General features: G+C 43.2%; 2 protein-coding genes and 1 long non-coding RNA gene across 3 annotated transcripts; 1 reads left to right on the top strand and 2 right to left on the bottom strand.

Annotated features, from left to right (window-relative positions):
* The first annotated feature begins 23892 nt into the window (after positions 1–23892).
* On the top strand, positions 23893–30009 carry LOC118381917 (uncharacterized). The gene is made up of 2 exons (XR_004825207.2): positions 23893–24328; positions 29394–30009. It is a non-coding gene; the product is annotated as an uncharacterized LOC118381917 (long non-coding RNA).
* A 12266-nt stretch (positions 30010–42275) lies between these two features.
* Positions 42276–47975, bottom strand: LOC118381916 (mucin-2-like). Its single transcript, XM_035768795.2, has 4 exons — positions 44236–47975; positions 44041–44105; positions 43731–43876; positions 42276–43174 (listed from the first exon to the last, which is right to left on the bottom strand). The coding sequence occupies exons 1-4, from the start codon at positions 47569–47571 to the stop codon at positions 42816–42818; spliced, it is 3906 nt and encodes a 1301-aa protein (XP_035624688.2). The 5' UTR covers positions 47572–47975; the 3' UTR covers positions 42276–42815.
* LOC127907882 (mucin-5AC-like) lies at positions 47957–76559 on the bottom strand. Its single transcript, XM_052464338.1, has 5 exons — positions 76531–76559; positions 75576–75643; positions 75015–75140; positions 49091–50138; positions 47957–49049 (listed from the first exon to the last, which is right to left on the bottom strand). Exons 1-5 carry the CDS (start codon positions 76557–76559, stop codon positions 47957–47959), a joined length of 2364 nt encoding a protein of 787 aa, XP_052320298.1.
* Between the last annotated feature and the right edge of the window lie 54931 nt (positions 76560–131490).

The raw sequence follows: 131490 nt of genomic DNA, 5'->3' as shown, positions 1-131490 counted from the left end.
TTAGGGGATTGTATTTTGTGACAAGGATACTAATTACTGATAGTAATCTCTTTGGTCAAAAGGTTGCTGTCCTTTCCGGCAGTATATGCCCAGTATGGCATCAAGATATGGGTGGCCTGTGACGCACAATCCAGCTACACTTGGAAGAAGTAAGTCAACACAGGGAAGCCGACCAGTGGAGGCACAGGGAAGAACCAGGGGATGCAGGTTGTGCTTAATGTGACAGATGGACTGAGGGGGCATAATGACAATTTCTTCACCTCTTATGACTCAGCCAGCAGCTCCTGAAGAGGAAGACCACCATGGTTGGCACAGTTAGAAAAAACAAGCATGATTTCCCCCCTGCATTCCTTGCAACAAGGGGGAGAGAGGCATTCTTATCAAAATTTGCCTTCACCCCCACCACCACTCTAGTTTCTTATCTCCCAAAGAGGAACAAGAATGTGGTTCTCCTGCGCACACTGCACACAAAGGTTGAGATCAGTGGTTTTGAGGACAGGAAGCCAGCCATCGTCCTGGACTACAACCACAAGAAAGGAGACCTGGGCAAGGTGTAATAGATGGTAAAAAGTACAGTATATACAGCTGAAGTCGGAAGTTTACATACACCTTAGCCAAATACATTTAAACTCAGTTTTTCACAATTCCTGACATTTGATCCTAGTAACAATTCCGTGTCTTAGGTCAGTTACAATCACCACTTTATTTTAAGATTGTGAAATGTCAGAATAATAGTAGATAGAATGATTTATTTCAGCTTTTATTTCTTTCATCACATTCCCAGTGGGTCAGAAGTTTACATACACTCAATTAGTATTTGGTAGAAATGTCCATAAATTGTTTAACTTGGGTGAAACGTTTCGGGTAGCCTTCCTCAAGCTTCACACAATAATGTGAATTTTGCCCATTCCACCTGACAGAGCTGATGTAACTGAGACATGTTTGTAGCCTCCTTGCTTTTAGTTCTTCCCTCAAATTTCCTATGGGATTGAGGTCAGGGCTTTGTGATTGCCACTCCAATACCTTGACTCTGTTGTCCTTAAGTCATTTTGCCACAACTTTGGAGGTATACTTGGGGTCATTGTCCATTTGGAAGACCCATTTGCGACCAAGCTTTTACTTCCTGAATGATGTCTTGAGATGTTGTTTCAAAATATTCACATAATTTTCCTGCATCACGATGCCATCTATTTGTGAAGTGCACCAGTCCCCCCTGCAGCAAAGCACCCTCACAACATGATGCTGCCACCCACGTGCTTCACGGTTTGGATCGTGTTCTTCGGCTTGCAAGCCTTTGTCCCCATGTGCAGTTGCAAACCGTAGTCTGTCTTTTTTATGGCAGTTTTGGAGCAGTGGCTTCTTCCTTGCTGAGTGGCCTTTCAGGTTATGTCGATATAGGACTCATTTTACTGTGAATATAGATACTTTTGTACCTGTTTCCTCTAGCATCTTCACAAGGTCCTTTGCTGTTGTTCTGGGATTGATTTGAACTTTTCGCACCAAAGTATGTTCATCTCTAGGAGACAGAACACATCTCCTTCCTGAGCGGTATGACGGCTGCATGGTCCCATTGTATTTATACGTACTATTGTTTGTACAGATGAACGTGGTACCTTCAGGCGTTTGGAAATTGCTCACAAGGATGAACCAGACTTGTGGAGGTCTACAATTTTTTTCTGAGGTCCTGACCGATTTCTTTTGATTTTTCCAAGATGCCAAGCAAAGAGGCACTGCGTTTGAAGGTAGGCCTTGAAATACATCCACAGGTACACCTCCAATTGACTCAAATTATTTCAATTAGTCTATCAGAAGCTTCTAAAGCCATGACATCATTTTCTGGAAGTTTCCAAGCTGTTTAAAGGCACAGTCAATTTAGTGTATGTAAACTTCTGACCCACTGGAATCGTGATACAGTGAATTATAAGTGAAATAATCTGTCTGTAAACAATTGTTGGAACATTTACTTGTGTCATGCACAAAGTGGATGCCCTAACCAACTTGACACATCTATAGTTTGTTTAACAATACATTTGTGGAGTGGTTGAAAAACAAGTTTAATGACTCCGACATAAGTGTATGTAAACTTCCGACTTCAGCTGTATGTCTTCAACATATGTAAATCATTGCAACTTACAGTGTTGCTATGATTTGAAACAGTATAATGTTTCATTTGCATATATGATTCTATCATTTAATATCGTATACTTGTCAAAATGCCTTTATGCCACTAGAGTCAAAAGATGAGATGCTTTCAAATTAACATCAACATGGATTTGTTCAGGAATTTGAAGAATCTGGGATTCTCTGCTGATGAAACAGGAAGTATGTTTTATATTATATCAGGGAGGACAGGGAAATTGTACTATTTTGGTTTCTTTTTTTCCAGAACTCAAATCATGTCTTTATTTCAGTCCTCACTCTAATTAGCGGAGCCACAACCAAAACTCCCACGGCAATTACAGAAACACAATCAGCTTCCACAGCAACCACGTCTGGGTCAACATTATTTGGTTCTCCCAACTCACATACTGGTTCTACAGTGACATCTTCTGGAACAAGTTCAGTATCAACAACAAATACTGTAGACGACAGCAACCGGTTCCACAGCATCAAATGCACCATCCACTACAACAACTGGTGCTTCGGCAGCCATCACTAAAATAACTACAACCCATGTTAATTCAGCCACAATAAATGCTGCTTCCACTGCAAAATCTCCTGCTACAACTTTAACCTCTACAATTGCGCTGGCAGACTAAACAGCAGAGCCCACTGGAGAAGAGGGGTGACTGAAATTTGAATTCAGAATGGCGCTTCCCTTCATAAGTGACTATTCAGACTCTTCCACTGCAGCATTCAAGAATCTGGCAGCAAATGTTTCTGCAGAGGTATGATGTTTGTATTGCTTGGTAAATTTGGACATTGGCTCCATTGAGTTAAAAGGTCAATATGACATTGGTACCTACATCAAAACGTGATTAAAACTATAATGTTGACCTTGTGGATGGTCTGTCTATGAATTTGAGAGTTATATTTCTTCAGTTCCATTCCTCAGCTGTTTAAAAAAAAAATACCTGCTTACTCCTCATTATTTAAACCTTCTTTGTATTGTTCTTCTGTCAGGTGAATCATCTGTCATAATGACCAATCTATCCCATTACATACAAAAGATGTCGTGACAATACATTCTCATAAGTACAAACTTGTTTCTCATTTTAATCTGATATGCATGACTCTTTTACATGAAGCGTTTACAATGCTGTTCTACTTTACCTGTGAATATAAATGGTATTTTACATTGCAGGAGCGGTTCAGTGATAGTCAACATGACTCTTATACTCAACAACACATTATCATCTCTTTCAACATTGACACATGGCACATTAATATTGGGTATATTTTTAGTAGTTATCTTCTGTGGTCTTACAGGGACAAAAACTACAGTTTCAGCTGCTGTAACCCCCAAAGTTGCCACAACTATCAAGGCTGAAGTTAGGACAGCTTCATCAACAACAGCTGCGGCTACAACAACCACAGCCACTTCTACAACAACTAAATTGAATCCAAAAACAACAACAGCCACAGTCAAAGATACAACAACCACAGCTGCACTCACAATAACCACAGCCGCACCAACAAGAACCACAGCAGGTATGAAAACAGTTACTCTGGCTCTCTGCCAGACCTCTGACTCATTCCCCTCTCATTCGCGGTTCTAAAGATTGTTGACATCTAGTGGACGCCATAGGAAGTGCAATTTGACCCATAGACACTGTGCATTCGATAGGGAATGAGTTGAAAAACTACAAACCTCAGATTTCCCACTTCCTGGTTGGATTAATAATATGCATATATTAGCAACTGGGCCTGATTAGCAGACAGTTTACTCTGGCCACCTTATTCATCCAAGCTACTCAATACTACCCCCAGCCATAACAAGTTTTAAAGCGCCTCACCTGAAAATAAATACTACATCCCTTTGACTGTATCTTTTTCTACAGGAGTGGCTCAGTGATTGTCGACATGACACTTATTTTCAAGAATGAGACTGTGGTTCCAAATGCAACCAGGGCAGAGCAGGGATTGACTGAATCTCTGTCTCAGGGGAACACCTCCCTCGCTGTTGATAAAACCTCTATTACTGCAAGTAGAATAAGCCATCACTGACACATGACACTTATATAGAGTAGATTTCTATGAGTTAACTTCTGTGGTTTTACAGGGACTACAGCTACAGCTGCCACAACTACCAAGGCCACCCCAGATGCTCCAACAACAACCACAGCTTCCACCACGACAACAACAGCCGATCCCACAACCACAGCTGCCGCAACAACAAACTCAATGGCTCCCACAACAACCACAGCTGCTGCCACAACTACAGCTGCACCAACAACAACTGCAGCTTCACCTACAACAACTACAGCTACAGGTACATCAACCACAACAGCACTCAAAACAGTCACAGCTGCCCCTATAACAACCACAGCGGAAGCTACAACAACCACAACTGCTGCCACAACAACAGCTACTTCCAAATGAAACACTTCTGCAGCAACAACAAACACAGCTGCTGCTACGACAACCTTAGCTGGTTCTTCTACCACAACAGCTGCTCCTACAAAAACAACAGTCGCAGCAGCAACATCTACATTTTCTCCCACAACCACAACTACAGCAGCAATGACAGCAAATGAGGGATCACTGGGAATACGATTCAGAATGATCCGTACATTCCTAAGTAACTATTTGGACTAGTCCACAACCGCATTTCAGGAATTGGCAGCAAATGTGACCAAAGAGGTGAGCAAACCTTCCTTCTTTGAACAAGAATGTGTCTGTGGTTTCAAAGTTGAAATAAAGGATGGAATTATTGACTCTAATGTACTTTTTTAAAAATTTCAGGTAAATCGTGGATACATAATATATCCTTAATATGAAAGAATATGCGATATAAGGTGCATGGTGAATGTTTCCACACCCTTCGCACAGTTTTAAAAAATGTTAAATTAAATTAATTTAAAATCCAACAATAGACAAAATTGGGATTTTCCCACAGATCTACATAAATAACTCCACACTTTCAAAGTGAAAGAGAAATTATAGAATTGTTCTCAAAGTAATGAAAACAAACAATGTATTGATTGCGTAGGTCTTCACACCCCAGAGTTCATATTTGGTGGAAGCACCATTTGGTAGATATTACAGGTGTGGAATTTTTTTTATAAGTTTACATCAACTTTTGCAGAAACATCAATCCATTGTTCTCGGCAAACTTGCTCAACCTCAGTCAAGTTAGTTGGGGATCACTGAAGGAGCGCAACATTGAAGTCTTGTCTTAGATTTTTTAAAGACTAGCCCACTCAGAAACACAATAGTGTGGAAACCCATTCCGGTGTGTATTTGGCAATTTGAGTAAATGAAGCCCTGAAAAATACAACTACTTTTGATCCTAACTAACTCTCCAGTCCCTGCTGGTGACAAGTATACCCATGACTCTGATTTTCAAGCAGATTTAAGTCTGGACCTAGACTAGCACCCTCAGAAACACTCAACACCATGTGGAAAACCATTTAGTAATTTAGCAGACACTCTTATTCAGAGTAACTTTTACAGTTAGTGAATTCAGGGACGAGAACCACAACTCACAGTCATAGTAAAGAAACCTTACACCTGCCTCAGTCTTGTGAAGTGTATGGACGCAACCCAGTTGTTCATTCTAAATGTCCCATTGCCATACTCGCTGACAACGTTCTTATCCCTTGCTTGCCAGCAAGCCAATTATGGCTAACTTACAGTCACGTTAAAAAGTACAGCCAGAATACCATCAAAGTATTTGCATTTGTTTAAATTGCTTTCTATTGACATTGATTTGCAGACATCCATAACAATGAGCTAATGAGGTGCGATTTTGCCTGGCAAAGAAAATGTGCTCACTCGTCAGGACACTGTTGGTCAGAGGAGCTAGTGAACAACACAGCTAACAGAATCACTTCAAACTGAAGCTGGACAGATGGCAAACTAGCTGCACTTACTTTTTTCAATTGACATTTCTTTGTATATATATATCCATAAACTGATTTTGACTGGCTGAGAAAAGCTGCCTGTCTGTCCGTCTCATCCCTACTCCTGACATGTTCATTAGAGAGACAGAGAGCAAAAGGGTTCATACAAATCTCCGCTGTCGAAAACTAAATGGTAGCCTAAAAGAAATGTGAGATAATGTCTAGATGTTTTTTTATATAGTGGAGATTAAGTTTGTAAATTGCTTGACTGGACTGAAAGAGACAGTTGGATGGAGCAGTCAGATGGAACAGAGTAAATAAGCATTTTAAAGTCATAGATTTAGTCAGCTGTAATTTGTGGAATTCGATTTTAACCAATCAGCATTCAGGACAAGACCCACCCGTTATATAATACAGTATTACACAATGGCCTTGTTGCAATCACAAATTATGATTTGGAATGGAGGCCAGTGTCATACAGGCCAGTACTTAGATGTGCCACATCAAGGGTGTGCAGACCTACACAATCAATATATATATTTGTTTTTTTATTTTTTATTAAAGCACATTTCTATCATTTTCATTTTACTTACAAAGTGTGGAGTAGCTTCATTTAATTAATTGATTTTTAGATTTTAATTTAAGGCTGCACAATGTGAAAAGCTTGCAAAGGGAGTGAAGACGTCCTTGGCATTCTATAATGAAAGAATCCTATGTCTGATGTCCTTTCTTGCTTTCACTTGGTAACCTTCTTGATTGATTTGGTAGATAAACGTGAAGGAGATTTTGGTCACAAGTTTACTTGGTGACAAGATCATTTAATGTGATATTATTGGATTAGGAAACATTTCTCTAAACTGGTGCAATAACACCGTTTTTTGGAGAGGAATTTTGATGTTTGAGTGTTTATTACTGTTTTGTAGTTTAACATGAAATTCTGTCAAATATCAATATTGATGACAAAATTATGAAACATATTGTTTTTTTTGTATATATTGTTTAATTGTGTTAATATTTTGTTTTGATGGATTTGAATTTTTAAACTGTTATTTTTGAAGTTCAGATGTGTGTATAAAGTTTGCACATAAAAAACAATTGCGTTTAAAATGATGGAATGCACAAATACTATCATGACAATGAAATTAGTTGGATAATGATAGATAACTCTATAAAGTAATGCTATAAAAACTAAAGCATTAAAACATCCTAGCATTCTTACACGAAATTCAGTATCTTGCATGCCAATTTCCACTCACCTGAACTTCTTGAAATAATAAATAAAGTCCACATAAAATTATACTCCCAAAGGGTCACAAAGTTATTGTCAGCCAGGTATACAGGTCCAAAAGTAGCGCATATCCTCACTCGATCACCTCACGATCATTACTGTCAGTATAGCAGGAGAACCCAGGTATGCTGAATAAGAATCTCAGACCATATTTACAGCCTTAATATTGCAATTGCTGATTCACTGGTTGGGTGGCCTCAATGTCAGCCCTTTTGTGTTGTTAGAATGTTCTAAACATTACTCCACCCCGGATAATCCATCTACCCTGCCCCAATGTGCAAATACATCATCAGTGCCATCCGCCTAAATTTTGTTTTTGTTCATTGTCTGATTGCAAAAGAGGTATCGGAATGATTTGCCTTACCAGTTATACCACAAGATAATTGCTTTCTCAGAGACACGTGTGCACATTTATCATGCAGAGGAGTACACAATGCATTCTTTAATACAATATAATAAAATACAATATATATTCAAAAGTATTTCGACACCCATTCAAGTTAGTAGATTCACCTATTTAAGCCAGACCCTTGCAGTCTCCATAGACAAACATTGGCAGCAGAATGGCCTTACTGAAGAGATCAGTGACTTTCAACATGACAAGTCAGTTCATCAAATGTCTTCCCTGTTATAGAGCTGCCCCAGTCAACTGTATGTGCTGTTATTCAGCCGCAAAGTGGAACCTCACAGAACGGGACCGCCGAGTGCTAAAGTGCATACCATGAAAAAATTATCTGTCCTCGATTGCAACACTCACTGCAGAGTTTCAAACTGCCTTTGGAAGCAACATCAGCAAAATAACTGTTCGTCGGGAGCTTTATGAAATGGGTTTCCACGGACAAGCAGCCGCACACAAGCCTAAGATCACCAAGTGCAATGCCTGGCATTGGCTGGAGTGGTATAAAGCATGCCGCCATTGGATTCTGGAGCATTGGAAACGTGTTTCTCTGGAGTGATGAATCTCACTTTACCATCTGGCAGTCCATCGGACTAATCTTGGTTTGGCAGTAGCCAGGAGAGCCAACTGTAAAGTTTGGTGAAGGATGATAATGGTCTGGGGCTGTTTTCATGGTTTGGTATACGCCTCTTAGTTCAAGTGAAGGCGAATCTTAATACTACAGCATACAATGAGATTCTAGATGATTGTGTGCTTCCAACTTTGTGGCAACAATTTGGGGAAGGACCTTTCCTGTTTCAGACAATGCCCCCATGCACAAAATGCCAACTGCAAGCCAGTCCTAATTGCACAACATCAGAGCCCAACCTTACTAATGCTCTTGTGGCTGAATGGAAGCCAATCCCTGCAGCAATGTTCCAACATCTATTGGAAAGCCTTCCCAGAAGAATGGAGGCTGTTATAGCAGCAAAGGGGGGACCAACTCCAAATTAATGCCCATGATTTTGGAATGAGATGCTCGACGAGCAGGTGTCCACATACTTTTGGTATGTTATGTAAAATACGAGATTATAAGCAAATGCTTTTTTCCAAAACAACTTACAATCATGCATACTGTACATACACTTTACCTGTTAGTTCTCATAACCCATATGGGTGCTGTAATTTCATGTTCACAACCACCACAAGTTTCCAAGATCCGTTCTTTTAGCATTACCTAGTTGCTTAATTTTCCTTTTAAGTATGACACGCATAACCACGCATCACTTGCGCTATGCACTATAAAAAAATACATTTGCTGACCCATTTTTCTGACAAAAATGAACAGTACAATATCCTGCACTACGCAGTAGCAGGCACTGCAAGGAGCCCATGGAGCGATGCGGCGCCTGCTGTGATTTGTTGAGTTTTCACAACGCACTGGACCGGTCAATGTCCCTTGGCAGCTCCCCCACTCCTACAGCGCCAGTTAGATGTCAATGTCATCACTCAGCAAAACGCCTGTCACTTAGTCAGAGCCTGTAGCATAACACAGAGCAAATATTGATATTCAGAACTTCTTCCTAAAGAGAGCAGGTTGAGCATTGGCAGGCAGCAGTGAATGAGGTGGAGAGAGCAGAACAGAGCTGTTTCCAGAGAATGTAATGTTAATTTCTCTTCCATAATCTGTGTCCAAATGAGAGAATTTGGCAATACGTCCAACTGGTCTCATAACTGCAGACCATGTTTATGGCATTCAGGGGCGGGCGGTTTGCTAATGTCAACATTGTCAACAGAGTGCCCCATTGTGGTGGTGGGGTTATGGTGTGGGCAAGTGAAAGCTTCGGATAATGAACACAATTGCATTTTATCAATGGCAATTTAAATGTGCAGAGATACCGTGACGAAATCATGTCGTGCAATTTGTCCGCCGCCATCATCTCATGGTTCAGCATGATGATGCACAGCCCCATGTCGCAAGGATCTGTACACAATTCCTGGAATGTGAAAATGTCCCAGTTCTTTCATGGCTTGCATACTCACCAGACATGTCACCAATTAAGCAGGTCTGGGATGCTCTGGATTTACGTGTACGACAGCGTGTTCCAGTTCCCACCAATATCCAGCATCTTCGCACAACCATTGAAGAGGAGTGGGACATCAATCCACAGGCCACAATCAACAGCCTGATTAACTCTATGCGAAGATGTGCCGTGCTGCACCAGATACTGACTGCTTTTCTGATCCACGCCAATATAATTTTTAAGGTATATGTGACCAGTCATGTGAAACCCATGGATTAAGGCCTAATTCATTTATTTCAATTGACCGATTTCCTTATACGAACTGTAACTCAGAAAAATCGTTGAAATTGTTGCATGTTGTGTTTATATTTTTGTTCAGTGTACATATTTAAGGTAGAACTGACAAACTGCCAACCAGATATTTAAGGTAGAACCGACAAAATGAAGTTCTTACAACCTATTTCATTCTACAACCTATTTCATGCTTGATTCTAGTCTGTTATTTTCATATAGACTGTGTAACTATTTGTAAAAAACGACCTTATTAAATTTGTGTAATTATATAATTCAGTTTTTATTTTTGTTACTCTTTATTAATTTAGCTACTTACCTTTTCTTTTGTTGTTGCATTGTTGAGAGGTGAACCTGCAAGTAAGTATTTCATTGCACTGTCTACTCCATGTTGTCTATAATGTGATATTAGACAATTAAACAACCTTGGAATTGAACTTTGAAGGGAAGGGGGAAAGCAAACAGAAAGAGAGTGTAAAAGGTGGTCAACTTTGTGGTTAGATTGTAAGGGAACTGTTGCTGAGCGATTAGTTATTAGTCAGTTCGGCTTTGGTCAGATGTTTTAAAAATAATCACGTTTTTCTATTTAGGTTTTGATAATAAAATAAAATAAATACGCAGTATGCATTGTGTGGATTGAATGCTGTAACAACACAGAATAAAGCAATTAATATAAGTCCCATAATGGTAGTGTCACGTTCTGACCATTATTTTACTCTTTGTTTTAGTATGGTCAGGGCGTGAGTTGGGGTGGGCAGTCTATGTTGATTTTGTGTTCGGCCTTGTATGGTTCTCAATCAGAGGCAGGTGTCGTTAGTGTTCTCTGATTGAGAATCATACTTAGGTTGCCTGGGTTTCACTTTTGGTTTGTGGGTGTTTGTTTCCGTGTGAGTGTTTGGGCCACACGGTACTGTTTCGGTTTTGTATATTTCACGTTTATTATTTTGTTCCAGTGTTCAGTTGTGTTTACCACGCTGCGTTTTGGTCCGATCCTTACTCCTCCTCAGACGAAGAGGAGAAAATCCGTTACAGAAACACCAACCACAAGAGGACCAAGCAGCGTGGTTTCGGGCAGCACCAGCGCCGAAAACACAAGACTCCTGGACTTGAGAGAAGATTTTGGACAGCAAGGGACCCTGGGCACAAGCAGGGGAATATCGCCGCTCTAAAGCATAGCTTGAGGCAGCGAAAGCGGAGAGGAGCCGGCTATGAGGAGGCAGCCCGGCAGCGCGGCAGGAAGCCCGAGAGGCAGCCCCACAAATTTATTGGCAGGCACACGGGGTGGCTAGCACACAGTGTGGCTAAGTCAGGTAGGAGACCTGAGCCAACTCCCCATGCTTACCGGCCAGGCTAGAGTGGGCATCGATCCAGGTGCCATGAAGCCGGCTATACGCATCTGGTCTCAAGCACTGCCAGAGCCATCCTCCTACCCAGCGCTGCCAGAGTCTCCCTTCTGTCCTGAGCCGCCAGAGTCTCCCTTCTGTCCTGAGCCGCCAGAGTCTCCCGTCTGTCCTGAGCCGCCAGAGTCTCCCCTCTGTCCTGAGCCACCGGAGCCGCCAGCCAGCGAGGAGCCAGAATCTCCCGTTCATTCGGGACCCATGGCTCGGGTCCCCAGTCGGAGGTCGGCTGCGAGGGTCGCCGCTCGTAAGAGGCCACTGGGGCTGTTGAGGAGGCGGACAAAAACTGTGGTGAAGTGGGGTCCACGTCCCACGCCAGAGCCGCCACCGCGGACAGACGTCCACCCAGACCCTCCCCTATAGGTTCAGGTTTTGCGGCCTGAGTCCAGTTGTGTATATTACATGTGCTTTATTCATTCATACTTTATTTTTAAATTCCATATTGTATGCTGTATGACTGCGTATGCTGTATGAAAAAATCACTCTTTTACTAGGTCTTCAAAGTAAATAAGACATACTTTTATAACTGCTGAATACCAACTAGCAATCACTTAGGTTAGATCATGTATTTTCAGGTGGAGATACCTCAAGAAGCATCTGCTGCCCTTTCCTTTCGATGTGCTCTCTTCTGTCTATTCTCCCTCCCTCTCCATGTCTGCCCCACACCAGAGAGGAAGAGGCGAAGCGAGAGGTTTGACTCTGAACAAAGTCTGTCCAAAATAATCCCAATGTGTTTCTATGGGCTTATTTTGGACCTAAGCTTGTTGCCTGCCTTCCCACCTTTCGGACAACGCCTTCCATTTTTATGGAGTCATGAGCATCTCGTCATTATACACAGATCTCTGCCCACACTGACAGTACAAGTAGGCAACACAATGGATCATGGTCATTGTAGTTATATACCACGTTTTCTGCGCTGAACGATATTGAATATTAGCCTGTTGGAAACTAAAACTCCCTCCTAAATTGCACAGTTTGGGCTTGATCTGATTTCGCTCTAAAGAAACTGCACACTGGGCTCACAGAAAAAAAATATATTAAGTGGAATTAAAAGCTTTTTTTTTAGAATGTGAAATGTCAGAATAATAGTAGAGAGAATAATTTATTTCAGCTTTAATTTATTTCATCACATTCCCATTGGGTCAGACGTTTGAATACATTCAATTAGTATTTGGTAGCATTGCCTTTAAATTGTTTAACTTCGGTCAAACATTTCGGGTAGCCTTCCACAAGCTTCTCACAATAAGTTGGGTGAATTTCAGCCAATTCCTCCTGACAGAGCTGGTGTAATTTGAGTCAGGTTTGTAGGCCTCCTTGCAGCGCACACGCTTTTTCAGTTCTGCCAACAAATTTTCTGTAGGAATGTGGTCAGGGCTTTGTGATGGCCACTCCAATACCTTGACTTGGTTCTTTCCTTCAGCCATTTTGACACAACTTTGGAAGTATGCTTGGGGTCATTGTCCATTTGGAAGACCCATTTGCGACCAAGCTTTAACTTCCTGACTGATGTCTTGAAATGTTGCTTCAATATATACATATAATTTGACATCCTCATGACGCCATCTATTTTGTGTAGTGCACCAGTCCCTCCTGCTGTGAAGCAGCCCCACAACATAATGCTGCCACCCCCGTGCTTCACGGTTGGGATGGTGTCTTCAGCTTGCAAGCCTCCGCCCTTTTCCTCCAAACATAGCGATCGTCATTATGGCCAAACAGTTCTATTTTTGTTTCATCAGACCAGAGGACATCTCTCCAAAAAGTACGATCTTTGTCCCCATGTGCAGTTGCAAACCGTAGTCTGTCTTATTTATAGCAGTTTTGGAGCAGTGGCTTCTTCCTTGCTGAGCGGCCATTCAGGGTGTCGATATAGGACTCGTTTTACTGTGAATATAGAACATTTTGGACCTGTTTCCTCCAGCATCTTCACAAGGTCCTTTGCTGTTGTTCTGGGATAGAGTTGTACTTTTCGCACCAAAGTACGTTTATCTCTAGGAGACAGAACGCATCTCCTTCCTGAGCGGTATGACGGCTGTGTGGTCCCATGGTGTTTATACTTGCTTACTGTTATTTGTACAGATGAAAGTGGTACCATCAGGCGTTTGGAAATTGCTCAGTTTCTAGATGGCTATACAGCTTCCAAAATAAAGGAAACTTTATTAAATTAGGGATACAAAGTATGTCAATTGTTTTGAGATCTGGTGACTGAGGAGGCGATGGCACATGGTTCACATCGTGTTTATTTTCATTAAACCATACAGTGACCTATTTGATGGTCGGATGACATGACAGAAAGGTATGTATTCTCAAAAATGAGAAGGAAGATATTTGCATTCAAGTCTGATATGATGTGGTATCATAAGGGCGTTTTTGGGTGAAGATTAGTGTTAAAATAATTTTAACAGTTAAATGCATGAATTTGGTGCACTTTGAGATGAACATTAAGACATTAGAACATAGAGAGATTACATAAGTTTCCTGAAATTTGCAACTCCCCCATGCAACAGCCAACACTGACAGTACTCAATTACAGTAGCTACTGTGGGTCTCTCTACTCTGGAACGCTCTTGACTCTCTACTTTAGAACATATACATCTACAGTGTATTGCCAAAAACCTCCTTCCCACTCAACAACTTCAAACAAACTCTGACCTGCCCAATGAGCCAAACTGGTTGAAGGTGATCACTCAAGTCTGGGCTGGTCTCACCCAACCAGATTGTTCATGGAAAAGTAATTTACTTTCAATCAAAACCTAAGATTATTCAGTTTCACTGAAATTATTTCAAATATCTGTGAACTACTGTGTGTTTAATCTGCATTTAAAAAGGTACAATCTCTGATATTATAATCCCGCATTGTAACATGAAAACACATAAAATCCTTTGTTAACCAAACCCGAGTAAGGCCTACAGTATACCTCTCTATGAATTATTATAGTTATTCATATGTTTTGTATTAATGTATTAATGTATTAATGTATTTAGTTAGTTATAATGAACAAAATGATAACCACAATTTCAACGATTTTTATGAGTTACAGTTTATATAAGGAAACCAGTTAATTGAAATAAATGCATTAGGCCCTAATCTATGGATTTCACATGAGTGGGAATACAGCTATGCATCTGTTGATCACAGATACCTTAAAAAAAGTTAGGGGCTTGGATCAGAGCATCCCAAACAAGCTCAATGAGTGACATGTCTGGTGAGTATGCAGATAATGGAAGAAATGGTACATTTTCAGCTTCCAGAAATTGTGTACATATCCTTACATAACGAGCTGTGCATTATCATGCCGAAACATGAGATGACGGCGACGGATGAATGGCATGCCAATGGGCCTCAGGATCTCGTCACGGTATCTAAGTGCATTCAAATTGCCATTGATAAAATGCAATCGTGTTCATTGTCCGTAATTTATGCATGCCCATACCATAACCCCACCGCCACAATGGGGCACTCTATTCAAAACGTTGACATTAGCAAACCGCTCACTCACACAAATCCAACGTCTGTGGTTGTGAGGCTGGTTGAAAGTAATGACAAATTCTCTACAACAATGTTGGAGGCGGCTTATGGTAGATAAATTCAAATTAAACGATCTGGCAACAAGTCTGGTGGACATTCCTGCAGTCAGCATGCCAACTGCATACTCCCTTAATACTTGAGACATTGTGTTGTGTGACAAAACTGCATATTTTAAAGTGGCATTTTATTGTCCCCAGCACAAGGTGTACCTGTGTAATAATCATGCTATTAAATAATCTTATTGATATGTCACACCTATCATGTGCATAGATTATCTTGGCAAAAGAGAAATGCTCACTAACAGGGATGTAAACACATTGGTGCACACAATTTGAGAGAAGTACTTTTATTTCAGCTCATGAAACATAGGACCTACACTTTAAGTGTTACATTTATATTTTTGTTCAGTGTAGTTATTTATTGGTATTCAATCTGTGAAACTGTTGATTTCATCCTGAAAGTGAGGGTCAGTTATAGGACCTAATAATTTCATGATGCTTAAAGCACACTACCGTTTTAATCCAACCTACCATATTGACTTCACACTAAATCCATAACCTTTAATCCTTGTATTATGATGGTCCTTACGCTGGTTGTCTGGTGTGACCGTCTATAAGTAACTCAAGGGAGTGCTCAGGAATTTATACATTGTTTTCCGGAACACCTCTTGGAACTAAATGATGCAGATTGTGAATCTTCCTTCCTCTGATGAATAGAAACTGGAATAGCCCGTTTTGTAGCATGCCTCAGATGGTAATACCAATGAAATATATTCAAATCTCAGTAACCAAATCACAGGTGATATTGATTCTTTGGAAACACTTTGTAATTTTCGTGATAAGCCATTATACTTATACAGTTGAAGTCGGAAGTTTACATACACTTAGGTTGGAGTGATAAAATGTCATTTTTTCAACCACTCCACAAATGTATTTTTAACAAACTATTGTTTTGGCAAGTTGGTTAGGCCATCTACTTTGTGCATGACACAAGTCATTTTTCCAACAATTATTTACAGACAGATTATTTCACTTATAATTCACTGTATCACAATTCCAGTGGGTCAGACGTTTACATACACTAAGATGACTGTGACTTTAAACAGCTTGGAAAATTCCAGAAAATTATGTCATGGCTTCTGATAGGCTAATTGACACCATTTCAGTCAATTGGAGATGTACTTGTGGATGTAATTTCAAGGCCTACCTTCAAACGCAGTGCTTCTTTGCTTGAAATCATGTGAAAATTAAAAGAAATCAGCCAAGACATTAGAAAACAAAGTGTAGACCTCCACAAGCCTGGTTCGTCGTTGGGTGCAATTTCCAAATGCCTGAATGTACCATGTTCATCTGCACATACAATAGTACGCAAGTATAAAAATGGGATGGTCATACCGCTCAGGAAGGAGACCCGTTCTGTCTCCTAGAGATGGACGTACATTGGTGCGAAAAGTGTAAATCAATCCCAGAACAACAGCAAAGGACCTTGTGAAGATGCTGGAGGAAACAGGTATAAAAGTATCTATATCCACAGTAAAACGAGTCCTATATCGACATAACCTGAATGGCCTCTCAGCAAGGAAGAAGCCACTGCTCCAAAACTGCCATAAGAAAGCCAGACTACAGTTTGCAACTGCACATTGGGACAAAGATGATACTTTTTGGAGAAATGTCCTCTGGTCTGATGAAACAAAAATAGAGCTGTTTGGCCTTAATGACCATTGTTATGTTTGGAGGATATAGAGGGATGCTTGCAAGCCAAAGAACACCTTCCCAACCATGAAGCACGGGGGTGGCATAATCATGATGTGGGGTGTGTTGCAACATCTCAAGACATCAGTCAGGAAGTTAAAGCTTGGTCGCAAATGGGTCTTCCAAATGGACAACGACCCCAAGCATACTTCCAAAGTTTTGGAAAAATGGCTTAATTAAAAGAACAAAGTCAAGGTATTGGAGTGGCCATCACAAAGCCCTGACCTCAATCCAATAGAACATTTGTGGAAGTGAAAAAGCGCGTGCAAGCAAGTTGGTGTCACGATCATGATGAAAGACGGACCAAGGCGCAGCGTGATTTGAGTTCCACATACTTTTAATCCAATGTGAAACAACAAAAACAATAAACAAACACCAACCGTGAACAAACACAGCACACCTCAGCACTCAACAAAACAATATCCCACAAATGCAGGTGGGAACAGGGACACCTTAAGTATGATCCCCAATTAGAGACAACGAACATCACCCGCCTCTAATTGGGAACCAACATACAGCACCAACATACAGTGAGGGAAAAAAGTATTTTATCCCCTGCTGATTTTGTACGTTTGCCCACTGACAAAGAAATGATCAGTCTATAATTTTAATGTGTATTTGAACAGTGAGAGACAGAATAACAACAACAAAAATCCAGAAAAACGCATGACATAAAATATTATACATTTATTTGCATTTTAATGAGAGAAATATGTACTTGACCCCTCTGCAAAACATGACAGTACTTGGCGGCAAAACCCTTGTTGGTAATCACAGAGGTCAGACGGTTCTTGTAGTTGGTTACCAGCTTTGCACACGTATCAGGAGGCATTTTGTCCCACTCCTATTTGCAGATCTTCTCCATGTCATTAAGGTTTCGAGGCTGACGTTTGGCAACTCGAAACTTCAGCTCCCTCCACGGATATTCTATGGGTTTAAGGTCTGGAGACTGGCTAGGCAACTCCAGGACCTTAATGTGTTTCTTCTTGAGCCACTCCTTTGATGCCTTGGCCGTGTGTTTTGGGTCCAAACTGACCTAAAACAGGGGATTTTTACAAGGACTAAATGTCAGGAATTGTGAACAACTGAGTTTAAATGCATTTGTCTATGGTGTAATTTAAACTTCCGACTTCAACTGTACATGTTTGCAACTTCCATCAATACTTATAAATGTTTAAAGTATTTTAGAAAACGTTGCTTATGAATTGTAATGGTTATCATGCTTAGTACATTTTTGCAAATGTTTAAACATTTACACAAATAATGAAATGTCTTATTTATGCATTACTATTTTTAAAAGAGTATTATTGTTTATTGTCATTCTATATGAATTAAATCTCTTTCTGACTGAACCCCTTTTGATTTGAACGCAACCTTCAATATGTTTGCCCATGGTAGAAGTGGTCAGATTGTGACTGATTCAAAGTTCACCCATTTTACACCCCCCACCCTACCATGAGACATACTGTATGTCTTCATTACTGAAAAGATTGGGTTTGGTTGAGTTTAATTTCATTTGAAAGCTTTTAAACAAGGTTGTCAAACTGTTTTATAATTTCTTGAAAAATAGTTGCAGCCATTTTTATCATTTAAGAACTTACTGTGATTTTTTTCAATGAAAATTGAGAAAAATAAACTAAAATAGCTACAAAGAAAAGAGACGAGAAGAATTTTGCTAAGTCTGTCTGGATGTGTGGAGAGTAAAACTGAAAACTAGCTGTTATTGACTGAGAGGTTTGTAACTCTCATTCTAATTGGTCTATTAGCTAAAGCTCCCTCCCGGTCTTTTAGAGACGGCTGGAAGCTGAAAGTTCACTGGTTTGAATCCCGAGTCGACTAAGTGAGAAGTCTATCGATATTCCTTTAACCCTAATTGCTCCCGTAAGTCGCTCTGGATAAGAGCGTCCGGTAATTGACTAAATTACATCCCACACTAAAATGGCGTTATCCACAATTTCACAGTATTATTCAAACCTCATATTGTGGGAATATACTGAACAAAAATAAAAACAACTTCTAAAGTTTTTGTCCCATGTTTCATGAGCTGAAATAGAAAATCCCAGTATTTTTCCATACACGCAAAAAGGGTATTGTTTTCAAATGTTGTGCGCATATTTTTTACATCCCTGTTAATGAGCATTTATTTGTATGCCAAGATAATACATCCACCTGATAGGTGGGGCAAGAAGCTGATTAGACAACATGATCATTATACAAGTGCACCTTGTGTTGTGGACAATAAAAGGCCACTCTAAATGTGCAGTTTTGTCACAGAACACAATGTCACAGACGTCTCAAGTTTTGAGGGAGCGTGCAATTGGCATGCTGACTGCAGCAATGTCCAACAGAGCTGTTGACAGAGAATAGAATTTGAATTTTTCTCTAGGATTTGGCAGTACATCCAAACAGCCTCACAACCACGTGTAACCATGCCAGCCCAGGACCTCCACATTTTGCTTCTTCACCAGCGTGATCGTCGAATATACAGCTGATGAAACTGTGGGTTTGCACAACCGAAGAATTTCTGCACGTGCTCATCATCTTCACCAGGGACTTAACCTGACTGCAGTTCGAAATCGTAACCGACTTCAGTGGGCAAATGCTCACCTTCGATGGCCACTGGCACGCTGAGAAGTGTACTCTTCACCTAAGGAAACCCGGTTTCAACTGTACTGGGCGGTTTACTGATGTCAACATTGTGAACAGAGTGCCCCATGATGGTTGTTAGATTATGGTATGGGCAGAACACACTGGCAGTGACACAGAATGCCCAGCAGCACAGCTGATCAGACTTTGTTAACGTAAGACAACACTTTGAGCATTTTTTTGCTTGAGAAATACAGCACCAAACACCTTAGCTAGATGTAAAATTGTGCGACTAAAACCAAAAACATCCAAATGAGTTACAGATATCTTGAGTTACCTTTGATTCATTCTGATTATTTGTTGGAAGTGATACTGGCTTTGATCCTACGGTGTCTCATGGGGGACAAGCATCACTAACTGCCACATCAAACTACACAAAGACTGATCTCTTGTTTTTCTTAATGAGCAACAGAGGAACACATGAGGAATTGGTGCGTTCCGTCGCCCCTATATGTTTTGGCAATCAAGGTCCAAAAAGTCACTTTCTCACCACTTCTACCATGGCTGGAAAGTTTTGTTCAAATCAAAAGGGTGCGGTCAGAAAGTAATTGAAATCACAGGGATCTACCCTGATGATAGTTATTCGAATGTGTTACTTATGCTCATTGCTCACTTCAGAGCCCTATGTAAACAGTTCCCCAAACTTCCACATTTAATCATTAGCCTATTGATATAAAGACCAAAAGAGGTAACACTTTACATTACAGTATGGGTCAAAGTGGTAACTACATGGTAATACTAAATTACATGTAACATGGTCACAACACCTAGCTACAATGGAAATATTATTTACCCAGATTTTAGTATAATATATTATTGTTTCAGCGCAATCAACTTTGTTGTAAGTGACACGTTTTATGCAAATTGTTTTACCATAGTTTCAAAAGCTTAATGTCTGTTAAGTGCATGGTTGCAATAACGTTTGATTGTATAACCTGTATCTGCAACGTCAATAGCAGGCGTGTATGATATCTATTGTCCCTGCTTCAAATGCGTCATTTGCCTATGAAATCCCTTTTCCATTGTGAACACAAAAATGCTCCGTGACAGCGGCATTGAGGCACGGAAGCCAACCTGTTTGGCGGAAATCTTTTCATCGGCTACAGTGTGCTTTGTAATTAACACAAAATAAAAATAGAAACAAGAAAGAAAGACACAATGGATAGAGACACTCTGAATGATCGGCTATGAAAATCCCAACCAACATTTACTCCTGAGGTGCTGACCTTTTGCACCATCTACAACCACTGTGATTATTATTATCTGACCCTGCTGGTCACCTGTGAACATTTGAACATCTTGGCCATGTTTGTTTATAATCTCCACCCAGCACAGCCAAAAGAGGACTGGCCACACCTCATAGCCTGGTTCATCTCTAGGTTTCTTCCTAGGTTCTGGTCTTTCTAGGGAGCTTTTCCAAGCCATCCTATTAGGCTGGGTTTCTGTACAGCACTTTATGACATCAGCTGATGTAAGTAGGGCTTTATAAATACATTTGATTTATTGATTTATTGATTGATTGATTGATTGATTGATTGATTGATTGATTGATTGATTGATTGATTGAATGGATGGAATGAGTGAGTGAGCAATTATTATCTCATAACATCCCAGTCACAATGCGTACTAGCCTTGCTGTTAGATTTACATTGGATAGGCTATTTGACAGGACAAAAAGTCAGCAAAAGAGTTGATCAACTTTCTTGTCCCAGCCTTTTTTAGCTTCTGGAATAACATTTCCCTTTGTTTCAGACTGTAGCCTCAGCCTCTAATTTGTCACGACTTGTAAATCGACCAAAATATGAGTGGTTGGCCTATGGCCATTTACTTCCCTTCCAAAATGCAAAAATATCACGATAACAAAAGGATTACCATGTAGAGGACCCATGAGCAGCAATGTGATGTTCATAGGATCATGTCAAATCGGGTGTCATTTATAACATATCTGCGCCCAAATCTGGCTATATCGGTCCACTAATACAGGACTAGTAAAGGCAAAGTACACAACTTTTGTGCAAAAAGGGGCTTTTTTTTTTTTTTAACAACCATTAAAAAAAAATTGGGCGTATTGATGCAGCACCCTCAGCACGCCGACTTCCCGCCGCTATGTCTAGCCTTAGTGGTAACCTAAACATTTCAATGAACGAAGATAACCTGTCAGTTCACCTGTAAATACTACTGTATGTTATAAACTGTGCTCTCTTTCAGGATGAATAGAGCAAAAACTTGAAATTATATAATAATAAACATTCTTCTCATCAATCTACACACAATACTCCACAATGACAAAGCGAAAACAGGTTTTTAGACATTTTTGCAAATGTATTTGCATAAATATTCAGACCCTTTTCTATGAGACTCAAAATTGAGCTCAGGTGCATCCTGTTTCCATTTTCTATCCTTGAGATGTTTCTAAAAAAGTCATTGGAGTCCACCTGTGGTAAATACCACTGATTGGACATGATTTGGAAAGGTACACACCTGTCTATATACTGTAAGGTCCCACAGTTGACAGTGCATGTCAGAGCAAAAACCAAGCTATGAGCTCGAGGGAATTGCCCATAGATCTCTGACACGAAATTTTGTCGAAGTACACATCTGGGGAAGGGTAGCAAAACATTTCTGCAGCACTGAAGGTCGCCAATAACACAGTGGCCTCCATCATTCTTAAATGGAAGAAGTTTAGATTCAACATGACTCTTCCTAGAGCTGGCCGCTCTGCCACACTCTGCAAGTGGGGGAGAAGGCCCTTGGTCAGGGAGGTGACCAAGAATTCTTTGGTAACTCTGACAAAGTCCCAGAGTTTGTCTGTGGAGATAGGAAAACCCTCTCTGCAGCACTCCACCAATCAGGCCTTTATGGTAGAGTGGCCTGACGGAAGTCACTCCTCAGTCAAAGGCACATGACAGACCGCTTGGAGTTTGTCAAAATGCACCTAAAGGACTCTCAGACCATGAGAAACAAGATACTCTGGTTTGAAGAAACCAAGATGAAACTGTTTGAACTGAATGCCAAGCATCACGTCTGGAGGAAACCTAGCGCAATCCGAACGGTGAAGCATGCTAGGCAGCATCATGTTGTGTTTTTTTTTCAGTGTCAGGGATTGGGAGGCTAGTCAGGATTGAGGGCAAAATGAACGGACCAAAGTAGAGATCCTTGATGAAAACCTGCTCCGGAGCACTCAGAATCACAAAGTAACATAAAGGTTCACCTTCCAACAGGACAACAACCCAAAGCAAACAGCTAAGACAACACAGGAGTGGCTTCGGAACAAGTCTCTGAATATCCTTGAGTGGCCCAGCCAGAGCCCGGACTTGAACACTATCGAACATCTTTGTAGAGACCTGAAAACAGCTGTGCAGTGACTCTCCCCATCCAAGCTGACAGAGATTGAGAGGACCTGCAGAAAATGTGAGAAACTCCCTAAATACAGGTGTGCCAAGCTTGTAGCGTTATACCCAAGAAGACTTGAGGCTGTAATCACTGCCAAATGTGCTTACACAAAGTACTGATTAATATGCAAAACTTATGTAAATGTGATATTTAATTTTTTATTTTTTTTATAAAAGCTTGTCAATTTGATGGATAATTATACATCTTTATGGCTCTATGTATCTTATCGTCGTGTAGCCTATAGCCTATTATGCCTATGCAAATGGTGTGACAACTAATACTGTGATTAAATGGAGATATAGATAGGACCATTTAAAATTATTTGAATTGTTTCTGGGTTTATAATGCAGAATTCATGTGTAGTTATGTCATTTTTGACAGAATACTATTTTTAGGCGTGTGCCACTTTAATGGAATTCAGCTTCTAAGTTCAGTCAAAAGTGCTATTGTCAGGCATGTCTTTATTTTTAGATCAATTGTTTTATTATACATTCAAGCTATAGGCAAAACACAATTAGATTGTCAGCCCACGTCAGACATAAAACATGATTATCAGTAACACAATTTACATGTTAAATTCATAAAACATGGACCTAATAAATGCATGGGCCTAGCAAGCAACAATAGATGCTATGCTAACTGATTCCACTATTGAAAGGAAAAAATATATTAAAAACTAAACCTTATATGATACCCAAACTTTTCCTCCCACCCAAGTGACCAGTTTGAATTAACTCCTTATAGTAAGAGACCTAACGATCTCAGCTGCATCTGACCACGTTGTTAAAAGTATTTCATTAGTGCCATGCGAGCCAGCAGTAGAAAAAGAACAATACCCAAAAAAGAGAGAACCCATTACAGCCATGTCAGAATATATGGAGGCTTCCATCTTAAAGGGCAATTCCACCCCTTTTCAGCTTCCTATTCATTATCTCCAGCGTCAAACCAGTGCCTCCATATAGTGCATTCGTAAAGTATTCAAAAAGTACTGTGTCCAAATGTTGTTATGTTACAGCCTCTAAATTGGATAAAATGAATGTATTTCCTCATCAATCTACACACAATACCCCATAATGACAAAGTGAAAGGGGTTGTTAGACATTTTGCAAACTTAATAAAATATATTAAGTAAATGTGATATTTCCTTTTTATTTTCAATAAATGTGCAAAAAAATCAGTCGTGTGTACAGGGAAGTCAGGCGCAGGAGAATCAAACCGAGTGTAATGAAGTTATTTAATAACGATAAATGAAACATACTCCAAACACTAAATGTAATCAATAAACAAAGTGGGTACGAGTAACAAACAATCTCTGACAAAGACATGAAGGGAAACAGAGGGTTAAATAGACAACAGGTAATGAATGGGATGGAAACCAGGTGTGTAGGAAGACAAGACAAAACCAATGGAAAATGGATCAATGATGGCTAGAAGACCGGTGACGTCGACAGCGGAGCACCGCCCAAACAAGGAGAGGCTTGGCCTTAGAAGTCGTGACAAATGCGTTATAATCAGGTACTGTGTTTGGATTTATGAGGGGCCCAGGACTGACTTTGAGAAACTATTTCATCTGACTCTGGGGAAGTAGATAAAGTGCCTCATTGTCAAAATCCCAAAGTATCCCTTTTAAGGTAAGCATTTTTCTGTAGTGTTAGGCCAGCTCGCCACACTATCTTTTGTTGTAATCTCATTGATATTGATGTATTTTCGCTTAACAGCAACACAACATGAGTGCAAGACATATCATCTGTAACAATCTGACCATAGTTCTGTTATTTTATCTTTTTTTTAGTATGGTCAGGGCGTGAGTTGTTTGGGCAGTCTATGTTTGTTTTTCTATGTTGGTTTTTCAGTTCGGTTTCAGTATGGTTCTCAATCAGAGGCAGCTGTCAATTGTTGTCCCTGATTGAGAATCATACTTATGTAGCCTGGGTTTCACTTCTGGGTTATGGGTGTTTGTCTTCCGTGTCAGTGTTTGTCGCCACACCGGACTGTTTCGTTCATTTCACGTTTATTGTTTTGTATTTCGTAGTGTTCAGTTTATGTCTTTAAAATAAACATTATGGACACTTAACACGCTGCGTTTTGGTCATCCGATCCTTCTCGCTTCTCCACCTCAGAAGAGGAGGAGGAGATCCCTTACATCATCTCTATGTATTTTGGATAAAGACACTGATCTTTTCCACAAAACAATACATTTGAAGACACTTCCACATTACATGCAAATATTTTATTTATTTATTTTTATTCAACCTTCATTTTATCTGGGGCTGAAATTGAGACCATGGTCTCTTTTACAGATGAGCCCTGAATTTCAGTATTACAGTAAATACACAAACCAGAACATAAATGCATGCCGAAAGAAAAGCACGGTCATAGAAAACAAACACATTCTTCAGTAATTAGGTCCTTATTACGCTTTTTGAATTGTCCTCGAGGCACTAAAACATCACGTTATTGTTTTCCTCTCTGCCTTGGTCAAAGTGCAGCGTTTGGATACAGAGCTCGCTGCCCAGCCTTACATCATTACAAAGATGAGATTCTCCTGATTAAAATGGTGTGCGATTTGAATCTAAATATACACATGAGATATTTGGCGAAATAGACAGATATTTCCCTAAAAACAACAGCAGTCTCAAATTTCGAAGAGCAGCCGTTTATTTACCAACTATTTATCTGCTTCACTTTTTTGTTTGCCATTTTTTGTGTTTACAACTTTGTGGTTCGAACTAGGCCTCCATATGAAAGTGTGGCAATCATTTATTCACTTTATATTATTCACAGGTCTACTCCTCTGATGGCACGGCAGACAGACAGACAGGCAGCACACTTCTAATGAATTAACTATATAAGTGTTAATGTCCTTTCAACACATCAAACCAAATATTATATACCATGCATGTAACCACTTTTTGAGTAACTACAAATTCGTAATTTTTATTTTCATAAGTGTTCTGCTGATATTGAGATCTTGACTTTTGGAGCTCTGTAGAGGACTGATCGACCACGTTCTGGGAGAGCTTACTGATATCCTGCCAGGGGTTTAAATAGTACAGTATGTGGTGTTATATAGTAGGTAACAGGTAGGTAAGTGGTCAGGCCACAGCTAGTCAGCAAAAAGGGTCCATATAAGGGGATATCTTTACATGGTACGTTTTTGACACGTTTTTCAGAATACTGACCATTTCCAATGCATATTTAGAGTTTTGTGGATATGACCTTATCCTGACAAATTCTGAATCCAGATATGACTTTTTGACATATACAGTTGAAGTCGGAAGTTTACATACACTTAGGTTGGAGTAAATAAAACTCGTTTTTCAACCACTCCAAATGTCTTGTTAACAAACTATATTTTTGGTAAGTCGGATAGGACATATACTTAATGAATGACACAACTAAATTTTCAAACATTTGTTTAGACTGCATTTTTCTTTTACCCCTTTTTCTCCCCAATTGTTTTAATAGCTACTATCTTGTCTCATCGCTACAACTCCCGTACGGGCTCGGGAAAGACTAAGGTTGAAAGTCGTGCGTCCTCCGATACACAACCCAACCAAGCCGCACTGCTTCTTATCACAGCGCCATCCAACCTGGAAGCCAGCCCCACCAATGTGTCGGAGGAAACACGGTGTACCTGGCAACCTTGGTTAGCGCGCACTGGTGGGCTGGGCGCAGTGCGCGCTAACCAAGGTTGCCAGGTGCACGGTACTAACATAGCAATCTTTCACCAAACTTTACAGTTGGCACTATGCATTCGGTAGTGTTCTCCTGGCCTCCGCCAAACCAAGATTAGTCCGTCGGACTGCCAGATGGTGAAGTGTGACTCATCACTCCAGAGAAACTCGTTTCCACTGCTCCAGAGTCCAATGGCTGCGAGTTTTACACCACACTAGCCGATTTTAGGCGTCTGTTCGGCTGCGGCTGACATACTTTTGTATATATGGTGTATTTTATCATATTGTATGAAAGAATGCATTGTGGTGTGCTCCTCTGCATGATACATTTGCATCTGTCTCTGAGAAAGCAATTATCTGTGACTTGTGGTATAACTGGTAAGGCAAATCATTCCGATACCTCTTTTCCTATCAGACAATGAACAAAAACAACATTTAGGTGGATGGCACTGATGATGTATTTGCACATCGGGGCAGGGTAGATGGATTTCCCAAGGTGTAGTAATGTTTAGAAACATTCTCATTTATAAAGAGGGCCTAACAACACAAAAGGGTTGACATTGAGTCCACCCAACCAGTTGATCAGCAATTGTAATTACTAAGGCTGTAAATATGGTCTGAGATTCATATTGAGCATACCTGGGTTCTCCTGCCATACTGACAGTAATGATCGTGAGGTGATAGAGTGAGGATATGCGCTACTTTTGGACCTGTATACCTGGCTGACAATAACTTTGTGACCCTTTGAGAGTCTAATTTTATGTGGGCTTTATTTATTATTTCAAGAAGTTCAGGTGAGTGGAAATTGGCATGCAAGATACTGAATTTCGTGTAAGAAGGATTTTTTTATGATTTAGATTTTATAGCGTTACTTGAAAGAGTTATCATTATCCGACAAATTTCATTGTCATGATAGTATTTGTGCATTTCATCAATTTAAACGCAATTGTTTTTTATGTGCAAACTTTATACACACAAATCTGAACTTCAAAAATAACCGTTTCTCATTTCAAATCCATCAACAGAAATTAGAAACAAAATTAAACAATATAAACAAATTTAAACAAAGTAAACAAAATCCTTTACATTACGATATTTCATAATTTTGTCAACAAAATAGATATGACAGAATTTCATGTGAAATTAAAAAACAGTAATAAAAACTATGCACCAGTTTAGAGAAATGTTTCCTAATCCAATAATATCACATGAAATTATCTTGTAAACCTGTGGCCAAAAAATCATTCATGTACCTCTGCCAAATCAATCAAGAAGTTTACTATGTTAAATCAAGAAAGAAAAACAGACAAAGCAGAAATCTTTCATTATACAATGCCTAAAGCGTATTCACACCCTTTTCAAGGTTTTCACATTGTGCAGCCTTAAAATTAAATCTAACAATGAATTAATCAAATGAACCTACTCCATACTTTGTAAGTAAAATGAAAATGATAGAAATGTGCATTAAATTTCAAAAAACCCCACAAAAAAATCAAAGATTAATTGATTGTGTAGGACTCTCTGTCGCTCCGACATTTGCAACATTGTTTCAATATTCAAATTAGATCTCAAGATGTTCCATATTAATGAACTTGTCGGGACGAGATGACCAGAAAGGCAATGTTTCTCAGCCAGTCAAAATAATTTTAGGGATATTTATAAAGAATTGTAAATTGGAAAAGGTCAAATGAAACAAGGTGGAGCTAGTTTGCAGTCTTTCCAGTTTCAGTTTGAAGTGATTATGTTAGCTGTGTTGTTCGCTAGCTCCTCTGAACAACAGTGTCCAGACGAATGAGCACATTTTCTATGCCAGGCGATTAGGTCATCGTTATGGATGTAAGCAAGTAAAGGTCACTATGAAAACAGCTTAAACAAATGCAAATGCCGATACTTTGCTGTTATTCTGGCTACACTTTTTGATGTGACTGTAAGTTAGCCGTAGTTGGCTAGCTTGTAAGCAAGGGATAAGAATGCTGCCAGCCAGTATAGCAATGGAACATTTAGAATGAACAAATGGGTTGCATCCATACACTGGTGTGAATGTCTTCACAAGACTGAGGCAGGTAAAAGGTTTACTACTATGACTGTGAGTTGTGGTTCTCGTACCTGAATTCACTAACTGTAATAGTCACTCTGAATAAGAGTGTCTGCCAAATTACTAAATGGTTTTCCACATGGTGGTGAGTGTTTCTGAGGGTGCTAGTCTAGGTCCAGACTTAAATCTGCTTGAAAATCAGAGACATGGGTATGCTTGTCACCGGCAGGGACTGGAGCGTTAGTCAGGATCAAAAGTAGTTGTATTTTTCAGGGCTTCAATTACTCAAATAACACAATGTCATATACAGATAGCCTAGTCAAATAATTAACATCCAATCACATTAACCGTTACTCTCTCACAGGAATTGTATCGAAACATAGCTGCTGCTCATGTTGGTATCTGTACTGATGGCGCAAATGCCATGACAGGAAGACATAGTGGAGTGGTAACACATGTGAAAGCCGTTGTTCCCGATCCCACATGGGTACACTACAGCATCCACATGAGATTATTGCTGTCAACAGAATGCCTGAAACAACGGTGGCTCAACTAATCCTTTTGGCTCAATTTACCCCACAAGCTTAATTTCCGATGCAATGTATGTACTCAGAGTTTAAAAGACATTATGAAACATTTTTGTGGTGAAAAATAATTGTACAAAATCTCCAAATGAACATGAACATAATTATAATCTGACACCGTGATTTAATCGGTCACACCTGCTCTTCCTCCCTGGCCCTCAAGGGCCCTAGGCATAACTGCCTTCCCCAATCACACACATCAGTGATTATGGAACTCACCTGGACTCAATCACCTTTGTCATTACCTCCCCTATATCTTTCTGTTCCCCCGCTCTGTTCCCAGCTTCAGCATTGATTGTCATATGTCCTTGTATACACAAGTCCTGATGCTGTTTCTGTCTTGTTTCCATGTCTGTTCCAATTAAATATTTGACTCTCCGTACCTGCTTCTCTATTTCAGCGTCGAGAGGTTTCTTGCCTCGGATGGCTCTGAAGGCGCCCATCCCACGTCAGGCCTCAGCCTGATAGTCAGGTTTTTACGCCCAGCCGGCTCGTCAGGCTGCTAAGCGTCCACCGTATCATCGGGCTCCCACGCCTCAGCGGGATTGACAGGCCTTCATGTCTCAGCTGGATCGTCAGGCTCCTATCCCTTAGCCGGTTCTTCGGGATTTCACTCCCAGCCTGGTTGTCCAGCGCCCGATTGGTGCTTCAGAGCAGTCCGTCACGCTTGCCCAGGTGGGATGCCAGGTGGCACCTCTGGGGGGTGTACTGTCACGCCTGCTCCCGCTCTTCCTCCCTGGCACTCAGCATTAATTGTCACACACCCGTGTGCTGACGCTGTTCCTGTCTTGTTTCCATGTCTGTTCCAATTAAATGTTTGACTCCCTGTACCTGCTTCTCTACTTCAGCGTCAGTCCTAACTTAATCTGAATATTGTCTTCAATAAATGTGTGCTATAAAGATGCTATTCATGTATTGCTCAGTATACTAACATTTTGTTAAATAAGTGCCTCCTTATAATGCATTGTTGATAAAGTTTCTAATTAAAACACCCTTGGAGATTATGATAAAGTTTACAGTATGTTTCCACTACAATTCTTCCCAATTCTTTTCCACTACAAAAAATGTCACCAATAGGATCTTAGACATGCAGCTACGAGAAGTCACTAATAATTGTCTGATCAATGCATAGTCACACAAACATGTATCAAACATTGATTGAAAATGAGCTCTACATTTCACCTGATGTCAACCATAAGGTTTTTCAGCTCATTAAATTGTTAGCGATCAATCAAGGGTATGTTGTGGTTGTTCAACAGCATCAATTCAATCATAGCCAACAAAAATGATATTAATCTGTTCATTATCACTCTGGCAGAGAATTTTTATTTTTTACAAAAAAGAAAACAACTGAATTCAACCAATCTGTGAGGTGTTTTAACAACAGCATCAAGATGTATACTCAATCATCAAATTCGTCCTCTCTCAGTGGTAGGGATGTTTAAATGACTAGCTTAATATAGCACTAAGATAAACATTGCACTTTTCTGAATAAAGCGATTTATACCGCTCACCATGGTGATGCGAAGGCATCCTTTTTGGGCCAGAATGGTAGCAACAAATTTACTGTCACGGTGGGGAGGTGAGAACTACAGTATTTGTGCCAATTTTAAGGTGGGGATGACAAAAATAGCCATTGCAATGTTGTTTGGGAGTCCAGAATGTGTAATTAGTAAGCAATATGGTAGTAGCTCTGATTTTCAATATGAATTTGTCATATTGCTTAGACCTATCAGTATAGCGTATACCACATGTCTGGAAGTGCAAAGGGTATACGGACTAATACTTTTTGCATGGCAGGTCCATTGAGGTAACCTTAGTTTAGAGAAGAGTGTCCTCTACTGGCCCTCCAACACAACTTCCATGTACAACAACTGTATTATTCTAGGGAGTTCCTGTTCCAGGTATATGACCAGGCCCAACCCTGCTTAGCTTGAATTATTATTAGATTTTTATTTAACAAGGCAAGTCAGTTAAGAACAAATTCTTATTCACAATGACAGCCTACCGTGGAACAGTGGGGTTAACTGCCTCGTTCAGGGGCAGAACAACAGATTTGTGCCCTGTCAGCACTGGGATTAAATACAGCAACCTTTCGGTTTTTGGCCCAACACTCTAACCACTAGGCTACTTGCCGCCCTGTCCTGGCTTTTAGCTGAAAGCTAAAAAAATCCAAGGTGATATGTTGGATGGCAAATGATAAGAAACAAGAACCTCCATCACCTTGAATCTCGATAAATGTCTTTATTGATCTTAAAAGTTGAGGTGGTTAAATTGACTACACCTGTACCATCAGTCTGGAACGTTCATGCTGAGTAATCAGCAGATTGAGGTTTACTCTGGAAGCAAAGGCTACTGTAATGGTCAGTCTTGCATTTCACCCACTATTAAACATACCTGTAGGATTTGGGGAGCAGTGAAGGAAAAAGTACCCAATTGTCATACTTGACAGAAAGTAAAGAATTGAAGAACAATGATAGAAAATGATTCAAGTAAAAGTTGAAAGTCACACAGTAAAATACTGCTTGAGTAAAATCCTAAAATAAATTTGTTTTAAATATACTCAAGTATCAAAAGTAAATGTAATTGCTAAATTACAGTGCATTCGGGAAGAACCCTTGACTTTTTCAAAATGTTGTTACGTTACAGCCTTATTCTAAAAAGGATGATATTTTATTTTATTTTTACATTTACCTAAGTGTTCAGACCCTATACTCAGTACTTGTTGAAGCATATCTGAAGATCCTCTTAAGATCCTCTTAAGCTTTGTCAGATTGGATGTAGAGTGTCACTGCATAGCTATTTTCAGGTCTCTCCAGAGATGTTCGTTAGGGTTCAAGTCTGGGCTCTGTCTGGGCCACTCAAGGATATTCATAGACTTGTCCGGAAGCCACTCCTGCATTGTCTTGGCTGTGTGCTTAGTGTCGTTTAACTGTTTGAAGGTGAACCTTCACCCCAGTCTGAGGTCCTGTGCACTGTGGAGCATGTTTTTATCAAGAATCTCTCTGTACTTTGCTCTGTTCATCCTTCCATCGATTCTGACTAGTCTCCCATTGCCTGCCGCTGAAAAACATCCCCAAAGCGTAATGCTATCACCACCATGATTCACCATAGTGACGGTGCCAGGTTACCTCCAGATGTGACGCTTGGCATTCATGCCAAAGTGTTCAATCTTGGTTTCATCAGACCAGAGAATCTTGTTTCTCATGGTCTGAGAGTCCTGTAGGTGCCTTTTGGCAAACTCCAAGCGGGCTGTCAAGAAGCCTGATTGGTGCTTCAGAGATGGTTGTCATTCATGAAGGTTCTCCCATCTCCACAGAGGAACTCTGGAGCTCTCTCAGAGTGACCAGCGGGTTCTTGGTCACCTCCCTGACCAAGGCCCTTCTCCCTCAATTGCTCAGTTTGGCCAGGCGGCCAGCTCCTTGAAGAGTCTTGGTGGTTCCAAACGTCTTCCATTTAATAACGATGGAAGCCACTGTGTTCTTGGGGACCTTCAATGCTGCAGACATGTTTTGGTACCCTTCCCCAGATCTGTGCTTCAACACAATCCTGTCTCGGAGATCTACAGACAATTCCTTCCACCTCATGGCTTGGTTGTTGCTCTTACAACCGTGGCACCTTATATAGACAGTTGTTTGACTTTCAAATCATGTCCGATCAATTCAATTTACCACAGGTGGATTCCAATCTAGTTTTAGAAACATCTCAAGGATTACCAAAGGAAACAGGTGTCCCTACTTCCGCTGAAGTCGGCTCCTCTCCTTGCTTGGGCGGCTTTCGGCGGTCGGCATCACCGGGTTTCCAGCCATCGCCGCTCCATTTTTCATTGTTCCATTTGTTTTGTCTTGTTCCCTGCACACCTGGTTTACATTTCCTCATCACACTGCATGTATTTATCACTCTGTTACCCTCCATGTCTTTGTGTGAAATTGTTTATTGTTATGTGGTTATTTTGATGCGCCAGGCTATGTTTTCATGTTCCGTGATTTATCACGTCAAAGGGTCTGTATACCTATGTAAAGAAGGCATTTCTGTTTTTAATTTAACCACGCATCAACATGCAATGTTGTGCACTTATGGATGACTAAATAGATATATTAACCATTATTTTCTCATCTCACTTTAATGGGAATGAAGTAGGAGATATTTTTCACCATTTTCAATGACTATTCATGCTTAGCCCTACCAATTAGGTGCGCTCCAGCTGTCCTTGTCATGTGCACTCCTCAAGTCTTGATAGAATAAACTGCTTTATTCTCTTCACAAACAGGAAACTCATCATGATTTTCACATTTCCTTGGCTTGACATAAGGTTATTGACCCCCTTAATGATAAAGATATATATTTTTAACCAATAACCTGCTGATGAAAGCTTATGTGAGAAGGGCTTCCGAGTGGTACAGCGGTCTAATCCACTGCATCTCAGTGCTAGAGGTGTCCCTACAGACCCTTGTCCAATTCCAGGCTGCATCACAAACGGCCGTGATTGTAAGTCCATAGGGTGGCGCGCAATTGGCCCAACATCGTCCGGGTTAGGGTTTGGCTGGGGCTGGCAATCATTAGAAATAGAATTTGTTCTTTACTGACTTGCCAAGTAAAAAAAAGGTTAAATAAAAAAGTATCTATTAGGTCAATTTAGGCATAAGTCTAATGATGTCATATATATAATTGTCAAACATCAGTCACTTGTTGATATTTTCCTAACATTGTAAATGCATTATGAACTAGAGAAGACAATGGCCTGTGCTTAAACATTGCTTTATTCTAGATCATCAGTTTACATTGTGTTACTTTCATCCCATCTGTCTCTTCTGTAACTCCTACCAGGCTAGCACCCAAGACTAGCTAGCATAATAATTCAACACTATGCTGTCATAGATGGGTTAGTCACTAGATGAATTAAGAAAATGACATACAGTGCATTCGGAAAGTAGTCAAACCCTTTGACTTTTCCCACATTCTGTTACGTTACAGCCTTATTCTAAAATTGAAAAATACACACAATACCCCTTAATGACAAAGTGAAAACAGGTTTGTACACATGTTAAATAATTTAATAAAAAATAAAGAACTGAAATGCCTTATTTACACAAGTATTCAGACCTTTTGCTATGAGACTTCAGTTCGTCAGTTGCATCCTGTTTCCATTGATCATCCTATGAGATGTTTCTACAACTTGATGGGACTCCACCTGTGGTATATTCAATTGATTGGACATGATTTAACCTCTTGAAGCTAGGGGGCACTATTTTTATTTTTGGAAAAATAACGCTCCCAAAGTAAACTGCCTATTTCTCAGGACCAGATGCTAGAATATGTATATAATTGACAGCTTAGGATATAAAACTGTTCCCAAAACTGTAAACATATTGTCTGTGAGTATATCAGAACTGAGATATTGAGAAAAATCCAATCAAGAAGTGACTCTTATTTTGAAAAGCTTGTCTTTCTATGCATCCCTATTGCCCATTGAAAGGGATATCATCCAGATTCATTTTTCTGTGGCTTCCCTATGGTGTCTACAGCCTTTAGATGTAGTTTCAGACCTTTATTTTGAAGAATGAGCGTAAACGTTCACATTGCGTAACTGGTCAGTTGTTGGCTCTCAGTGTGATTTTTGCGCTAAACAGAGAGGTAGCCATTTTTCCTCCCGGTCCTAGTGAAAAGGCAACTGTCCCGGTTGATATATTATCGAATAGATATTTGAAAAACACCTTGAGGATTGATTATAAAAAATGTTTGCCATGTAAATGTTGATATTATGGATATAATTTGGAATGATTGTCTGTGTTGTCAAGATCGCTATTTCCGGTGGATTCCTAGGCATAACGCATCAAACTAACAGAGGTATTTGGTTATAAAAAAACAAAAGAACAAAAGGAACATTTGCTGTCTAACTGGGAGTCTCGTGAGTGGAAACATCCGAAGCTCATCAAAGGTAAACTATTCATTTGATTGCTTTTGTGATTTTTGTGACCAAGTTACCTGCCGCTAGGTGTACATAATGTTTTGTTAATATATAGATAAACTTACACAAACGCTTGTATTGTTTTCGCTGTAAAGCATAATACCAAAATCGGAGATGACAGGGTGATTAACAAAAGGGTAAGCTGTGTTTCGTTATATTTCACTTGTGATTTCATGATAATAATAAATAATAATAAATAATCCGCAGCGGATTATTTGACCGCTGCGCTATGCTATTTAGCGTAGTTGATGACAATTATCCCGGATCCGGTGGGGGGGTGGTTCCAAGAGGTTAACTAGACGATACTATAGTGGTAGGCTTTATTAAAAATATTGATGAGACGGCCTACAGGGAGGAGGTGAGAGCCCTCGGAGTGTGGTGTCAGGAAAATAACCACACAATCAACAAAACAAAGGAAATGATTGTGGCCTTCAGGAAACAGCAGAGGGAGAACCCCCTTATCCACATTGACGGGACAGTAGTGGAGAAGGTGGAAAGTTTTAAGTTCCTTGGCGTACACATCACGGACAAACTGAAATGGTCCACCCACACAGACAGCGTGGTGAAGAAGATGCAACAGCGCCTCTTTAATCCTCAGTAGGCTGAAGAAATTTGGCTTGTCACCTAAAAACCCTCACAAACTTTTACAGATGCACAATCGAGAGCATCCTGTCGGGCTGTTTCACTGCCTAGTGAGGTCTGCACAACGCATCACAGGGGGCAAACTACCTGCCCTCCAGGACACCTACACCACCCGATGTCACAGGAAGGCCAAAAAGATCATCAAGGCCAAAAATCACACGAGCCACTGCCTGTTCACCCCGCTATCATCCAGAAGGCGAGGTCAGTACAGGTGCATCAAAGCAGGGACTGAGAGAAAGAAAAAACTGCTTCTATCTCAAGGCCATCAGACTGTTAAACAGCCATCACTAACATTGAGTGGCTGCCGCCAACATACTGACTCAAATCTCTAGCCACTTTAATAATTACTAATTGGATGTAATAACTAGTCACTTTAAACAATGACACTTTAGAAAATGTTTACATACCCTACATTACTCATCTGATATGCATATACTGTACTCTAAACTATCTACTGCATCTTGCCTATGCTGCACGACCACCGCTCATCAATATATTTAAATGTAGATTTTTTTATTCATTCCTTTACACTTGCGTGTATAAAATAGTTGTTGTGAAATTGTTAGATTACTTGTTAGATATTACTGCACGGTCAGAACTAGAAGCACAAGCATTTCGCTACACTCGCAATAACATCTGCTAACCATGTGCACGTTACCAATAAAATTGGATTTGATTTGATTTGAAGAGACACACACCTGTCTATATAAGGTCCGACAGTAGACACTGCATGTCAGAGCAAATACCAAGCCATGAGGTCAAAGGAATTGTCCGTATAGCCGTATAGACAGGATTGTGTTGAGGCACAGATCTGAGGAAGGGTACCAAAAAATGTCTGCAGCATGGAAGGTCCCCAAGAATACAGTGGCCTCCATCATTCTTAGATGGAAGAAGTTTGGAACCACCAAGATCTTTATAGAGCTGGCCGCCCGGCCAAACTGAGTAATCAGGGTTGAATGGCCTTGGTCAGAAAGGTGACCAAGAACTCGCTGGTCACTCTGAAAGAGCTCCAGGGTTCCTCTTTGGAGACGGGAGAACCTTCCAGAAAGACAACCATCTTTGCAGAACTCCACCAATCAGGCCTTTATGGTATAGTGCCCAGATGGAAGTCACTCCATAGGAAAAGGCACATGACAGCACGCTTGGACTTTGCCAATAGATACCTAAAGGACTCTTAGACCATGAGAAACAAGATTTTCTGGTCTGATGAAGCCAAGTGTCACATCTGGTGGAAACCTGACACCATCCCTACAGTGAAGCATGGTGGTGGCAGCAGCATCATGCTATGGGGATGTTTTTCACAGGCAGGGACTAGGAGACTAGTCAGGATCGAGAGAACGATGAAAAGAGCAAAGTACAGAAAGATGCTTGACGATAACCTACTCCAGAGTGCTCAAGACTGGGGCGATGGTACATATTCCAACAGGACATCAACACACAGCCAAGTTAGTGCTTCGGGTCAAGTCTCTGAATGCCCTAGAGTGGCCCAGCCAGAGCCCGGACTTGAACCCTATCGAACATCTCTGGAGAGACCTGAAAACAGCTGTGCAGCGACGCTCCTCATCCAACCTGACAGAGTATGAGAGGATCTGGAGAGAAGAATGGGATAATACTTTCTGAATACACTGTATGTTTGGAACCATAAACAACTAAACACAACTCTACTACTGAAAACACTTCAGAGTCTGTTTTTTACATACATTGCTAACTTTGAAAAGGCTGTGTATACACGCTAAAATACAGTTGAAGTCGGTTGCATACACCTTAGTCAAATTCATTTAAACTCAGTTTTTCACAATTGCTGACATTAAATCCATATTAAATCCATATTTTGTAAATATTTTGATCTTGACACTTTAGAGTTTTTATATTGCTACTAAACCATTTCACACCTTCTGTATTATTTGCATGTGACAAATAAAATACACATTTATTTTATATAGTCTGTTTACCAGAGACGATAATGTGAAGAACAACATTACCTGCACCAAAGTCAGATTAGGATATAGGCCACAGACAAGATATAGTGTATTTATACCTGGAGTTGTTCCTTACAACTTTCACCACTTTTAGTCTTGAAATCTTTGGTTGTTTACAACACTACCTTACTCGCTCTGTTTAACATGTCCTCACATGTGAATCCTTAAAGAGATGGGAGGGGCTAATGCTTAAGAGGGTGTGAATGATTTTTATATTTTATTTTACCTTTATTTTACTAGGCAAGTCAGTTAAGAACAAATTCTTATTTTCAATGACGGCCTAGGAACAGTGGGTTAACTGCCTGTTCAGGGGCAGAACGACAGATTTGTACCTTGTCAGCTCGGGGATTTGAACTTGCAACCTTCCGGCTACTAGTCCAACGCTCTAACCACTAGGCTACCCTGCCGCCCGATGCTGAATAGGTGTAGAAGAGGAGCTCTCCAGTATGTGTACCAAAACATTCATGGGCAATTTAAAAGTGGGGATACAAGTTTATCAACTTTCAAAGAGGAATGTCTTTCCCATTGTTCCTCAACTGCAGTTTATGATATAACATTTACGATCGCTGTCTCTACTTTTATATAACAACAATGCATTCGGAAAGTATTCAAACTCATTGACCTTTTCCAGGTGTGTTACCTAACAGCCTTATTCTAAAATGGATTAAATAGTTTTCCCCCTCGTCAATCTACACACAATACCCCACAATGACAAAGAAAAACAGGTTTTTCAATTTTTTTGTGAATTTATGAATATAATAAAAATAATGAAATATTACATTTAAGTAAGTATTCAGTCCATTTACTCAGTACTTTGTTGAAGCACCTTTGGCAATGATTATTGCCTCGAGTCTCCTTGGATATGACGCTACAAGCTTGACACACCTGTTTTTGGGGGAGTTTCTCCCATTCTTCTCTGCAGATCCTCTCAAGCTCTGTCAGGTTGGATGGGGACTGTCGCTGCACAGCTATTTTCAGATCTCTCCAGAGATGTTCGATAGGGTTCAAGTCCAGGCTCTGTCTAGGCCACTCAAACTAGGCCACTCAGAGACTTGTCTATAAGCCACTCCTGTGTTGTCTTGGCTTTGTGCTTAGGGCTGTTGTCCTATTGGAAAGGGAATAAGGGCGCTCTGGAGCAGGTTTTCATCAATGAACTCTCTGTACTTGACTATTTTCATCTTTCCTCTCACTCCTAACTAGTCTCCCAGTCCCAGACGCCGATAAACAGTCCCACAGCATAATGCTGCCACTGCCATGCTTCACCGTAGGGATGCGTGAGATTCAGTTCAAAGAGTTAAATCCTGGTTTCATCAGACCAGAGAATCTTGTTTCTCATGGTCTGAGAGTTCTTTAGGTGCCTTTTGGCAAACTCCAAGTGGGCTGTCATGTGCTTTTTAGTGAAGAGTGGCGTCCACTCTACCATAAAGACCTGATTGGTGGAGTGCTGCAGAGATGGTTGTCAAACCTGGAATGTTCTCCCATCTCCACAGAGGAACTCTGGAGCTTTGTCAGACTGACCATTGGGTTTTTGGTCACCTCCCTGACCAAGGCCCTTCTCCCTGGATTGCTCAGTTTGGCCGGATGGCCAGCTCTAGGAAAAGTGTTGGTGGTTCCAAACGTCTTCCATTTATGAATGATGGAGGCCACTGTGTTCTTGGATTACTTCAGTGCTGAAAATACATTTTTTGATACCCTTCCTCAGATCTGTGCCTCAACACAATCATGTCTAGGAGCTCTACAGACAATTCCTTCCACCTCATGGCTTGGTTTTTGCTCTGACATGCACAGTCAGCTGTGGTACCATATACTGACAGGTGTGTGCCTTTCCAAATCAAGTCCAATCAATTGAATTTACCAGAAGTGGACTCCAATCAAACTCTAGGCATCTGAATACTTTCTGAATGCATTGTATATGGAGACTGTTTAGTGCCAAAAATAAGAGGTTAATTACAAATGTTTACTGATGTTTCTCATGCTTCCAGATATACGACAGACACTTCCGTTAGATCATTTTTGGGCCTATCTGTCGTTCCTTGTAGTAAATCTGTTATTCAACGCGTTTGTATGGGCTAATAGCAGTAAAGAACAAGAAGGTCCGCACACTGTCAAAGCTCCCAATTCACCACTTTATTGACAACATTTTGACCTGGAACGGAACTTCATCAGGTCAAACAAACAAACATCCCAAAATATGACACTTTTCACCTCACATGACCATTACACAAATGACGCATGGTGAGTGAAAACTGTGTATCTCTAATCATTTGATGTTCAATGAGATTGGCACATGTGGTAGTTCCATAAAATTATACACATTTACAAAATGACCAATACTAATAGGAGTAAGGCCCCAAATCATTTTTCATAAAAAAAATGTATATATTTTTTGGTTATATGCCAAGGGGCCTTAAAATTCAAATGATCCTTGGTATGACCTTTTTAAAACAAGCCTGACCTCGAGTCTTATGTGCTTTTGAATGACATCGGCAGAATGGTTGAGGCTAGAAACAAAACATGCATGGGATCGTTCAGCAGACTCTTCCGATGAACGCAAGCCTAAATCTGAACATGTGAAAGGAACTCTTCACAATGAAAACTTGGCCCCACAGACAACAAGGCGTTCCTCCATAGAAAAGCATTACATACAGCCCTCAAAAAATCATATCACCCCTGTTTACTGCGATCCCCCGTTGACTAGCTATCCATCCTTTCACACATCCAATCGTGACCTTATAGGGATGCCCTGTTTTGAAGTTCAGCTTCCTGTTTATGTGGTGTAATGGTTTTCTTCTGGTGAAAGAGAGGCGGCCCAAAATGCAGCATGGTGGTTATTCATGTTTTTAATAAAGACGACTATACTTGAACAGACTAAACAAAACAAGAAAAGTGAAAACCTAAACAGTCCTATCTGGTGCAAACACAGAGACCGGAAAAATCACCCACAAAACCTAACACAAAACAGGCTACCTAAATATGGTTCCCAATCAGAGACAATGACTAACACCTGCCTCTGATTGAGAACCATATCAGGCCAAACATAGAAATAGACAAACCAGACACACAACATAGAATGCCCACCCAGCTCACGTCCTGACCAACACTAAAACAAGGAAAACACATACGAACGATGGACAGAATGTGACATGTGGCAAAACAAGCAAGTTTAGTGTAGAGAATCATTGGGCCATCTAAACTGCTGTTAAATATATATTTTCCATAACCAAACATATTGTATTTACATCTGTTTAAAGCTGCTGTAAAAGAAGCAAAAACTAAACTTAAGAAGAGGAAGCATAGAAATAGCACGCACAGAACAGATCTACCGCCTCTAAGACTTGCTTTCAATGAGAATGACAGAGCTATTTTTTGTTCGGGTCGCTCAAAAAAATACATATTGCAGCTTTAATAGGGGGTAATAGGGGCGGCTTCGAATGGTGAAAAATATTTAATCTTCTCAAATGTTACATATTTGTGACCGGGTACCAGGTATCGTAAATTTGTGGGGACGGATGTGGTTGTCGGAGCTGCGATTGATGCAGATGTGGTTGTGTCAGTAAAAGCTGTGGTTGTTGTCGCAGCAGTTAATGTTGTGGGTTCAGCTGTGGTTTTTGTGAGGAGGACAGTTGTTGTTGTAGTCACTGCTGTTTTTATCATAGCAGCAGCTGTTGTTGTTGTTTTTATTGTTGTGGGGACAGCTGTAGTTGTCGTAACAGCAGCAGCTGTGGTTGTTATGGGTACAGCTGATATTGTTGTGGTGGAAGCTTAGGTTATGGGAGTTGCTGTAGTTGTTGTCAGAGAAAATGTGGTTGGGTGGGTGTTGCTGTGGTTGTTGCAGGAGCAGCTTTTGTTTTTGTGGGGATGACTGTTGTTGTCGGAGCTACTATAGTTGTTGTCGGTGAAGATGTGGTTGTTGTGGGTGCATCTGTGGTTGTTGTGGGAGCAGCTATTGTTGTTGCGGGGACGGCTGTGGTTGTCAAAGCTGCGACTGTGGTTGTTGTTGGTAGCAGCTGTGGTTGTTGTCGGAGAAGACGTGGATGTTGTGGGTGCATCTGGTTGTTTTAGGAGCAGCTGTGGTTTTTGTAGGGACTGATGTGGCTGTCTGATCTGCGGCTGTGGTTGTTGTTTGTGCAGATGTGGTTGTTGTTGTTGTTGTTGTCAGGATTGCTGTTGTTGTTGTAGACACAGCTGTTATCATGGTTATTTTAGGGGAAACTGTATTTGTTGTGGGAGCAGCTGCTGTTGTTGTTGTGGAGACAGCTATTGTTTTTGAAGCCACAGCTGTAGTTGTCGTAGCAGCAGCTGTGATTATTGTGGGAAGAGCTGTCATTGTTATAGGGGAAGCTGTTGAGGTATTGGGAGATGCTGTAGTTGTTGTGTGAGAAAATGTGGTTGTTGTGGTTGTATCTGTGGTTATTTTGGGAACAGCTGTGGTTGTTGTCAGGCTGTCTATGGTTGTTGTACAGGAAACTGTTGTGGATGTTGTAGATGCTGTAATTGTTGTCGGAGAAGATGTGGTTGTTGAGGCTGTACAGTGCCTTGCAAAAGTATTCATCCCCTTTGGCTTTTGACCTATTTAGTTGCATTACAACCTGTAACTTAAATTGATTTCTGTTTGGAATTCATGTAATGGACACACACAAAATAGTCCAAATTGGTGAAGTGAAATGAAAAAAATGACTTCTTTCAAAAAATGTGTATGGCATTATTTATTCAAGTGTTTTCAAAGTAATTTCCAAATATTTCAATGTACGCCAATAGTTGGGTTACAGTAAGGAGGAAAATATATATATTACTGAATAAGTTTTTGAAGATAATTTTCTAATATAATGAGTTAATATCATATGATACTAATTTCTTAATATTATATTACATTATTCATAAGCTATTGCGATATACTAAAACAAATATAAATATTAAATATCAAAACACAACACATTTACTTTCATTCACACAATAATTCAGTTTCTGGCATTAGCAGAATTAGCTTCATCACATTACCAGCATTATTTAGTGATTTATTTTCTATTGAGGTCAATTTTGTACAAAACAAAATAGACTAACAGTTTTAAACATAATCATAATGATAAGCAATTACTTTAACTAAGCTAGTGTTAGCTTAGTTTCTTAACATGTTTCTTAACATCTCTTAATCTTAATAGCTGAAGTTAGATATGCCTTTATTGTGGAATAGCTTATACTCAATGGGTTTAATTGAGTCCTAGAGTTATTCTGTTCAGAAGAAATAGATCAGCATTAAAGCAAGTAGTAAAGTGACCATTTCTTGAGGTCTGTTTCTTCCCATAGCGCTGCTGCCTGTATGTGAACCCTCTGTAGGTTTCGTGGCTGCTGCTGGCGTGGTGGTTGCAGTAGTCGTAGCACTGGTCGTAGCAGTGGTTGTAGCAGTGGTCGTAGCAGTGGTCGTAGCAGTGGTCGTAGCAGTGGTCGTAGCAATGGTCTTAGCAGTGGTCGTAGCAGTGGTCGTAGCAGTGGTCGTAGCAGTGGCCGTAGCAGTAGTCGTGGCATTAGTCATAGGAGTAGTCGTATCATTAGTCTTATCAGTAGTAGTAGCATTAGTCGGGGAGTTCCGGATTTCTGTAAGAAAAAAAATCAGATTTGGACCATTTAAAAGCCTCTGCAAAGCCTTCCCCAAAGTCTATCTTCTTGCAAAAATATAAAAGATGTAAAACTTCACATTTTATATCTCCGTCCCATGGCAAAATCTGTAGATTTGCAGCAACCTTGCTTTAATGGCAAATGTGGGATGTGGTTATGAAGACCCACCAGCCACTGCAACCTCTCACGTTTTTTTGTGGCCCCCAACTCAATCAAAGTTGCCCATCCCTGATTCAAATAATCAGTGATGAAAACCAGAGAACCAGAATCATTTTTGCTCACATCTACGGGTAAAGATAGTCTTATAAGAGACTACCATGATTGAAATGGTTTTGAAATAAAAGATAGACCTTTAAATGAGATAAAGTATTCAAGTATGATGTAATTTGGTCACAACTGATGAAACCAGAGCTGGTAAATAAGCTTTAAGCATAAAAAGCAACAAAAACATGGTGTCACGGACGGGAATATTGCTTCAAAAAATCATCTGTACTGTATGAATTTCCCTAAATATTGTGTTAAGATTCATCCTTACCAGCTTTGATACTGCCAGGAATAACATCTAAGAAAACTGTGGACGTGTTGATGGATGTCTTGAGGGATTCCACTGCATCTGTAACGTTAGGGACCACAGACTGATTCGTGAAGATCAAGTTGGTTGTCACACCCACAGATCCAGGCCTAAAAAAATCAAAGAAGTAGAATGTATGTGAAATGGGAGAAAAGTTATTTATTATTGGTTGTAGTAGTGTTAGTACTATTAAATAATGGTAAACGGAAATAACACACTTGTTCTAGCAGCAAGTAAGTTGCATAAATGTGGACCAAAAAGAAAGTCAACATACCAGAAACTGATGATGATGCATCTGAGGAAGATCACAGGATATATATTGTTGTATCCTCGAGTCAACTGTGAAAAGATATGAGGGCATAATGAGTATTTTAAGGACAAACAAATGTGTACTAGATACTAATAACTCTCAAGCAAGATATGTTTGTAAATGTCCATTTCAATATTTCTATTAATGATAAACTTTTACCTCAGTTGTGACATTTAAAGCCAAAGTAATGTAATCCAAGGAATTTGAATCTTTGTAGGCTTCCATAAACATACGGTCCATCCGGAACTTTAGAATAAGCACACCTTCATTTGACGTTGGAGGGTTTGTGGATGCGGTGGTTGGGGAAACAGATGTTGTTGTCTTAGCAGCTGTAGTTGACGTTGGTGCAGCTGTAGCTGTGGTAGTTACAGCAGCTGTGGTTGTCGAAGGTGAAGCTGAGGTCATTGTGGAAGTGGCTGTTGTCGCTGTAGGTGGAGCTGTGGTTGCCGTTGGTGCAGTTGTAGCTGCTGTGACAGCAGCTGGGGTTGTTGTTTGATCAGCTGTGGTTGTTGTGTGAGTAGCTGTGGTTGTTGTGGCAGAAACTGTCGTCATTGTGAGGGCGGCAGTGGTGGCAGTAGCAGCAGCTGTGGTTGTTGAAGATGATGCTGTGGCTGTTGTGGGAGCAGCTGCGGTCATTGTTGCTGGAGCTGTGGTTGTAGTTTGTGAAGATGTGGTTGTTGTGGGAGCAGCTGTGGTTGTTGAAGCTGATGTTGTTGTAGGAGTCACTGTAGTTGTAACAAGAGCTGATGTGGTTGTGATTGTTGCAGATGGAGTTGTGGTTGTTGTTGGTTCAGCTGTGGTTGTTTTGGGAGCAGCTGGGGTTGATGTAGGAGCTGCTGTTGTTGTTTGAGCCATTGTTGTTGTAACGGGACCTGTTGTTTCCGTTGGTGCAGCTGTTGTTGTTGTTGGAGAAGCTGTTGTTGCTGTAGGTGAAACTGTGCTTGTCGACGGTGAAGCTGAGGTCAATGTGGAAGTGGCTGTTGTCGCTGTAGGTAGAGCAATGGTTGTCGTTGGTGCAGCTGTGGTTGTTGTGGGAGCAGCTGGAGTTGATGATGGAGCTGCTGTTGTTGTTGGAGCAATTGTTGTTTTGACAGGAACTGTTGTTGCCGTTGGTGCAACTGTGGCTGTTGTTGATGAAGCTGTTGTTTCTGTAGGTGAATCTGTCGTTGTCGTTGATGAAGCTGTGGTTGTTGTGGGAGCAGCAGGGGTTATTGTTGGAGAAGCTGTTGTTGCTGTAGGTGATTCTGTGGTTGCCGTTGGTGTAGCTGTGGTTGTTGTGGGAGCAGCAGGGGTAGTTGTTGGAGCTGCTGTGGTTGTTGGAGCCATTGTTGTTGTAACATTAACTATTGGTGCCGTTGGTGTAGCTGTGGTTGTTGTGGGAAAAGCTGTTGTTGCTGTAGGGGCAGCAGTGGTTGTTGAATGTGACGCTGAGGTCGATTTGGAAGCATCTGTGGTTGCTGTAGGTGGAGCTACTGTTATTGTTGCTGCAGCTGTGGTTGTTGTGGGAGCAGCTGGGGTTGTTGTTGAAGCTGCTGTTGTTGAAGGAGCCATTCTAGTTGTAACGGGAACTGCTGTTGCTGTTGGTGCAGCTGTGGTTGTAGTGGGAGAAGCTGTTGTTGCTGTAGGTGAATCTGTGGTTGTCGTTGGTGCAGCTGTGGTTGTTGTAGTAGCAGCTGGTGTTGTTGTTGGGGCTTCTGTTGTTGTTGGAGCTGCTGTTGTTGTTGAAGCCATTGTTGTTGTTGCAGGAATTGTTGTTGCATCTGTAGTTGTTGTGAGAGAAGCTGTTGTTGCAGTAGGTGCAGCTGTGGTTGTTGATGCCAGCGCTTCGTTTGTTGTTGCTGCAGCTTTTGTTGTTGTAGCTGCAGCTGTGGTTGTTGTGGGAGACGCTGTGGTTGTTGTGGAAGAAGCTGTGGTTGTTGTGGGAGAAGTTGTGAATGTTGTGGGAGAAGCTGTGGTTGTTGTTGGAGCAGCTATTGTTGTTGAGGCCATCACTTCGGTTGTTATTGCTGCAGCTTTTGTTGTTGTAGCTTCAACTGTGGTAATTGTGGGAGAAGCTGTGGTTGTTGTTGGAGCAGCTGTGGTTGTTGATGCCAGCACTTCGGTTGTTGTTGCTGCCACTCTTGTTGTTGTAGCTGCAAATGTGATTGTTGTGGGATAAGCTGTGGTTGTTGTGGTAGGAGCTGTGGTTGTTGTGGGGGAAGCTGTGGTTGTTGTGGGAGAAGCTGTGGTTGTTGAGGGAGATGCTGTGGTTGATGTGGGAGAAGCTGTTGTTGTAGTTTGTTCAGCTGTGGTTGTTGTTGGAGCAGCTGTGGTTGTTGAGGCCAGCACTTCGGTTGTTGTTCCTGCAGCTCTTGTTGTTGTCGCTGCTACTGTGGTTGGTGTTGGAGAAGCTGTGGGTGTTGTGGGAGAAGCTATAGTTGTGGGAGAAGCTGTTTTTGTAGTTTGTGCAGCTGTGGTTGTTGTTGGAGCAGCTGTGGTTTTTGAGGCCAGCAATTCGGTTGTTGTTGCTGCAGCAGTGGATGTTGTAGCTGCAACTGTGGTTGTTGTGGGAGAAGCTGTGGTTGTTGTGGGAGATGCTGTGGTTGTTATGAGAGAAGCTGTGGTTGTTGTGGGAGAAGCTGTTGTTGTTGTGGGAGAAGCTGTTGTTGCAGTTTGTGCAGCTGTGGATGTTGTTGGAGCAGCTGTGGTTGTTGTTGTGGGAGAAGCTGTGGTTGTTGTGGGAGAAGCTGTTGTTGTTGTGGGAGAAGCTGTTGTTGTAGTTTGTGCAGCTGTGGTTGTTGAGGCCAGCACTTCGGTTGTTGTTGCTGCAGCTGTGGTGGTTGTAGCTGCAACTGTGGTTGTTATGAGAGAAGCTGTGGTTGTTGTGGGATATTCTGTGGTTGTTGTGATAGAAGCTGTGGTTGTTGTGTGAGAAGTTGTGAATGTTGTGGGAGAAGCTGTGGTTGTTGTGGGAGAAGCTGTGGTTGTTGTGGGAGAAGCTGTGGTTGCCGTTTGTGCAGCTGTGGTTGTTGTGGGAGAAGCTGTTGTTGTAGTTTGTTCAGCTGTGGTTGTTGTTGGAGCAGCTGTGGTTGTTGAGGCCAGCACTTCGGTTGTTGTTGCTGCAGCTGTGGTTGTTTTAGCTGCAACTGTGGTTGTTGTGGGAGAAGCTGTGGTTGTTGTGGGAGAAGCTGTGGTTGTTGTGGGAGAAGCTGTGGTTGTTATGAGAGAAGCTGTGGTTGTTGTGGGAGAAGCTGTTGTTGCAGTTTGTGCAGATGTGGTTGTTGTGGGAGAATCTGTGATTGCTGTTGGAGCAGCTGTGGTTGTTGCGGTCAGAGCTTTGGTTGTTGTTGCTGAAGCTTTTGTTGTTGTAGCTGCAACTGTGGTTGTTGTGGGAGATTCTGTGGTTGTTGTGTGAGAAGCTGTGTTTGTTGTGGGAGAAGTTGTGAATGTTGTGGGAGAAGCTGTGGTTGTTGTGGGAGAAGCTGTGGTTGTTGTGGGAGAAGCTGTGGTTGTCATTTGTGCAGCTGTGGTTGTTGTGGGAGAAGCTGTGGTTGTTGTGGGAGAAGCTGTGGTTGTTGTGGGAGAAGCTGTGGTTGTCGTTTGTGCAGCTGTGGTTGTTGTGGGAGAAGCTGTTGTTGTAGTTTGTGCAGCTGTGGTTGTTGTTGGAGCAGCTGTGGTTGTTGAGACCAGCACTTCGGTTGTTGTTGCTGCAGCTGTGGTGGTTGTAGCTGCAACTGTGGTTGTTGTGGGAGATTCAGTGGTTGTTGTGGGAGAAGCTGTTGTTGTAGTTTGTTCAGCTGTGGTTGTTGTGGGAGCAGCTATGGTTGTTGAGACCAGCACTTCGGTTGTTGTTGCTGCAGCTGTGGTGGTTGTAGCTGCAACTGTGGTTGTTGTGGGAGATTCAGTGGTTGTTGTGGGAGAAGCTGGTTGTGTTGTGCAGCTGTTTGTTCAGCTGTAGTTTGTGCAGCTTGTTGTTGGGAGCAGCTGTGGTTGTTGAGACCAGCATGTCGGTTGTTGTTGCTGCAGCTGTGGTGGTTGTAGCTGCAACTGTGGTTGTTGTGGGAGATTCAGTGGTTGTTGTGGGAGAAGCTGTTGTTGTAGTTTGTTCAGCTGTGGTTGTTGTAGCTGCAACTGTGGTTGTTGTGGCAGATTCTGTGGTTGTTGTGGGAGAAGCTGTTGTTGTAGTTTGTGCAGCTGTGGTTGTTGTGGGAGATTCTGTGGTTGTTGTGGGAGAAGCTGTGGTTGTTGTGTGAGAAGTTGTGAATGTTGTGGGAGAAGCTGTGGTTGTTGTGGGAGAAGCTGTGGTTGTTGTGGGAGAAGCTGTTGTTGTCGTTTGTGCAGCTGTGGTTGTTGTGGGAGAAGCTGTGGTTGATGTGGGAGAAGCTGTGGTTGTTGTGGGAGAAGCTGTGGTTGTTGTGGGATAAGCTGTGGTTGTTGTTTGTGCAGATGTGGTTGTTGTGGGAGAAGCTGTTGTAGTTTGTTCAGCTGTGGTTGTTGTGGGAGCAGCTATGGTTGATGTGAGGAGCACTGTGGTTGTTGTTGCTGCAGCTGTGGTGGTTGTAGCTGCAACTGTGGTTGTTGTGGGAGATTCTGTGGTTGTTGTGGGAGAAGCTGTTGTTGTAGTTTGTGCAGCTGTGGTTGTTGTTGGAGCAGCTGTGGTTGTTGAGGCCAGCACTTTGGTTGTTGTTGCTGCAGCTGTGGTGGTTGTAGCTGCAACTGTGGCTGTTGTGGGAGATTCTGTGGTTGTTGTGGGAGAAGCTGTGGTTGTTGTGTGAGAAGTTGTGAATGTTGTGGGAGAAGCTGTGGTTGTTGTGGGAGAAGCTGTGGTTGTTGTGGGAGAAGCTGTGGTTGTCGTTTGTGCAGCTGTGGTTGTTGTGGGGGAAGATGTGGTTGTTGTAGCTGCAACTGTGGTTGTTGTGGGAGATTCTGTGGTTGTTGTGGGAGAAGCTGTGGTTGTTGTGGGAGAAGCTGTGGTTTTGTGGGTTTGGGAGCAGCTGTGGTTGTTGTTGGTGCAGCTGTGGTTGTTGTGGCCAGCAGCTGTGGTTGTTGTGCTGCAGCTGTGGCTGTTGTGGCTGCAACTGTGGTTGTTGTGGGAGAAGCTGTGGTTGTTGTGGGAGAAGCTGTTGTTGTAGTTTCTGCAGCTGTGGTTGTCGTTGGTGCAGCTGTGGTTGTTGAGGCCAGTGCTTCGGTTGTTGTTGCTGCAGCTTCTGTTGTTGTAGCTGCAACTGTGGTTGTTGTGGGAGAAGCTGTGTTTGTTATGAGAGAAGCTGTGGTTTGTTTGGGAGAAGCTGTGGTTGTTGTGGGAGAATCTGTGATTGCTGTTGGAGCAGCTGTGGTTGTTGTGGTCAGAGCTTCGGTTGTTGTTGCTGCAGCTGTTGTTGTTGTAGCTGCAACTGTGGTTGTTGTTGGAGAAGCTGTGGTTGTTGTGGGAGAAGCTGTGGTTGTTGTGGGAGAAGCTGTGGTTGTTGTGGGAGAAGCTGTGGTTGTCGTTTGTGCAGCTGTGTTTGTCGTTTGTGCAGCTGTGGTTGTTGTGGGAGAAGCTGTTGTTGTAGTTTGTGCAGCTGTGGTTGTTGTTGGAGAAGCTGTGGTTGTTGAGACCAGCACTTCGGTTGTTGTTGCTGCAGCTGTGGTGGTTGTAGCTGCAACTGTGGTTGTTGTGGGAGATTCTGTGGTTGTTGTGGGAGAAGCTGTTGTTGTAGTTTGTTCAGCTGTGGTTGTTGTTGGAGCAGCTGTGGTTGTTGAGGCCAGCACTTCGGTTGTTGTTGCTTCAGCTGTGGTGGTTGTAGCTGCAACTGTGGTTGTTGTGGGAGATTCTGTGGTTGTTGTGGGAGAAGCTGTTGTTGTAGTTTGTGCAGCTGTGGTTGTTGTTGGAGCAGCTGTGGTTGTTGAGGCCAGCACTTCGGTTGTTGTTGCTTCAGCTGTGGTGGTTGTAGCTGCAATTGTGGTTGTTGTGGGAGATTCTGTGGTTGTTGTGGGAGAAGCTGTGGTTGTTGTGTGAGAAGTTGTGAATGTTGTGGGAGAAGCTGTGGTTGTTGTGGGAGAAGCTTTGGTTGTCGTTTGTGCAGCTGTGGTTGTTGTGGAGGCTGTGGTTGGAGGCCAGCTGTGGTTGTTGTAGCTGCAACTGTGGTTGTTGTGGGAGATTCTGTGGTTGTTGTGGGAGAAGCTGTTGTTGTAGTTTGTGCAGCTGTGGTTGTTGGAGCAGCTGTGGTTGTTGAGACCAGCACTTCGGTTGTTGTTGCTGCTGCTGTGGTGGTTGTAGCTGCAACTGTGGTTGTTGTGGGAGATTCTGTGAATGTTGTGGGAGAAGCTGTGGTTGTTGTGGGAGAAGCTGTGGTTGTCGTTTGTGCAGCTGTGGTTGTTGTGGGGGAAGATGTGGTTGTTGTAGCTGCAACTGTGGTTGTTGTGGGAGATTCTGTGGTTGTTGTGGGTGAAGCTGTGGTTGTTGTGGTAGCAGCTGTGGTTGTTGTTGGAGCAGCTGTGGTTGTTGAGGCCAGCACTTCGGTTGTTGTTGCTGCAGCTGTGGTGGTTGTAGCTGCAACTGTGGTTGTTGTGGGAGATTTGTGGGAGAAGCTGTGGTTGTTGTGGGCAGCTGTGCAGCTTGGTTGTGTTGGTGCAGCTGTGGTTGTTGAGGCCAGTGCTGTTGTTGTTGCAGTTTCTGTTGTTGTAGCTGCAAAGCTGTGGTTGTTGTGGGGAAGCTGTGGTTGTTGTGGGAGAGCTGTGGTTGTCGTTTGGTGCAGCTGTGGTTGTTGTGGAGGAGAAGCTGTGGTTGTTGTGGGAGAAGCTGTGGTTGTTGTGGGAGAAGTTTCTGCAGCTGTGGTTGTTGTGGGTGAAGCTGTGGTTGTTGTGGGAGAAGCTGTTGTTTGTTGTGGCAGATTCTGTGGTTGTTGTGGGAGAAGCTGTTGTTGTAGTTTGGCTGCAGCTGTGGTTGTTGTTGGAGCAGCTGTGGTTGTTGAGGCCAGCACTTTGGTTGTTGTTGCTGCAGCTGTGGTGGTTGTAGCTGCAACTGTGGTTGTTGTGGGAGATTCTGTGGTTGTTGTGGGAGAAGCTGTGGTTGTTGTGGGAGAAGTGTGGTGTGAATGTTGTTGGGAGCAGCTGTGGTTGTTGTGGGAGAAGCTGTGGTTGTTGTGGGAGAAGCTGTTGCTTGTGCAGTTGTGGTTTTGTGGAGCAGCTGAGGCCAGAAGCTGTGGTTGTTGTGCTGCAGCTGTGTTGTTGCAACTGTGGTTGTTGTGGCAGACTGTGGTTGTTGTGGGAGAAGTTTGTGTGGTTGTGGGAGCAGCTGTGGTTGTTGTGGGCCAGCTGGTTGGTGGCAGTGTGGTGGTTGTAGAAGCTGTGGTTGTTGTGGGAGAAGCTGTGGTTGTAGTTTGGCAGCTGTGGTTGTTGTGGGAGCAGCTGTGGTTGTTGAGGCCAGCACTTCGGTTGTTGTTGTGCAGCTGTGTGTTGGTGTGGTTGTGTTCTGCAGCTGTGGTTGTTGTGGGAGAAGCTGTGGTTGTTGTTGTGCAGCTGTGGTTGTTTGGGGGAAGCTGTGGTAGTTTCTGCAGCTGTGGTTGTTGTTTGTGCAGCTGTGGTTGTTGTGGGAGGCCAGTTTGTGCAGTTGTGGTTGTTGTTGGAGCAGCTGTGGTTGTTGAGGCCAGCAGCTGTGTTGTTGTAGCTGCAACTGTGGTTGTTGTGGGAGATTCTGTGGTTGTTGTGGGAGAAGCTGTGGTTGTTGTGTGAGAAGATATGGTTGTTGTGAGCACTTGTTGTTGGGAGAAGCTGTGGTTGTTCGTTTGTGCAGCTGTGGTTGTTGTGGGAGAGCTGTGGTTGTTGTGGGAGAAGTTTGTGGCTTGGTTGTGTTGGAGCAGCTGTGGTTGTTGAGGCCAGCACTGTTGGTTTGAAGCTGTTGTTGGTTGCTTCAGCTGTGGTGGTTGTAGCTGCAACTGTGGTTGTTGTGGGAGATTCTGTGGTTGTTGTGGGAGAAGCTGTTGTTGTAGTTTGTGCAGCTGTGGTTGTTGTTGGAGCAGCTGTGGTTGTTGAGGCCAGCACTTCGGTTGTTGTTGCTGCAGCTGTGGTGGTTGTAGCTGCAACTGTGGTTGTTGTGGGAGATTCTGTGGTTGTTGTGGGAGAAGCTGTGGTTGTTGTGTGAGAACTTGTGAATGTTGTGGGAGAAGCTGTGGTTGTTGTGGGAGAAGCTGTGGTTGTTGTGGGAGAAGCTGTGGTTGTCGTTTGTGCAGCTGTGGTTGTTGTGGGAGAAGCTGTGGTTGCTGAAGGTGCTTGTTGTTGGGAGAAGCTGGTTGGTTGTTGTTTGTGCAGCTGTGGTTGTTGTGGGAGCAGCTGTTGTGGTTGTGTAGCTGTGCAGCTGTTTGTTGTGGGGAGCAGCTATGTGTTGAGTTTGTTGTTGTGCTGCAGCTGTGGTTGTTGTAGCTGCAACTGTGGTTGTTGTGGGAGATTCTGTGGTTGTTGTGGGAGAAGCTGTTGTTGTAGTTTGTGCAGCTGTGGTTGTTGTTGGAGCAGCTGTGGTTGTTGAGGCCAGCACTTCGGTTGTTGTTGCTGCAGCTGTGGTGGTTGTAGCTGCAACTGTGGTTGTTGTGGGAGATTCTGTGGTTGTTGTGGGAGAAGCTGTGGTTGTTGTGTGAGAAGTTGTGAATGTTGTGGGAGAAGCTGTGGTTGTTGTGGGAGAAGCTGTGGTTGTTGTGGGAGAAGCTGTGGTTGTCGTTTGTGCAGCTGTGGTTGTTGTGGGAGAAGCTGTGGTTGTTGTAGATGCAGCTGTGGTTGTTGTGGGAGCTGTGGTTGTTGTGGGAGCAGCTGTGGTTGTTGTGGGAGCAGCTGTGGTTGTTGTGGGAGAAGCTGTTTTTGTAGTTTGTGCAGCTGTGGTTGTTGTTGGAGCAGCTGTGGTTGTTGAGGCCAGCACTTCGGTTGTTGTTGCTGCAGCTGTGGTGGTTGTAGCTGCAACTGTGGTTGTTGTGGGAACTGTGGTTGTTGTGGGAGAAGCTGTGTTGTAGTTTGAGCAGCTGTTGTTGTGGAGAAGCTGTGGTTGTTGAGGCCAGCACTTGGTTGTTGTGCTGCAGCTGTGGTGGTTGTAGCTGAACTGTTGTTGTGGGAGATTCTGTGGTTGTTGTGGAGAAGCTGTGGTTGTGTGTGAGAAGTTGTGAATGTTGTGGGAGCAGCTGTGGTTGTTGTGGAGCAGCTGTGGTTGTTGAGGCCAGTGCTTTGTTGTTGTTGCTGCAGCTGGTTGTTGTGGGAGAACTGTGGGTTGTGGGAGAAGCTGTGGTTGTTGTGGGAGAGCTGTGGTTGTGGGAGAAGCTGTGGGAGAAGCTGTGGTTGTTGTGGAGAAGCTGTGTTGTGTTTGTGGGAGCAGCTGTGGTTGTTGTGCTTGGTTGTTGTTGCTGAAGCTGTGGTTGTTAGTGCAACTGTGGCTGTTGTGCAACTGTTGTTGTTGTGGCAGCAGCTGTGGTTGTTGTGGGAGAAGCTGTTGTTGTAGTTTGTGCAGTTGTGGTTGTTGTTGGAGCAGCTGTGCAGCTGTGGTTGTTGTTGGAGTGGTTGAGCCAGCACTGTGGTTGTTGCTGCAGCTGTGGTGGTTGTAGCTGCAACTGTGGTTGTTGTGGGAGATTCTGTGGTTGTTGTGGGAGAAGCTGTGGTTGTTGTGTGGGAGAGCTGTTGTGAATGTTGTGGGAGAAGTTGTGGTTGTTGTGGGAGATTCTGTGGTTGTTGTGGGTTTGTGCAGCTGTGGTTGTTGTGTTGGGAGCAGCTGTGGTTGTTGAGGCCAGCACTTCGGTTGTTGTTGCTGCAGCTGTGGTGGTTGTAGCTGCAACTGTGGTTGTTGTGGGAGATTCTGTGGTTGTTGTGGGAGAAGCTGTGGTTGTTGTTTGAGAAGCTGTGGTGTGTGTTGGAGCAGCTGTGGTTGTTGTGGAGAGCAGCTGTTGTTGTAGTTTGCCAACACTTTGGTTGTTGCAGCTGTGGTTGTTGTGGGAGCAGCTGTGGTTATAGTGGGAGAAGCTGTGGTTGTTGTGGGAGAAGTCTGTGGTTGTTGTGGGAGAAGCTGTTGTTGTCGTTTGTGCAGCTGTGGTTGTTGTGGGAGCAGCTGGTTGTTGTGGTTTTGTGCTGCAGCTGTGGTTGTTGTGCTGCAACTGTGGTTGTTGTGGGAGATGGTTGTTGTGGGAGAAGCTGTTGTTGTAGTTTGTGCAGCTGTGGTTGTTGTTGGAGCAGCTGTGGTTGTTGAGGCCAGCACTTTGGTTGTTGTGCTGCAGCTGTGGTGGTTGTAGCTGCAACTGTGGTTGTTGTGGGAGATTCTGTGGTTGTTGTGGGAGAAGCTGTGGTTGTTGTTGTGTGTTGTAGCTGTGGTTGTTGTGGGAGAAGCTGTGGTTGTTGTGGGAGCAGCTGTGGTTGTTGTTGAGGCCAGAAGCTGCAACTGTGTTGTTCTGTGGTTGTTGTGGGAGAAGCTGTGGTTGTTGTGGGAGTGGTTTTTGTGAATGTAGCTGCAACTGTGGTTGTTGTGGGAGATTCTGTGGTTGTTGTGGGAGAAGCTGTGGTTGTTGCAGCTGTGGGAGAAGTTTAGCTGAATGGTTGTTGTGGGAGGAGAAGCTGTGGTTGTTGTGGGAGAAGCTGTGGTTGTTGTGGGAGAAGCTGTGTTGTTGTCGTTTGTGCAGCTGTGGTTGTTGTGGGAGAAGCTGTTGGTTGATGTGGGAGCAGCTGTGGTTGTTGTCGGCCAGCACTGGGTTGTTGCTCAGCTGTGGTGGTGTAGCTGCAACTGTGGTTTGTGGGAGATTCTGTGGTTGTTGTGGGAGAAGCTGTTGTTGTAGTTTGTGCAGCTGTGGTTGTTGTGGAGCAGCTGTGGTTGTTGAGGCCAGTTGTTGGGTTGCTTCAGCTGTGGTGGTTGTAGCTGCAACTGTGGTTGTTGTGGGAGATTCTGTGGTTGTTGTGGGAGAAGCCAGCAGCTGTGGTGTTGAAGTTGTGCATGTGGTGGGAGCTGAAGCTGTGGTTGTTGTGGGAGAAGCTGTGGTTGTTGTGGGAGAAGCTGTGGTTGTCGTTTGTGCAGAAGCTGTGGTTGTTGTAGTTTGTGCAGCTGTGGTTGTTGTTGAGCAGCTGTGGTTGTTGAGGCCAGCACTTTGGTTGTTGTTGCTGAAGCTTGGTGGTTGTAGCTGCAACTGTGGCTGTTGTGGGAGATTCTGTGGTTGTTGTGGGAGAAGCTGTGGTTGTTGTGTGAGAAGGTGAGACCAATGTTGTGGGAGAAGTGGTTGTTGTCTGTGGTTGTTGTGGGAGAAGCTGTGGTTGTTGTGGGAGAAGCTGTGGTTGTCGTTTGTGCAGCTGTGGTTGTTGTGGGGGAAGATGGTTGTTGTAGCTGCAACTGTGGTTGTTGTGGGAGATTCTGTGGTTGTTGTGGGTGAAGCTGTGGTTGTTGTGGGAGAAGCTGTTTTGTAGTTTGTGCAGCTGTGGTTGTTGTTGGAGCAGCTGTGGTTGTTGAGGCCAGCACTTCGGTTGTTGTTGCTGCAGCTGTGGTGGTTGTAGCTGCAACTGTGGTTGTTGTGGGAGATTCTGTGGTTGTTGTGGGAGAAGCTGTGGTTGTTGTGGGAGAAGCTGTTGTTGTAGTTTCTGCAGCTGTGGTTGAGGTTGTTGTAGCAACTGTGGTTGTTGTGGAGATTCTGTGGTTGTTGTGAGAAGCTGTGGTTGTTGTTGTGTGCTTGTTGTGGTAGAAGCTGTGGTTGTTGTGGGAGAAGCTGTGGTTGTTGTAGTTTGTGTTCAGCTGTGGTTGTTGTTGTGGTTGTTGAGGCCAGCACTCGGTTGTTGTTGCTTCAGCTGTGGTGGTTGTAGCTGCAACTGTGGTTGTTGTGGGAGATTCTGTGGTTGTTGTGGGAGAAGCTGTGGTTGTTGTGTGAGAAGTTGTGAATGTTGTGGGAGAAGCTGTGGTTGTTGTGGGAGAAGCTGTGGTTGTTGTGGGAAAATTCTGTGGTTGTCGTTTGTGCAGCTGTGGTTGTTGTGGGGAGAAGCTGTGGTTGAGCTGTGGTTGTTGTGGGAAAAGCTGTGGTTGTTGTGGGAGAAGCTGTGGTTGTCGTTTGTGCAGATGTGGTTGTTGTGGGAGAAGCTGTTGTTGTAGTTTGTTCAGCTGTTGTTGTTGTGGGAGCAGCTATGGTTGTCGTTTGTGCAGCTGTGGTTGTTGTGGGGGAAGCTGTGGTTGTTGTAGCTGCAACTGTGGTTGTTGTGGCAGATTCTGTGGTTGTTGTGGGAGAAGCTGTTGTTGTAGTTTGTGCAGTTGTGGTTGTTGTTGGAGCAGCTGTGGTTGTTGAGGCCAGCACTTCGGTTGTTGTTGCTTCAGCTGTGGTGGTTGTAGCTGCAACTGTGGTTGTTGTGGGAGATTCTGTGGTTGTTGTGGGAGAAGCTGTGGTTGTTGTGTGAGAAGTTGTGAATGTTGTGGGAGAAGCTGTGGTTGTTGTGGGAGAAGCTGTGGTTGTTGTGGGAGAAGCTGTCGTTGTCGTTTGTGCAGCTGTGGTTGTTGTGGGAGAAGCTGTGGTTGATGTGGGAGAAGCTGTGGTTGTTGTCGGAGAAGCTGTGGTTGTTGTGGGAGAAGCTGTGGTTGTCGTTTGTGCAGATGTGGTTGTTGTGGGAGAAGCTGTTGTTGTAGTTTGTTCAGCTGTTGTTGTTGTGGGAGCAGCTATGGTTGTTGACGCCAGCACTTCGGTTGTTGTTGCTGCAGCTGTGGTGGTTGTAGCTGCAACTGTGGTTGTTGTGGGAGATTCTGTGGTTGTTGTGGTAGAAGCTGTTGTTGTAGTTTGTGCAGCTGTGGTTGTTGTTGGAGCAGCTGTGGTTGTTGAGGCCAGCACTTTGGTTGTTGTTGCTGAAGCTGTGGTGGTTGTAGCTGCAACTGTGGCTGTTGTGGATATTCTGTGGTTGTTGTGGGAGAAGCTGTGGTTGTTGTGTGAGAAGTTGTGAATGTTGTGGGAGAAGTTGTGGTTGTTGTGGGAGAAGCTGTGGTTGTTGTGGGAGCTGTGGTTGTCGTTTGTGCTGCTGTGGTTGTTGTGGGGAAGATGTGGTTGTTGTAGCTGCAACTGTGGTTGTTGTGGGAGATTCTGTGGTTGTTGTGGGTGAAGCTGTGGTTGTTGTGGGAGAAGCTGTTTTTGTAGTTTGTGCAGCTGTGGTTGTTGTTGAGCAGCTGTGGTTGTTGAGGCCAGCACTCGGTTGTTGTTGCTGCAGCTGTTGGTTGTAGCTGCAACTGTGGTTGTTGTGGGAGATTCTGTGGTTGTTGTGGGAGAAGCTGTGGTTGTTGTGGAGAAGCTGTTGTTGTAGTTTCTGCAGCTGTGGTTGTGGGGAGCAGCTGTGGTTGTTTTGTAGAAGCTGTGGTTGCTGCAGCTTCTGTGTTGTTGCAACTGTTGTTGTTGTGGGAGAGCTGTGGCTGTGGTGGTTGTTGTGAAGCTGCAACTGTGGTTGTTGTGGGAGAAGCTGTGGTTGTTGTGGGAGAAGCTGTGGTTGTAGTTTGTGCAGCTGTGGTTGTTGTGGAGCAGCTGTGGTTGTTGAGGCCAGCAGCTCGGTTGGTTCAGCTGTGGTGGTTGTAGCTGCAACTGTGGTTGTTGTGGGAGATTCTGTGGTTGTTGTGGGAGAAGCTGTGGTTGTTGTGTGAGAAGAATGTTGTGGGAGAAGCTGTGGTTGTTGTGGGAGAAGCTGTGGTTGTTGTGGGAGAAGCTGTGGTTGTCGTTTGTGCAGCTGTGGTTGTTGTGGGAGAAGCTGTGGTTGATGTGGGAGAAGCTGTGGTTGTTGTCGGAGAAGCTGTGGTTGTTGTGGGAGAAGCTGTGGTTGTCGTTTGTGCAGATGTGGTTGTTGTGGGAGAAGCTGTTGTTGTAGTTTGTTCAGCTGTTGTTGTTGTGGGAGCAGCTATGGTTGTTGACGCCAGCACTTCGGTTGTTGTTGCTGCAGCTGTGGTGGTTGTAGCTGCAACTGTGGTTGTTGTGGGAGATTCTGTGGTTGTTGTGGTAGAAGCTGTTGTTGTAGTTTGTGCAGCTGTGGTTGTTGTTGGAGCAGCTGTGGTTGTTGAGGCCAGCACTTTGGTTGTTGTTGCTGAAGCTGTGGTGGTTGTAGCTGCAACTGTGGTTGTGGGAGATTCTGTGGTTGTTGTGGGAGAAGCTGTGGTTGTTGTGTGAGAAGTTGTGAATGTTGTGGGAGAAGTTGTGGTTGTTGTGGGAGAAGCTGTGGTTGTTGTGGGACCAGCTGTGGTTGTCGTTTGTGCTGCTGTGGTTGTTGTGGGGAAGATGTGGTTGTTGTAGCTGCAACTGTGGTTGTTGTGGGAGATTCTGTGGTTGTTGTGGGAGAAGCTGTGGTTGTTGTGGGAGAAGCTGTTTTGTAGTTTGTGCAGCTGTGGTTGTTGTTGGAGCAGCTGTGGTTGTTGAGGCCAGCACTTCGGTTGTTGTTGCTGCAGCTGTGGTGGTTGTAGCTGCAACTGTGGTTGTTGTGGGAGATTCTGTGGTTGTTGTGGGAGAAGCTGTGGTTGTTGTGGAGAAGCTGTGAATGTTGTAGCTTTTGTTGTGGGAGAAGCTGTGGTTGTTGTGGGAGAAGCTGTGTTTGTTGTTGAGAAGCTGTGGGAGCAGCTGTGGTTGTTGTGGGAGAAGCTGTGGTTGGTTTGTGCAGCTGTGGTTGTTGTGCAGCTGTGGTTGTTGTGAGGAGAGGCCAGCTGTTGTTGTTGCAGCTTGTTCAGCAACTGTGGTTGTTGTGGGAGATTCTGTGGTTGTTGTGGGCAGCTGTGGTTGTTGTGGGAGCAGCTGTGGTTGTTGAGGCCAGTGGTTGTTGTTGCTGCAGCTGTGGTGGTTGTAGCTGCAACTGTGGTTGTTGTGGGAGTCTGTGGTTGTTGTGGGAGAAGAGAAGCTGTGGTTGTTGTGGGAGAAGCTGTGGTTGTTGTTGTGGTTGTCGTTTGTGCAGCTGTGGTTGTTGTGGGGAAGATGTGGTTGTTGTAGCTGCAACTGTGGTTGTTGTGGAGATTCTGTGGTTGTTGTGGGTGAAGCTGTGGTTGTTGTGGGAGAAGCTGTTTTGTAGTTTGTGCAGCTGTGGTTGTTGTTGGAGCAGCTGTGGTTGTTGAGGCCAGCACTTCGGTTGTTGTTGCTGCAGCTGTGGTGGTTGTAGCTGCAACTGTGGTTGTTGTGGGAGATTCTGTGTGGTTGTTGTTGGGAGAAGCTGTGGTTGTTGTGGGAGCAGCTGTGGTTGTTGTGGGAGAAGCTGTGGTTGTTGTGGTGCAGCTGTGGTTGTTGTGGGAGCAGCTGTGGTTGTTGTGTGGGAGCAGCTGTGGTTGTTGTGGGAGAGCTGTGGTTGTAGTTGTTGTGGGAGCAGTGGTTGTGCAGTTGTGGTTGCAGCTGTGGTTGTTGTAGCTGCAACTGTGGTTGGAGCAGATTCTGTGGTTGTTGTGGGAGAAGCTGTTGTTGTAGTTTGTGCAGTTGTGGTTGTTGTTGGAGCAGCTGTGGTTGTTGAGGCCAGCACTTCGGTTGTTGTTGCTTCAGCTGTGGTGGTTGTAGCTGCAACTGTGGTTGTTGTGGGAGATTCTGTGGTTGTTGTGGGAGAAGCTGTGGTTGTTGTGTGAGAAGTTGTGAATGTTGTGGGAGAAGCTGTGGTTGTTGTGGGAGAAGCTGTGGTTGTTGTGGGAGAAGCTGTGGTTGTCGTTTGTGCAGCTGTGGTTGTTGTGGGAGAAGCTGTGGTTGATGTGGGAGAAGCTGTGGTTGTTGTCGGAGAAGCTGTGGTTGTTGTGGGAGAAGCTGTGGTTGTCGTTTGTGCAGATGTGGTTGTTGTGGGAGAAGCTGTTGTTGTAGTTTGTTCAGCTGTTGTTGTTGTGGGAGCAGCTATGGTTGTTGACGCCAGCACTTCGGTTGTTGTTGCTGCAGCTGTGGTGGTTGTAGCTGCAACTGTGGTTGTTGTGGGAGATTCTGTGGTTGTTGTGGTAGAAGCTGTTGTTGTAGTTTGTGCAGCTGTGGTTGTTGTTGGAGCAGCTGTGGTTGTTGAGGCCAGCACTTTGGTTGTTGTTGCTGAAGCTGTGGTGGTTGTAGCTGCAACTGTGGCTGTTGTGGGATATTCTGTGGTTGTTGTGGGAGAAGCTGTGGTTGTTGTGTGAGAAGTTGTGAATGTTGTGGGAGAAGTTGTGGTTGTTGTGGGAGAAGCTGTGGTTGTTGTGGGAGAAGCTGTGGTTGTCGTTTGTGCTGCTGTGGTTGTTGTGGGGGAAGATGTGGTTGTTGTAGCTGCAACTGTGGTTGTTGTGGGAGATTCTGTGGTTGTTGTGGGTGAAGCTGTGGTTGTTGTGGGAGAAGCTGTTTTTGTAGTTTGTGCAGCTGTGGTTGTTGTTGGAGCAGCTGTGGTTGTTGAGGCCAGCACTTCGGTTGTTGTTGCTGCAGCTGTGGTGGTTGTAGCTGCAACTGTGGTTGTTGTGGGAGATTCTGTGGTTGTTGTGGGAGAAGCTGTGGTTGTTGTGGGAGAAGCTGTTGTTGTAGTTTCTGCAGCTGTGGTTGTCGTTGGTGCAGCTGTGGTTGTTGAGGCCAGTGCTTCGGTTGTTGTTGCTGCAGCTTCTGTTGTTGTAGCTGCAACTGTGGTTGTTGTGGGAGATTCTGTGGTTGTTGTGGGAGAAGCTGTGGTTGTTGTGTGAGAAGTTGTGAATGTTGTGGCAGAAGCTGTGGTTGTTGTGGGAGAAGCTGTGGTTGTTGTGGGAGAAGCTGTGGTTGTCGTTTGTGCAGCTGTGCTTGTTGTGGTAGGAGCTGTGGTTGTTGTGGGAGAAGCTGTGGTTGTTGTGGGAGAAGCTGTGGTTGTTGTGGGAGAAGCTGTGGTTGTTGTGGGAGAAGCTGTTGTTGTAGTTTGTGCAGCTGTGGTTGTTGTTGGAGCAGCTGTGGTTGTTGAGACCAGCACTTCGGTTGTTGTTGCTTCAGCTGTGGTGGTTGTAGCTGCAACTGTGGTTGTTGTGGGAGAAGCTGTGGTTGTTGTGGGAGAAGCTGTGGTTGTTGTGGGAGAAGCTGTGGTTGTCGTTTGTGCAGCTGTGGTTGTTGTGGGTGAAGCTGTCGTTGATGTGGGAGAAGCTGTGGTTGTTGTGGGAGAAGCTGTGGTTGTTGTGGGAGAAGCTGTGGTTGTCGTTTGTGCAGATGTGGTTGTTGTGGGAGAAGCTGTTGTTGTAGTTTGTGGAGCTGTGGTTGTTGTTGGAGCAGCTGTGGTTGTTGAGGCCAGCACTTTGGTTGTTGTTGCTGCAGCTGTGGTGGTTGTAGCTGCAACTGTGGCTGTTGTGGGAGATTCTGTGGTTGTTGTGGGAGAAGCTGTGGTTGTTGTGTGAGAAGATGTGAATGTTGTGGGAGAAGCTGTGGTTGTTGTGGGAGAAGCTGTGGTTGTCGTTTGTGCAGCTGTGGTTGTTGTGGGGGAAGATGTGGTTGTTGTGGGAGATTCTGTGGTTGTTGTGGGTGAAGCTGTGGTTGTTGTGGGAGAAGCTGTTTTTGTAGTTTGTGCAGCTGTGGTTGTTGTTGGAGCAGCTGTGGTTGTTGAGGCCAGCACTTCGGTTGTTGTTGCTGCAGCTGTGGTGGTTGTAGCTGCAACTGTGGTTGTTGTGGGAGATTCTGTGGTTGTTGTGGGAGAAGCTGTGGTTGTTGTGGGAGAAGCTGTTGTTGTAGTTTCTGCAGCTGTGGTTGTCGTTGGTGCAGCTGGGGTTGTTGAGGCCAGTGCTTCAGTTGTTGTTGCTGCAGCTTCTGTTGTTGTAGCTGCAACTGTGGTTGTTGTGGGAGATTCTGTGGTTGTTGTGGGAGAAGCTGTGGTTGTTGTGTGAGAAGTTGTGGTTGTTGTGGGTGAAGCTGTGGTTGTTGTAGCTGCAACTGTTGTTGTTGTGGCAGATTCTGTGGTTGTTGTGGGAGAAGCTGTTGTTGTAGTTTGTGCAGTTGTGGTTGTTGTTGGAGCAGCTGTGGTTGTTGAGGCCAGCACTTCGGTTGTTGTTGCTTCAGCTGTGGTGGTTGTAGCTGCAACTGTGGTTGTTGTGGGAGATTCTGTGGTTGTTGTGGGAGAAGCTGTGGTTGTTGTGTGAGAACTTGTGAATGTTGTGGGAGAAGCTGTGGTTGTTGTGGGAGAAGCTGTGGTTGTTGTGGGAGAAGATGTGGTTGTCGTTTGTGCAGCTGTGGTTGTTGTGGGAGAAGCTGTGGTTGATCTGGGAGAAGCTGTGGTTGTTGTGGGAGAAGCTGTGGTTGTTGTGGGAGAAGCTGTGGTTGTCGTTTGTGCAGATGTGGTTGTTGTGGGAGAAGCTGTTGTTGTAGTTTGTTCAGCTGTTGTTGTTGTGGGAGCAGCTATGGTTGTCGTTTGTGCAGCTGTGGTTGTTGTGGGGGAAGCTGTGGTTGTTGTAGCTGCAACTGTGGTTGTTGTGGCAGATTCTGTGGTTGTTGTGGGAGAAGCTGTTGTTGTAGTTTGTGCAGTTGTGGTTGTTGTTGGAGCAGCTGTGGTTGTTGAGGCCAGCACTTCGGTTGTTGTTGCTTCAGCTGTGGTGGTTGTAGCTGCAACTGTGGTTGTTGTGGGAGATTCTGTGGTTGTTGTGGGAGAAGCTGTGGTTGTTGTGGGAGAAGCTGTGGTTGTTGTGGGAGAAGCTGTTGTTGTAGTTTGTGCAGCTGTGGTTGTTGTTGGAGCAGCTGTGGTTGTTGAGGCCAGCACTTCGGTTGTTGTTGCTGCAGCTGTGGTGGTTATAGCTGCAACTGTGGTTGTTGTGGGAGATTCTGTGGTTGTTGTGGGAGAAGCTGTGGTTGTTGTGTGAGAAGTTGTGAATGTTGTGGGAGAAGCTGTGGTTGTTGTGGGAGAAGCTGTGGTTGTTGTAGCTGCAACTGTGGTTGTTGTGGCAGATTCTGTGGTTGTTGTGGGAGAAGCTGTTGTTGTAGTTTGTGCAGTTGTGGTTGTTGTTGGAGCAGCTGTGGTTGTTGAGGCCAGCACTTCGGTTGTTGTTGCTTCAGCTGTGGTGGTTGTAGCTGCAACTGTGGTTGTTGTGGGATATTCTGTGGTTGTTGTGGGAGAAGCTGTGGTTGTTGTGTGAGAAGTTGTGAATGTTGTGGGAGAAGCTGTGGTTGTTGTGGGAGAAGCTTTGGTTGTCGTTTGTGCAGCTGTGGTTGTTGTTAGAGCAGATGTGGTTGTTGAGGCCAGCACTTCGGTTGTTGTTTCTGCAGCCCTTGTTGTTGTAGCTGCAACTGTGGTTGTTGTGGGATAAGCTGTGGTTGTTGTGGTAGGAGCTGTGGTTGTTGTGGGAGAAGCTGTGGTTGTTGTGGTAGAAGATGTGGTTGTTTTGGGAGAAGCTGTGGTTGTTGAGGGAGAAGCTGTTGTTGTAGTTTGTGCAGCTGTGGTAGTTGTTGGAGCAGCTGTGGTTGTTGAGGCCAGCATTTCGGTTGCTGTTGCTGCAGCTCGTGTTGTTGTAGTTGCAACTGTGGTTGTTGTGGTAGGAGCTGTGGTTGTTGTGGGAGAAGCTGTGGTTGTTGTGGGAGAAGCTGTTGTTGTAGTTTGTGCAGCTGTGGTTGTTGTTGGAGCAGCTGTGGTTGTTGAGGCCAGCACTTCGGTTGTTGTTGCTGCAGCTGTGGTGGTTGTAGCTGCAACTGTGGTTGTTGTGGGAGATTCTGTGGTTGTTGTGGGAGAAGCTGTGGTTGTTGTGGGAGAAGTTGTTGTTGTAGTTTGTGCAGCTGTGGTTGTTGTTTGAGCAGCTGTGGTTGTTGTTTGAGCAGCTGTGGTTGTTGAGGCCAGCACTTCAGTTGTTGTTGCTGCAGCTGTGGTGGTTGTAGCTGCAACTGTGGTTGTTGTGGGAGATTCTGTGGTTGTTGTGGGAGAAGCTGTGGTTGTTGTGGGAGAAGCTGTGGTTGTCGTTTGTGCAGCTGTGGTTGTTGTGGGAGAAGCTGTGGTTGTTGTGGGAGAAGCTGTGGTTGTTGTGGGAGAAGCTGTGGTTGTTGTGGGAGAAGCTGTTGTTGTAGTTTGTGCAGCTGTGGTTGTTGTTGGAGCAGCTGTGGTTGTTGAGGCCAGCACTTCGGTTGTTGTTGCTGCAGCTGTGGTGGTTATAGCTGCAACTGTGGTTGTTGTGGGAGAAGCTGTGGTTGTTGCGTGAGAAGTTGTGAATGTTGTGGGAGAAGCTGTGGTTGTTGTGGGAGAAGCTTTGGTTGTCGTTTGTGCAGCTGTGGTTGTTGTTGGAGCAGATGTGGTTGTTGAGGACAGCACTTCGGTTGTTGTTGCTGCAGCTCTTGTTGTTGTAGCTGCAACTGTGGTTGTTGTGGGATAAGCTGTGGTTGTTGTGGTAGGAGATGTGGTTGTTGTGGGAGAAGCTGTGGTTGTTGTGGGAGAAGATGTGGTTGTTTTGGGAGAAGCTGTGGTTGTTTTGGGAGAAGCTGTTGTTGTAGTTTGTGCAGCTGTGGTTGTTGTTGGAGCAGTTGTGGTTGTTGTTGGAGCAGCTGTGGTTGTTGAGGCCAGCATTTCGGTTGTTGTTGCTGCAGCTCGTGTTGTTGTAGTTGCAACTGTGGTTGTTGTGGTAGGAGCTGTGGTTGTTGTGGGAGAAGCTGTGGTTGTTGTGGGAGAGGCTGTTGTTGTTGTGGGAGAAGCTGTGGTTGTTGTGGGAGAAGCTGTGGTTGTTGTGGGAGAAGCTGTTGTTGTAGTTTGTGCAGCTGTGGTTGTTGTTTGAGCAGCTGTGGTTGTTGTTTGAGCAGCTGTGGTTGTTGAGGCCAGCACTTCAGTTGTTGTTGCTGCAGCTGTGGTGGTTGTAGCTGCAACTGTGGTTGTTGTGGGAGATTCTGTGGTTGTTGTGGGAGAAGCTGTGGTTGTTGTGGGAGAAGCTGTTGTTGTAGTTTGTGCAGCTGTGGTTGTTGTTTGAGCAGCTGTGGTTGTTGAGGCCAGCACTTCAGTTGTTGTTGCTGCAGCTGTGGTGGTTGTAGCTGCAACTGTGGTTGTTGTGGGAGATTCTGTGGTTGTTGTTTGAGCAGATGTGGTTGTTGAGGCCAGGACTTCGGTTGTTGTTTCTGCAGCTCTTGTTGTTGTAGCTACAACTGTGGTTGTTGTGGGAGAAGCTGTGGTTGTTGTGGGAGAAGCTGTGGTTGTTGTGGGAGAAGCTGTGGTTGTCGTTTGTGCAGCTGTGGTTGTTGTGGGAGAAGCTGTGGTTGTTGTGGGAGAAGCTGTGGTTGTTGTGGGAGAAGCTGTTGTTGTAGTTTGTGCAGCTGTGGTTGTTGTTGGAGCAGCTGTGGTTGTTGAGGCCAGCACTTCGGTTGTTGTTGCTGCAGCTGTGGTGGTTATAGCTGCAACTGTGGTTGTTGTGGGAGAAGCTGTGGTTGTTGTGGGAGAAGCTGTTGTTGTAGTTTGTGCAGCTGTGGTTGTTGTTGGAGCAGCCGTGGTTGTTGAGGCCAGCCCTTCGGTTGTTGTTGCTGCAGCAGTGGTTGTGGCTGAAACTGTGGTTGTTGTGGGAGAAGCTGTGGTTGTTGTGGGAGAAGCTGTGGTTGTTGTGGGAGAAGCTGTGGTTGTTGTGGGAGAAGTTGTTGTTGTAGTTTGTGCAGCTGTGGTTGTTGTGGGAGAAGCTGTTGTTGTGGTTTGTGCAGCTGTGGTTGTTGTTTGAGCAGCTGTGGTTGTTGAGGCCAGCACTTCAGTTGTTGTTGCTGCAGCTGTGGTGGTTGTAGCTGCAACTGTGGTTGTTGTGGGAGATTCTGTGGTTGTTGTGGGATAAGCTGTGGTTGCTGTGGGAGAAGTTGTTGTTGTAGTTTGTGCAGCTGTGGTTGTTGTTTGAGCAGCTGTGGTTGTTGAGGCCAGCCCTTCGGTTGTTGTTGATGCAGCAGTGGTTGTTGCTGAAACTGTGGTTGTTGTGGGAGAAGCTGTGGTTGTTGTGGGAGAAGCTGTGGTTGTTGTGGGAGAAGCTGTGGTTGTTGTGGGAGAAGCTGTTGTTGTAGTTTGTGCAGCTGTGGTTGTTGTTTGAGCAGCTGTGGTTGTTGAGGCCAGCACTTTGGTTGTTGTTGCTGCAGCTGTGGTGGTTATAGCTGCAACTGTGGTTGTTGTGGGAGATTCTGTGGTTGTTGTGGGAGAAGCTGTGGTTGTTGCGTGAGAAGTTGTGAATGTTGTGGGAGAAGCTGTGGTTTTTGTGGGAGAAGCTTTGGTTGTCATTTGTGCAGCTGTGGTTGTTGTTGGAGCAGATGTGGTTGTTGAGGCCAGCACTTCGGTTGTTGTTGCTGCAGCTCTTGTTGTTGTAGCTGCAACTGTGGTTGTTGTGGGATAAGCTGTGGTTGTTGTGGTAGGAGCTGTGGTTGTTGTGGGAGAAGCTGTTGTTGTAGTTTGTGCAGCTGTGGTTGTTGTTTGAGCAGCTGTGGTTGTTGTTTGAGCAGCTGTGGTTGTTGAGGCCAGCACTTCAGTTGTTGTTGCTGCAGCTGTGGTGGTTGTAGCTGCAACTGTGGTTGTTGTGGGAGATTCTGTGGTTGTTGTGGGAGAAGCTGTGGTTGTTGTGGGAGAAGCTGTTGTTGTAGTTTGTGCAGCTGTGGTTGTTGTTTGAGCAGCTGTGGTTGTTGAGGCCAGCACTTCAGTTGTTGTTGCTGCAGCTGTGGTGGTTGTAGCTGCAACTGTGGTTGTTGTGGGAGATTCTGTGGTTGTTGTTTGAGCAGATGTCGTTGTTGAGGCCAGGACTTCGGTTGTTGTTTCTGCAGCTCTTGTTGTTGTAGCTACAACTGTGGTTGTTGTGGGAGAAGCTGTGGTTGTTGTGGGAGAAGCTGTGGTTGTTGTGGGAGAAGCTGTGGTTGTCGTTTGTGCAGCTGTGGTTGTTGTGGGAGAAGCTGTGGTTGTTGTGGGAGAAGCTGTGGTTGTTGTGGGAGAAGCTGTTGTTGTAGTTTGTGCAGCTGTGGTTGTTGTTGGAGCAGCTGTGGTTGTTGAGGCCAGCACTTTGGTTGTTGTTGCTGCAGCTGTGGTTGTTGTGGGAGAAGCTGTGGTTGTTGTGGTAGGAGCTGTGGTTGTTGTGGGAGAAGCTGTGGTTGTTGTGGGAGAAGCTGTGGTTGTTGTGGGAGAAGCTGTGGTTGTTGTGGGAGAAGATGTTGTTGTAGTTTGTGCAGCTGTGGTTGTTGTTGGAGCATTAGTGGTTGTTGAGGCCAGCACTTCGGTTGTTGTTGCTGCAGCTGTGGTGGTTGTAGCTGCAACTGTGGTTGTTGTGGGAGATTCTGTGGTTGTTGTGGGAGAAGCTGTGGTTGTTGTGGGAGAAGTTGTTTCAGTTTGTGCAGCTGTGGTTGTTGTTTGAGCAGCTGTGGTTGTTGAGGCCAGCACTTCAGTTGTTGTTGCTGCAGCTGTGGTGGTTGTAGCTGCAACTGTGGTTGTTGTGGGAGATTCTGTGGTTGTTGTGGGAGAAGCTTTGGTTGTTGTGGGAGAAGCTGTGGTTGTTGAGGCCAGCACTTCGGTTGTTGTTGCTGCAGCAGTGGTGGTTGTATCTGCAACTGTGGTTGTTGTGGGAGATTCTGTGGTTGTTGTGGGAGAAGCTGTGGTTGTTGAGTGAGAAGTTGTGAATGTTGTGGGAGAAGCTGTGGTTGTTGTGGGAGAAGCTTTGGTTGTCGTTTGTGCAGCTGTGGTTGTTGTGGGAGAAGCTGTGGTTGTTGTGGGAGAAGCTGTGGTTGTTGAGGGAGAAGCTGTTGTTGTAGTTTGTGCAGCTGTGGTAGTTGTTGGAGCAGCTGTGGTTGTTGAGGCCAGCATTTCGGTTGTTTTTGCTGCAGCTCGTGTTGTTGTAGTTGCAACTGTGGTTGTTGTGGTAGGAGCTGTGGTTGTTGTGGGAGAAGCTGTGGTTGTTGTGGGAGAGGCTGTTGTTGTTGTGGGAGAAGCTGTGGTTGTTGTGGGAGAAGCTGTGGTTGTTGTGGGAGAAGCTGTTGTTGTAGTTTGTGCAGCTGTGGTTGTTGTTGGAGCAGCTGTGGTTGTTGAGGCCAGCACTTCGGTTGTTGTTGCTGCAGCAGTGGTGGTTGTATCTGCAACTGTGGTTGTTGTGGGAGATTCTGTGGTTGTTGTGGGAGAAGCTGTGGTTGTTGTGGGAGAAGTTGTTGTTGTAGTTTGTGCAGCTGTGGTTGTTGTTTGAGCAGCTGTGGTTGTTGAGGCCAGCACTTCAGTTGTTGTTGCTGCAGCTGTGGTGGTTGTAGCTGCAACTGTGGTTGTTGTGGGAGATTCTGTGGTTGTTGTGGGAGAAGCTGTGGTTGTTGTGGGAGAAGCTGTGGTTGTTGTGGGAGAAGTTGTTGTTGTAGTTTGTGCAGCTGTGGTTGTTGTTTGAGCAGCTGTGGTTGTTGAGGCCAGCACTTCAGTTGTTGTTGCTGCAGCTGTGGTGGTTGTAGCTGCAACCGTGGTTGTTGTGGGAGATTCTGTGGTTGTTGTTGGAGCAGATGTGGTTGTTGAGGCCAGGACTTCGGTTGTTGTTGCTGCAGCTCTTGTTGTTGTAGCTGCAACTGTGGTTGTTGTGGGATAAGCTGTGGTTGTTGTGGTAGGAGCTGTGGTTGTTGTGGGAGAAGCTGTGGTTGTTGTGGGAGAAGATGTGGTTGTTTTGGGAGAAGCTGTGGTTGTAGTTTGTGCAGCTGTGGTAGTTGTTGGAGCAGCTGTGGTTGTTGAGGCCAGCATTTCGGTTGTTGTTGCTGCAGCTCGTGTTGTTGTAGTTGCAACTGTGGTTGTTGTGGTAGGAGCTGTGGTTGTTGTGGGAGAAGCTTTGGTTGTTGTGGGAGAGGCTGTTGTTGTTATGGGAGAAGCTGTAGTTGTTGTGGGAGAAGCTGTGGTTGTTGTGGGAGAAGCTGTTGTTGTTGTGGGAGAGGCTGTTGTTGTTATGGGAGAAGCTGTGGTTGTTGTTGGAGCAGCTGTGGTTGTTGAGGCCAGCACTTCGGTTGTTGTTGCTGCAGCTGTGGTGGTTGTAGCTGCAACTGTGGTTGTTGTGGGAGATTCTGTGGTTGTTGTGGGAGAAGCTGTGGTTGTTGTGGGAGAAGTTGTTGTTGTAGTTTGTGCAGCTGTGGTTGTTGTTTGAGCAGCTGTGGTTGTTGAGGCCAGCACTTCAGTTGTTGTTGCTGCAGCTGTGGTGGTTGTAGCTGCAACTGTGGTTGTTGTGGGAGATTCTGTGGTTGTTGTTGTAGCAGATGTGGTTGTTGAGGCCAGGACTTCGGTTGTTGTTGCTGCAGCTCTTGTTGTTGTAGCTACAACTGTGGTTGTTGTGGGAGAAGCTGTGGTTGTTGTGGGAGAAGCTGTGGTTGTCGTTTTTGCAGCTGTGGTTGTTGTGGGAGAAGCTGTGGTTCCTGTGGGAGAAGCTGTGGTTGTTGTGGGAGAAGCTGTTGTAGTTTGTGCAGCTGTGGTTGTTGTTGGAGCAGCTGTGGTTGTTGAGGCCAGCACTTTGGTTGTTGTTGCTGCAGCTGTGGTTGTTGTGGGAGAAGCTGTGGTTGTTGTGGTAGGAGCTGTGGTTGTTGTGGGAGAAGCTGTGGTTGTAGTTTGTGCAGCTGTGGTTGTTGTTGGAGCAGCTGTGGTTGTTGAGGCCAGCACTTCGGTTGTTGTTGCTGCAGCTGTGGTTGTTGTGGGAGAAGCTGTGGTTGTTGTGGTAGGAGCTGTGGTTGTTGTGGGAGAAGCTGTGGTTGTTGTGGTAGGAGCTGTGGTTGTTGTGGGAGAAGCTGTGGTTGTTGTGGGAGAAGCTGTGGTTGTTGTGGGAGAAGCTGTGGTTGTTGTGGGAGAAGATGTTGTTGTAGTTTGTGCAGCTGTGGTTGTTGTTGGAGCATTAGTGGTTGTTGAGGCCAGCACTTCGGTTGTTGTTGCTGCAGCTGTGGTGGTTGTAGCTGCAACTGTGGTTGTTGTGGGAGATTCTGTGGTTGTTGTGGGAGAAGCTGTGGTTGTTGTGGGAGAAGTTGTTTCAGTTTGTGCAGCTGTGGTTGTTGTTTGAGCAGCTGTGGTTGTTGAGGCCAGCACTTCAGTTGTTGTTGCTGCAGCTGTGGTGGTTGTAGCTGCAACTGTGGTTGTTGTGGGAGATTCTGTGGTTGTTGTGGGAGAAGCTTTGGTTGTTGTGGGAGAAGCTGTGGTTGTTGAGGCCAGCACTTTGGTTGTTGTTGCTGCAGCAGTGGTGGTTGTATCTGCAACTGTGGTTGTTGTGGGAGATTCTGTTGTTGTTGTGGGAGATTCTGTGGTTGTTGTGGGAGAAGCTGTGGTTGTTGAGTGAGAAGTTGTGAATGTTGTGGGAGAAGCTGTGGTTGTTGTGGGAGAAGCTTTGGTTGTCGTTTGTGCAGCTGTGGTTGTTGTGGGAGAAGCTGTGGTTGTTGTGGGAGAAGATGTGGTTGTTTTGGGAGAAGCTGTGGTTGTTGAGGGAGAAGCTGTTGTTGTAGTTTGTGCAGCTGTGGTAGTTGTTGGAGCAGCTGTGGTTGTTGAGGCCAGCATTTCGGTTGTTTTTGCTGCAGCTCGTGTTGTTGTAGTTGCAACTGTGGTTGTTGTGGTAGGAGCTGTGGTTGTTGTGGGAGAAGCTGTGGTTGTTGTGGGAGAGGCTGTTGTTGTTGTGGGAGAAGCTGTGGTTGTTGTGGGAGAAGCTGTGGTTGTTGTGGGAGAAGCTGTTGTTGTAGTTTGTGCAGCTGTGGTTGTTGTTGGAGCAGCTGTGGTTGTTGAGGCCAGCACTTCGGTTGTTGTTGCTGCAGCTGTGGTGGTTGTAGCTGCAACTGTGGTTGTTGTGGGAGATTCTGTGGTTGTTGTGGGAGAAGCTGTGGTTGTTGTGGGAGAAGTTGTTGTTGTAGTTTGTGCAGCTGTGGTTGTTGTTTGAGCAGCTGTGGTTGTTGAGGCCAGCACTTCAGTTGTTGTTGCTGCAGCTGTGGTGGTTGTAGCTGCAACTGTGGTTGTTGTGGGAGATTCTGTGGTTGTTGTGGGAGAAGCTGTGGTTGTTGTGGGAGAAGCTGTGGTTGTTGTGGGAGAAGTTGTTGTTGTAGTTTGTGCAGCTGTGGTTGTTGTTTGAGCAGCTGTGGTTGTTGAGGCCAGCACTTCAGTTGTTGTTGCTGCAGCTGTGGTGGTTGTAGCTGCAACCGTGGTTGTTGTGGGAGATTCTGTGGTTGTTGTTGGAGCAGATGTGGTTGTTGAGGCCAGGACTTCGGTTGTTGTTGCTGCAGCTCTTGTTGTTGTAGCTACAACTGTGGTTGTTGTGGGAGAAGCTGTGGTTGTTGTGGGAGAAGCTGTGGTTGTCATTTGTGCAGCTGTGGTTGTTGTGGGAGAAGCTGTGGTTGTTGTGGGAGAAGCTGTGGTTGTTGTGGGAGAAGCTGTGGTTGTTGTGGGAGAAGCTGTTGTTGTAGTTTGTGCAGCTGTGGTTGTTGTTGTAGCAGCTGTGGTTGTTGAGGCCAGCACTTCGGTTGTTGTTGCTGCAGCTGTGGTGGTTATAGCTGCAACTGTGGTTGTTGTGGGAGAAGCTGTGGTTGTTGTGGGAGAAGCTGTTGTTGTAGTTTGTGCAGCTGTGGTTGTTGTTGGAGCAGCCGTGGTTGTTGAGGCCAGCCCTTCGGTTGTTGTTGCTGCAGCAGTGGTTGTTGTTGCTGAAACTGTGGTTGTTGTGGGAGAAGCTGTGGTTTTTGTTGGAGAAGCTGTGGTTGTTGTGGGAGAAGCTGTGGTTGTTGTGGGAGAAGCTTTGGTTGTCGTTTGTGCAGCTGTGGTTGTTGTTGGAGCAGATGTGGTTGTTGAGGCCAGCACTTCGGTTGTTGTTGCTGCAGCAGTGGTTGTTGTAGCTGCAACTGTGGTTGTTGTGGGATAAGCTGTGGTTGTTGTGGTAGGAGCTGTGGTTGTTGTGGGAGAAGCTGTGGTTGTTGTGGGAGAAGATGTGGTTGTTTTGGGAGAAGCTGTGGTTGTTGAGGGAGAAGCTGTTGTTGTCGTTTGTGCAGCTGTGGTAGTTGTTGGAGCAGCTGTGGTTGTTGAGGCCAGCATTTCGGTTGTTTTTGCTGCAGCTCGTGTTGTTGTAGTTGCAACTGTGGTTGTTGTGGTAGGAGCTGTGGTTGTTGTGGGAGAAGCTGTGGTTGTTGTGCTGTTGTTGTTGTGGGAGAAGCTGTGGTTGTTGTGGGAGAAGCTGTGGTTGTTGTGGGAGAAGCTGTTGTTGTAGTTTGTGCAGCTGTGGTTGTTGTTGGAGCAGCTGTGGTTGTTGAGGCCAGCACTTCGGTTGTTGTTGCTGCAGCTGTGGTGGTTGTAGCTGCAACTGTGGTTGTTGTGGGAGATTCTGTGGTTGTTGTGGGAGAAGCTGTGGTTGTTGTGGGAGAAGTTGTTGTTGTAGTTTGTGCAGCTGTGGTTGTTGTTTGAGCAGCTGTGGTTGTTGAGGCCAGCACTTCAGTTGTTGTTGCTGCAGCTGTGGTGGTTGTAGCTGCAACTGTGGTTGTTGTGGGAGATTCTGTGGTTGTTGTGGGAGAAGCTGTGGTTGCTGTGGGAGAAGTTGTTGTTGTAGTTTGTGCAGCTGTGGTTGTTGTTTGAGCAGCTGTGGTTGTTGAGGCCAGCCCTTCGGTTGTTGTTGATGCAGCAGTGGTTGTTGCTGAAACTGTGGTTGTTGTGGGAGAAGCTGTGGTTGTTGTGGGAGAAGCTGTGGTTGTTGTGGGAGAAGCTGTGGTTGTTGTGGGAGAAGCTGTTGTTGTAGTTTGTGCAGCTGTGGTTGTTGTTGGAGCAGCTGTGGTTGTTGAGGCCAGCACTTTGGTTGTTGTTGCTGCAGCTGTGGTGGTTATAGCTGCAACTGTGGTTGTTGTGGGAGATTCTGTGGTTGTTGTGGGAGAAGCTGTGGTTGTTGCGTGAGAAGTTGTGAATGTTGTGGGAGAAGCTGTGGTTTTTGTGGGAGAAGCTTTGGTTGTCGTTTGTGCAGCTGTGGTTGTTGTTGGAGCAGATGTGGTTGTTGAGGCCAGCACTTCGGTTGTTGTTGCTGCAGCTCTTGTTGTTGTAGCTGCAACTGTGGTTGTTGTGGGATAAGCTGTGGTTGTTGTGGTAGGAGCTGTGGTTGTTGTGGGAGAAGCTGTGGTTGTTGTGGGAGAAGATGTGGTTGTTTTGGGAGAAGCTGTGGTTGTTGAGGGAGAAGCTGTTGTTGTCGTTTGTGCAGCTGTGGTAGTTGTTGGAGCAGCTGTGGTTGTTGAGGCCAGCATTTCGGTTGTTTTTGCTGCAGCTCGTGTTGTTGTAGTTGCAACTGTGGTTGTTGTGGTAGGAGCTGTGGTTGTTGTGGGAGAAGCTGTGGTTGTTGTGGGAGAGGCTGTTGTTGTTGTGGGAGAAGCTGTGGTTGTTGTGGGAGAAGCTGTGGTTGTTGTGGGAGAAGCTGTTGTTGTAGTTTGTGCAGCTGTGGTTGTTGTTGGAGCAGCTGTGGTTGTTGAGGCCAGCACTTCGGTTGTTGTTGCTGCAGCTGTGGTGGTTGTAGCTGCAACTGTGGTTGTTGTGGGAGATTCTGTGGTTGTTGTGGGAGAAGCTGTGGTTGTTGTGGGAGAAGTTGTTGTTGTAGTTTGTGCAGCTGTGGTTGTTGTTTGAGCAGCTGTGGTTGTTGAGGCCAGCACTTCAGTTGTTGTTGCTGCAGCTGTGGTGGTTGTAGCTGCAACTGTGGTTGTTGTGGGAGATTCTGTGGTTGTTGTGGGAGAAGCTGTGGTTGTTGTGGGAGAAGCTGTGGTTGTTGTGGGATAAGTTGTTGTTGTAGTTTGTGCAGCTGTGGTTGTTGTTTGAGCAGCTGTGGTTGTTGAGGCCAGCACTTCAGTTGTTGTTGCTGCAGCTGTGGTGGTTGTAGCTGCAACCGTGGTTGTTGTGGGAGATTCTGTGGTTGTTGTTGGAGCAGATGTGGTTGTTGAGGCCAGGACTTCAGTTGTTGTTGCTGCAGCTCTTGTTGTTGTAGCTACAACTGTGGTTGTTGTGGGAGAAGCTGTGGTTGTTGTGGGAGAAGCTGTGGTTGTTGTTGCTGCAGCAGTGGTTGTTGTTGCTGAAACTGTGGTTGTTGTGGGAGAAGCTGTGGTTTTTGTTGGAGAAGATGTGGTTGTTGTGGGAGAATCTGTGGTTGTTGTGGGAGAAGCTGTTTTTGTAGTTTGTGCTGCTGTGGTTGTTGTGTGAGAAGTTGTGAATGTTGGTGGAGCAGTTGTAGTTGTTATGGGAGAAGCTGTGGTTGTTTTTGGAGAAGCTGTGGTTGTTGTGGGAGAAGCTGTGGATGTTGTGGGAGAAGCTGTTGTTGTAGTTTCTGCAGCTGTGGTTGTCGTTGGCACAGCTGTGGTTGTTGAGTCCAGTGCTTCGGTTGTTGTTGCTGCAGCATCTGTTGTTGTAGCTGCAACTGTGGTTGTTGTGGGAGAAGCTGTGGTGGTTCTGGGAGAATCTGTGATTGCTGTTGGAGCAGCTGTGGTTGTTGTGTCAGAAGTTGTCAATGTTGTTGGAGCAGTTGTGGTTGTTTTAGGAGAAGATGTGGTTGTTGTGGGAGAAGCTGTGGTTGTTGTGGGAGAAGTTGTTGTTGTAGTTTCTGCAGCTGTGGTTGTCGTCGGCACAGCTGTGGTTGTTGAGTCCAGCGCTTCGGTTGTTGTTGCTGCAGCATCTGTTGTTGTAGCTGCAACTGTGGTTGTTGTGGGAGAAGCTGTGGTTGTTATGAGAGAAGCTGCGGTTGTTGTGAGAGAAGCTGTGGTTGTTATGGGAGAAGGTGTTGTTGTAGTTTGCGCAGCTGTGGTTGTTGTTGAAGCAGCTGTGGTTGCTGAGGCCAGCACTTTGGTTGTTGTTGCTGCAGCTTTTGTTGTTGAAGCTGCAACTGTGGTTGTTGTGGGAGAAGTTATGAATGTTGTGGGAGAAGCTGTGGTTGTTGAGGCCAGAGCTTCGGTTGTTGTTGCTGCAGCTTGTGTTGTTGTAGCTGCAAATGTGGTTGTTGTGGGAGAAGCTGTGGTTGTTGTGGGAGAAGCTTTGGTTGTTGTGGGTGAAGCTGTGGTTGTAGTTTGTGCAGCTGTGGTTGTTATTGGACCAGCTGTGGTTGTTATTGGAGCAGCTGTGGTTGTTGAGGCCAGCACTTCGGTTGTTGTTGCTGCAGCTGTTGTTGTTGCAGCTGCAACTGTGGTTGTTGTGGGATAAGCTGTGGTTGTTGTGGGAGAAGCTGTTGTTGTTGTAGCCACATCTGCTCTTGTTGAAGCCGTAGGTGTAGATGCCATTGGTGTTGTTGTGGGTGTTGTTGTGGTTGTTGTGGGCACGACTTTGGTTGTTGTAGGGGAAGCTGCTGTAGTTGTGGGATCTGCTGTAGCCTTCTTGGGAGAAAAAGTTGTTGTTTTGGGTGTATCAGTGGTTGTTGTGGGGGCAGATGTGGTTGTTGTAGGGATGAATTTGGTTGTTGTAGCCGCAGCTGTGGTTGCTGTAGGAGAATATGTGGTTGTTGTGGGAACAGATGTGGTTGTTGTAGGGGAAGCTGTTGTTGGAGCTGCTGCAGTTGTTGTGGGAGACACTGTGGTTGTTGTGGGTGCATTTTTGGGAACAGCTTTCGTTGTTGTTGGGACGGCTGTGATTGGTTGTTGATGGCAGGGTTCTGGGTGTTGTTGCCCGTGATGTTGTTGTTCTTGCAGCTGGTGATGTTGTGGAGGCAGCTGTGGTTTTTTTTGCGACTTCTCTTCTCGGCGTATCCGCAGCTGTGGTTGTTGTGGGTGCAGCTTTGTTTTTTCTTGCCTCAGCTCTTCTTTTCGTACCCACACCGTGGTTGTTGTAGGAGCAGCTGTAGTCGTCATTGCTGCGGCTGAGGTTGTTGTGGGAGCAGCTGTTGTTGTTGTGGGCTCAGCTGTGGTTGATTGTGCTGACACAGTTGTCAAGATTGCTGTTGCCGTAAGTACTGTTGATGGAATCGACATTATCATTGTTATTTTCATAGTTGTTTTGTCATGCCCAGCACATTTAAGGGGACATTTGAAGTGTCTGTCCTATATCTGAGAGAAATACGAAAAATCAGGAAAAAATTACTTTAAAAATAACAACGTATTTAACCCCTTCTTTTGACACTGAACTACTTCCATACAAACATCCATAACTTGTTTTTAACTCCCTTTAAACGGAGCAATGGGAGGCTTTGGAACATGGAGTTTTCAAAATAGAAGCCACTTCCTGGTTTGATTTTTATCAGGGTTTCGCCTGCAATATCAGTTCTGTTATACTCACAGACAATATTTTGACAGTTTTGGAAACTTTTGTATTTTCTATCCTAATCTGTCAATTATATACATATTCTAGCATCTGGTCCTGAGAAATAGGCTGTTTACTTTGGGGACGTTATTTTTCCAAACATAAAAATAGTGCCCCCTAGCTTCAAGAGGTTAATGGGTCTTGAGACAGGAGCCATAGCCATTTATCATTAACCATGCTACTTGCTATTCATCCTAGTTCATGCGCACCCTCTGCTGTTTGAGTCTTTGGTACTGCAATAATTACAAAAAAAAATGTCACAGTTTCACAGTATTGTTCCAACCTCATATTGTGGAGATATATATATAAAACACAGGAAAATCACGTTTTTGATTGCGCTGGAATTTTTAACGATTTGATAATCTAAACTTTTTTTACACTGTGTTTTTTGTAAGACACATTCTCATATGAACATCAGGAACTATTTCATCTCACAGAAGTTGAACATGTCCTGCTTTCATTTCTCACCTGTTAGGCAGAGCCGTGTAGCTCTGCATCTCATCTTGATTGTAGCCATATCTCCACCACCTAAGAGAGAAAGACTGTATAAATAACACACATACTATTGCATAGTATTTTTTGAAGATTATATAATAATACTACTAATACAATTGCTCAGAGAAAAATATTTAGTTTAAAGAAGTAATCATTTTTTCTCAAAACGTTTCAATTCACTAGCACCCTCCCCTTGCATGAATAACTGCACTGAGCCTTTTTCTAAAATGATTTATGGTATTGGAGAACACATTGGGAGGAATCCATTTTGAAAAGGCTTGGAGACCGAAGGTAAACACCTTGTCCCTCCCCCTGGAATGCTATTCCTTAGAGCAGTGATTCACCTTCTGTGACTGTGTTACTTTACACAATCGAATCATTTCCGATATAAACCCTGGGGCGATGTGTTTGGTGTGTTCGATACCATTCCATTGATTCCGTTCCAGCCATTACTATGAGCCCATCCACCCTAATAAAGAAGCCAACTGCCGCTTGTGCCACATTTCATTGGGGAAAAAACAACCTGCGTTTTAACCACAAATAACAACTGTTATTTTGCCTCTCATGCAAGTACAGCACGATTTTATAGTCACATATTTGAGTTTCCAAATCTCAGTTAGTTAGGGGATATTCTAAGGGATATTCTCTCTATGTTAGCAAAAACCCTCTGAGAGCCGTTTTAGCATGTCTTGGTGTTAAAGTTAGGAGAACATTCCTTAAAATGTCTAGCAGAACTTATCTAGAATGTGGTTAAAATGTTCTCTGAATATAATATATTAAAGTTCTAGACACGTTTCATGGGACGTTGCAAGAACATTCATGTCCAGTTTTCTGAGGGTTCGGAGAATATTCCACCAACGTCCCACCAAACATACACAGAACAGCGTTGCCATGTTCTCAGAATATACGATATTAAACGTTCTAGACACGTTTTTTATTTTTTATTTTACCCCCTTTTTCTCCCCAATTTCGTAGTATCCAATTATTAGTAGTTACTATCTTGTCTCATCGCTACAACTCCCGTATGGGCTCGGGAGAGATGAAGGTCGAAAGTCATGCGTCCTCTGAAACACAACCCAACCAAGCCGCACTGCTTCTTAACACAGCGCGCATCCAACCCGGAAGCCAGCCTGCGACCTTTCAGTCGCAGCCGGCGCGAACCCAGAGTCTCTGATGGCACAGCTAGCGCTGCGATGCAGTGCCCTAGACCACGGCTCCACCTGGGAAGCCCTATGTTCTAGACACATTTGATGAGAACGTTGCAAGAACATTCCTGTGTTCAGTTGTCTGAGGTTTAGGAGAATATTCCATGAATGCCACATCATACATACACAGAACATGGTTGCCATACTCACAGAACATAATAACCTTTAATAGGACGCTGCAAGAACAGTGGCGGCTTCATGTTATGGGTATGCTTGTCATTGGCTAGGTCTAGAGAGTTTATAGGATAAAAATAAATGGAATACAGCTAAGCACAGGCAAAATCCTAGAGGAAAACCTTGTTCAGTCAGCTTTCCAACAGACACAGGGAGGAAAATTCACCTTTCAGCAGGACAATTACCCAAAACACAAGGTAAAATATACACTGGTGTTTCTTACTAAGACGAAATGTAATGTTCCTGTGCAGCCGAGTTACAGTTTTGACTTAAATGTTCTTGAAAATCTATGGCAAGACTTACATAAATATTAAACATTCCCAATATTGTACATTCCAGGTGTACAGACTTACCCAGAAAGACTGATTCTAAGATGTATTGACTCAGGGTTATCAATACTTCTGTCAATTAGATAGTTTTTGTATTTCCTATTCAGTAAATTAGCAAACATTTCTTAAAAACAGAGTTTTCATTTTGTCATTATGGGGTATTGTGTGTAGATGGGTGTAACACAACAAAATGTGGAATAAGTCAAGGGGTATGACTACTTTCGGGAAGGCACTGTATGATGAAATCCTATTACCGTCTGATGTACATTCTTGAACTGACTTGGTAACCTTCTGGATTGATTTGACAGATATAAATGAATGATGTTAGGGGCTACAGGTCTACTTGGTGGAAAGATCATTTCATGTGATATTATTGGATTGGTGAACTATCACTCGCTGCTTTTGAGAGGAGTTTCAATGTTTGAGTCTTCATTACTGTTTTGTATTTTCAAATTACATTCTGTCAAATACCTATTTTGATGACAACATCATGAACCGTCTTGATATTTAAGAATGTTATTTCTCACTCAACTATTATTTTTGTTCAGATACATGTCTGTATCAAGTTTGCAGATACAAAAATGTTGGATAATGATAAATCACTTTATAAAGTAATGCTATAAAATCTAAATCATTAAAAAAATCCTAGCATTATTTTACTAAATTCAGTATCTTGCATGCCCATTTCCACTCACCTGAACTTCTCGAAATAAATAAATGAAGTCCACTTGAAATTTTACTTCCAAAGATTCACAAGGTGATCGTCAACCAGGTATATAGGTCCGAAAGTATAGCTTCTTCTCGCTCTATCACCTCACAATTGGTAATGCCAGTATGACAGGAGGATGCAGGTATGCTCAATATGATTCTCAGACTGTATTAGCAGCCTTAATATTGCAATTGCTTTGTCAACTGGTTGGGTGGCTTCAATGTGTGTTGTTAGGCCCTTTTTATAGATGAGAACATTCCTAAACATTCCTCCACCCCGGAAAATCCATCTACCCTAATCCACTGTCTAAAGACATCATCAGTGCCATCCTCCTATCTTTTGTTTTTGTTAATTGTCCAATTACATAAGAGGTATTGAAATTATTTGCCCTACCGGTTTTACCTCGAGTCACTGATAATTGCACATGACTTGAAATACAGATATGCAACTGTTGGTCACAGATACCTTTGAAAAAAGGTTAAGGGCGTGGATCAGAAAAACCAGAGTCTGGTTTTACCACAATTTGCCTCAGGCAGCGCGACACATCTCATTCGCATAGAGTTGATCAGGCTGTTGATTGTGTCAGGTTGAATTTTGATGTTTTATTTGATGACTTTATTATTTCATTCCAAGTCATCATCTCATCACTTAGGTTAGATAATGTATTTTCAGGTGGAGATACGTCACGAAGCAACTGCTGCCCTTCCCTTTCGATGTGCTCTCTTCTGTCTCTCATCTCTCACCCTCTCCATGTCTGCCCCACACCAGAGAGGAAGAGGCGAAGCAAGATTCTTGAGCATCTCGTCATTATACCCATCGACTGTACAAGTAGGCACTTAATGGATTATGGTCATTGTAGTTATTTATCACATTTTCTGTGCTAAACTATTTAGAATATTGGCCTGTTGGAAACTACAACTCCCTACTGCATCGCACAGTTTGGGCTTGATCTGATTTCGCTCTAGAGAAACTGCACATTGAGCTCACTGAAGAAAAAACATCTACTAAGTGGAATTGAAATAATTCAACCGACATCAGACAATTCAATTGTTTAAAAACCCAATAAATAACCAACATTTCGATGATTCCCTCTGGGTGAACAAAATATTGAAGATACACGGGCCCTTAATATTAAGTTATGTGTCCTCAAGGTATGTGTCCTCAAATGTTATTTAGTATAAGAATATCACATCAGCTGGTAGAATTAACTAAATTAAATTAATCTAATAACTTATTCCATTACATCATTAAGTATTTTTGGGGCTCATGTCTTTTAATATTCATGTGGACTTGGGGCTATATAGATTATTATCTGTCATGTTGTGTGGACACTTTCATTTCTTTACAGCTGAGTTACCCTAGTCGTGTCAGTACACAGTCATTTTTTAATTAATAACATCATGCAACTTTACCTCGCTACATCTCCAAAGAGGAGAACAAAGAGAGCAGCAGGCCAGTAGATCCCTTAGAACAGCAGCAGCCAGGAGAAACTGGTAGGCAAGTGGATGATTTAGGTGACCCCGACACAGGCTCAAAACAAGTTAAGCTACCCAAGTATCCCCTTGACTGTTTTGGATTGCAAAACTAAAGAGACACACCAGAAGAGAACCCAGAAACAGCAGCTGAAGAGTAGATGATTGAGATAGACACCAGACAAAACGCAGATTCAGCAACTGAAAAGTAGGATATGATGGAGAGAGACACACCACACCGAGGCTCCCGAGTGGCAAAGCGTTCTAAGGAACTGCATTTTAGTGCAAGAGGGGTCACTACAGTACCTGGTTCGAATCCAGGCTGAATCACATCCAGCCGTGATTAGGAGTCCCATAGGGTGGTGCACAATTGGCCCGGTGTCGTCTGTGTTTGGCCGGGTTAGGCCGACATTCTAAACAAGACTATGTTAGCGGAACCCCGTTCCCAGGCAGGTTTAACTGACTTATCAAGTTAAATGAAAGTTAAATGATACATAAAAACGAAATAAAAACACAGCAATAGAATAACAGGATTCCAGAAGAACAAGGCCACAAGCATAGACGAAGGAGACAGCAACAAAGAAGTACCTCGGACAGCATCAGACAAGACACAGAGAAAGCCACAGAAGAAGGCAGATGGAGAGAAAACAGGTAGGTTGAGCACAGAGTGGACTGTATCACTTCACACTGCTCTAGAGATTCTATGTAGTTTTATTTGCACAAATTATAACAAATGAATTATTAACAGTGACAAAGTAAAACGTGTTTTACAAAGAATTTGCAGGGGAGGTGAAAAAATCTTGTGAAAATACTTTTAAAACAATTGCTGAAAATTCATTTTGGCGAGATTTAGTCGGTGAGATTGAGATTTTTGTCATAACATCTTTTGTAACCTCCTTGGTGGATATATTCATGGATAGACTGACATGCTGATTGATGCATTGGTAGATTAGATACCTGTTGTTATATGGAGAGATGAATAGAGAGGGTGCAGTCAAAGGGTTTTTGAGTCATTAAATGCTTCTCTATTATGGCAGCAGAATGTGTCACCTTATCTACTCTCTCACCTGACTCACCAAGCGTGGTTATTTTAGGATGGGTCTATGGACTGAGCACTGGCACCTGCAGTTGTAGACTTTGGATGGGTGATACGAAGTCAGGTACACTGTAATTGCATTGTAGTTAAACATTGTTGTCAGTTTACAACTGTGAAATCTACAGAGTGTGCAAATATGTCATCAAGGCAAAGGGTGGCTACTTTGAAGAATCGCTCTTGCACTGAGCTATTTCAAATATATTTAAATTTGTTTAACACTTTTTTGGTTACTAGATGATTCCATAGGTGTTATTTCAAAGTCTGGATGTATACACTATTATTCTACAATGTAGAAAAGAGTTTAAAAAAATAAAGAATAAACCTGGAATGAGTATGTGTGTCCAAACTTGACTGGTACTGTATGTGTAATTACATATAACACACATTTTGGTAATTAAATATCATTAAACCACACCTGCATGTATTATATAGGAAACGATATCACCTAACTTCTGGTCACAGCTGCCAAAATAAAGGAAACTTTAATAAATTAGGGATAATAAGAATTTCAATTGTGTTGAGATCTGGTGACGAAGACGGCGATGGCATACGATTTACATCGCTTTAATTTTCATACAACCATACAGTGACCACTTTGCCCTGATGATGGGGGCATCTTCATCCTGGAAGAGACCCTTCCCACCATGATGGAACTGCTTCAGCAGAGGTTGAAGGTTATCACTCAGAATGGATGTGTAGTTATTGACATATACCTGGCCCTGTAAGGGGTTGAGTGGACCTAAACTATGCAGGGAAATGCACCACACACCATAACAGAGACACCTGAATCCTTCTCCTGCTTTCAATATACGTCGTGTCCCTCAGTTATTCAAGTGTTTCCTTGATTTTGTCAGTTACCTGTATCTCTGTTGATAAACTGGGCTAGATTACCCAATAATAGGATACGTGAGTTAAAGTTTGTGAAGACAAAAGCCAAATCTGTTACGCAAAGTTCACAAAGCAAATGTAGCTTGTAACTATTACACGACCTGCACATCATGATCAAATGCAAATACATTTTAGTTGGCCAAAGGTTTGCTCAACTTGTGATGAAGTCCTCAAAAACAAAAAAATCAGAAGCAGCAAGATTTCAATAATGGGAAATGCAACCACAATGCAGTTCAACTTTGACATGTTGAAGGCTAACTATAGGGAGAAGCACTGTAATATTAACGTTAACCTCTGGTAACACCACATTAAAACAGTGCACATGTTGTTTCAGGACGACGGACAGTTACAAAGTTCATCAGCGCGGTCTCTGCTATTTTAACACCATCAGTTGGACACTGCGCCTAGCATCTCAACGAGCACATTCACACTCATCACAATATGCAAATAGGTAAATACAGTAGTTATTCCAAATTGCAGCAAAGATGGCAGCAAATATTGGAATATTTGTACCCAAAATAAGACGTTTCATTTAACTAAAAGGTATTTGAGTCCATCAAAGGAAATGCAAAACAGTTAACCGAAAAATAAAATAGCACTCCAATGACATGTACTGTAGCCTAAACTTTATTTTGTAAAACAAACCTTCAGAAAATAATTGTTAAGGGGATTCCAATTGTTAGCACTGCTCATTGTGAAACCCTAAATCTCGAGTACAGCCTATCGTACAGAATTTAGGAACACCAGAAAAAAATGTGTGGATTCAGTGCAAAACTTGAAAAACGTGTGGTTCTCACGGTGAAGTGAAACGAAGACAATGTATCCACTTTCTCGCCTGTGTGATACAATGTAGCCTAACAAAATTGCTTGAAAAAGGCACAGATTTGAGTTTTTTGTTAATAGAAGCATTGATTCTCTTAAATGTTAACTCTTGCACATCAAACTATTTAATAGCGAATCAAATGGTCTGCTGTGCCGATAACCAGGGTTACTATTTAGCAAGATGGAAATGGGAAAATAAGGGACCCGTGAAAAATATTGAAATAGTGTAGCACCCCAATACCATGTAATGTATAGGCTATATTTAATTTACTATTTGAATTGTGACCACAAACTAATCTGCATAAATGGGAGGGAAAAGTGTGAGCTGAACCCAACATAATTAGAAAAAAATTGATGTTTTGTCATGCCCATGGTATGCGGTCAGATATACCACGGCTTTCAAACACTCAAGATTCAGGGCTCAAACCACCTAGATTGGAAATACATTTAGGAAATAAATACAAACCACTGGGCACACACTGGTTGAATAAACGGCATTTCATGTTCAATTCTTATATCCAACGGACTTTGAATGGAATAGATTCCAACCCTAACAATAATGTAGTAGTGTTAGCCTTTTATGTAAAACTGACGTTTCCTATCATTGTTGTGGGCATGTATGCAGTCTGCTAAAGTTACAGTTCAAATCAAATCAAATGTATTTGTCACATGCTCTGTAGATAACAGGTGTGGACTATGTGAAAAAATATGAAAATGAAAGCTTCCTCAATATTGTGACACCTGTCTTTTTTCTCAGTGTGTTCTCCGAGGTGCAAAATGAGACGTCCAGAATGAGAGCGATCCTCAGAATGGATCGCTCTTAATCTCGACGTCTCATTTTGCACCACGGCTTTCAGAAAATCAGCTTTCAGGGCTCAAACCACCCAGATTGGAAATAAATATGATGATTAATCAATCACATTCATTTACAAAGCCCTTTTTACATAAGCTGATGTCACAAAGTGCTGTACAGAAACCCAGCATAAAACCCCAAACAGCAAGCAATGCAGGTGTAGAAGCACGGTGGCTAGGAAAAACTCCCTGAAAAGGTCAGAACCTAGGAATAAACATAGAGAGCAACCAGCCTACGAGGGGCGGCCAGTTCTCTTCTAACTTGGCCGGGTGGAGATTATAACAGAACATGGCCAAGACATTCAAATGTTCATAGATGACCAGCGGGATCAAATAATAATAATCACAGTGGTTGTCGAGGGTGAAACAGGTCAGGACCTCAGGAATAAATGTCAGTTGGCTTTTCATAGCCGATCATTCAGACTATCTCTACCACTCCTACTGTCTCTAGAGATTTGAAAACAGCAGGTCTGAGACAGGTAGCACATCCGGTGAACAGTTGAAGGTTCCAGAGCCGCAGGCAGAACAGTTGAAACTGGAGCAGCAGAACGACCAGGTAAACCCGGGACAGCAAGGAGTCATCAGACATGGTAGTCCTGAGAAAGAGGGAAACAAAGAAGGTGGAAAATGATAATGCAGGGCAGAAGGCTGGGCTGGTCTCACGGAACCAGAATTACCCTGCTCATGGACAATAATTGACGTTCAAATATTTGTGAACTACTGTGTGGTTATTCTGCAATTAAAAAGGTACAATATCTGATATTATATAATTTATTTAGTTAGTTATGTAGACTGAAAGAAAAGATGAATGCAACATGCAACAATTCCAAAGATTTTACTGAGTTACAGTTTATATAAGGAGATCAGTTCATTGAAATACATTCATTAGGCCCTAATCTATGGATTTGACATGACTGGGAATACAGATATGCATCTGTTGATCACAGATACCTTAAAAATTGGTAAGAGAGTGGATCAGAGCATCCCAAACAAGCTCAATGGGTGACATGTCCGATGAGTATGCAGGCCATGGAAGAACTGGGACATTTTCAGCTTCCAGGGATTGTGTACAAATCCTTGCAAAACGGGGCTGTGCATTATCATGCTGAAACATGAGGTAATGGTGCCGAATGAATGGCACGACAATGGGCTTCAGGATCTCATCACATTTTCTCTGTGCATTCAAATTGCCATTGATAAAATGCAGTCGTGTTCATTGTCCGTAGTTTATGCCTGCCCATACAATAACCCCACTGCCACCCACACAACGACCATACATGATATAAACACATTTGTGCACAACATTTGAGAGAAGTATGTTTTTTTTGTGCATATGGGATATTTTCGAGATCTTTTATTCCAGTTCATGAAACATGGGACCAACACTTGGTATTGGTACCACTAGACATTACATTGATATTTTTGATCAGTGTATTTATTTATTGAGATTCAATCTGTGAAACTGTTGATTTTATCCTAAATGTGAGGGTCTGTTATAGGACCTATACATTTCCTAATGCCAACGTCACAATACCTTTTGAATCCAACCTACCCTTACGCTGGTTGTCTGGTGAGTACGTCTATAAGTAACTCAAGGTAGTGCTTAGGAATGCATACAATGTTTTCCGGCACACCTTTTATACTAAATAATCCAGATCGGGAGTCTTCCTTCTTCAGATAAATAGAAACTGGATTAGCCTGTTTTTTTGCCATGCCTCAGAAAGTAATAGCAGTGAAATATATTCAAATCTCGGTATCAAATCTCAAGCGACAATGATTATTTTGAAACACTTTGTAATTTTCACGATAAGCCATTATGCTTCTACAGTACATGTTTACCACTACTATAAATACTTAGAAATGTTGTATATATTATTGTAAATGTAATAAGTGGTATGATTTGTAATGTTTACAATGTTTATACATGTTTGCAAATGTTTAAACATTAGTAGTACTTATGCGTTAACATTTGTAAAAGTTATTATTGGATTTTATATGGTCGTTTTACATGAATTAAATCACTTTCTGGCTACACACCTTTTGATTTAAACAAAACCTTTCATAAGTTTGCCCATGGTAGAAGTGGTCACATAGTGACTGTTTCAAAGTTCACCTATTTTACACACCCCACCTTGACATGAGACATATGTCTTCATTACTGAAAATATTGCTTTTGGTTGAGTTTAATGTCATTTGAAAGGTTACAAACAAAGTCAAACTATTTTATAATTTATTGAAAATTGTTGCAGCTAATTGCAGCTGCAGCTGCAAATATTGATTTTGTTTGAGTTTAATGTCATTTGAAAGCTTACAAACAAATTCAAACTATTGTATAATTTCTTGAAAATTGTTGCAGCTAATTGTATCTCAATATTGAATCATATCTGTGTAACAGTTAATTAAGTACCCATTTATGTAAAAAAAAAAAAATCTAATATACGATGAAGGCTACAACGATTGAAGGTGGTTCTCACTATTAGCACAAGCAGTTCACAGTGTACACAATAGGAGGTGGCAGGGAGGAGGCTGGCTCATAATAACGTCTGGAAAGGATATAATGGAATGTTATCAAACGTTCCATTTTTAAGGGATCTGTGTCCAAGACATGTATATCCATATGCCCAGTCATGTGAAACCCATAGATTAAGTCTGCATGGAAGCCATGTGTTTGTGTTCGACACCATTAAATTGATTCCGTTCCAGCCATCATCACCGAGATGCATACAAAGCTCCCCCTCGCCCTCCATTTGGCAAATCTGACCATAATTCTACCCTCCTGATTCCTGCGTACAAGCAAAAACTAAAGCAGGAAGTACCAGTGACTCGCTCAATATGGAAGTGGTCAGATGACAGGGATGCTACGCTATAGGACTGTTTTGCCAGCACAGACTGGAATTTGTTCAGGTCATCCAATGGTATTGAGTAGTATACCACCTCAGTCATCAGCATAATCAAAAAGTGTATCGACGATGTCGTCCCCACAGTGACCGCACGTAAATATCCCAACCAGAAGCCATTGCAGGCAACATCCACACCGAGCTAAAGGCTAGAGCTGCCGGTTTCAAGGAGTGGGACACTAATACAGACGCTTATAAGAAATCCCGCAACGCTCTCAGACAAACCATCAAACATGCAACGCGTCAATTCAGGATTAAGATTGAATCCTACTACACCGGCATTGACATTTGTCGGATATGGCAAGGCTTGTAAACTATTACGGACTACAAAGGGAAACCAAGCCGCAAAACTGCCCAGTGACACAAGCCTACCGAGAGAATGAAAAACAGCTTCTATCTCAAGGCCATCAGACTTTTAAACAGCCACCACAAACATTGAGAGGCTGCTGCCAAAATACTGACTCAACTCTAGCTCACTTTAATAATGGAAATGGATGCAAATTGATGTAAAAAAAAATATCACTAGCCACTTTAAACAATGCCACTTAATATAATGTTTACATACCCTACATTACTCATCTCATATGTATATGTATATACTGTACTCTATATCATCTACTGCATCTTTCTATCTTTATGTAATACTTGTATCACTAGCCACTTTAAACTATGCTACTTTTATGTTTACATACCCTACATTACTCATTTCATATGTATATACTGTACTCGATACCATCTACTGCATCTTGCCTATGCCGTTCTGTACCATGCCTCATTCATATATCTTTATGTACATATTCCTTATCCCTTTACACTTGTGTGTGTATAAGGTCGTAGTTGTGGAATTGTTAGATTAAATTACTCGTTGGTTATTACTGCATTGTCGGAACTAGAAGCACAAGCATTTCACTACACTCGCATTAACATCTGCTAACCATGTGTATGTGTGTCACGCCCTGGTCGAAGTATTTTGTGTTTTTCTTCATGTATTTGGTCAGGCCAGGGTGTGACATGGGTTTTTGTATTGTGACGACCCTCCCACTCTGTCTGCCGTATTCTCTCTGTTATTTCCTTATTAGGATGCTGGTGGGCGGAGTTGGGAGGGTCGTCAGCTACATGGGAAACACCTGGGCCCGGTGTCTCCCAGGATAAATACACCACTTCCCCATTCATGGAGGAGACTCTCTCCATGCAGACACCTTTTGTAGATTGTGTTGTGGTTCTTGGTAACCTTTTGTTTGTTTGCTTGCTTTGGCACCTTTCATCACCCTGCATTATCACATTCATGCATGCAAAACACTCACTTACACTACTGATTACTGATTACACACACCATTGTATATTATACTTAGTTGCTTTAGTTAATAAATACATATTTTGCTACTCCTTATCTCCACGTTGTCTCCCTTTGTTACGGGCTTTGAGCCGGTTCGTGACAGTATGTGGTGTGTAGCTTAGTGGGATTGTAGCTTAGTGGGGTGTTCTAGGAGAGTCTATGGCTGTCTGAAGTGGTTCTCAATCAGAGGCAGGTGTTTATCGTTGTCTCTGATTGGGAACCATATTTAGGCAGCCATATTCTTTGGTTGTATTGTGGGTGATTGTCCTGGGTGTCTTGATGTCCTTAGTCTGTGTTAGTTTGCACCAGTTAAGGCTGTTTCGGTTTTCACTACGTTTATTGTTTTGTAGAGTTTGTGTTTTGGATTCGTGTTACGTTGTGTGATTAAACATGGATCGCAATATACACGCTGCAGTTTGGTCCGACTCTCCTTCACCACATGAAAACCGTGACAATGTGATAAATACATTTGATTTGAACACGACAGTTATTGATAAAATGCTGTCGTGTTCATTGTCCGTAGTTTATGCCTGCCCATACAATAACCCCACTGCCACGATGGGGCACTCTGTTCACCCACACAACAACCATACAAGTGGTCTGTGGTTGTGAAGCCAGTTGGATGTACTGACAAATTCTCTAAAAAGACGTTGGAGGGGGCTTATGGTAGACAAATGTACATTCAATTATTTGGCGACAGCTCTGGTGTCACATTCCTGCAGTCAGAATGCCAATTGCATGCTTCCTCAACTTGAGAAATTGTGTTTGACAACAAAAAAAACATTTTAAAGTGGCCTTTTATTTTCCCAAGCACAAGGTCCACCTGTACAATAATCACACTGTTTAATCAGCTTGCTATACCCTTTGAATCCAACCTACCCTTACGCTGGTTGTCTGCGGAGTACGTCTATATGTAACTCAAGGTAGTGCTCAGGAATGCATACAATGTTTTCCGGCACACCTTTTATACTAAATAATCCAGAGCGGGAGTCTTCCTCCTTTAGATAAATAGAACCTGGAATAGCCAGTTTTTTGCCAAGCCTCAAAGTAATAGCAGTGAAATATATTCGAATCCCGGTATCAAATCTCAAGCGGCAATGATTCTTTTGAAACACTGTAATTTTCATGATAAGCCATTATGCTTATACAGTACATGTTTACCACTACTATAAATACTTAGAAATGTTCTATATATTATTGTAAATGTAATAAGTGATTATGATTTGTAATGTTTACAATGTTTATAAATGTTTGCAAATGTTTAAACATTATCACCGATAATGAAATGTAGTACTTATGCATTAACATTTGTAAAAGTTATTATTGGATTTTATATGGTCGTTTTACATGAATTAAATCACTTTCTGGCTACACCCCTTTTGATTTACAAAACCTTTCATAAGTTTGCCCATGGTAGAAGTGGTCACATAGTGACTGTTTCAAAGTTCACCCATTTTACACACCCCACCTTGACATGAGACATATATGTCTTCATTACTGAAAATCTTGATTTTTGTATGAGTTTAATATCATTTGAAAGCTTACAAAGTCAAACTATTTTATAATTTCTTGAAAATTGGTGCAGCTAATTGTATCTCAACATTGAATCATATATGTGTAACATTTAATTAAGCACCCATTTAGGTAAATATATATATTTTTAATTTAATATAGGATGAAGGCTACAACGTTCAAAGGTGGTTCTCACTATTAGCACAAGCAGTTCACAGTGTACACAATAGGAGGTGGCAGGGAGGAGGCTGGCTCATAATAACGTCTGGAAAGCATGTAATGGAATGTTATCAAACATTCCATTTTTAAGGGATCTGTGTCCAACACATGTATATCCATATGCCCAGTCATGTGAAACCCATAGATGAAGTCTGCATGGAAGCCATGTGTTTGATGTGTTCAACATCATTAAATTGATTCTGTTCCAGCCATCATCACCAAGATGCATACAAAGCTCCCCCTCGCCCTCCATTTGGCAAATCTGACCATAATTCTACCCTCCTGATTCCTGCGTACAAGCAAAAACTAAAGCAGGAAGTACCAGTGACTCGCTCAATATGGAAGAGGTCAGATGACAGGGATGCTACGCTATAGGACTGTTTTGCTAGCACAGACTGGAATTTGTTCAGGTCATCCAATGGAATTGAGTAGTATACCACCTCAGTCATCAGCATAATCAAAAAGTGTATCGACGATGTCGTCCCCACAGTGACCGCACGTAAATATCCCAACCAGAAGCCATAGATTGCAGGTAACATCCACACCGAGCTAAAGGCTAGAGCTGCCGGTTTCAAGGAGTGGGACACTAATACAGACGCTTATAAGAAATCCCGCAACTCTCTCAGACAAACCATCAAACAGGCAACGCGTCAATTCAGGATTAAGATTGAATCCTACTACACCGGCTTTGACATTGACATGGCAAGGCTTGTAAACTATTACGGACTACAAAGGGAAACCCAGCCGCAAACTGCCCATTGACACAAGCCTACCGAGAGAATGAAAAACAGCTTCTATCTCAAGGCCATCAGACTTTTAAACAGCCACCACTAACATTAAGAGGCTGCTGCCAACATACTGACTCAACTCTGGCTCACTTTAATAATGGAAATTGATGCAAATTGATGTAAAAAATGTATCACTTGCCACTTTAAACAATGCCACTTAATATAATGTTTACATACCCTACATTACTAATCTCATATGTATATGTATATACTGTACTCTATATCATCTACTGCATCTTTCTATCTTTATGTAATACTTGTATCACTAGCCACTTGGGTCAGTGGGTCACATGTCCGATGAGTATGCAGGCCATGGAAGAACTGGGACATTTTCAGCTTCCAAGCTGCAACACTGAAGCATGCATGAGAGCACCAGATGGTCTGGATAACTGTGTAATAACGCTCTCGGTAGCCGATGCTAGCAAGACCTTTAACCAGGTCAACATTCACAAAGCCACGGAGGTCAGACGGATTACCGGGACGTGTACTCAAAGCATTTGCAGACCAACTGGCAAGTGTCTTCCTGTACTCCCTGTTCACCCACGACTGTATGGCCAAACATGAAACCAACACCATCATTAAGTTTTCTGATGACACAATAGTGGTATGACTGATTACCGAAAACAATCACACAACATATTGTGAAGAGGTCAGAGACCTGGCAGCATGGTGCCAGGACAACAACCTCTCCCTCAGTGTGAGCTAGACAAAGGAGCTGAGCATGGACTTCAGGAAAAGGCGGGCCGAACAGTACCCCATTAAAATCGGCGGGGCTGTAGCGGAGAGGATCGAGAGTTAAGTTCCTTTGTGTCCACATCATCAACGAACTATCATGTTCAAAACACACCAAGACAGTTGTGAAGAGCGCATAACAACACATTTTCCCCCTCAGGAGACTGAAAAGGTGGCATGGGTCCTCAGATCGTCAAAAAGTTATACAGCTGCCTGGTATGGCAACTGCCGCTACAGATGGTAGTACTGTATGTACTACCATAAGGCTCCTTTACGACCAAAAGGCTCCTTTACAGCTTCTACCCCTACCCCCAAGCCATAAGACCTAATCAAATGGCCAGCCTGACTATTTACATTGACACCCCCCATTTGTGTTTACATTGCTGCTATGTTAGCAGTGTTAAGGTCTGTTGTAATCGGCGGATGTGACAAGTAAAGTTTATTTGATTTGATTAAAAAAATCTACTGAGAAGCTTTTTAGCACAAACATTCCCTTAACCTCTTCGGGATCAACTTTGCTCATACACTACTGCCATTTACTGGCCAAAATTGAATTGCACCTGGGCTGGAATAATACATTATGGCCTTTGTCTTGCATTTGAAAGATGATGGTAAAAAAATGTTTGTTTGACATACCTTTTAGTGTGAAAAATTGTAGTCTCAGCCCAATTCCATTGCATGTGTCACGAGTCCGACCGAGGGTGTTTCCCCTTCCCGGGCGGGTGGCGCTCGGCGGTCGTCGTCACCGGCCTATTAGCTGCCACTGATTGTTTTTCCTCCCCCTCCTTGTATGTTTAGTGGTAGCACCTGTTCATGTTTAATTAGTTTGTCTTTATTAGACAGCCGGCCCGCCTGGTTGTTGTGCGGGATTATTTCAATGTAACCTTCGGCTCTGTTGTAGAGGTACGTGTTAGTGCCTGGTCGTGATTTTTTCCATTGTACTTTTTGATTCCCTGTGGTTGGGAACGTAACTTTTGTGAGCACCTTGTGGTGCGTTGGTGCTATTAAAAGACGCACAGCATGGCACCTCGGTCTGGCATCCGAGCCAGACCGAGGCTCCTGCGGTGGAGGAATGGGTACAGCGCTCCAAGGAGACCTGGAGGGCCGTCCAGGAATCTCTACGACAAGCGAGTGGACGGCAGAAGAGGAGTGCTGACCGCCACCGCAGTGAGGCCCCCGTGTTTGTACCGGGGGACAGGGTCTGGCTCTCGACCCGAAACCTACCTCTCCGCTTGCCCTGCCGGAAGCTGGGTCCGCAGTGTGTAGGTCCCTTTAAAGTCCAGAGGAGAATAAACGAGGTGTGTTATCGATTACAACTCCCTTCCTATTATCGTATTAACCCCTCGTTTCATGTGTCTCTCCTCAGGCCGGTGGTAGCTGGTCCCCTGCAGGGCAGTGAGGTACCGGACGCCCCCCTCCTCTGGACATCGAGGGGTCCTCGGCTCTGTTGTAGAGCTACGTGTTAGTGCCTGGTCGTGATTTTTTCCATTGTACTTTTTGATTCCCTGTGGTTGGGAACGTAACTTTTGTGAGCACCCTGTGGTGCGTTCGTGCTATTAAAAGACGCACAGCATTAAACTCTGTCTCCTGCATTTGACTCCACACCCACGACACCCAGAGCATTACAGCATGGCATTTCCCCAAACGAATTAACCTATTCAATAACGCTTAATGCGGTCCGTGTGGTTCATTTGGGTTTTCAGGGTCTGTGAGCCTATCTGAAGCCTATACTTGCCTATGAAACATGACAATTATTTTGTACATTAAATGTAGATATAGACTATTTGCAATATTTCAAACATATTTATTGTTTTACAATGCACAATTATTAATGTGCAGTTAAATAATTTTTGACTGAAAATAATTTTACAAGCTTGGGCGTGTGCCATTTGAAACATGGGGACTTTATATAATGGGGCACTATGTAGCCTACTGTAGTGTAGCCTATAGCCTAACAATTGGTGTGACCAATCAAATAAAACTGCATTACATGCACCGAAAACAACAGGTGTACCTTACAGTGAAATGCTAACTTACGAGCCCCTAACCAACAATGTTTAAATAAAATACGATTAAGAATAACAAATAACAATTTTAAAAAGTTATATTTTGGTTTCATCTGACCATATGACATTCTCCCAATCTTCTTCTGGATCATCCAAATGCTCCCTAGCAAACTTCAGACGGGCCTGGACATGTACTGACTTAAGCAGGGGACACGTCTGGCACTGCAGGATTTGAGTCCCTGGCGGCATAGTGTGTTACTGATAGTAGGCTTTGTTACTTTGGTCCCAGCTCTCTGCAGGTCATTCACTAGGTCCCCCCCGTGTGGTTCTGTGATTTTTGCTCACCGTTCTTGTGATCATTTTAACCCCACGGGGTGAGATCTTGCGTGGAGCGTCAGATCGAGGGAGATTATAAGTTGTCTTGTATGTCTTCCATTTCCTAATAATTGCTCCCACAGTTGATTTCTTCAAACCAAACTGCTTACCTATTGCAGATTCAGTCTTCCCAGCCTGGTGCAGGTCTACAATTTTGTTTCTTGGATTTTGGATCTGGGCCTGTTCCCGGGAAGCGGTACACCGTTCACGTCGGACTAATTAAAGGAAAAAATGATTCTGACAGTACCTGGTGAGTAATCGCAGTTCTGATGCCCAAAAGTTATTTTCAGTCATTTGAGACGGTAGCAGCAACATTATATACAAAATAAGTTACAAACAACACAAAGAAATTAACAAAAAAAAGACGCCAGAGAACTAGGCCTTATATTGTGATTAAATTGAGATAAACACTGATTACACCAAACAATTTTCTCAATTGTCTCAAGGCTTAAAAATCCATCTTTAACCTTTCTCCTCCCCTTCATCTACTCCTGTTGGAAGTAACATTAATTAGGGATCATAGCTTTCACCTGGTCTGTCTGTCATGGAAAGAGCATTTGTTCTTAATGTTTTGTATACTCATTGTAGATCGACCATTTAGAAATATTCAAATATTTTCTGGTTTTATAATACACAATTAATGTGCAGTTGTAATGTTGCTTTTGAAATAATGTTATTTTGGTGTGTAGGTCAATTTAATGGAATCTGGCCCGTCAAGTTCAGTCACAAGTAGAGAAGTGCTGCTGTCAAGCATGTTCCTTAATTATAATGTAAGGGGTGAGTCAGTGTCATTCATGTTCAGAACATTATAAGTTCCTGAGTCATTCATGCATTTGTAACATAGCATACCTATAGTAACATAGCCAACATCTTATCTACGCTAGGGAGTGTCCTGTTTGTCACAAGATAGTTATTTCAAAGAACGACTAAGTACTTTTATAAATATTGGCCTTATAATGTAATTCCAAAATGATCTGTCTGAAGCAGTTAATTTAAGTCTAAGACATTTGATTAATTTGGCTCCACACTGGACACACACTGGTTGAATCAACATTGTTTCTATGTCATTTCAATGAAATCACCAACGTGGAATAGATGTTGAATTGACGTCTGTACACAGTGGGCTGATAATTTAGTGCAACAATAATAGTTTTATATTAATCTATTTGTATCTCACTATAAAACATGTGAGACAAAGGAAACTTGAATTCTTACATTCAGTTTTTATTCTTGCAATGGCTCCACCACCACCAGTAAATGTACAGTACAGTACATGACCAAAAGTATTTGGACACCTTCAAATTAGTGTATTTGGCTATTCCAGCAACACCAGTTGCTGACAAGTGTATAATCGAGCACACAGCCATGCAATCGCCATAGACAAACAATTACATTAGATTGGCCCGTACTCAAAAGCTCTGTCACTTTCAGTGTCGCACCATCATAGGATTCCATATTTCCTGCAAGTCAGTTCTTCAAATTTCTGCCCTGCTAGAGCTGTCCCGGTCAACTGTAAGTGCTGTTACTGTTAAGAGGAAATGTCTATGAGCAACAATGGCTCAGCAACGATGTGGTTAACCCACACAAGCTCACAGAATGGGACCACCGAGGGCTAAATCGTACCATGTAAGAATCAGCTGTCATCGGTTGCAACACTCACTACCGAGTTCCAAACTGCTTCTGGAAGCAACGTCAGCACAATAACTATTGGTAGAGAACTTAATGAAATGGGTATACAACGCACAATGCCAAGCATGGGTCGGCTGGAGTGGTGTAAAGCTCGCCTCCATTGGACTCTGGAGCAGTGGAAACACATTCCTTGGAGTGATGAATCCCACTTCACAATCTGGCAGTCCGACAGATGAATCTGGGTTTTGGTGAATGCCTGAAACCGCTACCTGCCCCAATGTATAGTTCCAACTGTAAAGTTTAGAGTTGGAGGAATAATCGTCTGGTATGGGGCTGTTTTTCGTGGTTCGGGCTAGGCCCCTTAGTTCTAGTGAAGAGAAATCTTTATGCTACAGCATACAATGACATTCCAGACGATTCTGTGCTTCCAACTTTTGGGGATGGCCCTTTCCTGTTTCAACATGACAATGCCCATTTGCACAAAGTGAGGTCCATAGAGAAATGGTTTTCAAGATCGCTGTAAAAGAACTTGACTGGCCTTCACAGAGCCCTGACCGCAACCCCATCGAACACCTTTGGGATTAATTGGAACGCCGACTGCGAGCCAATCCTAATCGCCCCAAATAAGTGCCCGACCTCACTAATGCTCTTGTGGCTACATGGAAGCAAGTATCCACGGCAATGTTCCAATATCTAGTGGAAAGCCTTCTCAGAAGAGTGGACGAGCTGGTGTCCACATACTTTTGGTCATATAGCACTACTTCGGTAGGCTGTTAAATCCCTTAAATAGGCCTACTCCAAATTCAAATAAAAGCATGTATTTCCAAATAATGTTATCAATAGGATTAATGCAATATAAATTATTTTGCTTTAAGAATAGGATCCTGAAATAATACATGAATTGATTGTTCACCTGAATATTTTTGTTGATGTGATACGGTAGAAATGAAACCACTGAAACTCCTGGGGTTTCACAGCTTGCAAAATGGTTTTGTATAGGCATGTCTGCACTAACAGAGGGAAAACAGAGAACTATTTAGAACAGACAACAGTTAGTTCTAAGGTACCATTTAAGTGGCCCCAGGACTGTAACTATGCTTTTGAGTCCGGTAAAGCACTACCTCGTATTGTGCCAGTGCTTGCCGCCCCAACTTTGACAAACCTTTGAAGTTTGGAGGTAGACGCTAGTATAGTGGGGGTGGGTGCGGTTCTCTTGGAGGAAGATGAAGGGGATCTGCCTGTCAGTTTCTTCTTCTGTATTCAACCCTGGCTTTATTGCTAGCCTTACAGTTCCTTGAAGTACATGCGGACTCCAGTGCCTTGCCTTTTACTGGTCTTCACGGACCATAATCCTTTGGTGTTTCAAGCAAATGTACAATCAGAACTGCTGCCTTATGTGATTGGCTCTGACTGTACAAGGATACAATGTACAGATAAAGAATGTGAAGGGCTCGGCAAATGTGGTCGCCGACACGTTATCACGGGTTTAGTAACTAGGGATGCGTTAGGTTTTGTTATTGCAAACTGTACGTTTGCATGTTTTGTGGTAGGTGTGTTACATTCCCCAGTTTCTGTGTTGTGGTTTTGTTTGTATGTGAAATTCCCCCAAGCAGCTGATTGGTATGTCCTATGTTGGTTGTTGCTGAGAGAGAGAGCTGATTGTTATGTTCTGTGTTAGTTTGTTGCTCAGACAGAGAGATGGTTATAAATCCTGTATTGGTTGTTTCTCAGAGAGAGATGATTCGTAAGTCCTGTGTTGGTTTTTACTGAGAGACAGATTTATTGTTGATAACTCGACCTACATGTACTGTAACGGTTTTGACATGAGGTTATTATTTATAGGGGTGCCAGGTAGGTTGTGCCTACCAGAGAAAACATTGGTTTCTCATTTTGGTTTGGGAGGGAATCCCATCTGGTCCATCAAGTCTACACCAATACAAAGCACTTGTGTAAAAGTTAGGATGGCAATACACTTTTCATAAACCCTTAAACATTGGACATAACTTCAAAAACAACTGTATCATTTTAGTCAATAAGATTCTTGCTACGTAAGCTTAACTTTCTGAACATTCGAGACGTATAGTCCACTTGTCATTCCAATCTCCTTGCATTAGCGTAGCCTCTTCTGTAGCCTGTCAACTATGTGTCTGTCTATCCCTGTTCTCTCCTCTCTGCACAGACCATACAAACGCTTCCACACCGCGTGGCCGCCGCCACCCTAATCTGGTGGTCCCAGCGCGTACGATCCACGTGGAGTTCCAGGTCTCCGGTAGCCTCTGGAACTGCCGATCTGCGGCCAACAAGGCAGAGTTCATCTCAGCCTATGCCTCCCTCCAGTCCCTCGACTTCTTGGCACTGACGGAAACATGGATCACCACAGATAACACTGCTACTCCTACTGCTCTCTCCTCGTCCGCCCACGTGTTCTCGCACACCCCGAGAGCTTCTGGTCAGCGGGGTGGTGGCACCGGGATCCTCATCTCTCCCAAGTGGTCTTTCTCTCTTTCTCCCCTTACCCATCTGTCTATCGCCTCCTTTGAATTCCATGCTGTCACAGTTACCAGCCCTTTCAAGCTTAACATCCTTATCATTTATCGCCCTCCAGGTTCCCTTGGAGAGTTCATCAATGAGCTTGATGCCTTGATAAGCTCCTTTCCTGAGGACGGCTCACCTCTCACAGTTCTGGGCGACTTTAACCTCCCCACGTCTACCTTTGACTCATTCCTCTCTGCCTCCTTCTTTCCACTCATCTCCTCTTTTGACCTCACCCTCTCACCTTCCCCCCCTACTCACAAGGCAGGCAATACGCTTGACCTCATCTTTACTAGATGCTGTTCTTCCACTAACCTCATTGCAACTCCCCTCCAAGTCTCCGACCACTACCTTGTATCCTTTTCCCTCTCGCTCTCATCCAACACTTCCCACACTGCCCCTACTCGGATGGTATCGCGCCGTCCCAACCTTCGCTCTCTCTCCCCCGCTACTCTCTCCTCTTCCATCCTATCATCTCTTCCCTCTGCTCAAACCTTCTCCAACCTATCTCCTGATTCTGCCTCCTCAACCCTCCTCTCCTCCCTTTCTGCATCCTTTGACTCTCTATGTCCCCTATCCTCCAGGCCGGCTCGGTCCTCCCCTCCCGCTCCGTGGCTCGACGACTCATTGCGAGCTCACAGAACAGGGCTCCGGGCAGCCGAGCGGAAATGGAGGAAAACTCGCCTCCTGCGGACCTGGCATCCTTTCACTCCCTCCTCTCTACATTTTCCTCCTCTGTCTCTGCTGCTAAAGCCACTTTCTACCATTCTAAATTCCAAGCATCTGCCTCTAACCCTAGGAAGCTCTTTGCCACCTTCTCCTCCCTCCTGAATCCCCCCTCCTCCTCTCTGCAGATGACTTCGTCAACCATTTTGAAAAGAAGGTCGACGACATCCGATCCTCGTTTGCTAAGTCAAACGACACCGCTGGTTCTGCTCACACTGCTCACCCTATGCTCTGACCTCTTTCTCCCCCTCTCTCCAGATGAAATCTCGCGTATTGTGACGGCCGGCCGCCCAACAACCTGCCCGCTTGACCCTATCCCCTCCTCTCTTCTCCAGACCATTTCCGGAGACCTTCTCCCTTACCTCACCTCGCTCATCAACTCATCCCTGACCGCTGGCTACGTCCCTTCCGTCTTCAAGAGAGCGAGAGTTGCACCCTTCTGAAAAAACCTACACTCGATCCCTCCGATGTCAACAACTACAGACCAGTATCCCTTCTCTCTTTTCTCTCCAAAACTCTTGAGCGTACCGTCCTTGGCCAGCTCTACCGCTATCTCTCTCAGAATGACCTTCTTGATCCTAATCAGTCAGGTTTCAAGACTAGTCATTCAACTGAGACTGCTCTTCTCTGTATCACGGAGGCGCTCCGCACTGCTAAAGCTAACTCTCTCTCCTCTGCTCTCATCCTTCTAGACCTATCAGCTGCCTTCGATACTGTGAACCATCAGATCCTCCTCTCCACCCTCTCCGAGTTGGGCATCTCCGGCGCGGCCCACGCTTGGATTGCGTCCTACCTGACAGGTCGCTCCTACCAGGTGGCGTGGCGAGAATCTGTCTCCTCACCATGCGCTCTCACTACTGGTGTCCCCAGGGCTCTGTTCTAGGCCCCTCTTATTCTCGCTATACACCAAGTCACTTGGCTCTGTCATAACCTCACATGGTCTCTCCTATCATTGCTATGCAGACGACACACATTCATCTTCTCCTTTCCCCCTTCTGATGACCAGGTGGCGAATCGCATCTCTGCATGTCTGGCAGACATATCAGTGTGGATGACGGATCACCACCTCAAGCTGAACCTCAGCAAGACGGAGCTCCTCTTCCTCCCGGGAAGGACTGCCCGTTCCATGATCTCGGCATCACGGTTGACAACTCCATTGTGTCCTCCTCCCAGAGCGCTAAGAACCTTGGCGTGATCCTGGACAACACCCTGTCGTTCTCAACTAACATCAAGGCGGTGTCCCGTTCCTGTAGGTTCATGCTCTACAACATCCGCAGAGTACGACCCTGCCTCACACAGGAAGCGGCGCAGGTCCTAATCCAGGCACTTGTCATCTCCCGTCTTGATTACTGCAACTCGCTGTTGGCTGGGCTCCCTGCCTGTGCCATTAAACCCCCTACAACTCATCCAGAACGCCGCAGCCCGTCTGGTGTTCAACCTTCCCAAGTTCTCTCACGTCACCCCGCTCCTCCGCTCTCTCCACTGGCTTCCAGTTGAAGCTCGCATCCGCTACAAGACCATGGTGCTTGCCTACGGAGCTGTGAGGGGAACGCACCTCAGTACCTCCAGGCTCTGATCAGGCCCTACACCCAAACAAGGGCACTGCGTTCATCCACCTCTGGCCTGCTCGCCTCCCTACCACTGAGGAAGTACAGTTCCCGCTCAGCCCAGTCAAAACTGTTCGCTGCTCTGTTCGCTGCTCTGGCCCCCAATGGTGGAACAAACTCAGCGGAGGACAGCGGAGTCAATCACCACCTTCCGGAGACACCTGAAACCCCACCTCTTCAAGGAATACCTAGGATAGGGTAAGTAATCCTTCTCACCCCCCTAAAAAGATTTAGATGCACTATTGTAAAGTGGCTGTTCCACTGGATGTCATAAGGTGTATGCACCAATTTGTAAGTCGCTCTGGATAAGAGCGTCTGCTAAATGACTTAAATGTAAATGTAAATGTATTGTTTTGCGTGGGTTGTATTACCAACATAAATGATTACACACACACATAATAATATAACACAATGGTTCCTCCAGAAATGTCCTGTACCTCGGGACTAAAAAAAAGTCCAGCCCGGTAAAGAAGTTCAGGGAACTCAAGTGACCTTAGTCACGCAATGTTTGTCCGTTCCTACAAGTGTAGCGTACACCCAGTATCAAAGAGTGGATCCGATCCTGGGTAAACTCTATTAGGCTACAAAACACATGTTTAAAGGCAACAAAACAAACAGAATAGAGAAACTTCGGAACTGAGGGTTGAACACATCCTCATTCACGTCTCCATCACAACCCCACTTTTGCACAGCTGATGCTGGCTATTTAATTTGGAATTAAAGGTAAAGCACCCTATTGGAAGGAGAAGCACTGAGACGGTTCAGACAAATTCAGGGCCGTCACACACCCCCTCCCCTGGAAAAAGCCGACCATTGCACTGGAAGGCACATCTCGGTCGGGGAAACCGAGAAAGTTCTCCTCCTCACTTTCCTCTACAAAAATATGAATTACTTTTTGGCGCTTTGCTCCTCAGCTGGGGAAGCTGAAACATGCATTTCTCGTCTGTTCTTATCATAATTTCTCTTATGCTTGAGTCGAGCCTGGATCATGTTCTTTGAGACAAGAGCTCTCAAGTCGTGGAGATGGACTACCTGGTCATAGCATGCAGAGTCTGGAGCACCATATCCAAGGGTCCTCGGAGGGGATGACTTAGGTTCAGCTCTGCAGGTGTGACTCCAGTGGACTCTTGCAGGGTAGAATTTGGGGCAAATCGATACTCGTGAAGGTGCTTGTCCCAGTGTTTGTGCCTACATAGGAAGCAATCATTGTCTTCGAGGTTCGATTTACTCTCTCAGTGAGGTTGGTCTGTGGGTGATAGGCCGTGGTCAACTTCTGTCTCAGGTTCCATCTTTGGCAAGTCTCCTCAAAGAGATCAGAGAAAATTGGGAACCTCGATTAGACAGGATGTAGTCAGGCACTCCCCAGCAAGTCAGGAACTCTTTCGTAAGGATATTAGAGACGGTCCTTGCTGTGGCCTGATGCAGGGAAAGAGCTCCACCCACTTATAATAGTAATCAACAAAAACAATCATGTGCACATTTATGATTGGAGCTTCTAGGAAATGGACCCATCAAATCCACTCCTAACATTTCCCAAGGTTGGATAACCACCGTTTGCTGCAACTTGCCAGCAGGCTTTCTACCTTCTGGTTTGTACATTTGACGAACCTGACAGTTTCGGATGTGTGACTTCACATCCATGCTCAGATGTGGCCAGTACAGTAATGCTTGCAACCGCTTGTTGGTTTTGAACCTGCCCAAATGAACAGCTAATGGGTCTTCATGGAAATGTTGCAGCAGTTGAAGGTGTAGAGTTTCAGGTATGTACATTTGGTAGAGGGTTCTGTGAGATAGTTGTACAACACGGTAGACTTTGTCTTCAATGATGGTCAGCTTTGTGGTAGGATTGACCATCTTTTCTCCATCTTCCAGGATAGTCTGGTACAAGCCTGTCCTCCTGGATCATCCTGTTGGGCTTTCCAAATGGTCTCATCAAAGATGGGAAAGTCAGTTTTGGGTGTGTCTCGACTGCTTAACAGGACAGTAGCACACGTAAGATGAGGACCGCCATTACCACAAGCAGGAGCTCTGGATAAGGCATCTGGAACAGTGTTGTATTTTCCTTTCCTGTATTCTTCTGCAAAGGTGAACTCTTGCAACCGTAGAGCACATCTGATGAGTCTGGTGCTTGGTTGGTTGGTCTTGAACACCCACACAAGGGAGGAATGGTCAGTGACCACAGTGAAGTTTCTTCCCTCCAGGTAGTACCTCCACTTTTCTAAAGCCCAGACAACTGCAAGGCACTCTTGCTCGGTTGTGGAGCAGTTCCGTTCTGCACCATTCAATGTCCGACTGGTGAACGCAAGCACTTCTTCAGTGCCAAGTCCAGTCTGTTGGACAAGGACAGCACCAAGTCCAACATCACTTGCATCAGTGTAAACAACAAAAGGGCAATCAAAGTTGGGACCTAAAATAGGAGGTGTGACAAGGTGTTTTTTCAGGGTTTCAAAGGAGGTCTGGCACTCTGCCGTCCATAGGAATTTCGCTCCTTTTCGCTTCAACGCGTTGAGCAGTTCTGCCACCTGGGAGAGTGTTCGACACAAACCGATGGTACCATCCAGCCATCCCAAGGAACCGTTGGTTGGCACAAGGAAGTCTTGTACAGCCTTTGTTTTTTCAGGATCCACATGAATGCCATCAAAAGACACGATATGGCCTAGGAACTTCAGGGAGGTTTGGCAGACGTTGCTCTTCTTCATATTCAAGGTCAGACCAGCTTCTCTTAGCTTGTCCAACACTGCTTGAAGATCTTGAAAGTGTTGTTCTCTGTTCTGGGAGTAGATAATTACATCGTCCAGGTAGTTGCAGGTGCATTCTTTAATCCAAAAGGCATCACTTTAAAAGAAAACAAGCCCTCAGCACAGACAAAAGCAGTCTCGTCCTTGCTTTCCTGGTCCAGCTCAACCTGCCAATAGCCACTATTGAGGTCAAGGGTAGTGAACACAACAGCGCCAGACAATGACTCCAGGATCTCATGGATTGTGGGAAGAGGATAGGCATCAGTCTGGGAAACATTGTTGGTCTTCCTATAGTCCCCACAGTCTTTTTTTAGGGATGAGGACAACAGGATCAGCCCAGGGAGAGGAGGAACAGTTTATTATATCTTGTGTTAACATATCATTAATGAGTCCCTTTTGGATGATTTAGCGTCCAAGGGGACAAACAATATGGCTTTTGCTTGATCGGCATTTCCTGTGTAAGGAATATTTTGTACTTCAGGAGCCCGGTGCGTCCTACCTTTGAAGTACATACATCAGCATTATTCTGCAGCTGTTCCAACAGCCTTAACTCCTCTGGCTGTTCCAGCTGAGCTTTTCTCACAGCCTGTAAAAGGAGATCATCAGAAGGATTATCAAGGGTTTGTGGTACTGGAGCAATGGCAGAGAAGACTGCCACATTGGAACCCCAATCATGTAACTTTGTAACTTCTGATTGTAAGAAATGCTTCTTGCTCGGATTGCATGGAAACCAGTAGCAATTGTGTGAGATATCAATCTGGACACCACTGAAGTACATGAAATCAATTACCAAAACGACAGGAAAAGCAAGGTTCTTGGTTTGTAGGATAACAGAAGGAATCATATAGGAGCGGTTACACAGGTGGAACTCTACCTCACTCCATCCAAGTGGTCGTTTAGCCTCACCATCAGCCAGATAGAGTGGACCTTCTGTCCACGGCTTCAAGTTGTATTGTGGACCTTTAACCACCTCCCACAGTTTCTCATTGAGCAGTGTGTAGGATGACCAGGTGTCCAGGATGGCTCTTCCTGTCCATGGGCCTATGGACAGGGATAACACCAGTTGGTGCAGTATTAACTGAAAAGGGGATGACGACGATGGCGTAGGCAGTGACTCTTGGGTCTTCAGCTCTGGTTAAAGCACCCAGAGTAGGATGGTCATTCCTGCGAAGAGAGTTAGGTGTGTTGGCCTGTTGGGATTTGTGGTTTCTGGAAGGGTTTACTCGATACGGTCTTGGACATGTGGCTGAAGAATGTCCCTTTTGGCTACATCTCCAACCGAACATGGGAGGTATCTTGGCTGGAGACTCTGGCAGTTGTTGGTCTGGCTTGGGTGTCTGTTTCTTTCTCTGTTCATATTGCTGTTGGCATTCTCTGTCCTTCTCAAACTGCTGTCCCAGACAAAGCAGTCCATCGACAGTGGTGACTCTTTCTCTGAGTTGACTGGCTAGTAGAGGGTTGATGTTCTTCAAGATCAATTTAAACATTCATGAAAATACAGGTGTTATACATCAGTTAAAAGCTTAACTTCTTGTCAATCCAGCCGCTTTGTCAGATTTTAAAAAAGGATTTACGTCGAAAGCACACCATGCGATTATCTGAGGACAGCACCCCGCACTCAAAAGCATTACATACAGTGGGGCAAAAAAGTATTTAGTCAGCCACCAATTGTGCAAGTTCTCCCACTTAAAAAGATGATAGAGGCCTGTGATTTTCATCATAGGTACACTTCAACTATGACAGACAAAATGAGAAAGAAATCCAGACTTTGTATACGTGGATGAGGCTGGCTTCAACCTGACCAGATGCAGAAGGCGGGGTCGGAATATCATCGGTCACAGAGCTATTGTGGATTTGCCAGGCCAACGGGGAGGAAATATCACCATGTGTGCTGCTATTTCGGAGCATGGTGTCCTACCCATATCCCCCTTATAGGGCCATACAACACCCAGCATCTACTCAACTTTTTAGAGACTCTCTACAGGGCTCTTATCCCTGATGATGAGAGGGGTCTGTTTAGAGACGATTTGCCAAAGTATGTGGTCATTTGTGATAATGTGAGTTTCCATCGATCAAACATCATAAGGCAATGGTTTGTGACCTACCCGGGGATGCTCTGTCACACCCTGACCATAGTTTGCTTTGTATGTTTCTATGTTTTGTTTGGTCAGGGTGTGATCTGAGTGGGCATTCTATGTTGTGTGTCTAGTTTGTCTGTTTCTGTGTTTGGCCTGATATGGTTCTCAATCAGAGGCAGGTGTTAGTCATTGTCTCTGATTGGGAACCCTATTTAGGTAGCCTGTTTGGTGTTGGGTTTTGTGGGTGATTGTTCCTGCAGATAGGGCTGTTTCGGTTTTCCACGGTTGTTATTTTGTATTATGTTCATGTTTAGTTGTCTTATTAAAAAACATTCACTTCAACCACGCTGCATTCTGTAGCCTAAGTTTACATCAGGTAATACTGTCAAAGTACACAGTTACATTGACAACATGCCTAAACATTTTGATGACCTTGTTCGTGAACAATGACTTATCATTCTGATAACACTGACATGATCATTGGCATGAATATTTACTTTTGAGAGATGTACTAAGGATTTTTAGTGACTGACTAGCTTTAGAAACATATCTATTGTATATTGCAGGTTGTACCAATTGTTCTGAAAAATGTACTTATTATTTTGCACATGTTAGGGATGAAGTGAAAAATGCACCAAAGCGACTGAGAAACTATAATTGTAAAACAATTTGGGTTTTAGAAACTGCAGGAGTTCGTAAAATTGATGATAAAGGATTGGCTATGTACTACAGGCAAGGCTATGTACTACATTCTCATGCTTCTACATTGTATTTTAAGTTTGCTTTTGCTTTGTATTAGTACAGATTGGATATTTTTTCTCCTTTCCATTGTATATGAATGGAGATCTTTGGTCCGATCGTTGGGACGGATAGGGGGAAGTTTTCCCTCAGTGCTTGATGATTGATGCTCCCTTTCCAGTGTTTAGTTTTTTTTTGGTGTGGGACTTGTTTAGTACCAAAGCGGGTTTATGTAGGAGCAAAACTCATGACAATGATTACATTTCCATTATCTGCAGTATCTGGACTGTCCACTTTGAAGTGCTGACACAGAATGGCCATATAAGGGATGAAACATATATAACCAGGGCCCCGCCACAATTATAATCTAGACAGGTGTCAGAAGTCGGCGTTAACAAGCAGAAAATGAGACTGGAAGATAATGGTGGTGAAAGGTCAAGGGGAGTTATTTCCATATAGAGGAAGGGGACTCTATATGTTATGCAAAGAATTAAAACTAAAAAGGCAGAGCTCTGTGATAAGGTAAGAGATTCCATGGAATCGCTCGGCTCTGTTACTTTGTAATAAAGTCTAATATTTCACCTAAATATTATTAGGTAACGTGGTATGGCAGATATGAAACCTCTGACACTACTGAGGTTTCACAGCTTGCGTGATGGTTATGTTTAGGCATTTCTGTAACAGAGGGCAACAGAACTACTTAGAACGAACAACAGTTTATCCAGGTGACAGCCAGTAGGGCCTAATATTTAGTTGACTTGTTTTTTTATTTCACAAAGTCAACTATATTAATATATGGCTACACCTGAATGAACACAGAACAGCCCTACTCACTGTCACATTGATGCACTGGTTGTTTCATAGCATGGGCAATAGCATTTCACATTGTGGTATGGTTAATTTACTGAAAATCAGAAAAACTCCAACAAATTGATGTATCTTACGTAAGTGTTTAATAAGATACATACTATTGCTGGAAGCATCAACATTACTGGTGTGCTGCAGTTCTTTTTAGTAAGTACAGTTTAGGCTCCATACACCTGGTAGTGTGTTACATGCACGTTTTCCCTTTCAAATGATTTACCAAAAATGTCATGTATGTCACGCCTTGGTCTTAGTATTTTGTGTTTTCTTTATTTATTTTGTCAGGCCAGGGTGTGACATGGGTTATTGTGGTGTGTTTTTTGTCTTGGGGTTTTGTGGGGTGTCTAATTAGTCTATGGCTGCCTGAGGCGGTTCTCAATCAGAGTCAGGTGATTATCGTTGTCTCTGATTGGGAGCCATATTTAGGCAGCCATATTCTGTGAGTGTTTCGTGGGTGATTGTTCCTGTCTCTGTATTTGTTATCACAAGATAGGCTGTATAGGTTTTCGCGTTTCGTTTGTTGTTTTGTATATTATTGTTATTTCATGTATCGTATATTTTTCATTAAAGAACATGAGTAACGTCCGCGTTTTGGTCCGCTTCTCTTTCAACAGACGAACGCCGTTACAATGTACTGTCACACAAACATTTAGATAGAGCTATTGTTTTATTTTTAAATTGGTGCTGAAAATATTGAATTATTTGTAAACGCTTAACTTTCATGAAAAAGCCATTATGGTTATAGGCTTACCTGTTTATGAATACTTATATGTTTTATAAATTATTATAAATGTTATAAGTGGTAATGAATTGTAATGTCATAATGCTAATTACATTTACATTTAAGTCATTTAGCAGGCGCTCTTATCCAGAGTGACTTACAAATTGGTGCATTCACCTTATGACATCCAGTGGAACAACCACTTTACAATAGTGCATCTAAATCTTTTAGGGGGGTGAGAAGGATTACTTATCCTATCCTAGGTATTCCTTAAAGAGGTGGGGTTTCAGGTGTCTCCGGAAGGTGGTGATTGACTCCGCTGTCCTGGCGTCGTGAGGGAGTTTGTTCCACCATTGGGGGGCCAGAGCAGCGAACAGTTTTGACTGGGCTGAGCGGGAACTGTACTTCCTCAGTGGTAGGGAGGCGAGCAGGCCAGAGGTGGATGAACGCAGTGCCCTTGTTTGGGTGTAGGGCCTGATCAGAGCCTGGAGGTACTGAGGTGCCGTTCCCCTCACAGCTCCGTAGGCAAGCACCGTGGTCTTGTAGCGGATGCGAGCTTCAACTGGAAGCCAGTGGAGAGAGCGGAGGAGCGGGGTGACGTGAGAGAACTTGGGAAGGTTGAACACCAGACGGGCTGCGGCATTCTGGATGAGTTGTAGGGGTTTAATGGCACAGGCAGGAGCCCAGCCAACAGCGAGTTGCAGTAATCCAGACGGGAGATGACAAGTGCCTGGATTAGGACCTGCGCCGCTTCCTGTGTGAGGCAGGGTCGTACTCTGCGGATGTTGTAGAGCATGAACCTACAGGAACGGGCCACCGCCTTGATGTTAGTTGAGAACGACAGGGTGTTGTCCAGGATCACGCCAAGGTTCTTAGCGCTCTGGGAGGAGGACACAATGGAGTTGTCAACCGTGATGGCGAGATCATGGAACGGGCAGTCCTTCCCGGGAGGAAGAGCAGCTCCGTCTTGCCGAGGTTCAGCTTGAGGTGGTGATCCGTCATCCACACTGATATGTCTGCCAGACATGCAGAGATGCGGTCGCCACCTGGTCATCAGAAGGGGGAAAGGAGAAGATTAATTGTGTGTCGTCTGCATAGCAATGATAGGAGAGACCATGTGAGGTTATGACAGAGCCAAGTGACTTGGTGTATAGCGAGAATAGGAGAGGGCCTAGAACAGAGCCCTGGGGGACACCAGTGGTGAGAGCGCGTGGTGAGGAGACAGATTCTCGCCACGCCACCTGGTAGGAGCGACCTGTCAGGTAGGACGCAATCCAAGCGTGGGCCGCGCCGGAGATGCCCAACTCAGAGAGGGTGGAGAGGAGGATCTGATGGTTCACAGTATCGAAGGCAGCCGATAGGTCTAGAAGGATGAGAGCAGAGGAGAGAGAGTTAGCTTTAGCAGTGCGGAGCGCCTCCGTGATACAGAGAAGAGCAGTCTCAGTTGAATGATAATAGTTGACTTTCTAATAAATGCCAGCATCTTTTTTTTAAATGTTCACAAATAATAAAATGCATTCATATGCATTCAGATTCTAATAGATTATTATCGCTTATTTATGAGTTATTGTAAAGTTTAACATACTCATTGATCACTTCCACGCCTTACATGATCCACCGCCACACTTCTACTTCTAAACATTAGTCAATTGATAAAGACCAAATGTGGTAGTACTTTACATTACAGTAGCTTAAAGTGGTAATTATATGGTACTGTAGCAGTACACTACATGTAACATATGGTAACAATGTATAGTTACAATGGAAATATGACTTGCCCAGATCTCAGTATAATATGTTATAGTTTCAGTGCAATAAACCACATAGCTAGCCAACCTTTTAATGGGTAACAATAAAATAGCAATATGGTAACGAGGGGAAGCCTATTGATGTTTTCACTGTCAGCAACAATAACTTGTAACCCTTCCGTACAAATAACGTCAGATAAAATCCCAGCTAGAACCACAGGTTCCGATTTCCATTTCGGTGTACTACCATGTTATTACCAGAGCCATAAATGCTGTGATACTATGTAGCTTGAAGTGCCACCAACATATGGTAATAATGCAACCTTTCGGCCAATCAGAATCGAGTGTTCAGCATTGGTTTAAAATGCATTCATGTGTTGTGTATCTAAATAGGCATAATGTATAACGTTACATGTATCTGCAACTTCGATAGTATATCTATTTTCGTAGCGTCAAATGTGTCATAGCCGATTTGGCAAGCCCTTTTTCATTATTATCACAAAGGCTACATGAGAGCTACCTGGAGGCATGGAAGTCAGCCTGTTTGGCTGCAATCTTTTAATCGACTATAGTATGCTTTGGCAAATCAACGCAAAATGAAACAAGAAAGGAAGAACAATGGATGAGTGAATGAGTGAGTGAACTCATCAACTTCTCATAACATTCCAGTTGCTATGCGTGCTACTTGTGTTTATCATGACACAGGGCCGGGCGTTAGATTAACATCAAATAGGCTATTTGACAATTGAAAAAGTCAGCAGAAGAGTATCTCAACTTGCTTGTCCCAGCCTCATACTTACTTTTTGCTTCTGGAATATTTGCCTACGTCAGATCGTAGCCTCTGATTTGTCACGACTTGTAAATAGACAGACTAAAATATGAGCTGTAGGCCAGAATGGCAATTTACATCTCTTTCAGAGTGCAAAAATATTAACAAATTTAAATTGGCTTAACTAATTGTCTGTGGTTAATTTGGTTTTCAGGGGCCATGTGCGTGTACAGTTGACTTTCTAAAGCCTATACTGTACTTGCCTATGAAACATGAAAATTAATATTGTCATAAAATGGAGATATAGCTAAACAATTATATTTTTTTCTAAATGTTTCTATTTTTATAAGGCGCAATTCATGTGCAGTTTGAATGTAGTTTTTGGCAGAATATAATTTTAAGAGCTTGGGCGTGTGCAAATTTAATGGATTCATTGTACATAGGGTAATGGAGATATACAATGCATGAAGAAAGTATTCACACCCTTTGATGACGTTTTTCACATTTTGTTATGTTAAATGAAATTAAATAAAAAATATTCCTCATCAATTTACACACAATAGCCCATAATGACAAAGCGAAAACAGGTTTGACATTTTTTGCAAATGTATTTAAAATGGAAATACCTTCTTTACATAAGTATTCAGACCTGAAAATGAGCTCAGGTGTATCCTGCTTCTATCCTGCTTCCATTCCAAATGTACTGTAGACAGACCATTTAGACATATTCGATTTAACCTCTCTGGGATAGGGGGCGATATTTTCACGTGCGGATGAAAAGCGTGCCCAAATTCTACTCAGGCCCAGAAGCTAGGATATGTATATTATTAGTAGATTTGGATAGAAAACACTTTCAAGTTTCTTAAACTGTTTGAATGATGTCTGTGAGTATATCAGTACTGATATGGCAGGCAATCCATCCATCTTTTTTTCAGTTCACCACTGATTACAATGGCTGGGAATGGGAATATAAAAGGAATGCCTCCCCGATTGCAGTTCCTAGGGCTTCCACTAGATGTCAACAGTCTTTAGAAAGAGTTTCAGGCTTGTTTTTTGAAAAACTTGCTTGAATTTGTAGGTTTTGTAAGTGGCTCCCGTTTTGGCTGTAGTGTTTGTAGTGCGTTCCGGTGAGGGCGCGCACTTCGTTATTTATCTCTGGTGTTTCGCACGCCTCTAGGAAGAGGGAACAAAAACAACCTGCTACAACTCAACTCCCCGTGGAGTGAAAGAGGTATGAGATCGTGGGTGCGAGTAAGGATGACAACGGCAGAGAATTGACCTTTTACTGGGAATTTATTTAATCCTTCACACGGTAAATTTGGGGAAAAGGGTCTGGATGGAACCAGAGCAAATAAAGTAAATGTCAAAGCCTCCTCTCCTACCTTGCCTGCCTACCCACTTACTTAACCAGAATACGGGGGGGGTCTGTCAAGGTCTTACATAGTGTGTATAGAAAGTAAATACTACGGGTTATGTATGCCTGCAGGCCTCTTGCCTAAGCACTCCCTAAGTGCCTTTTTGTAAATGTATTAAAAATGAAAAATTGAATTACCTTATTTACATAATTATTCAGACCTGAAAATGAGCTCAGGTGTATACTGTTTCTATCCTGCTTCCATTCCAAATGTACTGTAGATAGACCATTTAGACATATTCAATTTAATGTACAATTAAAGGGCAATTGTAATGTTGCTTTTGAAAGAATATCCTTCTGGGGTGTGTGTCAATTTAATGGAATCTGACTGATCAAGCTCAGTCACAAGTAGAGAAGTGCTGCTGTCAAGCATGTTCCTTAATTATAATGTAAGGGTGAGTTAGTGTCATTCAGGTTCAGAACATTATAAGCTCCTGAGTCATCCAAATGTAAATGCCTACATATGGGCTTTATAATGTAATGCCACAATTCTCGTTCTCAAGCAGTTAATTTCAGTCTAAGACATTTGATTCATTTGGCCCTCCCACTGGACACACGCTGGTTGAATCAACATTGTTTCCACGTTATTTCAATTAAATCACGTGGAACGAACGTGGAATAGACGCTGAATTGATGTCTGTACACAGTGGGTTGATCATTTAGTTTGACAATATTAGTTTTATATGAATCTATTGGCAACACATTATAAAGCGTGTGAGACAAAGGAAGTTTGACCGCTTCCATTCAGTTTTTTTGCTTGCAATGGCTCCACCACCACCCGTAAACGTACACTACATGACCAAAAGTATGTGGACACCCCTTCAAATGAGTGGTTTTGTCTATTTCAGCCACACCGGTTGCTGTCAGGTGTATGAAATTGAGCACACAGCGATGCGATCTCCATAGACAAACATGGGCAGTTGAATGGCCAGTACTGAAGAGCTCAGGGACTTTCAACATGACACCGTCATATGATGCCACCTTTCCAACAAGTCAGTTCGTCAAATTTCTGCCCTGCTGGAGCCATTTCGGTCAACTGTAAGTGCTGTGAAGTAGAAACATCTAGGAGCAGCAATGTCTCAGCCACGAAGAGGTAGGTCACACAAGCTCACAGAATGGGACCATCGACTGCTAAAGCTTAGTGAGTAAAAATCATCTGTCATCGGTTGCAACAATTACTGCCAAGTTCCAAATTGCTTCTGGAAGCACAATAACTGTTTGTCAGGAGCTTCATGAAATGGGTTTCCATGGGCGTGCAGCCGCACACAAGCCTAAGATCACCATGCACAATGTCAAGCGTTGACTGGAGTGGGTTTGTAGGATGCCAGGAGAACGCTGCCTGCCCCAATGCATAGTTCCAACTGTAATGTTTGGTGGAGGAGGAATAACAGTCTGGACTGTTTTTCATGGTTCGGGCTAGGCCGCTTAGTTCCAGAGAAGGGAAATCTTAACGTTACAGGATACAATGACATTCTAGACGATTCTGTGCTTCCAACTTTGTGGAAACCGTTTGGGGAAAGCTCTTTACTGTTTCAGCATGACAATGCCCATGTTTTTCGTAATCGGTATGGAAGAACTTGACTGGCCTGCACAACTCAACTCCATCGACACTTTTAGGATGAATTGGAACGACGACTGCGAGCCAGTCCAAAATCAGTGCCCGACCTCACTAATGCTTGTGGATGAATGGAATCAAGTCCCTGCAGCAATGTTCCAACATCTAGTGGAAAGCATTCCCAGAAGAGTAGAGGGGTAACAGAGGAAGCCTATTGATGTTTTCACTGTCAGCAACAATAACTTCTATACCCTTCTATACAAATAACATAAAAAAAGGATCCCAGCTAGAACCCGAGGTTCCAATTTCCAATTCAGTGTTCTACCATGTTATTAACAGAGCCATATATTCTGTGATACTATGTAGCTTGAAGTGCTATCAACCTATAATAATATTCAAACTTTCGGCCAATTTAGAATCAAGAGTTCAGCACTGGTTTAAAATCCATGTGTTGTGTATCTAAATAGGCATAATTTCTTAGTCTGATATTTATGAACATGACATGTTTTATGACTTACTCCGTTTTTAAATGGGAGCTTCATAAGCTTTTTACATTCCGATAAGTGTATTTGGTTGCAATTACATTTGCATATAGTGTAAATAGCTTGTATCCGCAACTTCAATAGCAGGCGTGTATAGTTTATCAATTTTCGTAGCGTCAAATGCGTCATAGCCTATTTGCAAGTCCTTTTTCATTATGAACTCAAAGGCTACTTGACAGCTACCTGGAGTTATGGAAGTCAGCCTGTTTGGCGACAACATTTTAATTGGCTACAGTATGCTTTGGCAAATGAACGCAAAATAACAACAAGAAAGGAAGAACAATGGATGAGTGAGGGAGTGAGCAACTCATCAACGTCTCATAACATCCCAGTTGCAATGCGTGCTACTTGTGTTTATGGCACAGGGCACAGGGCCAGGTGCTTAGCCTTACTGTTTGATCAACATTAAACAGGCTTTTTGACAGGAGAAAACATCAACAGATTATATATAGGACAATTTAACCTATTCAATTAGGCCTAAACATCTTGTGTGATTCATTTGTTTTCTTCAGGGGCTATCGGCCTATATCAAATCTCCCATTCCTCTCAATTTCTTTTGAAAAAGCTGTTGTGCAGCAACTCACTGCCTTCCTGAAGACAACAATGTATACCAAAAGCTTCAGTGTGGATTTTAACCCCATCATAGCACTGACACTGCACTTGTGAAATCTGTAAATTACCTTTTAAAACAATTCGCTTAATAGATCAATGGAAGATACATTCAGCCAGGGCTCTCTGTACCAGAGAAACAGAATATAAATAAAGTGAGTGACATTCTCAAAGCATATTATGGATAGCTTTGACAGACAGGGACATAGCTTAAAGATATGTCTCTGGACAATCTATTCAAAGAGCAGATTGGCATTTATTGCTGTATAGCTAAATCACCAATGTTCCAATGTTTTAGCCTATAAACTTTGACATGTTGTACAAAATGCATGATCGACATGTTGTATAACAAACGTCTTTGTCTGTTGTGCCAGTAGGCTATTACAAACATAAGCATGATACAGGCATTTTAAGTAGCTACTCAGGCTATGATATTGAAAGATACAGTGACTTCAGAAAGTATTCACACCCTTGGACTTTTTCTACATTTTGTTGTGTGTTACAAGGTGGGATTAAACTTGGAAAATAAAGGAAGACCCAGAGTTACCTCTGCTGCAGGGGACAAATTCATTAGAGTTTACTGCACACTAGATTGCAGCCCAAATAAATGCTTCACAGAGTTCAAGTAACATACACATCTCAACATTAACTGTTCATAGGAGACTCCGTGAATCAGGCCTTCCTGGTCGAATTGCTGCAAAGAAACCACTAGTAAAGTACACCAATACGAAGAAGAGACTTTCTTGGGACTTTCTTGGTTTGGAGAGTCCAAATTTGTGATTTTTGGTTCCAACCGCCGTGTCAGATTCAGTCTTCCCAGCCTGGCGAGGGCTACAATTTTGTTTCTGGTGTCCTTTGACAGCTCTTTGGTCTTGGCCATAGTGGAGTTTGGAGTGTGACTGTTTGAGGTTGTGGACAGGTGTCTTTTATACTGATAACAAGTTCAAACAGGTGCCATTAATACATGTAACGAGTGGAGGACAGAGGAGCCTCTTAAAGAAGAAGATACAGGTCAGTGAGAGCCATAAATCTAGCTTGTTTGTAGGTGACCAGGTGACTTATTTTCCACCATAATTTTCAAATAAATTCATAAAAAATCCTACAATGTGATTTACTGGATTTTTTTTCTCATTTTGTCTGTCATAGTTGAAGTGTACCTATGTTGAAAATTACAGGCCTCTCTCATCTTTTTAAGTGGGAGAACTTGCACAATTGGTGGCTGACTAAATACGTTTTTGCCCCACTGTATGTTGATTAGTTTAACACTTTTTTGGTTACTACATGGTTCTATATGCATTATTTCATAGTTGTTATCTATTCACTGGTTACGGTTTTCTTCCGTCGAAGGAGAGTCGGACCAAAATGCAGCGTGGTTAGTTTGATACATCTTTAATGAAGAAAAAACCACGAACAATACAAAAACAACAAACGGAATGTGAAAACCTATACAGCCTATCGGGTGACAACTAACACAGAGACAGGAACAATCACCCATGAAACACTCAAAGAATATGGCTGCCTAAATATGGTTCCCAATCAGAGACAACGATAATCACCTGACTCTGATTGAGAACCGCCTCAGGCAGCCATAGACTATGCCAGACACCCCAGAAAAACCCCATGACAAAAACGCACCACAAGAACCCATGTCACACCCTGGCCTGACCAAATAAATGAAGACAAACATACATTACTTCGACCAGGGCGTGACACACTTCTACAATGTAGAAAAATTTTCAAAAATTAAGAAAAAAAATTGAATGAGTCCAAACTTTTGACTCGTACTGTTTATAAAACAGTGATATACTGTATCTTGAGTACATAAGTATTCAACACCCCTTTAGAATCACATTTAGCAGTGATCACAGCTGGTAGTCTTTCTGGATAAGTCTCTAAAAGCTTTGCACACATGGCGGGAACAATTTTTAGAAATTATAATTTCAAAATGTCTTCAAGCTCTATCAAGTTGTTGATCATTACCAGACAGCCATTTTCAAGTCTTGTCAAAAATGTAACTAGGCTACTCAGGAACATTCAATGTTGTTTTGGGAAGCAACTCCGGTGTATATTTGGCCTTGTGTTTTTGATTTTTGTTCTGCTGAAAGACACATTTTTCTCTCAGTATCTGTTGGAAAGCACACTCAACCATGTTTTCTCTGGGATTTGTTTAGCTCTATTCCCTTTATTTTTATCCAAAAAAACTCCCTATTCCTTGACAATGACAAGCATACGCATAACATGATGTAGCCATCACAATGCTTGAAAATATGAAGTGGTACTCAGTGATTTGCCCAAAACCTAACACCATGTCTTCAGGATTTAAAGTTAAGTTCTTTGTCATATGTTTTTGCAGTTTTACTTCAGTGCCTCATTGCAAACAGGATGCATGCTTTGGAATATTTTTTATCTGTACAGGCTTCCTTCTTTTCCCTCTTTCATTTAAGTTAATGTTGTTGATCCATCCTCAGTATTCTCCTATCACAGCGATTAAACTCTGTAACTGTTTTAACATTTGGCTCTTTCCTCTCCGGCGACTGAGTTAGGAAGAACACCTGTATCTTTGTAGTGACTGGCTGTATTGATACACCATCCAACGTGTAATGAACAACTTCATAATGCTCCAAGGGAAACTCCTTTTTTTGCTGAACACGTCAGGTCTGCAGGTCACATTATGTTGGCTTGCAAAGTGATGTTTAATTCCTATTGGAAACCAGCCAGAGTGGGATATCCAAGAATTCTAATGTTTATTCACTCACAACCTGCATTCAGAATGACTGCCAGGGTTAGAACCAGGGACATCATGCCCATATGGGGCACAGGGGCACTTGCGCCCTCAGATTTGTCCTGTTAAATAAATATATAAACAGTATATATACTCACCACCTGGATTCGGTCTTATGTAGCAAAATTAGAAATTGTGTTTATTACATTGGATAAAAGGAGACTCAGAGCTAGAAAATGGTATATCATGCACTGCATTTGAGGAATAATGGGAAAGTAATTATGCTTTGAACACTGATCAATTTATAAACTCACTTTTGAGAAAATCGGCTTTGAATGTTTTGCTATCTAGTGAAGAGCTCTTTGTCAACACCCATTCAGCCTCCTTCACACCCGCTTAAGCTTTAGCCCCACCCATCTCGTTTCGCTCTTGAAGCGCACATGTGACAGTCTGGCCGATGATTTGTTTACCTCTGGATAACATGAAAACAGCCTAACCAGATCCGCTGGCATACAATTTCATTATGATTTTTTGTAATGACACGGGCCATATTCAATGGGTATTGTACACACGTCATGTAACGTTTGCTAATGAGCCAGCCAGCTAACGTTAGCTAGTTAAACAACAATGACCAGTGTCAATAATGCCACAGTGCTGGGAGCTAACAAACCATGTTCAATGTTAGCTAGCTAACTAGAGCAGTTAGCTAATTAAAACAGCAAACAAAACATAATAATATCAGCTAGGGAGCCAGCCAGCTAATGTTAGCTAGAAAGCTAACAGGACACTTTAGCTAGAAATTAAAACACTTTCGGTCAATATTAGGAGACATGTAGTATCTGAAAATGTAGCTAGCTAATGCTAAACTATCTTACCTGTATACGTCATCATGCATGGATGCGTCTCCCTGTCAGGAATGCCATGCCACGGTGTAACGTCGTTCTGCGTTTGTAGAAAGAGAGTCGGACCGAAATGCAGCGTGGTGGTTACTCATGACTTTAATGAACAAAGTGACACATGAAATAACTATACATATACAAAAACAACATACGGAACGTGAAACCTATTACAGCCTATCTGGTGAAACTACACAGAGACAGGAACAATCACTCACGAAATACACAGAGAAACCCCGGCTACCTAAATACGGTTCCCAATCAGAGACAACGAGAATCACCTGACTCTGATTGAGAACCGCCTCAGGCAGCCAAGCCTATACAACACCCCTACTCAGCCGCAATCCCAAATACTACAAACCCCAATACGAAAATACAATATATAAACACATGTCACACCCTGGCCTTACCAAATATATAACGAAAACACAAAATACAATGACCAAGGCGTGACAGAACCCCCCTAAGGTGCGGTCCGGACGCACCTCAAAACCATAGGGAGGGTCCGGGTGGGCGTCTGTCCATGGTGGCGGTTCCGGCTCGGGACGTGGACCCCACTCCATTAATGTCCTAGTTCCTCCCCTTCGCGTCCTGGGATAATCCACCCTCGCCGCCGACCATGGCCTACTAGTCCTCACCCAGAACCCCACAGAACTGAGGAGCAGCTCGGGACTGAGGGGCATCTCGGGACTGAGGGACAGCTCGGGACTGAGGGGCAGCTCGGGACTGAGGGGCATCTCGGGACTGAGGGGCAGCTCGGGACTGAGGGGCAGCTCGGGACTGAGGGGCAGCCCGGAACTGAGAGGAAGCCCAGTACTGAGATGAAGCCCAGTACTGAGAGGAAGCCCAGTCCTGGCTGAGGAAGCCCGGTACTGAGATGAGCTCAGGTGGTAGTAGGCTCCGGAAATCCTGGCTGGCTGGCAGATCTGGAAGATCATGGCTGACTGGCAGATCTGGAAGAATCTGGTTGACTGGCAGATCTTGAAGATCATGGCTGACTGGCGGATCTAGCTGCTCTATGCAGGCTGACAGCTCCTTGCAGACTGACAGCTCTGACAGCTCCTTGCAGACTGACAGCTCCTTGCAGACTGGCAGCTCTTTGCAGACTGGCAGCTCTGGCTGCTTTATGCAGACTGACAGCTCTGGCTGCTTCATACAGACTGACAGCTCCCTGCAGACTGGCAGCTCCTTGCAGACTGACAGCTCCTTGCAGACTGATAGCTCCTTGCAGACTGGCAGCTCTTTGCAGACTGACAGCTCTTTGCAGACTGACAGCTCTGGCTGCTTAACCTGTTAGTCCACAGCATTATTTCATTATTGGATGACGTGCCCGTTTTAAGCGCAATATTTTGTCACGAAAAGATGCTGACTATGCTTGGAATTGATAGTTTTGGAAAGAAGACACTCTGACGTTTCCAGAACTGCAAAGATTTTCACTGTGAGTGCCGTTGAACAAAAGCTTCAGGCAAAACCAAGATGTTTGAGCGCCCAGGAAATGAACAGGATTTCTGAAGCTACGTTTTCCATGATCGCCTTATATGGCTGTGAATGCGACAGGAATGAACGGACACTTTCTATCGTTTCCCAAGGTGTCTGCAGCATTGTGACGTATTTGTAGGCATATCATTGGAAGATTGACCATAAGAGACTACAATTGCCAAGTGTCCCGCACGGTGTCTGCGTGGAAATTGGTGCGCAAAAGTCAGCTACCAGTATTTTTCCATCCGAATCAGAGAAGAATGCAGGCTTCCAGGGCAGACAATGAAGAGATATATGACAAAACAGAGGATTGATTCAAACAACGTTTTTCAGACGATATTATGGAGTTAATTGGGAAAAAGTTTGACGTGTAGGTGACTGCTAGCCAAATGCAGACTGTCCTACACAAGAATCTTTCAGGAAAAACTGGACATCTGCTATGTAACTGAGAGTCTCCTCATTTAAACATCTGAAGTTCTTCAAAGGTAAATTATTTTATTTGATCCCTTTGCTGGTTTTTGTGAATATGTTGCGTGCTAAATGCTAACGCTAAATGCTAAGCTAGCTATCACCACTCTTACACAAATTATTGATTTTCTCTGGTTCTAAAGCATATTTTGAAAATCTGAGACGACAGGATTGTTAAGAAAAGGATAAGCTTGAGAGCAGGCTCATTTCATTTGCGATTGTTAGAAATCGCTAACGTTGCGTTATGGTAATGGCTGTAGTAACGCGACCGCTGCGGGATGGGGCGGACGATGAGGTTAATGCAGACTGACAGCTCTGACTGCTCCATGCAGGCTCACAGCACCCTGCAGACTGTCAGCTCCTTGCAGACTGACAGCTCCTTGCAGACTGACAGCTCCTTGCAGACTGGCAGCTCCTTGCAGACTGGCAGCTCTCTTTGCAGACTGACAGCACCTACAGACTAACAGCTCCCTGCAGACTGGCAGCTCAGGCTTGAGCGCTGTAGAGGAGGAAGGCTCTGATAGCGCTGAACAGACAGGAGACTCCAGTGCAGGAGGGAAGGAAGGCTCTGGCTGTGCTGAACAGGCGAGGCGCACTGACGGCCTGGTGCGTGGTGCTGGAACTGGTGCTACAGGATCGAGGACACGCACAGGAAGCCTGGTGCGGGCAGCTGCTACCGGAGGACTGGTGTGTGAAGGTGGCACAGGATGGACTGGACCGTTGTGAAGGTGTACTGGAGAGCCTGAGAGCAGGACTGGCACAGGACGTGCAAGGCTAGGTGACACAGGAGGCCTGGTGCGTGAGGCTGGCACATTTTTCACCAGCCGACTAACACGCTGAGCATGGAGCGCTGACCCAGGTGCCATTAAATCCCCGACACGCTGTCGGCGAATATCGTTAGCACCATGCAGCAACTCCCTCATTACTCTCTCCTCCACTTTCCCCATGAACTCATTCAGTCTCTGCTTCGCTCACCTCTAACACCGGCTCTGGTTCTGGTCTCCGCCTTGGCACGATAAACAAGGAGAGTTGGCTCTGAATAGACCGGACCGTGCAGGTGCACTGGAGCTCTTGAGCACCGAGCCTGCCCAGCCTGACCTGGCTCGATGCCCACTCTTACCCGGCCAATACGAAGGGCACGCACCAGGCTATGCACCCGCACTGGAAACACCGTGCGCTCCATAGCATAACACGGTGCCTGCCCAGTCTCTCTAGCCCCGGTAAGCACAGGGACGCAGATCTCCTACCTGGCATAGCCACAAAAACACAAAATAAAATGACCAAGGCGTGACACACGGTTGTCCTTAGTTTGAGATGTAATCCGGAGACAGGTGTTTTCTCCATCTCTTTAGCTATCATACTCTAATTCACTGACTTCAAAACTTGATCCTCCAGAAAGGGGAGAGCAACACTTATGCATCTCTACTACACAATACATTTTTTTTAAGCAGCATTCGACAGGACTACCAAGACAGACTGACAGCAGCGAACTCCTCTCTCAGCATGTCCAACACCTTCTTTATCTCAGCCAATCATGGCTGCTAAATTTTTCGATGGCTTAACCAACAAGGCTCGTAATTTTAACACTTTCATTCATATTTACAGATAGCATACAAATGTGTTATTAAGGCACATATCACGCCCTGGCCATAGAGAGGCTTTTATTCTCTATTTTGGTTAGGCCAGGGTGTGACTAGGGTGGGCATTCTATGTTCTTTTTTTCTATGTTTTTGTATTTCTTTGTTTTTGGCCGGGAATGGTTCTCAATCAGGGACAGCTGTCTGTCGTTGTCTCTGATTGAGAACCATACTTAGGTAGCCTTTTCCCACCTGTGTGGTGTGGGTAGTTATTTTCTGTTTAGTGTGTTTTGCACCTGACGGAGCTGTTTCGGTTGTTCCTTTTGTTACTTTGTATTTGGTGTTCAGTTCAATTTAATAAAATGATTAATACGTACCACGCTGCACGTTGGTCCTCACCTTCTTCCTCTGAATGCCGTGACAGCACATGAAAGTTTACATGTTCGAGAAGGCATTTCTGCTAAAAAAAAAACGGATTACTGAATACTTTCCAAATGCACTGTATGTGGAGACTGTTTACTGCCAAAAATAACGGGTTAAACAATTGCAAATCTTTTCCGATGTTTCTCATGTCTCTCAGATATAATACAGACACTTCCTTTAGATTTTCTTTCAGGTCTATCTGTCATTCCTTGTACTAAATCTGTTATTCAATACTTTTGTATGGGATAATTGCATACAGAAACACGGAGGCTCGCACACTGTTAAAGCTCCCAATTCACCACTTTATTGACCACTTCAATCCGGACTGACCTTCTTCAGGTCAAACAAACAAACTGAGTGCTCACATGCCAAAATATACACATTTCATCTCACATGATCATTACATTTACATTTACATTTACATTTAAGTCATTTAGCAGACGCTCTTATCCAGAGCGACTTACAAATTGGTGCATTCACCTTATGACATCCAGTGGAACAGTCACTTTACAATAGTGCATCTAAATCTTAAAGGGGGGGGGGGTGAGAAGGATTACTTTATCCTATCCTAGGTATTCCTTAAAGAGGTGGGGTTTCAGGTGTCTCCGGAAGGTGGTGATTGACTCCGCTGTCCTGGCGTCGTGAGGGAGTGTGTTCCACCATTGGGGAGCCAGAGCAGCGAACAGTTTTGACTGGGCTGAGCGGGAACTGTACTTCCTCAGTGGTAGGGAGGCGAGCAGGCCAGAGGTGGATGAACGCAGTGCCCTTGTTTGGGTGTAGGGCCTGATCAGAGCCTGGAGGTACTGAGGTGCCGTTCCCCTCACAGCTCCGTAGGCAAGCACCATGGTCTTGTAGCGGATGCGAGCTTCAACTGGAAGCCAGTGGAGAGAGCGGAGGAGCGGGGTGACGTGAGAGAACTTGGGAAGGTTGAACACCAGACGGGCTGCGGCGTTCTGGATGAGTTGTAGGGTTTAATGGCACAGACAGGGAGCCCAGCCAACAGCGAGTTGCAGTAATCCAGACGGGAGATGACAAGTGCCTGGATTAGGACCTGCGCCGCTTCCTGTGTTAGGCAGGGTCGTACTCTGCGGATGTTGTAGAGCATGAACCTACAGGAACGGGCCACCGCCTTGATGTTAGTTGAGAACGACAGGGTGTTGTCCAGGATCACGCCAAGGTTCTTAGCGCTCTGGGAGGAGGACACAATGGAGTTGTCAACCATGATGGCGAGATCATGGAACGGGCAGTCCTTCCCCGGGAAGAAGACCAGCTCCGTCTTGCCGAGGTTCAGCTTGAGGTGGTGATCCGTCATCCACACTGATATGTCTGCCAGACATGCAGAGATGCGATTCGCCACCTGGTCATCAGAAGGGGGAAAGGAGAAGATTAATTGTGTGTTGTCTGCATAGCAATGATAGGAGAGACCATGTGAGGTTATGACAGAGCCAAGTGACTTGGTGTATAGCGAGAATAGGAGAGGGCCTAGAACAGAGCCCTGGGGGACACCAGTGGTGAGAGCGCATGGTGAGGAGACAGATTCTCGCCACGCCACCTGGTAGGAGCGACCTGTCAGGTAGGACGCAATCCAAGCGTGGGCCGCGCCGGAGATGCCCAACTCTGAGAGGGTGGAGAGGAGGATCTGATGGTTCACAGTATCGAAGGCAGCCGATAGGTCTAGAAGGATGAGAGCAGAGGAGAGAGAGTTAGCTTTAGCGGTGCGGAGCGCCTCCGTGATACAGAGAAGAGCAGTCTCAGTTTAATGACTAGTCTTGAAACCTGACTGATTTGGATCAAGAAGGTCATTCTGAGAGAGATAGCGGGAGAGCTATCTATCATATAGGATGCTTAAAGCTCAAACCAAGTTTATTCACCCATTGGGTTAAACAGCTGAAAAGGCAAAGATATGTTTCCACCAGCACAAGTATTTATACCCCCCTTCAGGCAGACTCCTTTTCTCTAAACATTACATCTTTGCTGTTCGGCATGAAATTAAGTGATGTTGGTAATAAACTGTTCCTTCTCCCTTCAAGTGACCTGACCTGCCTTCTGTCCCCATTCCTCGCTAATCCACAGCCAACCACCCTCATTAGTGACCACAACCATGTAATTGCCTTTTCCCTTACTTAGTAACATTCCAAACCTCTGGATCTTATCCAACCTCCATTGACCCCACCATATACATTCCTCCTACATATAAAGATGAACTTCTGGAGTAGCAAGTATTTCAAATTACAACCCAACAGTCTCTCCTATTTGAATAGTAATTCCATATTGTTCAACATCAAACTTTTAAATTACTTATAAATTAACAAAAAATTAAACATGAACATATAAAACATGATTAACATTCTGATAGAGGAATTCTAAATTCCTATATGTTTTGTAGCCAAAACCAAATTCACACTCTTATCTATTTCATGATAAGTTGTAAATTTATCATTTTGCATGAATTAGCAAGAGACCAGTCTTAAAAACAAGTTCAGCATTTATTCTTGATGAGTACTGACCCAAAATACAAAGAACATTACATTTTAAAGAGAGAACATAAAATGACGTCATCAGTTTCACACACTCTCTCCCATCCCCACAATAGCGCAGTGTATTCAGGTCTGGAGATCTTCTTCTACTCCCCTCATAAAACTACATTCCAAACTGTCTAAAAGATATACTTTTCTCCACTAATGGAACACAAAACAAACATTCTTATCTGTCTGAAAAGATACATCATCCTTCTCCCTTAAACCCGCAAGGTACAGACAATTAATTTGTTATAATAGTATTAGAATAAATGGTTCTAATTAAAAATGTATACATAATTAATCATTTCAACTATAATTTCCTCCAACAAATCCTCCCTTTGATTAACCAGCTCGGGAGTTTTATTCCTCTGCTGGTAGCGTGACTACAGCTCAAGCTCATTACCATAACGCACAATGCGCAAAAATATTCCTAAAAATATTTAACCTCCACACATTAACAAGTAAAATAGCTCAAATGAAAGATAAACAAGTTGTTTATCTAGCCAGCAAGTCAGATTTCTAAAATGTTTTACGGCGAAAACCACCGCATATTTAGTCAAAGTTTATGATGTGTATTCCTTGTTAGCTGACGTTATCTGCCGGAGCTATCGTCATTTCTCAGGACATTTGAATAGCATTTTTTGAACGATGCATCATTGTAAACAGAGATTTATGGATATATATAGCATATTATTGAAAAAAACAAATGTACTGTGTAACATGTTATATTACTGTCATCTGATGAAGATTTCAAAAGGTTAGTGAAATTATTTTTCTTTTAATCCTGCGTTTGTTGATTGCATATTTTTTCCAACTTGGCTATGCAAATGAGTTATGTCTGCGGTGATGGTTTGACATAAATATGTGCTATGTTTTCGCCGTAAAACATTTTAGAAATCTGACTTGCTGGGTAGATAAACAAGTTGTTTATCTTTCATTTGAGCTATTGGACTTGTTAATGTGTGGAGGTTAAATATTTTTAGGAATATTTTTGTGTTCCATGCGCCACCTTCCAGCTGAACGTGGGACGTGGGAGGGGGGGGGGGGTGTTCCAAAATTGGAACCCTAGTCCCCTTCTGGTTAAATGTAATACCATTTAAAAACTTATAATAATCAAACAAGGTCTAAGAAATGCTAACCATATTAAAATCCTTCCTACACTAACAAGCCCTCTCCTTCGGGGACCCTCAGTGTTCTATCTGACAATAACATGAATTTAATATGTGTTGCAAAGTGTGGAATACCTTATCTACAGTAATTTATCACCCCTAAAAAACTGCAACTTATTTTTCTATGTAATTCCCTGCCCTATTGGCTTAATCTAGCTTATCTTCCCCTATTTATTCTCAATGATAAATATGACTTTTTCTCTGTTACAATACCAAATCATTAATAGCCCATTCAAAAAACTTCACAGCTAATGTTGTAAAACAGACCCCTGAACCGCTTTCTCATTATAATGAATTTACCTTAAAACTAGTAACTCAATATGACCACATTCATTATACAAATGACTCTCCCCTGAGGCTGATCAGACCTCAGAAGACAGTCACGATAAAATCAATAGGTCATAAAAATAAAAATAAATTCACTCGTATAATTAAAACTCATAAAGTCCCATATGTGAGCGTGCCTCTTTAAAATACCTTTTCACTAAAACAAATAGTCCTAACAATGGTTTTATTTGTATATACTTGCAGACCTGTTTTAATTTGGTCGTTCTCCCCAAGATTATAATCCCAGGAAACATCTAAAATTGAGACACCTGAACATCAATTTTCCCAGAAGAACACAACACTCCTAACTAGCATTTACTATGCTAATTCCGATTCAGAAACTCAAAAGTGAACTATAAACTAAACCTAATGATGATTTCCCTTTAACTCAAATCATTAATCATAAGTTTTAAACAACGTCAATGTATATATCTACTTAAATGAACATGCTACCCTTAGATACAATAATGTTATCGGGTTAATTGTATTACTTTTTCCCCTCTGCTGCAAATGTCGTACATTTCTCAGTGTAAGAAATCCTAATACCAGATATTTACTAAAAATGTAAACGCGTTTTCCCTTGGCTCCTTCAACATCCTTTAGATAAATTCCATCCGTCCCGGTATGAAGAATCCTACTTAAACACACCAGAACAAATGCTTAATTAAGTTAAATCAATTCCTAGAATAACCAATCATCAGTAACCAATAAAGAAACCACTTTTATCAGCAAAAACCAAACTATACAAAAACTCACTACTATAATGCTTCAGATGACAAAATTACTCAGAAACTCACGTTTAAATCTCAATAAAACAAAACACCATCTTCGTGTTCCTCAAGAAAAACAACTTGCCCCTATTACAGATGTTTATGTATCAGGGGGAAAGCTCAAATAACCAAATTCAACCTAGCTAGTTTCCCGAAACATATGTAATTATGTTTTACTATAGAGGTTGCTTTTCAAACTTTAAATACCCTAACATGGTTCCACACAATGGAAACAGTGCTAAAATTCACTGGTGTTACATAAACAATCAAACCAGGAATCAATAACCATGGAATCCATTACCACGATGTTTTACAATTCATACATCCAGTCTCTCTATCTCCCATAGCCTGGTTCAATTCAAACAAACGCCACAAATCTTATGATACCCACCTAATGTATCAGCTGATTCGTTTTTAGCATCTTTCCTGACTATCCTGGCGACTCTCAAATTACTGTTAAAAATGTATTTTGTAATTTATATCAACTCCTGAAAAGTTACTCGAAACACGAATAGACACATTAATCAGTCAAACAATTTTCTCCGTAACCCCCACTCTCAACGTAATTTCCGTGGCGACCAATAGTGCTTCGCTAGTGACGTCATCATCAAGCGCTCAACCTTGGCCCACTCCGTAACGACTTCCAATGAATTGTAAATAATTGTTGTTCGATAACCCAAACCTAATTTATCACATCTGTTCAAATCCTGAATTATAATTTACCACCCCAACCAATATCTCTAAATTAGCAAATTTTATAAAAACATTTCGATGGGCATAAATTGTCTCTTTGTTATCATTTAGAATTAATTTTGCTCTAAGTAACAGTCTCGTCTTTGACTTAGTATTTTAATTACTCTATTCCCAATACGTTATTCACTTGTCAAATTAAAACTCCTACTAGCATATGTGAGTGTACACCTTTAAAATACCTTGTCACTGGGAACAGGGAAATCCCCTTAACCCAAACTTTTACTACTACAACAACACCCAATAATTCTGATAATCCCTTTACATCGTTTGTTTTAAATCTCTTGATGTTTCATGTAACTCATTCAGTCTATCTTCAAATTGTTGTCCCAAAATATTTTATACACTGCCAAATATTCCCTATTCAGATTGCGTTCAGTTTTAAATTCTAATCATCAAAGTCAAACCAACCCAACTTCTCAATTTACCATACTCTAACATTTAAACATACCATGTTTTGTGCTAAACTTATCATATGTCAGTCGATTCATAAATAGCTATAACGTCCGGATAGCCCGAAATTGTATCGTATCTCTCCGTTATTCCCTACATTTAACTTTAGGTGACTTTCTCTTCTATGATACATTTATTTAAATACGACTCCCATCTCAATACATTATTCCCCCAGATCATTATGGGCAAAATAGCGTATTACCTCAATTGTCTCGCCATTATTTTTAATGCCTTCTTTTTTTAACAAAATGTATTCAATCTAAAACACATAATAAACGTTCAGTTATATTTAGACAACCACTGGCGACCGTATTTTTCCGGCAAAACATGCAAATAGGTGAATTTCACTCCAATATCAGTTTTAGTTAACCGCCTCGGCTGGGAACCAAACCGTGGATTGCCGTTGGTAAAACTGCTGCTAATTTTTACAGTTATCTTTATTTGTTGATCCGACATCTAGACAACAGAAAATAGCCCCAATTTAGACGCCCAACGTTTTCCCTCAGTTTAGGATTCTCATTAATCTCGCTCCCTTTGTATCTGTTTTAGAAGGGATTCTAACTTTTCGACATCTAGGCGTCCGTCAAAACCATACCTTTTTTCCCATTTAGGACAGAAATCTACATTCCTTCGATCTTTTTGTTTCATATAACGGTAATCTTCCGTCTCTTCAGAAAGCAGTTTAGAGGGATTACTACCCATTATAATAAATTCCTGCCCCTCCTAATAATTCCAATTTTCAACACTTTATGTTAATTTCTCTTTATTGGAATCCTTATCTACTCACTCCTAGTAATTCCAATATTTAACACCTTATGGTTAATCTCTTTATTGGAATCCTCATCTACTAAAGTCTGACATTAAGTCTCACCCGTATACAATACATTATTGTTCCTATAGGACTTCTGCTAAAATTGTCGCTCCAAATCAGCCTAATTGTAGGGTTGACCGAGGACAAATAGACAGAGACTCAAGAGTCTCCGTCCACTCGTCGTTCAATCTGATACTAGTTTTCACCCGTATACAGCGATCACTGTAGGAATATACAGTAATCACTGTTCCTATAGGACTTTGATCTAAAATGTCGCCCCAAATATAGCTTAATCTGTAGAGTTGATTGAAAATGACCAACGGAAAAGCAACTCAATTGTTCCCCATAATCTAAATAAAGACCACCAACCTGCAGTGTCTATTATCAAGAACTATATATCTATGGGATCACTTGTTCTGTCTCTCCGCTGGATACATTGTTCAATCTGACATTTAACTCCCCCGTATACAGTAACCACTGTTCCTATAGGTCTTTTGACTTAAACTATGTCGCTCCAAACATAGCCTACTTGTAAAGTTGACCAAAAACAAATGGACCGAGGCCAGTCCCAAAAACAATCCTGCAGTGTCTATTCTTGAAAGCTGATGGTATAAAATCACCTGTTCCATTTCTTCCCCGGAACCTCAACCACACAATCACTTTTTACTATCAAGAACACAGACTACTAAAAACCGGGAAAGACCCCCCGTCCATTCATCGCTCGATCTGACACTAGTTCTAACCCATATACAGTGATCACTGTAGGAATATACAGTAAGTCGCTGTTCCTATAGGACTTTGAACTAAAATGTCGCTCCAAGCACAGCCTATTTGTAGAGTTGACTTTCAATTATAATAGTATTAGAATAAATGGTTCTAATTAAAAATGTATACATAATTAATCATTTCAACTATAATTTCCTCCAACACATTCACAGTTCATTATTAGGTTTACACCTCAGAGACTTTTGGCTTCTGTTCTCTAATCGCACTATGCACACTCTTATTTCCATCTCTCATCGGACAACTGATAATGACATTTCAGCTGGAGCTCTGGACTTCCTCCATTTCCTCCTTCTGGTTCCTAAAAGAGTGATAGCACAAGACTTGAAAATGAAAAAGAAACACCAAACAAAACAAGTATTAGGAATGTGCTAAGCTTTGCATAATTATATATGCAAATAAAAACCGAAATTTGATAACATCTCTTCGCCTAACTCTATGATTTAGGGATAATTTTATGCTGGGTTCCACAAAAATGAAGGCCCTAAAAAGCCTCCTCATGCTTTCACCCAGTCTTCCCCCGTCCGGCAACAGGTTCAAAGAGGTGTTCCCAATCCATGTCATTTTCACTTTTCTCCCTTTCTCCCACTTCTAATTTGCAGCTATTGTCCAGTTCCATGCTGTTACTATAGCTTCCTTCACCACAACCCGCTCATTCAGTTACTGTCCCTACATCGACTACTGTGAGAATAGCTATTTCATTGAATCTGTCTCCTGCTCTCCTATTGCCTTTGCAGTTCACTGATAGATTTAGGACTGAATCTTTCAGATACTCCAAACCTAAGAAACTTTTACAGATGCAGAATTGAGAGCATCCCATCAGGCTGTATCACCGCCTGGCACAGCAACTGCCCACCCGCAACCTCAGGGCTCTCCAGAGGGTGGTGCGGTCTGCTCAACGCATCACCGGGGGTACATTTCTCCTAATGAACATTAATTACTTAAAAATAATACAATGTGATTTTCTGGATTTTTGTTTTAGATTCCGTCTCTCACAGTTGAAGTGTACCTATGATACAAATTACAGACCTCTACATGCTTTGTAAGTAGGAATATCTGCAAAATAGGTAGTGTTTCAAATACTTGTTCTCCCCACTGTATATACCGTAATTGCTGGACTATTAAGCGAACCTGAATATAAACCGCACCCACTGAATTATTAAAAAGGTGCCTACCGGTACATTGAAACAAATTAACTTTTTTAAATGTTTTATTTTTTATTTTTTACATTTTACCTTTATTTTACTAGGCAAGTCAGTTAAGAACCAATTCTTATTTTCAATGTTGGCCTAGGAACAGTGGGTTATCTGCCTGTGTCTTTTATACAGGAAACAGGCTGAGATTAGGAGCACACTCTTAGGGAGTGCTCCTAATCTCAGTTTGTTACCTGTATAGAAGACACCTGTCCACAGACGCAATCAATCAATCAGATTCCAAGCTCTCCACTATGGCCAAGACCAAAGAGCTCTCCAAGGATTGCGCCAACAGACATGGCCTTCTGCTTCTAGCTCCTAAGCAACTTACAGTATTTTTTTGTGTGTGTTATTTCTTACATTATTAAAGCAGATTTTTTTTGCTGCCATTACATACAGCCGGAAATAACTTTCACCAGCATTACACCCATTAATACAACTTTCCTGAATTGGATCCTTTGTTTGTAACCCCCAGGGCAATTGATCTTATTCCAGAGACTGCTCCAAAACACCGCCGGCAGAGAAGAGGTATTCACCATCCACTGCTTCTGGGTATATTATTTGCTAATGTTTGGTCTCTGGATAATTAAGTAGACGAGCTCAGGGTGAGGATCTCCTTCCAGAGAGACATCAGAGATTGTAACGGAAACATAGCTCTCTCGGGATATACTGTCCCCTTTCATACAGCCAGCTGGGTTCTCAGTACATCGCGGATAGGAATAAAAAAATCTCTCCAGGAAGAAGAGAGGCAGAGGTGTATGATTCCTGATTAACTACTCATGGTGTGATTGTGATAACATACAGAAACTCAAGTCCTTTTGTTCACCTGTCGTGGTAATTATTCTAATCAAAGGAGAGATTTTTAGATTTCTTCAAAACCATCAAACGTTATTCATAGTTACTGCAGTAAT

The sequence above is a fragment of the Oncorhynchus keta genome, chromosome 16 (assembly GCF_023373465.1).
Source record: "Oncorhynchus keta strain PuntledgeMale-10-30-2019 chromosome 16, Oket_V2, whole genome shotgun sequence".
In the NCBI taxonomy this organism is placed as follows: Eukaryota; Metazoa; Chordata; class Actinopteri; order Salmoniformes; family Salmonidae; genus Oncorhynchus; species Oncorhynchus keta.
The sequence above is the reverse complement of the archived record's forward strand: the minus strand, read 5'-3'. Positions and strand labels throughout refer to the sequence as shown.

Bases quoted from the DNA above. Each gene is read 5' to 3' on its own strand.
- LOC127907882 (XM_052464338.1), bottom strand. From the start codon at position 76,559: ATGCAGAGCTACACGGCTCTGCCTAACAG. The intron at 75,141-75,575 runs GTACGAAAAGAA...TCTCCCAAGAAG, and splicing joins CTACAACAACCACGGTGTGG to GCTACAGCAGATCCCACAAC. The intron at 50,139-75,014 runs GTGGCTACAACA...CTCCAACCACAG, and splicing joins CGGCTTCAACAAGAGCAGAT to CCTCCACAACAACCACAGCT.
- LOC118381916 (XM_035768795.2), bottom strand. From the start codon at position 47,571: ATGACAACCACAGCTTCTCCCACAACAACCACAGCTTCTCCCACAACA. The intron at 44,106-44,235 runs GTAAAAGTTTAT...ATCTTTTCACAG, and splicing joins CTTTAAATGTCACAACTGAG to TTGACTCGAGGATACAACAA. The intron at 43,175-43,730 runs GTAAGGATGAAT...TTTTTCTTACAG, and splicing joins TCCTGGCAGTATCAAAGCTG to AAATCCGGAACTCCCCGACT.